At 35.0% G+C, this 144,179-nt stretch overlaps 3 protein-coding genes across 10 annotated transcripts in view; 1 reads left to right on the forward strand and 2 right to left on the reverse strand.

The window, feature by feature from the left end:
* Positions 1-1,629: 1,629 nt before the first annotated feature.
* LOC123531715 (rho GTPase-activating protein 15-like) lies at positions 1,630-69,354 on the reverse strand. Of its 8 annotated transcripts, none has more exons than XM_053518767.1 (16): positions 69,313-69,354; positions 61,260-61,481; positions 60,719-60,913; positions 59,282-59,365; positions 47,401-47,517; positions 43,354-43,437; positions 36,955-37,010; positions 35,910-36,093; positions 30,572-30,667; positions 28,461-28,554; positions 19,458-19,589; positions 17,100-17,198; positions 15,991-16,068; positions 13,879-14,010; positions 12,600-12,705; positions 1,630-11,045 (listed from the first exon to the last, which is right to left on the reverse strand). In XM_053518767.1, the coding sequence occupies exons 1-16, from the start codon at positions 69,337-69,339 to the stop codon at positions 10,874-10,876; spliced, it is 1,878 nt and encodes a 625-aa protein (XP_053374742.1). In that variant the 5' UTR covers positions 69,340-69,354; the 3' UTR covers positions 1,630-10,873. The 8 variants fall into 8 exon arrangements, with proteins under 8 accessions (XP_053374742.1, XP_053374740.1, XP_053374743.1 ...); XM_053518765.1 differs by having other exon boundaries at positions 47,260-47,517; XM_053518768.1 differs by lacking the exon at positions 43,354-43,437.
* Positions 69,355-122,912: 53,558 nt separating this feature from the next.
* Positions 122,913-124,374, forward strand: LOC123532039 (uncharacterized). Its single transcript, XM_045313377.2, has 2 exons — positions 122,913-123,454; positions 123,802-124,374. Exons 1-2 carry the CDS (start codon positions 122,980-122,982, stop codon positions 124,203-124,205), a joined length of 879 nt encoding a protein of 292 aa, XP_045169312.2. The 5' UTR covers positions 122,913-122,979; the 3' UTR covers positions 124,206-124,374.
* A 6,261-nt stretch (positions 124,375-130,635) lies between these two features.
* Positions 130,636-144,179, reverse strand: part of LOC123530837 (amiloride-sensitive sodium channel subunit alpha-like) — a 14,803-nt gene continuing 1,259 nt past the window's right edge. Inside the window, exons 3-14 of the mRNA XM_045311613.2 lie at positions 142,393-142,606; positions 141,655-141,857; positions 139,409-139,572; positions 138,007-138,101; positions 137,499-137,605; positions 137,072-137,235; positions 136,427-136,649; positions 135,885-135,954; positions 134,886-134,943; positions 133,993-134,060; positions 131,770-131,848; positions 130,636-131,442 (exon numbers count right to left, since the gene is read on the reverse strand). Coding sequence (XP_045167548.2) covers positions 131,257-131,442; positions 131,770-131,848; positions 133,993-134,060; positions 134,886-134,943; positions 135,885-135,954; positions 136,427-136,649; positions 137,072-137,235; positions 137,499-137,605; positions 138,007-138,101; positions 139,409-139,572; positions 141,655-141,857; positions 142,393-142,606 — 1,631 coding nt within the window. The 3' untranslated portion in view covers positions 130,636-131,256. The remainder of the gene's footprint in view (positions 131,443-131,769; positions 131,849-133,992; positions 134,061-134,885; positions 134,944-135,884; positions 135,955-136,426; positions 136,650-137,071; positions 137,236-137,498; positions 137,606-138,006; positions 138,102-139,408; positions 139,573-141,654; positions 141,858-142,392; positions 142,607-144,179) is intronic.

Genomic DNA, 144,179 nt, shown 5'->3' on the forward strand with positions numbered 1-144,179 from the left:
CAAGCTCATCTCAACAAAGTTAGAGCCAGAGGTAAGAGATATTGTAAAGTTTTTATATGACTGTCTCATTATGTGAACACCTGTGGTGGCGGCAGGTGTCCAAAGCATGTCCGCTCTCTAATTCGAACAGTTTTCATCAGATCTTCACCAAACTTGCTGACAATGTTTGTGGGCATAATATCTCGGCCAAGTTCGATAACAAGCCAAATCGTCCGTGGCACTCTTGGATTATGGCTCTTGAATTACTCGAAAAACAGCGAATTTAGCCTTGTCTGCTCTCTAAGTCCAACAGTTTTCATCTGATCTTCACCAAACTTTCTGGCAATCTTTGTGGGCATATTATCTCGGCCAAGTTCGATAACCAGCCAAATCGCCCAAGGCACTCTTGGATTATGGCCCTTGAATTACTCAAACAAGAGCTGTCTCCATAGGATGACACATGCCCAGATGGCACTTTGAATGAATATATAGTTATGGCCGATGTTAGAGTTTAGGACCTTTGACCTATGGAACTAGGTCTTGCGCGCGACACGTCGTCTTACTGTGTCACACATTCATGCGTAGTTATTTTAAAATCCATGCATGAATGACAAAGATATGGACCGGACACGCCCATCAATGCACTATCATGAAAAATGACCTTTAACGTCTAAGTGTGACCTTGACCTTTGAGCTGCGGACCTGGTCTTGCGTGCGACACGTCGTCTTACTGTGGTACACATTCGTGCCAAGTTATTTGAAAATCCATCCATCGATGACAAAGATATGGACCGGACACGCCCATCAATGCACTATCTTTTAACGTCTGTGACCTTGACCTTTGAGCTACGGACCTGGGTCTTGCGCGCGACACGTCGTCTTACTGAGGACACATTCATGCCAAGTTATTTGAAAATCCATCCATCGATGACAAAGATATGGACCGGACACGCCCATCAATACACTATCCTTTAATGTCTAAGTGTGATCTTGACCTTTGAGCTACGGACCTGGGTCTTGCGCGCGACACGTCGTCTTACTGTGGTACACATTCATGCCAAGTTATTTGAAAATCCATCCATCGATGACAAAGATATGGACCGGACACGCCCATCAATGCACTATCCTTTAATGTCTAAGTGTGACCTTGACCTTTGAGCTACGGACCTGGGTCTTGCACGCAACACGTCGTCTTACTGTGGTACACATTCATGCCAAGTTATTTGAAAATCCATCCATCGATGACAAAGATATGGACCGGACACGAAAATTGCGGACAGACTGACAGACGGTTCAAAAACTATATGCCTCCCTTCGGGGGCATAAAAACTGAATTTAACCTTGCCCGCACGTTGAACAGTTTTCATCCGATCTTCACCGAACTTGCTGACAATGTTTGTGGGCATAATATCTCGGCCAAGTACAATAACCACCCAAACTGCCCAAGGCACTCTTGGATTATATCCCTTGAATTAAGCCAAGTTGGATGACGGGCGTATTTTGTGAAAGTCTGGCACTCTTGTTCAGAATGCTATTGTAGAGGAATTTATTGCACATATTTATTTCAAAAGACTCTTGCGGCTGATACCAGTCTACACTGCTCTCCGCATGTCATCAATAATATATGTATATTTAAACTCCAACTCGTACAATATTTCAACAAAAGTTTTTTATTATTTTCATAACTCTCAATACATATTTCGGTTACATTTTCCAAGATGAATTGAGTCAGTTTCTGTATACAAGAACCAATAATGAGTGCATATCATAAAAACACACACATATACATATATCAACTATTTATATATATATATATTCTGAAAACTTAAGTTTTGATATTTATTTCCATGTAATTATATGCCTGTTTCTGACTGAAGGATATGTATAATCTTACACAGTACAAATTTCATAAAACATAAATATTTATTACATACTCATTTTTAAACTCCAATTTTAACTTAAACGAAGTCTTCAACATCAATGTATTTCCGTGACAACTGTTACAAATAAATTTCATACTGGTGTGTGATGTCACATAATGTGAGTTTTCACGTTTAAAAAGTTAATAAATGTTAATATTTTTAATTTTTCTCCCACATATGATCAAAACTAATGTAGACCTGTAACATATACAAGTGTTAATGTGTATGTAATAAAACAATTTTTGGTTTTGCATCACCAAATATGCACTTGTTTTAGAAGAACAAGTGACAGAGTATTGCAGTGGCAATACAGAAGTCCCTTACCGGAGGAAAATTTAGTGTTTGTCTCTTGTGGTTGTTGGCAACAGTGTTAGGACTAAAAATGCTTAAAGGCATTTATGAGCTAAGAAACAAAAACTATTTTTTCCTTAAAATTCAAGTATCTTGACCATGTATACGACACATTGTCGACACATTGTCTCTTCATGGGAAACATCTGTGTGCAGTACTAAGATAATCCATCAATGCATATAAAAGTTAACGAGCGGAAACAATTTTTACTTGACCTTCAATAGTGACCTTGACCTTTGTCCTAGAAGCGTAAGTCATGTACATAATCTACATATTGCCCTTTATTCACATACCAAATTTTATGAACCTAGGTTGAATACTTTTTTGAGCTATTGCAGGATCAAGGCTTGTGGACGGGCGGACAGACGGACTGAGGGCATTCCTATAGTCCCCTCTAGTGTTCCACTTGTAGGGAACTAATAATACTTAACTTCTAGAGTCACACAATATCTCCCCAACAGAATTTATGCAGATTTCTGGATACAAAACTCATGACCTATAAGTACATCAGAGTAATACCAAGTGCAACACATGTCAAACATGGGGGCTGTATCCGTCATAACCTGATGAATATTCATAGATCCTGAAATCGTGGATATCCGGCAATGAAACAATGTCATATCAAACTTCTGCTTATGTCTATTCGATTGAACAATTTCATCAAAATGTGCTTAACAAATATGTATAAACATAGGGTACAATATAACATATAGACTATATAACAGGAATGATATATCAACAAGATTTGTGAGCACTTCATAAGTAAGTAACAATGATTAATAACTTATTTATGGAAAACAATAGATCATTCTTTGTAAGCTATATACAGAGAGAGAAATGGAGGAAAAAAGGAAACAAACCCTTAACCTACTGCAACTGAATGACAGGACTGCAACAAACTGAAAAACTTGCAATTAAATTTTCAAATACATGTACTAACAACATGAAACTACCAACCTTGAATTATACAGAGGATATTTGTTTGTCAGTGTAAGACGAGATATATTTCACCAAGTTGACACCATTATGCAGTATTTTCTTGAGTGGCACAGCCACAAGTGAAAATGTAAATTATGGTGTTCATGAGTGAAATATATTTCTATCTTACAATTAAAACAAAAAATCTTCTTTCTATTTAATAATTTTAATGGTTCTTAACAACTTATATCTATTTTACCTGTTCAGTGTCACATGCATTGCGTCATGTTGTCAAAGTGTCATGATGTTTTGAGATCTATGTTGAAAAATTGTCAAATAGTTCTATGAAGTTTCCAGATTTCTTAAACATTTTATTATCATGGAATGTATATCACTACGTTCATGTAGGTATTTATATACACCACTATCTGTACTGAAGTATAGTTTGCAAAGAATTTCTGATTATTTATAATTCATATTCTTTCGCATCTAAGTGTAGTCAGTACAAGTGAATAATAAAAATAGTATTTTCACTACGAAGAAAACTAATGTTTGTTTTACCAATTGTCATCGGGACCGTTTGCAGAGTAAACGGTGATGCGTAATAATAACATACAAGTGATATTTTAAAAAACAAACGTTATCTATTGATAGACGTTACAATATGTAATTTGTAAATGGCATATGTGAAGAAACAACTAAGATTTTTTTTTTATTCATCAGCAAATGCATATCATAATTATCGTCTCAATTTTATGAAACGGCTATATTATTTCCTTCATTTGCATGCAAACAACTGCTGATTAAAATACTAAGATCTAATAACTATCTTCTCGATCCCGCAGAAAAGATGCTTTATCAGTAATTGATCGATATTTCATCAATAAAACTTTTCTTTAAGCTTTTATCGATAATTAATCTCATCATAAGATCAAATATACCGGCAAACAAACATTTAAGATAGTCTGGGAATATACTCGCAATTCTCAATGTGTGTGAAAATGTTTAATCAACCGATACATTCTGACTGCCGAAGGTGTGAAAAATTTTGACACCTCTGCTCGAGTCAGCCAGAAGCAACAAAGAGTAAATTAATACACAAGGACCAGTTGTCATGCTCGAGCGATCGAGTTATCGATGCTCGACCCAGCCATGGTAATATCACATAGAAAATAGAAGGAAATCGGCCGGGACCAAATGAATTGCTCGAGCGAGCCCGGGTATTCGAGTCATCGATGCTCGAGCGAGCGGTGTTTCACTGTATATTTAAAACACCAATGAACACTGACCCTGAGGCAGTTTAACAATGTTGAGTACCATACTGAATTCTATTGGATGAGTATACAGCAGTAATACCTTGTCCAAATTGGGTTTCTACTGTTGTGTTTTGTTTGTTTTGGGTTTAACGCCGTTTTTCAACAGTATTTCAGTCATGTAACGGCGGGTCTACTGTTGTGTACAAGTCCAACTGGATTCAGTCTACTGTTGTGTACAAGTCCAACTGGATTCAGTATTATAGTCAACACTGTTAAATTGCCTTACTTCATACCATAACAATAAACAAGAGGGCCATAATGGCCCTATATCGCTCACCTGTTATCATTGCACTTCAGGACAGGAAGGTCAAAAAATCATAATCAAGATCAATCAAAAGAATCATGAGTAAATATAGTTGAAATTTTCTATAAGGTACAGATATGTCAAAATACACCAAAAAATTGGAGGTACCATCCATGTTGTACCACAGAAAAGTGGTCTCGGTTTTTCCCTACGGCCAATAATAAAGAAGTTAATAAATAAGCTATTTATAGTAACATAAAATAAAGTAACCCCTGGGGCTGGGTCAATTTGACCCTGGGGGGTCAAGATTTGAATTTTTTTTGTAGAGGTCCACTAGGCAATGCTACATGTCAAATATCTAAGCTCTTCTGGTTTATTTTTAGAAAATTTTGAAGATTTTTCTATGTACAATCAAGTAACCTCATGGGGCGGGGTCATGATTTGAACAAATTTTGTAGAAGTCTACTAGACAATGCTACATGTCAAATATCTAAGATCTAGGCCTTCTGGTTTATTTTTAGAAATTTTTTAAAGATTTTCCTATGTAAAATCAAGTGACCTCTGGGGCTGGGTCAATTTTAACCCCGCGGGACATGATTTGAACAAATTTTGTAGAGGTCCACTAGGCAATGCTACAGGTGAAATATCTAAGATCTACTAGGCCTTCTGGTTTATTTTTAGAAATTTTTTGAAGATTTTCCTATGTAAAATCAAGTGACCCCTGGGGCAGGGTCAATTTTGACCCAGGGGGGTCATGATTTGAACAAATGTTTTAGAGGTCTACTAGGCAATGCTACATGTGAAATATCTAAGCTCTAGGCCTTCTGGTTTATTTTTAGAAATTTTTTGAAGACTTTCCTATGTAAAATCAAGTGACCTCTAGGGCGTGGTCAATTTTGACCCCCGGTCATGTTTTGAAAAACTTTAGTAGAGGTCCACTAGGCAATGCTACATGTCAAATATCTAAGCTCTAGGGCTTCTGGTTTTTGAGAAGAAGATTTTTTAATATTTTCCTATGTAAAATCAAGTGACCCCTGGGGTGGGGTCATGATTTGAACAATTTTGTAGAGGTTTACTAGGCAATTAATGCTACATGTGAAATATCTAAGCTCTAGGCCTTCTGGTTTATTTTTAGGAATTTTTTGAAGGTTTTCCTATGTAAAATCAAGTGACCCCTGGGGCGGGGTCAATTTTGACCCCGGGGTCATGATTGAACAATTTTAGTAGAGGTCCACTAGGCAATGCTACATGTCACATATCTAAGCTCTAGGGCTTCTGGTTTTTGAATAGAAGATTTTTTAAGATTTTCTTATGTAAAATCAATTGACCCCTGGGGCGGGGTCAATTTTGACCCCGGGGTCATGATTTGAACAAACTTGGTAGAGGTCCACTAGGCAATGCTTCACACCAAATATCTAAGCTCTAGGGCTTCTGGTTTTTGAGTAGAAGATTTTTAAAGTTTTTCCTTTCGGTTGCCATGGCAACCAGAGTTTTGCATGGAATTCAATTCTTTGAACAATTTTGACAGGGGGCCACCCAAGGATCATTCCTGTGAAGTTTGGTGTAATTCTGCCCAGTGGTTTTCAAGAAGACTTTTTTACAAATTGTTGACGGACGACGCACATCAAGCGGTCACAATAGCTCACCTTGTCACTTCGTGACAGGTGAGCTAAAAAAGGAATGACAGAAAAGCAAATATCCACACAGGATTTTTAAATGACGACTGGAACCATTTTCTGATACAACAAACATTAGAAGTTGAAATTTTTCTCTCAGAATATGTATACTAATGTTAGATATCATTTTTACTCCAGCATCAAAAAAAACCCCCAACAACTTTTCATCACTGATATAACTGAAACCATGATCATCGGATAGGAAATGTTCTAACTCAGAAACTGAATACTCACACTTATATGTTTTGTTCAGAAATAAGAAAGTTATCCCAGCTTTTATTTTTCATTTTACTGGTGTCTGCAGCAGAAATGCATTACACAAGGAAAGTAATCCCGATCGACTCCTTGTATTAATGAACTGGAAGGTCCCGTCCAATAAGAAAAGAAATATGGCCTTTCTGGGCTGTAGATTTCGGACATTGTTATATATATATATATAAGACCGTGAATATATTTTAAATCACACAGTACAATACTGGTTTCTATTGTATCATCATGTGACTGAAAGAAAAGCATTCTATTGGTTAAATTTAAACAAGTATGAAATAATAATCATTATAATGGTGTTAAAAGTGAATACTTCAGAAATTGATAAAAAAACATGCTCCTAAAATTACGCTGAATACTTGAGCGATACAATCTCGAATCAAAGAATATATTCTACTTTATTGTCTAACAAAACAAAGTCGCTATATTTCAGAAACTATGTTACAAAGTTTACAAATATAAAATTCTCAACAATTAATTTGGCAAAAAAGACATGCACCACTAATCAATGCCATTTTTCTTGTGGAAAAATGTAACAAGAACACCAACTTCTACTGCACAATAGTAATATTTTGAAAAATATCTTATGAACACAGTTATTAATCTATAGATGAAACATACATGTTAACAGAAACACATGATGGAAAACAACTGTTTGATTCATATACCTTGAAAAACATTGTTTAAGAAAGTTCATTTATAATCTTCTTTCGATTTAGGTAAGGACATACTGAAGTATTCTAGTTTTTAAAGCCACCTGTACACATTTTAGGCAAAATTTTTATCTCTCAAACATCCATATAATGTGGGTACTTTGAAAGTGGTACAAACTTACTGACATACTTTTGCAAATAAAGAACAAAAGAAAAAACTTGTTGGGTATAATTCATAGTAACCCCTTTGAGATTATCAACATTATTTTACTCACTTTATCATGTTTCAGTATCACATGTATATAGAGTATGAACCTTGGTTCAAATTTACATGCTGAGAAACTGCGCTCCAAACTGTGAGGGGGTTGGTTTATGCGACAGACAAATTTGTAGGAAAGGAGAAAATATCTGAACTGAACATGAAAATGATGAAAAGACTATTTTGAAAAAAAAGTTAATATTATTTTATGTTGCTGACTTCAATTAAAACCAATGCAAAATGAAGTTTAATGAACTTTAGTTTCAATCAAAGTAAAAAATACACATTTTCCCACAAAATGTACACTTTTATTTACCTCAAATTAACATAAAGTATGTATAAACTGTCTCATCGAAGGAGACCTTTATTTCTTAATTAAACGAGAAATACAATCACTTTTTGTCCTTATTTTCATTTTATTAACGAGTACAACTTACATGGATATGTACAACATATGTGTCTGATATGATTAACGTAACTTTCATTATGAAAATGATGCAACTATATATGTTAATGGTGCAAATATTTTAAGATTTAACTTTTTTCTGGTGTTCAAGCATATACATAATTATATACCCTGCTGTTATATGTGTTAAAGACAGAGTTGACACATGCATGAATACAAAAAAACATTAATTTAACCCTTAGCCTGCTGGCAGCAAGTGATTCTGCCTTTGCGACTAATACAGACCAAGATCAGCACGCACATCTGTGCAGTCTGATCATGGTCTGCACTGTTCGCCATTCAGCCAGTATCTTTTTCATAAGCACCCCTTTAAACAGTCAATGGTACTGTCCAAATTGAAAGATGGACAAGTTCATTACAGAAATTTAGCAGGGTAAGGGATAATCATTATAATTGCATGTAATTTAATCATTGTAATTGCATGTAAACATGTTTCTGCATCGTTTTTTAAAAAGAATTTAAACGATTTTGCCACAAAAAGGAATGATATTATTTAAATAAGATGATCCATACAAAAATACATTTGAAATCCTTATAAATAAAAAAAATATTAACGCTGGAATGTTCTACAATGCCCTACTGATATGTGTATTAAGGGATCTTTAGTTAATTTCTGGTTAAATGTCTCCCACTGACACAAGTCAAACATGTCTTCGTAGTTGTCTTCACACAGTCTGTATTAAACAATTAATCATCAGGACCAAATGGCAATTACTTTGGAACCATGCCAATTTGCACAAAAAGAGAAGACAGTACAAACAATTACTGACTTTTAACTATTTGTTTCTGGTCACACCTCTAGTTCTACAAGTGCTTTGCAGCACTCATCAGCACTCATCATCACTCATCAGCACTCACCATCACTTCAGCACAGAAACTCGATAAGTGGTACTTTATTTCAATGCACTAATCTTTTTTTGCAATGAGGTAAAGATATCAAAGCAATTAACAGTAGTCTTTCACAAATCACAAATGTTTAACATGTTCCATTCATTTTGGAGCTTGCAACAGTATCTAATTGGATCCTCCTTAAACAAACTCATTCAATTGGACCCTAGACCTCAATAATGCATTGTACAGTTATAATAAACAGAATCTTGTGTGTATATATAAAAAGCATTATGAGGAATATGAAACCTGGAATGTTTTATAGTGAATATGGGCATGTTTGTACATGTACTACTAAACCAGTATGTTTCAGTAAACCCAAACAAAGATGCAGTGAAAAAATTCTGGACTATGAAACCAGTGGTAGCTTATACGACTACAATACGCCTTTCAGTTTTGCCTTATAGAGGTTCATGTATTACGTGAAGTTTTAAATTTGGAACATCTGTATCTTCCACTCTCTTCCAACACCTCAAATGACCAAATTTTTCTGATGGAAACTATAAATAAACTAAAGAACATACATGTATGCTAAACTCAACAAGGTTGTGCATATATGACAGTCTCCATAATGGCGAAAAAAGATAAAATGTTAACTTCAGTAGTTTGTTAAAAGCAGAGCCATTTTTTGTATCAATGACACCAAAGGTCTATGATGGAATGATAAAAGTTTTACATGTGTCAGAGAATGAATCATTATACAGTGGGAAATTTAATGAAAATCACTGAGTACATCAATATTACACTAATGAAAGTACAGTTGTGGTGTTTTTCCAAAATTAAATGACTGTATACTTCAAACTGAAAAATCACAATTTATAGAAAATATGCATTAAAACCTTACAAGTAAGAGAATTTATTTATTTATTTGGGTTTTACGGCATACCAACACAGTATAGGTTATATGGCGCCACAGGACTACAAATTTTGGTTTCACATCTCATTTATATTGAAATAAAAACACGAGGTATGGAATCAAAATTTGCATACCTGCTGGAATCACAGAGTTACAGCAAAATCAAGTGTTAAGACCCTATTAGTCGCCTCTTACGATCATGCAAGAGTAAGGCAGTGGTTCCAATTCTTTTCATACATAGATCGTCCCAGAACCACATGGGGCTACAAGTAAGAGAAATATAGGCAACATTCTGACAGTCTTCAAACAATAAGAACCATCAAAACTTAAACTGTATGCTATGATACTGTAGTACTTTCTGGAGAATAAAAACTATTAACAAAATCATTTAGTTCTGCCTATACACATAACATCTAGTTACATCAAAAAGAAAAGCTGTAATATATGGCTGAATAACCAAATTTAGTTATTTTAAAGTCAGAGTGTAGGAAACATTGTCATGTTTATCAAGATAGTCCAATTCTATGACATGACCTTAAAAGAAATGAAATTTATCAAGATAGCTCAGTTCTTTGCAAGGGGTTTTACAGAAACTGTCAGCTTACCAGGAAAGCCCAGTTCTATGACATGACCTTAAAAGAACTGCAAGTCTATCAAGATAGTTCAATTCTATGCCACAAAAAGAAACAAAGCTTATCAAGATAGGCAAGCACTACGCAAGATCCTTAGAAAAAACTATCAGCTTATCAAGATAGCCAAGTTCATGGCAAAACTTAACATTAATATAGCCAAGTTCTATGCAAGGGATTTAACAGAAACTGTTGAGATGTAGTCACCTTCTTGTCACAAGTTAAAGAGATGTAACCGCTTCATGTTCAGAGACTGTGCAGAAACTGTCAAAATAATTTTGATCATTTACGTATATGCAGAAGTAATGTCATTCTGTGTATACATAGTTGTTCACAGTGTGTATGGAAACCCACTATAAATGGTTGTTCATTACATACAACATGATACATTGTATACTGTTGGGATCAAATATTACATATACTGCATAATATGCAAGGTTTTCTAACTTTCATCTAAATATTTTTTCATATTCTAGGAGAGTGTATTCCACGATTCGACTCTGGTAAACCATGCTTGTTGCTAGGTTCTGATGCTGGACCTCTGGCCATATCAAAGTTGGTCCAAAAACGATTGCCAGCTGATGGGAACCCATCTTGTTCTCTTTGCAAAGGTCTTTCACTCTGTCAAATACATTGTTGACAATTAGATGAAAATAAGACATAATTATATCATGTAACAGAATGTAAGATTTAGTCGAAATGATGAGCTTCTTTCTGTACTAAGACATACTTATTCAAATTCTAATTCACTCTGTAACTGGTCTATGTACTAACCACTACCTCTTACACATAAAAGCCTTTTCTGAACACCTTTAAACTGGACAAATGTCGTCAAGGAAACAAAAACAAATTTGTTGAATTGACTTTCCCTTGTTGCAAATTTAATTGTCAGATATGTAACATCATGCTTGTGGAAGATGTATTCAAGGGACGTCATTATGGACAGAAGTGTTGCAAGGTGCATACATCAAAAGTGTGGTGTTTGCAATTTGTTTAAGAAAACAGATGTCATCATGAAGAGTTTTATTTAAAGACATAAAATTTGATATTTCTTCTAAATTGGAGCAAACTGTGTAAAACAGGGTTTGAACATCATTGGTCACCTTGACCCTGGTTTGGCATCCTCAGATCATGGGTTCTGCACATCCTCCATAAGAGCAAAAACATTCAACCCAAGTTTCATAATTATCCTAAACAGAGATAAGATTATGTGGTTTGGACATGAAATGTGTAGGTGGTTTTTATTTGTAGATAAATGTATCAAACTAGCAGTATGTCGTACAAAATCACAAGTATACCCGTCTACACTGAACAATTACTGAAGATGATGAAAATACGTGGAATGAAAAGATTTGGCCAGAGAAAGAAACAAGAGGCCTTAATTAAAGTTGCTCACCTGAGAAAGATTGTGACCTTAAGATCCTGGTTTGACCAACTTTGATCAACATCCATTAAGCAGTTCATTAAAAGTTATTTCAAGGTTTTTCTATTTTGTTTTATTGTGGCTGCCTTTATGAGATGCCATACAGAACCATTTGAATAAATGAGGTTCATACCAGAATGTTAAAGACCAAGTTTGATGAAGATACATCAAGTATTTCATGAGAAGAAATCATTCAAAGGTTCCAGTTTTAGCTTATGGTGATCCCTTAAAGGGACAAAGCAGAACTAAATGAACAACATTTAAAATACTCTTGTGAAAGGACTGTAAGAGGAAGCTAAAGACCAAGTTTAGTCTATATCTATCAAGTGGTTCATGAGAAGGAAATGTTCAAAGGCATTTTTCTGTTTTTAGCTGCAGTGGCCCCAAAACGGGGCTATGCAGAAACGTCTGAACAACCATGAGAGAATTTACAAGGATGCTAATGACCACATTTGGTGTAATTCTAAACAGTAATTTCAGAGATGAAAATGTTTAAGTAAAACAACTGGCAAAGGACAATGAATGGACAACAGACCATCCATCTATACTAATAGCTCACACTAAGAAAGTCCAGGTAGGATGAAATGTCAGACTATGTGCTATTTGATTGATCTCACATAATTCACATTTATTGGGTGGAAGCAGCTATTACCATTATAAAACTGTTTCAAAATAATCTAAAGTATATACATTTTATAAAATAACTGAAGCCTTGCTAGTTTCATTTAAAAACATGTATTAGTAATACTTACTTTGACAGGTGCTTAAAGAGAACTTTTATAGTTTCATAATTCTGCTTTGGTAATTCATCTATAGTCGCTTTAATTCCTTTCAATCTTTCCGATGCTTTTTCATTTACTGAAACAGATAAAAAGATTACACTCATATATATGTACTTGTATCCACAAATCGGCAATAAAACATGTTATGTTTGTATAGTTTTAGCCAGCTGAATTTGTGTAATTGTAGATATATATTAAGTTGCCAAACTATTTCATTCCATGTTTAATTTCATGTCAGATCTGTAACATTCCTAAAACTTTATGATGCAAACTACTGTTAGATTATGCATTCTAAATTTATATGCCATCCTTTTCATGATAAATCCATTCCAAGGTGCTTCACCTACCTACGAATATGTAAACAGACTCTACTCAATAGCACAAAATATTCACCATCCACAAGCATAGAACAAACTGACCAGAGGACAACGCATAATAAAGGCCCCAGAGCAGGACCAGAAAAAGACATTTTCGATACACAAGTTCGGCTTATTTAGCCTAGCTCTTTGGGAACAGAGCTCTTTGTGAACAGACCGCCTTGTAAGTTCACATGTTCATTGTAGAGCACTAATAAACATCAATCACATTTTCCTGGGAGGAACCAGTACTGGTCTGTAAGGTGGGCAACAATAACATCACAGAGATTTTCAGTGCCTGGACTGGGCTCTCTGGATTAACTGCCAAGTGCATTCCTACTATCTGTTTTCTATATCAAATATGAATATGAATATATCAATTCACAACTGGTTCATAACTGAATATGAAGACACTTGATTCTTACTCAGTAGAACAGTACACTGTTTAGCACTTTTCTCCCTTATTCAATATGCATTATTACAGTTTAGCTAGTTTTTTCTATTTTTAGATCTAGCAGCCCCTAAAAGAGGCCAAGAGCCCCAATTTGAACAAATTTGGGAGAGGACCATATAATGATGCTACAGACAAAGTTTGATGAAGATCCATCAAGCAGTTCATGAGAAGAAGTTGTTTAAAGGTTTTTCTATTTTCAGCTCTAGCGACCCCAAACAGGGGCGAAGTGCCCCCATTTGAATACTTTGATAAAGGACCTCGCCAGGATGCTACAGACCAAATTTGGCATTATTCTGACCAGAAGTTTCAGAGGAGAAGATGTTTAAATGAAAATGTGGATGACGGATGCCGGACCATCCACCTATACTAATAGCTCACCTTGAACCTTTGGTTCGGGTGAGCTAAAAAAATATAAATTTTAAAACCAGTTTATACTTACAAAAATGTTTGAGAAATTTATCGAATAAAGCATAAGTAAACAATGGATCTTTGAGCTCTCTGAAAAACAATTTTAACGTCCCAGCTAGAACATTCACATCCCACATTGGATCATCTAGGTCATACTGTTCTCCTGTAAACATAATTATCATTTTCTTAACATGTTCTTTGTTGAATTGTCAAAATATTCTGTGGAATCATTTAATTTCGTGGGCATGTAATTTTGTGGTTTTGACAAAAACGGTTATTTTGTGGGGACACAATTTCATAGATATCTACTCTTCAACATAATACAAATAGGAATTTCAATTGTTCATTGAGATTAAATTTTGTGAATTTACTCAACAATGAAACTCCTAAAATTTATTCCCCATGATTATATATGATTTCACAGTACACCTTGTAATACAGTGAAATACAAGGGGAAATTGTCAGTAACTGTTGATGAAGTTTGTTCCAGTCAGATCTTATTCAGACATCCCAACTTTTTCTGAATGCCAAGTGGGAGTTTTTGCTTTCCGAAGTGGGAGACTGAGGTGTTCAAGTGGGAGATTTATACCGCGGTTATTATGTCATGATAACGAAGCTTTTAACAAATCTAATGATAATATAAACTTATTTGCCCTTATAAAATCACTAGTCTTAAGAAAATTCACTTGTCCATATCTTATTATTCATGCATTTTTAATGTTTTGGAACAATAATACATGAAGCCTTCTGTGCAAAATTAAATAGTTATGGCACTTTAAGCACTATGTCTAAATTCAAAACACCACTGAGAATTAAACCTGCACTTCTATTTCTTTTGTTGGAAAGAAGACTCCCCAGGTGAATTTTACATGACAAACAGTACAGCTGTTAGAACTGTAAAAACAAAATGTATATAGCTAAAAGAATAAAAGTTCAAGCAATAGAAAATTTACTGTTTGATTCTCATCCCTGTCAACCAGTATTTAAAACCCCTGGCTCAAATACTTTTATTGATCAAAATTCTGTTATCCAAAATTGAATGTCCGGGTATTGTTACACTTTCGTAGATTTGCCTAAATCTCCAGTTAAAAGGATGTGTTTGACAAATTGTTATGATGCAAAGACAGTTTAACAGCATTTGATAGTAAGTGATATTAAAATTTAACATGACATTTCCTCTTATCAAAATAATTTAAGAGAAATGTTTTTTAAAACCTAGCAAGTTGACTCGGCGACCATCTACTTTCGATTTCAAAAAGTTACAGAAAAAGGTAAAGCCAGTGTAATTTCTAATCTAAATTTGATTGAATTTAATTAGATATCTAATGTCTGGATTTTAATTTCAATTGTGACACATTAATCAACACCTGGCTTTGTTAAATCGTGTAATAAAAACTAATCAGCACGGGTAGAATAAGGTGCGAAAATATCTGAAAGCTGTTGTTTACAGACTCGTCAGTAGTGCAGTGATACAGTATCAGATAGGCGCAAAGAAGTGGATTATTTCATAATTTTTGTGTTTTTTGTTGTTTATGTTGTTTTGTTGTTGTTTTTTTTAATCGGGAGATTGAGACTTCTGATCGGGGTGATCGGGTTTTACAACCAGAATCGGGAGAAACCCGATTGGATCGAGAGAGTTGGGATGTCTGCTTATTAGGTGTGACCTGGTCATGTAAATGACAGTAGCCAACAAGTAATTTCAAAGGAAGTTACAACTGTCCTGCAGTTTGAAGTAAGAATTAAACACATTAGGTGTTTAAAAAGATGAAATGACTTTATTTTCAAAGCATACTTTAGCCATGTCTTTCTCTTTCGAAAATTCCTTTCAATCAAACTTTTATGTACTCCTTTGAAACATAATTACCTACAATTCATACAGTATATTTTGAGTTTTATTTTCTGTTTTAACATATCTAGTGCTGCCGAAGTTTGAAAAAAATGTCCTAACATTGTTACAATGCAGGTTTTCCATTGTGAACATCCAGTAAAATATACTCATATTTCATATATGATAACATTACACATGTAAACTGTAGCAACATCTTTTCTGTGGCCTAAGGTCTAACTAATCATAGTGGAAAATGCAGTGTAAAGGATCATCATAGAAAAAGCATTTTCACATGTAAATATAAATTTTCTTTACCTTGATCAACCATACATCGTAACTTTTGTATCTGTGATATATTTCCACCTATTCTGTATATACCTTCATGCTCCAAACCTGAAATATTCAAAACATATTTCTCATTTCCTTTCACAAGGTCTGGAATGACAAACACTGTCTCACTGATATCAAATGAAAACAAAGGTTTAATAGATTGCAAGCAAATCCTGTTAGAAATAGATTTTCTATGCTACGAACTTTGAAATGACTAACAATGTTTGGTGTATAGCAACTGCCACCACAGTCGCCTTTGAAACATTGTATCAGTTTTCTTTATTTACCCACAGTTACAATATAGACAAAACAACATTCAACTGGAGGTAATTATTACCCATAAATTCTGCTCTGATACAGGAAATGTAAAAACTGAAATCTATCATGACCTTTGACCTTCAAGTATAGCCTTGACCTTGGACCTAGTGACCTGTGTCATGTGCTTTGCCCTATCTTCAAAAAATACACAACTGATGATGTCTTTTGAAAATCTCTGCTGTTTGGAAAATGATGACAAAATGGACATAAAGTGTGACTTAGTTTGTGCATGTATTATGATGGAAAACATTCAGATGTATTATTGAAAGTTTTCAGAGATATGCCTCTAGACAAGGATTACAAATGGACTGACCAACAAACTGACACATATGACACTAACAAAGCCATTATATCTTTTGTATCTGGTGGTATAGTTATACCAAAACTATTGATGTTTACATAAGACTGTTTTCTCCTTTATTATAAGAGAGACAGGTCTGGATGTACTAAATTCCCTGAGAGGTCAGATCTGACTATATTCTCAAAAATCCACTGACCAATGTTACACAACTTTGTTTAAAGACAACTGTCAAAGCTGAAATCTGACTGTTTCTTTGGGAGGACAATTTTAAAACTGACCAATGGTAAAGTTGTATTCCGAAACTTGACCCCAAACTTAGGTTAAAAAGTCTGAGGTTCTAATTTGAAATCCTGATGGTCTTCTGATCTTATTAACATACACTTTAAGAGCTTTCTCTTTAACTGCTTTTATATTTAAACTAAAGAAAACTTCAAATATCAATATACAATGTATATATAATAATGCATGTGTTTACCTCTTTTTTCAATAGCATCTATTGACTTGACAACAAACATTGGCACTTTTGTTTTTTCTTTGGCACACAACTGTTTGATTTCAGAACCAAACACAGCATCTGAAAATAAAAGCAAGAATCATGAAGTTCTGTCAAACTATTATTGTTAATTATAGGGGGCTAATTTTCATGGATTTCAGAGTTGTATCACTTCATGAAATTAAACCTCAATAAAAACAATAAAATTATGATGTTGAAATTAACCCATATCATGCTGGACACGATTGATTCTGCCAATGCGACCAGTGTATATCATGATCAGACTGCACATTTGTGCAGTCTGATCATGATCTGCACTGTTCGCCATTCAGTCAGTATCTTTTTGGTAAGCACCCCTTTTACAGTTATGATTCTGTCCAAATTGAAAGATGAACAAGTTCATTATAGAAATTTAGTAGGGTTAGGGTTAAAAATCCATGAATTTAGGTCCCTAATGTATAACCTATTTTAACTGAAACAAAGAAACATGGGAACAATATTAAATGGTTTTGTAATATTGAAAGTAGGGGAAACTTCCTGTACAGGAAATAAATTCATACTTTTTCCCTATTTCGCTGAACAGGAAACTTGTTATTAAATTAATCATTTTTTCACTTGTTTCAATCAAAAGACCCAGTGCATAAGAATATCAATGGTGTCATTTAATGAAATATGCAAATTTAAACTTAGACACTTTATCTAAATTTCCACCATTCAGATTTTTTTTTATTATCTTTACACAATTTTTATTAATCTTTTATAAGTTAAAATCTTCCTGCACAGGAAACATAACTTACCAATCAGGAAACACAGGTATTTTTATTTACACTGAATTTGCATTCAGTCAGAATTTTGACCCCTTTTCCACCCAGAAAATTTATCTTTTTCTCTGTTTTCAGGTTTTTTGATGATGCATACTATTGCTTTATATCATTTTCAGCTAGGGTAATATAAAGTAATACAACATTTAAAACAAGAACTGCATGTATACGAGTATAAACTATATTTGTCAGCAAAAAGTATTGAAGCATCTGGAAATATTATTTTGTTTTAGCAATCATCAAGCAGGGCAATGTTAACTACAAACTGTGTCCATAGGAAATGAATGCCCCCACATACTATCCTCTATATTGCAAAAACTATCAAAGGACCATAACTGCAGTAAAAATATTCATAGAAAAAAATCCTTCCTTTATGGTCATCTACACATCAACCTTGTTCATCTGTGAAAGTTTGAATCAAATCAGGCTATTAGTGTGGGAAGAGTTGGACACACAAAATTTTCTCTATATTCCATGAAGTTCAACATATTAAGTAGCCATATATGCGGAAAAGTTCATGTTCAGGCCTCTGTGACCTTGACCCTTTAATAGAGTGAGCCCAAAACAATATGGGCCATCTACTCTAAGCATTCAATACTATGAAGTTTAAATTCTGGTCAATAGTTCTCAAGTTATTGATCGGAAATGAAGTTTCATGCGAGCCGACGTGACCTGACCATTACAGGACCAAAAACAATATGGAGGTCGTCATATCAATATTAGCTGAACTTAAGAAATGAATGGTTCTAAGTTCAAATGGTATTCATTATTGATCAACATAAGTTTATGCACTTGAAGAAACAGGGCAAAACAATATGCAGGAAGAATAATACAATTTTTATGAAGTTGTTAGAAGGAGGAAAAATGGAAAGTTTCCCCTACTGATCTAAATATACAGCTCTTATCCGAATTTTGATGAATGTGTGGGACTGGCATTTTACTACCAGCTCTGTTCCTGCTAAATTTTCTAAACAGAACTGAAATTAAAATGACTTTTTCATTTTATTTACATATATTGGCATAGCTCTGTGTAAGCACTGCTGGCCAAGGTTTATACATAATTTTCATAAATAGTGCTTTCAAAGTGTACCTTTTGGCCATATTTAGGACCTAGGTATGCCAGAAAATGCTCCTGAACATACCATAGATATTCCATGGAGAGCATACCTATGAAAACAAAGAATTAAGGTAGCTTATTATTCCTGAATATTCTGGTTTTAGCTATGCCCCTGACAAATGAAAAACATGCTTCAACTGCAGTATCATTTGCAGTTTAAGTAATAGCTACTTTATCACTTAATCAAATATCTATATTATCTCTCTTATCCTAATGCTAGTAAAGTTGGAGGAATGGATTCTCTAGCTCAAGATCCCTGGTTTGACAGCCCATCCACTTTAATACCACTGTACCACTGCATCTGCTCTTGATAAAAAAATATGACTTTATATGTTTTAAACACATTTATACTATATATGGCTATGACTATGCTATCTGGTATTATTTTATAACAACACCTACCTTTATAAATACCCTTTTTGATGAGTTTCTCCTTCTCACTTCTGTTGCTCATAAACCTCTCTAAAACATTCTTAATTTTTCCTTTCCTTTCTAAAGTTCCTGAATCTGACTGTTTTCTACTGTGACTTCTATCTGAAACAAGATCACATCTCTCTGAATTATAAAACAAGAACTGGCTGGTCATGTAATGTCAGTGTATGCTGTGGTTGACAACAATTATGACTGTTTCTCTCAAACATAGCCATTGTAAATTCAATATTTATACTACCAAAGACGAGAGCATTCTAACAAGAGCCATGTTAGACATGGCCAATCCCCCCGCCGGGCATATTATAATTGAAGGCCAAAGTTCCTGGCAAGTTAGTGTCTGAAAGTATTCATTTTGGGAGAAGCTTTGAAAAACCGTTTAGTTGTGGTCCACATCAGGGGTTTTAAAGATGTGGAAGAAAGAATTATTCAGTGGTGAGGTGGTTTACTACTAAATTTTATTAATTTTCATGAACAGTATAGCTGTATGATGTTTTTCTATATGGCTACTGTAAAAAGAAGGAATGGAAAGCTAACAGGGAACAAGAGTGCCAGAATGTCACAATAGATGCCCGTCACAGCAAATTTCTTTACTCTAGCAGCTGTATTTGCAAAAGGAATTTTAATTTTGTGGTTGTTTAGTAATCATTGTAAGTCTTTTGTTTTTCTAAGTCCACAAAAAAACTCCTTACCAGGTAGAGATGTCTTAAAATACACCTAAAATTGGAAAGTAACATCCAGGTTGTACCACAGAATAGTGGTCTTGTTTTTTTCCTGTGGTCAATTATAAAAATGTTACAACATAAGTTATTTATAGTAACAACTTATGGAAGTTAATCTTTAAAAAAAAAAAGAAAAGAAAAAAATTGTAAGTCCACACAAAAATCTTTACTAGGTAGAGATTGGTCAAAATACACCTCAAAATTGGAGGTAGCATGCATGTTGTACTACTGAAAAGTGGTCTCGATTTTTCCCTACGACTAGTAATGAAAAAGTTACAATCAAAGCTATTTAAAGTAACAACAAAGGGAAGTAATTCTAAAGAAAGGAACTGTGCATGACACTTTGTCTCATGATGGTGTATAATTGTGCCAAGTTACATCAAAATCCCTCCATGCATGAAGAAGAAATGCTTCGGACAAAGTCATTCTTGTATCTGATATTTGGCCTCTAAGTGTGACCTTGACCTTAGACCTAGGGACCTGGATCTTGCGCATGACACTCTGTCTTATGGTGGTGAACATTTGTGCCAAGATATATCAAAATCCCTCTATGCATGAAGAAGAAGTGCTCCGGACAAGGTTTTCATTCTTGTATCCTTTGACCTCTAAGTGTGACCTTGACCTTAGAACTAGGGACCTGGTTCTTGCGCATGACACTCCATCTCGTGGTGGTGAACATTTGTGCCAAGATATATAACAAGATCTGATATTTTCTAAGTACAAAAGGGGCCATAAATCTTGCAAAAAGCAAAATGGAGTTATGTTTCTTGCTATACAGGGTCAGCTTATGATGGTGAACAAGTACCGTATTTTGGTGTGTATAGGTCGCGGTAATGTACAGTCCGCATCTAATTTTTGCTCTGGAAATGGTCGGAAAATTTAACTTCTAGCGTATTAGTCGCAGTTAAATTTCGGATTTTTTCCCCAGCAATATTTAATATTTACCGGCAAAAAAGTTATGGCGGCGGCCATATTGATGCCGCGGACTGAATTATTATCAGAACCTGATTGGTGGAAATCGGACTGTGTTATTTTCGTTCCCAACCGTTTCGTACCAACAGTAGTATCGGTAACAGACTACATCAAAGAAAAGCGGCTTTTTGACACTAATTGGCAGCAGACGTCTGTTATCATGCAAGTTTAAGTGTGAATTGTTTGCACAGCAATTATAACACCTTTCCGTGTCATGTAATTAACCGCGTTCTTTTGATTCTGAGTAAAAAGGTTAACAAAATATCTCTTTTTGGATTTTTTTCTTTTATTTAAAAATCAAAAGTAAAAAATAATCATTCAAGCTTTTTAATACACTAAGAATTAGTATAAACAATGTTTGGAATGGAGGACGGATCTGTCCGGATTTTATCATACCCGGAGTACATGTCAATGGCGTCCAGTAAAACGAAAGTAGAAACAAACGTAATTCAGACTGCAAAAACATCTCTGAATTAAAGTCATTCGTAATTTTAATAGTCTGTATGGGTTATTTACGATATATTTTATTGAAAGTAACCGCTATTGGTTGAAAAGCCGCCGATATTGATATTTTTTATCCATTTTGTTCGTTCGTAACAGATGCACGTAATTTTGCGAGAGCTACGGTCAGAAAATTGGCCCGAAAAAAAACACTGCTGGCAATGTTCTGTCGTATAGGTCGCAGGAACTTTTTCAGGCAGCAAAATGGGTAGAAAAAGTGCGACCTATACACACTAAAATACGGTATTCCAAGTTTCAAAGCAATAGCTTTGATAGTTTAGGAGAAAAACTGACCTAAATATAAAACTTAACCAGGCAACGCCGACGCAGACGCCGACGCCGACAACTGCTCAAGTGATGACAATAACTCATCATTTTTTTTCAAAAAATCAGATGAGCTAAAAATCCCTCCATGCATGAAAAAGATATGCTGCGGACAAATTTTTTTAAGAAAATATGATAAAGGGGAATAACTCAAAAAGTAGGCAAGGTAGAGTTATTGTTCTTGCACACTGCACTTCCTCCCAATGTGTTCTGTCAGTGTATGAAATTTGAAGAAAATCACTCTAGTACTTTTGGAGTTATGCTCCGGACAAAATTTTTTAAGAAAATATGATAAAGGGGAATAACTCAAAAAATAGGCAAGGTAGAGTTATTGTTCTTGCACACTGCACTTCCTCCCAATGTGTTCTATCAGTGTATGAAGTTTGAAGAAAATCCCTCCAGTACTTTTGGAGTTATGCTCCAGACAAAATTTTTTAAGAAAATATGATAAAGGGGAATAACTCAAAAAATAGGCAAGGTAGAGTTATTGTTCTTGCACACTGCACTTCCTCCCAATGTGTTCTATCAGTGTATGAAGTTTGAAGAAAATCCCTCCAGTACTTTTGGAGTTATGCTCCGAACAAAGATCGTTGCGGACGCACGGACGGACGCACGGACGGAGAGCATTTCTAATATCCCCTTCGCCTTTGGCGGGAGGATAAATTAAATGGAGAATATAAATAAAAAACTTTCAGAGCTCAACAAATCCACTCTTTCCCTCATAAAATATGCATAGAAATATGCATAGAAATCTGCTACAGGCAAATGGAAAATGCTACAGTATTGTCCTGCAAGATGAGTGTGATTTTTAACCAAAAATATAATAAATCAAATAATAAACAGAGCCATGCAGAAGCTGAATAGCTAAAGATCTAAAACAGAAGTTGATTTGTTATTCACAACTCTAAAATCTGTCCGCATCTGTTACAGTACAAAATTATGATTGCATTAGCTTGATAGTTTAAACCATAATTATGGTATGTTCACTTTGTAACAGACTTTAAACACGGTGATTGGCAACACCGATGGTTGATCCCCGAAATTACTGTAGCATAAGGGGCTTTTCAGTCACGGAGGTTGTATTGAAGAGAAATGTAAAATGTAATAATCTAAGTGTTTTCAGGATAGGAGTCATGCTTTTGACAAACATTAACAAAAAGGGAGATAATTCAAAGATGTGGTCAGCAAGAGTTGTGGTAAACTGCACTCCCTGTCACAGATCTCTATGAATATGTAAAGTATCAAGTCAATGCCTTGCATAGTATACGAGTTATGCCCCAGAAAAGGAGATAATTCAAAAATGGGGCCACCTAGAGTTATGGTTCCTTGTCACCGCACTTCCTCTCAATGAGCTTGGTACCTTTAATAAATTTTAGTTATCCTACAGACAAGAAGTAACAGACGGGTGGATGGAAGGACAAGATGGCAACTATATGCTCCCCCACTCAGGGAGCATAAAAAGACACTCTCTGTAAAAATCATTTTTTCTTCGTAAATTGCAGGACAAGTACAAAGTGTAGCAGGACAAATGAACATTCTAGGTAGCTCATCCAACAGGAAAAGTTCTTTTCAAAGAATTTGTCCAGCCCTAACTTTTCATTTTCACACTAAAAGCATTTCTATCTAAGACTTCTATCAAAGAAAAAACTACATGTAATACCAAAACAACAATAGCCTGTCAATAGCTACTTGTAGTTAAGGTCTGTATAACCTCTACCAACTGTAAAAATCTGTATCCTGAACTGCTTTGACTAGAAAACTTTCTCTTGATTTTTTCAGCAAACAAATCATTCACACAAATTTTATTAAACAATAAAAGATAAAAAGCAAGATGAAAATAATTTTCAACTATATCTTCATGTGTATTTTCCCCTTTTTATTTTTCTGATGTTCTGATCATTATACAGATGCATGAAACATTTCATATCCTGCACATGACAACACCTCCACTTATTATTCTCATATTAAATGAGCAACATATGTAATTCATATGACTTTCACAAGTCTGTCATTTATTTGAAGGGTTTCATATGATACTCATTCAAAAGTATCAACCAACTTAATAAATATCTCCTAAAATATTGTTTACAAATCTTAAAATCATATACAATGTACTTATGAAAATCAATATTTGTATCATTATATGACCTATAAATAAAGATTATCAGTGAGATCTAGAGCATGATGTGAGAAGCAAAAATATTTTATATTTCCACTGCATAAAGGGAGAAAACTTAACTTTAGAAGTATCTTTCTCTCCACCTGTACAGATTGTCAGTTAAGTGTTTCCTGTCATTAACCCAAGTATTGTTGAACAGTTTCTGTTTGTATGATATTTATGTACATGTGCTAGTACCCTGCCTCTATGATATTCATGTACATATGCCAGTACCCTGCCTCTATGATATTCATGTACATGTGCCAGTACCCTGCCTCCATGATATTCATGTACATGTGCTAGTACCCTGCCTCCATGATATTCATGTACATGTGCTAGTACCCTGCCTCCATGATATTCATGTACATGTGCTAGTACCCTGCCTCCATGATGTTCATGTACATGTGCCATTACCCTGCCCCCATGATATTCATGTACATGTGCGAGTACCCTGCCTCCATGATATTCAAGTACATGTGCCATTACCCTGCCCCTATGTTATTCATGTATATGTGCTAGTACCCTGCCTTCATGATATTCATGTACATGTGCAATTACCCTGCCCCCATGATATTCATGTACATGTGTGAGTACCCTGCCTCCATGATATTCATGTACATATGCCAGTACCCTGCCTCTATGATATTCATGTACATGTGCTAGTACCCTGCCTCTATGATATTCATGTACATGTGCGAGTACCCTGCCTCCATGATATTCATGTACATGTGCCATTACCCTGCCCCCATGATATTCATGTACATGTGCCAGTACCCTGCCTCCATGATATTCATGTACATGTGCCATTACCCTGCCCCTATGATATTCATGCATATGTGCCATTAACCTGCCTCCATGATATTCATGTACATGTGCCATTACCCTGCCCCCATGATATTCATGTGTATGTGCCATTACCCTGCCCCTATGATATTCATGTGTATGTGCCATTACCCTGCCTCTATGATATTCATGTACATATGCCAGTACCCTGCCTCTATGATATTCATGTACATGTGCTATTTCCCTGCCTCCATGATATTCATGTACATGTGCTAGTACCCTGCCTCCATGATATTCATGTACATGTGCCATTACCCTGCCCCTATGATATTCATGTACATGTGCTCATGTGTTATTAATTTATCCCAGATTGATCAACATTCTAACCATTAACCACATCATTGAATATAAGGCAGAAACTGTGGGCTCTTAAGTTTCAACAAGGTGTTTCTATGATCTGAAAGTGATCTAGTTTTTGATCTCAGATTCATCACTTAGATTTCATAAAGACATCTGGTCTGACAAACATCTAACAACATTTTTCTATGATTTAACCTAGTGACATATTTTTTTTAAACTTAATTAAGACAGTTTTAAACTTGACCTAAGTTTTTATAAAGACCTGATTGACTCTGGCTTCTACAGTATTTACAAGAGCTCGTAGAACACGAAATGTCCCCCTTGGTGCATTCATTAATTGCACAAGGAACAGAAATTATTTGGTCACTGTACACAAAGTTCTATTGTTTTGGATTAATGTGACCTTGACCTTTGACCTATTGACCTTAAAATCTATAGGGGTCACCTGTTGGTCATGATTAACCTCCCTAGCAACTTTCACGATCCTAGGCCCAAGCATTCTCAAGTTATAGTCTGGAAATGGTTTAACTGTTCTGGGTCATTGTGACCTTGACCTCTGGTCTCAAAATCAATAGGGTCATCTGCTGGTCATGACCAACCTCCTACCAATTTTCATGATCCTAGGCCCAAGTGTTCTTGAGTTATCGTCTGGAAACCGTTTAACTGTTCCGGGTCATTGTGACCTTGACCTTTGACCTACTGACCTCAAAATCAATAGGGGTCATCTACTGGTCAAGATCAACTTCCCTATCAACTTTCACGATTCTAGGCCAAAGCATTCTCAAGTTATCGTCAAGAAACGGTTTAACTGTTCCGGATCACTGTGACCTTGACCTTTCAACAACTGACCTCAAAATCTATAGGGGTCATCTGCTGGTCATGATAAATCTCCCTATCATCTTTTGTGATCCTAGGCCCGAGCGTTCTTGAGTTATCATCCGGAAATCATTTAACTGTGACCTTGACCTTTACCTACAGACCTCAAAATCAATTGAGTTCATCTGCTGCTCATAACTAACGTCCTTATCAACTTTCACGATCCTATGCCCAAGCATTCTTGAGTTATCATCCGGAAACCGTTTAACTGTTCTGGGTCACTGTGCCCTTGACCTTTGACCTACTGATCTCGAAATCTATAGGGGTCATTTGCTGGTCATGACTAACCTCCTTGTCAACTTTCATGATCCTAGGCCCAAACGTTCTTGAGATATCATCCAGAAACCGTTTATCTGTTCCGGGTCACTGTGACCTTGACCTTTGATCTACTGATCTCAAAATCAATAGGGGTCATCTGCTGGTTATGACCAACCTCCCTATCAACTTTCATGATCCTAGGCTTAAGCGTTCTTTAGTTATCATCCGGAAATGGATTGGTCTACATACCGACCAACATCTGCAAAACAATATACCCCTCCTTCTTCGAAAGGGGGCATAAACATTTTTCCTATCATTTGAACTGATGACCTTGTTTCTGAACGCATACTTTACAAAGTTTCCAACATGACCAAGATTTCATAAAGACAATCTGACAAGTTTCAGGAAGAAAATGTTGTAAACATTTTATTAACTTAAAGGGAAACATTCAAACCAAATTCCATCAAATTTGAGCCATAATTGAAACCTGTATCTAGAGTGTTTATACAAACAATCAAAATAATTCAAATTTGCATCATGTCTTTTAATTTCTTTGAAATCCCCTTTTTGTACTTTTTTGGATGTTTTTTTTTTTTTCTTGTTAAGTTCCAATATATTTCTTTGCTTACAACTCACAGATCAGAACTTGATTTACATTCATGTTTACCTACGTTTTATCAAGCACTTTAATCAAGTAATTTTGCATGTAATGTGTATTACGTCACTGATTCTTGTTTTCTCCTGTATTATGTCACTGTTCTGCAGAAGTAATTTGTTTGATAACATTTTAACAGGAAAAGCTCTTTGCTAGATTTTATTTTCCTGCAAACATGTTTTTTCTTAACGGTAACTGATGAATTATTTTTATTGAATGTGTTTTAACTGTTATTAAATTACTTGTCTTTCATCAGAAATTCTGCTTTAAATTTGCATCATTTTTCCATCAGACACTATTTCATCATGGTTTTTTTCCAGCCTCATTACACTGCTTTCTGCTGCTCTCTGATATCACCAACAGACACTTTCATACCACAAATGCTTTAGCCTTTTGTGTACAAAGAAGAAATTTTCCATTTAAAATAATTTTGAGATCTATTTTTGTGAACAAAAACAGTTAGCATGAAATATTTATGAATGTGAAAATAAATCGGATTATAATGTTTCATTAACACCAGGCTATATTTGTGTGAGCTCTAAAGTTAACAGTAAAACAGGAGACAACTCACAATGGACAACTGCTGATGGACGCCAGACAAGAACAAGAGCTGTCACTAATGGTGACAAATGCCCCCGCAGCACCTTGACCTTTGACCTGGTGACCCCAAAGTCAGTAGGGGTGGTGTACTCAATAAGTACTATCAGCATGTGAAGTTTGAAGGTCCTGGGTGAAGTGGTTTGCATGTAAAGTGCCTTCATGCAAAAAGTTAACGTTGGCCCCTGTGACCTTGACCTTTGACCTGGTGACCCCAAAGTCAGTAGGGTTGGTGTACTCATAAAGTACTATCAGCATGTAAAGTTTGAAGGTCCTGGGTGAAGTGGTTCGTGAGTAAAGTGCCTTCATGCAAAAAGTTAATGTTGGCCCCTGTGACCTTGACCTTTGACCTGGTGACCCCAAAGTCAGTAGGAGTGGTGTACTCAATAAGTACTATCAGCAGGTGAAGTTTGAAGGTCCTGGGTGCAGTGGTTCGCAAGTAAAGTGCCTTCATGCAAAAAGTTAACGTTGGCCCCTGTGACCTTGACCTTTGACCTGGTGACCCCAAAGTCATTAGGGGTGGTGTATTTAATAAGTACTATCAGCACGTGAAGTTTGAAGGTCCTGGGTGCAATGGTTCGCGAGTAAAGTGCCTTCATGCAAAAAGTTAACGTTGTGACTAATGAACTAACTAACGAACGAAAGGACGGACAGTTGAAAATTAATATGCCTCCCTTTGGGGGCATAAAAACTCAATTTACACACTATCAGATACAAGTGAAGGCAAAACTCCAAATTCAATAAATGCAGAGATGCGAAATCAATCCTACCTTTAAATGAAGGTTTTCTGCTAACTTTGTCAGGTTCTGGTGTTAGTGCATTTGTACTTGTCTGACCTGAGCTTGGTATATCTGGGCTGCCTCCCTGAAACATCATTAAATAATCATTTTAAAGTTGTAAAACAAAACACAGTATACCATTAATATTCTTCATGTATGCAGTACATATACACAGGAATATAAAGAGCATTCTTAACCACACTGCTAGGAAGATTAAAATGTGTTTGTTGTACAGAGGTTGTTGCTATGGAGAGGTTAAATTGCTATAAATCTCATTTAAGGTAGTTCAGCATGTTTGAAACAAATATTGTTCTACAATGTAGATTTTAATTTAACTTTTTTTTTCAAAGCACCATTGTATCCAAAGGAAATTCAACCAATAAAATATAATGCCATGTGCTTGATTTTTTGTAACACCACTCCTCTGGTCAATTTTTACAATTGGCTCCTTTGAAAAAATTGCTCTTTTGATGACACTTTTGCATTTGGAAAATATCCACAATCATTTAATTTATGTAAATTTTAATGGAACTTTCCAAAGATGTAGATTAACATATTTTCAATCATAAGGCCAAATAAAATGCTTAATTTTCATAATTCATAGAACTTACATTGCTGCTTATTTTATGTTATTACTTTGACTTACTTTATATCAAAGCCTATCTACTATCAAAATTAAACCGAAGACTGACAGTAGCCCCATAACACACAAGATATAACAGATTCATGGCAAAAATTATGCTACCCATATATACATGTTGGCTATTAGACATTGTTCTAGGTTTTCCAGATAATTGACATTACACTGTTACTTAAGGTAAATCAAACGTGCAGAACTACCTTAACAGAAAAAGAAATTGTACTATGTTGTTGTAGACAGGTACATGCTCCACACATACATTGTACATATATTCTAAATTTATCAATTCCATATGTGAATTTTGTTTATGTCCATTTCGTTGTTACTGTGTATAAATCACAATGTATGAATCAGTCACTCCACCTAACATCATTCTGACATTACAGAACTTCCATTTTACTTGCTTATCTTTAAATGGCATAGCAAAGAAATAAATTGTGAAATTAATGTCTATATCAAGCTAGCCTTTCTATTTTTAGAATCATTTAAGCGGAAATAATCTTGAGATTATGCAATGGATTTTCTAGCTGAAAAAATATATGTAATCATACCAATCTGAAAATTTAAAAAATCTGAAAACATTCTGAAAAAGTCTTAAAACTGTGACCTCTAGAGTGTTAACCATTAAACTGTTGATGACAGACCACAGACACTAAGAGATCACAATGTGCACAGGTGAGGTAAAATTAATCACAGAGGTTGTTTCTCAAAACATAATCACAAAGGAATCAATTGTGTACCATCTGTTTTAACTAAAATCAACTGTTCAATCTGATGACTACAGTTATAACAATGTTGTAACAGCTGTTTGCTTTAACACTGATTAACAACACCATCTACCCACAGTATGTCTATTCAACATGAGTTTACAGATACGGATGCAGATAAAATACGCTTGCATTCAGAATATTTAAGTAAAAAAGCATTAAAGAATAAAAACTCTGCTCTTTTTTTCTTAAGAAAAAAACCAGCCTGAAGTCATGCATTTTGACCTGTCTGGAGAGTTTTGTGATTGGCAGACTTTTTGCAAGCAATTGGTATGACACTTTAGTATGCAATAATAACAAAAGTTATCAAACAGTTATAATAAACATTCATCACAGCAAATAACCTTCGACTTTTAAATACTTTTCTTACTGAGCAGATAAGATGTCAATTTTCTCAATTTTGACAAATTCAAGAACAGAACTCCAGAGTAACTAATACTATCGAGCTGGTTATTGAACGTGGCCAAGACATTATGCCAATAAACATTGTGACCAAGTTTGGTGAACACTGAATAAAACCTGCTCAAAAAAGCAGACATTTTAAAATATGTTGACGCTGGTAGTTTGCCATGCCAAAAGTGACCTTAAAATTGTGGGTGTACAAAACTTTGCTACCAAACATGAATACTTGAAGCTGATTTAATTTTGTATCTTTGAAGAAATGAATCAAGAAACAGCCTTGTTTAGATACTAACCAACTCTTGTATTCTAGTATGTATTTTCATGAACCATTCCTGCATTTTCGACTCATCATCCGCTTGTAACAATATCTGACAATCTGAACAGGTAATCTGAAAATGAAACCATAACAGACACTTGAGATAATGACATTATCATACACGTGATCTCTCGCGCGGGAGGGTCAAAATCCCGATTTTTGCACCTTGCCTCCCGTCTCCCGACCAAAACCATAATTCTCCCGCTTTTCAAAAAAAAAAAAAATCAGTAAATCAAAGTGTCACGGACTGTTGTGTATTATACATGTTTGACACACATGTAGCTGGAGGAAAGAGTTGTTTTTCACAGGTGAATTTTGGTAACATGATTGTTTTGATAAGGGATTAGACAAGCTGGGCCTTTTCCACCTGTCTCACGGAGCCGAATATCGGTCTATTCTCAAAGCCATTTAGGCTCCATTTTTTACCAGTTTGAAGCAAAAAAAAAACAAACTCCCAGTTATAAGAAATAATTCCCAGCTGAAATGATTTTTTGATTATTCAATAATAAAATCACATAAATAATTGTTGGAAAAACCAACCCATTACTATTTTTAGAAAATGAATGTTATTTCCCCTTATGCAGTTACGCCATCTTCTTCCAATGTTTACAAAATTAATTTGCTAATAAAGTCGGACTTATTTCATTGAAAAATTGATGAAAACATGCACTCACTGATTTGATATCAATCTACATTATTTTGGTAAGGGTAAAGACATGTTGATGCATTTCTGTATTCTGTTTTTCATGTCAAAATCATTAATGATCAGCATTTTTGTACGAAAGTGGGTGGGGTAAGGAATTAATTTAGGAGTTGTGTTCAGACCTATTTAGAGCTTCGTTTTTTTTTTCAGTCCTCGATTAGAATAATGTTAATGCATGTTCACCACCATTTCACCCCTAAATTGAGACTTTGTTTCTACAAATTTAACCTGTCAAGAAAGTTACTTAGTTAGAACAAGAGGGAGCTTTTGTAAGACAGCATGCTCGACTTTTCTCAGTGATTGACTCTGAATTCAAGCTATGCCAGTAAAAGGGGCAATTCAAGCTTTGCCAGTATTTAAGGGGCATAATAGTCAATAGCTTTGAATGTAACAGAGATACTGGACATTATATAAAACTTCTAATCAAGAGTTATGAGGATTGTTTCTTCTGGTGTAGGGTTATGCGTTATTGTGCGGCCTAAAATGTTGGATTTTGTCTCTAAATTTTGTGTCCGCGCGCGTAATTTATGTCGATAAAAAACCTCCAGTTTTGAGACCCCAACTCCAGCCGAAAAATGGCAAACCTCCAGTTTTGGGATTCTGAACTTATCACATGTATGACATTATGTTCTTTCAACAGAAAAACGAAACTGTTGATCTAACACACCGATGAGTTGTGCATACGAAAATCCCACCAAAGTTGAGATGAGTATGGATAAAAAATTCCACCAGAGGTTGAAATTTAACAATGCCCATGACTTGTGGATAAAAAAAATCCCTAAGTTGAGACTTTGTAATATCCAAACAAGAGGGCCATGATGGCCCTATATCGCTCACCTGTTATCATTGCACTTGAGGACAAGAAGGTCCTCAGAAAAAATATCTAAGTCCAAAGGACAGGAACAACAAAGGGAAGAAATTTAACCAAAAAGAAAAAAAAATCTTACAAGGTATAGATATGTTAAAATACACCTAAAAATTGGAGGTACCATCCATGTTTTACCACAGAAAACTGGTCTTGTGTTTTCCTTACGCCCAATAATAAAAAAGTTACTAAAATTAAGCTATTTATAGTAACGTAAAAGGGAAGTAATTAAAAAAAAAAAATATTGTAAGGGGACAAAAGAAAGATCTGCCAAATAAATCTGTTGACATAAATGAAATTTCCAATCAGTATCTTCATTAGTTATGGAGATATAACAATTTTAATTTGAAATAAAGGGAGGTTATTTGACATAAAGTCAGTCCATAGTTATATACCCTGATTGTCTCAGTCCAACTAATAACAATAATGAAATTTCAAATAAGTCCTGTAAGTACTTACTGATATAAATCCATTTTGATTACAATCAGGGGAGGAAATCAGATATAAAATAACTCTGGAACCTATGATTGGATCTGATTTGTCATGGAATCCAAGATTTATTGTTGTTGAAGATATTTTGGAAGTTTGTATCAAATAGAACCATAAATGAAGTCTCTATATGGCTGCAAAAGCCAAAATAGCCAATTTTGAACCTTTAAGAGGCCATAACTCTGGAACCCATGATGGAATCTGGCCAGTTGAAGAAAGGAAGCAAGATCTTGTGGTGATACAAGTTGTGTGCAAGTTTGGTTAAAATCAAATCATAAATGAAGCTGCTATTGTGCAGACAAGGTCAAAATAGCTCATTTTCGCCCTTTCAGGGGCCATAACTCTGGAACCCATTTAAGATCTGGCCATTTCAAGAAAGGAACTGAGATCTTATGGTGACACAAGTTTTGTGCAAGTTTGATTAACATAAAATCATAAATGAAGCTGCTATTGAGCAGACAAGGTCAAAATAGCTAATTCTGGCCCTTTCAGGGGCTATAACTCTGGAACCCATAATGGAATCTGGCCAGTTCAAGAAAGAAACCAAGATCTTATGGTGATACAAGTTGTGTGCCAGTTTGGTAAAAATCAAATCATAAATAAAGCTGCTATTATGCAGCCAAGGTCAAAATAGTTAATTTTGGCCCTTTCAGGGGCCATAACTCTGGAACCCATAATGGGATCTGGCCAGTTCAAGAAAGGAACCGTGATCTTATGGTGATACAAGTTGTGTGCAAGTTTGGTTAAAATAAAATCATAAATGAAACCACTATCATGCAGACAAGAAATTGTTGACGCACGGACTGACAACGGACGAAGGGTGATCACAAAAGCTCACCTTGTCACTATGTGACAGGTGAGCTAAAAAGGGATGTTATTTTCTGATCACCATAACTCAACTGGCATGGCCGATCTATGTTCTCACCCTTCTAACCATTTCAACTAACTAATTACCCATTATCAGTGGCAAACCAGGGCCACACCTCATCAAGTGTGTAGAAAAACTACACCATGGATATCTGACACTAAGTAAGATCTTTCTAGTCAACTTGAGCATGAATCAGGGTTCACACAAATTATCAGACATTGCCTGACTTTTCCCAGACACAGGATTATTTTCTCTAATGGCACAGAAATTCCCTGACAAATTGTGATTAGACTTTCCATTTCCCTTTATATGCATTTTCTGACTTTTTTTATGCAACACTGAAAACCCAAGGGACAATGCTTTGTTCGTATAGAGAGGGTAATTTGTTCATATATGGAAACAGCATATCTAGGAGATAGATAGTCAAACTAATTAATCTAATATTTTCTTTTTGTATAAAGCAATTACAGGACTGCGCACATCTGGAGTCCCCTCATTAAACTGAATGTAATGTTTGTAAGAGCCGTTTTTTGCCAACTACAGCTTTACTATACAAGATCCAAAAAAAAGTTATACATTGACCATATCGACATTATTGATAAATCCCGTTTTCCGGTATTTCCGTACATAGGGTCAGGGGGGTTGGCGAGATTAACCGATGTAAAGACCATTTACAATATTAGCGATTATTTTTGCCAGAAGATAAGAGTTTATGAAAAGATCTTACTTTCTCACAATGGAAATACTATTCTACGACTTCGGCAATTTTTTTTTGCAAAAATAATCTGTTTATCTTGAAAAATGCAAATAATTTCACACCTTCGGTATCGAGCCACGGAAGCGGCAGTGTAGAAAAAAATATAAAATTTCAAAAAAAAAGTAAACTTTGAGGATATTTTTGCTATATCTTAATTACAACAATGTTTAATGATAATCTGCAATACTTTTTTTATTCATTTTCTTTGTTTAAAACTTCAAAAAAGGATAATCTAAACACTATCGCCATGTAGCGTAATGGCCGATACCCCCCTCACCGTGAAAACGGGCGTTTATTAGTGGTTAATACCGGAAAATGGGATTTTATCCATAATGTCAATATCGAGAATCATTCTAAAGCCTTCAAGGATGTGAAGTTTTTTTTAATATTCTTGAAAATTGTTAATTTTACTGCAAAAAAATGTATTAACCTTAATTTAAATTCATTGAATTCTTAATTTTTTAGCCAAAATTTTGCAATAACTTTTATAGGGAAATATCACTTTAATGGCCTTAGGTCAAACACTTTGTGAGATATAAGCGGCATAAATTTTAAAGCCAGTCAAGGGCCATAACTCTAATGTGGCTTTGTGATATCCCAGTAAAACACCAGGTGGACAGCTTCACATGTTGAATGACAATGTGAGGTTTGATGACTCTTGGCCTAATACTTTTTGAGAAACACATATTCAGATGGATGAACAAATGACAGACATATGGTCAAGGAAAAATTATTTACTGCCAACTGTGACCATGACCTTTGAGCTAAGGGCTTGGGCTTTGTGCATGACATGTCATCTCATTCTGGGGAACATTTGTGCCAAGTAATAAATCAAACTCCCTTGATGGAGTTATGGACTGGAGATGAGTGTGAACTGACAGACCAAAATCTGACGGAGAAGTGCAATTCTTAAACCATGAAACAGGTTTTTAACTAGTAGAGGCCTAACAACTTCAAGCAGTCATCAACTTTACTGCCAAGAAGTAAGTACATATACAAGTCCAATCAAGGTGTACATATCATAATCCTACAGTCTAGTCTATATCTGGCTTAAGTCTCAAAGGAGTGTGTGTGTTTGTGTTCAGCATCTTTTTCAACATTTTTTCAGTTATATAAACAACATGTCTACTTGCAAAAAATGCCCAACTTTATAGTGCAGCCTCACTTGAATATCATGTCCTAGACAAAACATGATACCATCCAGTCACAATATACTGACACTGGTTGACTAGTTCTACAATTACCCTTATAATATTGAGCATCAAGGAACCATTTTTCATCTCTTTGTTATGATAAGGCCTGGAAGCGAACCCACAACCTCCTACACTCAAAGCGGGAGCTCTACCACTAAGCTACAAAGGCAGTGTAGGTCCTGAACGAACTCTGGTATATAGATTTTCACCTTGAAACTGACCTTGCAACACAGTATGTCCGTCCACTAAACCTACTGTAACCTTCACACATTATTGAATTTAGATCTGAAATTTAGCCTATTCAACTAATTATGAGCTTTAATAGCTGTGGCAGTACAAAATTGTTCAATAATTCATGCTATAATTGTATCAGCAAGACTGAATAACAAACGTTTGCAGATTTTCCATTGCAGAAAGAAAGAATTTAACTGAGTACTCACTCCTATAGTGTATTTCTTGCTGGTGTATTTTTCTGTATCTTTATCAACACTACATGTAGCCAGGGACACAAGCTGGTCATATTTCCCATGAGGTGCACCCTGTTTTGGTTGGGAGGATTTCTGATCTTTGTAGAACACAAGGTTTGAGCCACCAAGTTTCACATATGTCATTGCCCACTTTTTCCTGTAAATAAGTTCTTTATAATATCTTGACCAAATTCATAATACAGTTAATATCAAAGAATGTCTCTTTCCATTCTAACACAAACATAGTAACAATAGTATACATTCACGTTGTATGAGAGACCAAGACAAAGACACAAAGACCGCATGTTGCATTTTCGCAAAGGCAGTCTTTAATGACAGTTTCAAATGTATTTACAACTGTGAACAAAATTTTACAATCTTTCATTTAATATCATACTATTTTTGTTCTTGTTCAACCTGAAGAAGGCTCTGTAAAAGCCGAAACATTGGTCTAATAATAAAATTGTCAAACTAAACCTGCTTTGATTGTGTGGTTATATTACACTTCGGTGTCTTATTATATTTTTGTTCTAATAAACATGGTCATGAAGTCCCTAAACTACTCCCCTTTCCACTTTGTTTTCTGACTAAGTTTGGTGAAGATACATCAAGTGATTCTAGTAAAGAAGTTTGTTCAATCTTTTAGTTTTTCCAGTCCATAAGTGCAGTCAAGCTGTACTGTCTGAATATGCTTCAGAAAGGTCAATGTCATTATAGTTCTGACCAAATTTGGTGAACATCAATCAAATAGTTCATGAGAAATTGTTTAAATGTTGTTTTTTTTTTCTATTTTAAGCTCTGGCAGCCTCAAACAGCAATGAAACAGAACTATTTAACAAAAACAATTATCAATAGTCAAAATATTTACTTCCAGGATGATGAATACCAGTAACAGACATCAGATTATCCAATTATACTTATAGATCACTCTAAATCTTTGATTTGGTTGAGCCAAAAAAGGGCAAGTTTTCTCCACTGAATCAAAAAATACTCCCCTAAGACAAAATAGTCTACTTACGATGGCTTTTTTCCATTCACAAATTTACATTTATTCAGCCAGCCTTCAATTGGTTCCTGCAAAGTTTTAGACAAGTTGAGTTATAACTTAGGTAACAAATATCTTTTGTGTAAAGAAGTACAAAATATCTAAATCCTGTATACTGCAACTTTTAATTCTAAGTATTTTTCTTAACTCAACAAATTAAATATTATTGCAATATTAGTTAAAAGATATTGCTAAAATGCATTTTAAACTTTGTTGAATAGGTAATATGAGAGGTAACCATTCTGTTTTCATATATGAAAAGAAGATTCTTTCTGAAAACAATTTCTATATAACAAGAGCTGTCAGCTGACAGCGCGCTCGACTATTCTCAGTGCTTGATAGTATTATAAGCTATGAGTAAAACTTTAACATTACAATAAGTAAATTATAATTTGAAAAGGGGCCATAATTCAGTCAAAATGCTTGATAGAGTTGCCTCCTCCTTTTTACAGACTGGGGTCATGATGGTAAACAAGTATGCAAAATATGAAAGCAATATCTCAATGGACTTTGAAAATATTTGGGGTGGTACGCAAACTTTAACATTTGTGTGACGCTCACGCTAACGCTCATGCCGACGCCGGGGCGAGTAGGATAGCTCCCCTATTCTTCGAAAAGTCAAGCTAAAAATGTGCCACCTCCTTTGAAAATCTAGGCCCTAGCTTAAAATCAAATTGTGGAGTACCCTCTCCGATATTTCCCTTGTCATATGAAACGACAGTAATAACAACCAATGAACTTTGACTGAGACGCTCCGTACAATGCCCACTGGATACTATTTCCCAAGACTACACTGCATTGGATCCATTTGACGTCACTAAGTACATTCAAGTACACCAGCACAGACCAAAATCATTATAAGGTAAACTTTCAAAGCATTTTACCCAGGAGTGATCTTTACACAAAATATACTGACAATGTACAACAGAGAACTTCTATTATATATACAAACCAAATTAATATTTTTGCATAACAAATATGTTCCCCTGTAGGCTTATTAAAATGCCATTGTATCTCTTCAGCAAAGTTTTACCAAATTTACAGCTACAAAAATTTGAATTTAATTTCTTGAAAAAGTGGAATAAAGAAACTAGCAACATATTAATTTCCAAAAACAATCTAATACCATAATTGTTAGGTAAGGGTCAAATCTAAATGCAGTCACTTACTTGAATTCTAATTTCCTGAAGTAATTCAGCATATTAATAAGAAGTTTTAGTGTGTTAAATGAAAATTTACAATCACAGCATTTCGCCACAAAGTATCACTGAGCAGATACACAGCATGTACCCCAGGACTTGGCGATACACAAATGTACTAGAAGGATACAACAGCATGTACGACGAAGGATCTCGGCTAGGAGTACAAGAATGTACACCGCAAGAGTAACACAGCATGTACTCCCAGTACACAGCTGTACGCCACAGGTATACACCGCATGCTCATTTGCATGTGAAAAGTGTATGTGCCGCGTACATGCTGCGTACTATTTCTCGCATACTAAATTCCTCCAGCGTACATTCTGTGTACTATGTAGTCCACAGCATGTACGCAGCAAGTAGTACGCGGCAGAGCTCATTTGCATGTCAAAAGTGTACTACAAACGTACTATCGGTGTATGTGCGGTGTATATCCTGCGTACTATTTAAAGCCCTTGATTTCAGTACACATCATGTACGCATCATATACGCTGAATGTACACAGCAAGAGTACGCAGCAGGCCTTTTTCTTCTGTAAGGGCTAGGTTTTAAAACTCAGTTTGGAGACCAGTCTCCGACTGCAGGCTTGTCATTGGTCAATTTAAAGACTGAGCTAAAAATCAACCAATCAACTGCTGGTGACTGGAGACTGGTCTCCAGTTTTACAACATTGGAACCCAACTTGAGATACTTTGTTTCCAACACTACAGACTGGTTCTATATTTTGTGAATCTCCTTTTTCTGACCTTCAAATACTGAAATGATATATTTCTAGTAACACACAGCAAACATGATCCATAAATATCATTCATACAGTGTAAACTTTCAAGGCATTTTCTATAACCAACATCTGGCATCTGAAAAATCTTTAACAATAATATCTGAACAATGTACAACATGAGAAATGTCTATTTATATATTCACACACACACATACTAAGAGACTGCTTTTGCAAAAACAAATAATGTCTCCCTGTAGGGCTTCATTAAAATGGCATGATGAATAGATAAGCAATATCTGTGCTTAGCACAAAGACATATGTTCGGAGATGTTAAGCTGTAAAATGTTTGTGACATGTTAATTCTTGGGAAAAACAGAAAGGGAAAAGTAAACAGGATATCGTATGCAACCATGATTAATTTACCAAAAAAAAGGGCCATAGTGGTCTTATACCATAACATGGCTGTTAAGTAAAGGTCAAGTGCAAATCAGAGTACACTCTGACAGGAACTCAAATATCCAGTGAAGTATATTTATGTGCAGTAATAATTATGGAAGTTTTAGTGTGTATTAATGTTACATGAAAATAATAACTAAATCAACAGCACATAACTCTGCAGAAAATATTCTGACCACACAAGTACTCAGACTTGATAATTGACTTTAATGTGAAGTATACACATTCTAAGTCATTCTATGTAGGTACGATAAAGGTTTGTTCAGATATGAAGGTGCTATAGAGTAAACTGTGACATATGGCATTTTTTCATAACTCAAGGGCACATAACTTTCAACCTACTATTCTGATTTGCTCCATAATCAAACTTGAAAGAGACTTTATTGAAATATATGAGCTTTGTAAATATGATAAGGATTGCTTATGAAATGAAGGCGCTCAAGAATAAAAACATAGTGAAATATGACTCTTTTTTTTTTGATAAATCAAGAGCATGTAACTCTGGACTTACTATTCCAGTCTGGCCCATGATTAATTGCTGACAAAATCTTGTAAATACACACACTCTGTGTAAATATGATTAGGACTGATGAAAAATGATGGTGTTGAAGTGTAAACATAACAACATAAAGCATTTTCTACTTCAAGGGCTTGAAACTCCATCAAAAATCACTAAACCAGAAAACCAGTAAAACAAGCATAACAAGGCTTGGTACTATTATATCCTTAAAACTTTATTTAGATTCCATCAGTGGCATAAAAGAATTAGCACACACAAACTTTACCAATTAATTACCTTTAAGGGTTTTTCATTCCATCAAAATTATGTAAAACACCTCTGAATGTGCTTATCATGAAAAGGGTGCTATATTAATCTGTTATAATATAATATATAACTAACTCAACTGGAAAATGCACAAAATATTCAAAACTAGCCAGTTTTGAATATTTTGTGCATTTTCCAGTTGAGTTAGTTCAGAACCTTTCTACAAAATTTGATCAAATCTTCTTCAGTAGTTTCAAAGAAGTAGTACAGACAAACTCTTGGGAAAGACGGACAGACAGACAGACAGACAGCACTACATCACTTTTATATACGTGTAATTAATAATTACAGCATGACACATCTCAAACAAGACTATACAAAAATTGTTACTTTATAGGTATGTGCAAACTCAAAATGTCACAAACACACCAGTAATGCCAAATGTAACAAATCATGAAATGTGTGCAAAAATTGTTACTCTGTGCACATACACATAGTCAAAAACATGGATGCAAAGTAGAAATCTGTATAACCTGGAGCTATCACTTAAGGCAATTAGTACCTCCAGATGCTGCTTTGATATAGGAAAAGTACTTATTGAGACCAAAACCTCCGACCTTCAAATGTGATCTTGACCCTGGACCTTGTGGCTTGTGACCTGGGTTGTGCATGTGTTTCATGCAAGTTTTATGAAAATTCTTCTATAAAAATTTAAGCAATCTGATCTTAGCCCTGTAGGTGTCACTGTGACCTTGACTTGTTCATAATGCCCTTGGCTGTGCACTTTGCTTGTTGTCTAGATAATGTTAACAAATGATACTGATTTATGAAATATTAATTCATTCCAGAGGTTTAGAAGATATAGAGTGGACACAGGCTAAGGTATTTGACCTCTGACCTCTTTAAGTGTGACCTTGACCTTGGACCAAAGACCCAGGTTCTGCGCTCTGCTTGTTTCCTTGATGAGCTAAATAACTGATGCTTGTTTTATGAACAGCTTCCTTGTGGTTTAGATAGGGAGTGGCCAAAAATTAAAGATACCTGATCTTTGGCCTTGACCTTGGACCAAGTGACCTCCATGTGCTCTTGATGAAGCTAATAAATCATGCTAGTTTTATGAAAATCTTCCCAGCAATTAAGAAGATATGGCACCAACAAGAAGTTAAGTTATTTGACCTCTGACCACTAAGTAAGGCCTTGACCTTGTTTCTAGTGACCTAGCTTATGGCCTCTGCGTATCACTTTGGTGTGGCTAACTAAATAAATGATGTTAGTTTTATGTAAATCTTCCAAGTGGGACAGACAAAATAGATTGGACACAAAGCTAAGCTAATTGACATCTGACATCCAAGTATGACCTTGGAAGCAGAGAACTAGGATGTGCTCTGAACATCATCTTGACGAGGTTATATAAAAGATGCAAGTTTTATGAAAATCTTCCCAGAGGTTAAGAAGATACACAGCAGACATGAAGCTAAGCTATTTGACCTTTGACCTCCAAACGTGACCTTAAACAAGTGGCCTGGATTGTGTGCTCTGCATGTGTGTCGTCTTGATGCAGTTAAAAACTGGTGCTAGTTTTATCAAAATCTTCCCACCTGTTAGGAACATATGGATTGACGGACAGACCAACAGATGGACAAGCATGACTCCAATATAGTCCCCACATACTTTGTTTTTTGGGGTATAATGAAGGCAAAACTGTGTGTAAATTATACAGTTCTTGTATAAAACTTTATAGGTGAGATGATGTTTTTACTTACTGTATAATCATACTAACCAAACATTTACACACACACAAACCTGTATCATCAACAAAGAACTGCAGCCACATTATAGTAGTTAAAAAACATGTATCCTTTACTTTATAAGCATTGCAAAAAATCTATAAAATAAATATCATAAAGGAGTTTCCCAGCAATAATATCAGTAGGGGAATTTCCCGTTCGGAAAATCAATTTATGGTTTTACCCTACTTCATGAACGTGGAACTTGTTACTAAATATAGTAACTTGTTTCTCGTTCTGGAAGCAAAATGATCAATTTTTTACTTGATTCCATCAAAAGGCCCAGTGCATAAGAGTATACATTGTGTTATTAAATGAAATATGTCAATGTAAACTTAGGTACTTTCTCTATATCAGATTTATTTTTACTGTCTTAATTTTTTTATTTAACTTTTATACTTTTTAATTTCAAAGTTTCCCAAACAGGATACATTTCTTCCTAATTGGGAAACACAGGTATGTATATTTACACTGAATTGCATTCAGTCAGAATTATGACCCCTTTTCCACTCAGAATTTTTTTTTTCAGGTTTTTGTTCAAGTCAGTATGAAGCTAAATTGATGCATTATTAACTTTTTGGGACAGTGTAATTTTAAGCAACATCAAAATCAAATTAAGAACTGCATGTGTACCAGTATAAAGTATGTATTTGTCAGAAGTAAGTGTTGAAGCATCTGGAAAATATTATTTTGTTTTAGCAATCATCAAGCAGGGCAATGTTAAAGTGTTTTATTTGACATATTATTTGCATAACTTAAGTACTCTATGAAAGATAAGCAATTCAATTTAAATCTATATAATGAGCTTCCCCACCGGGAAGGTTTCCTATTAGGAAATTTGAAATTAAGTAATTTCAATGTTAAATAAAAAGTTTTATTAGGATATTTAAAAAAAAATTTGAACAGTAGAAATTTAGACATATTTCTCACTTTTACAATGGTGCATTGATACCATGCAAATTCTTATGCATCAGGTCTTTTGAACGAAACAAGTCAAAAAAGGGTGATTTTTCTTCCCGAACGGGTTGCAAATTACTATATCTAGTATCAAGTTTCCCGTTCTGGAAGTAGGTAAAACCCAATCACTGACTTTCTGAACGGGAAGTTTCCCCTACTCAATGTAAGAGCACTACTTATTCTAAAAGCTTTATTACACTATTAAGAATTTTACTTTGATGCATTGCATCACTTGTTACAAAATTAGAATTGAAAGATGAAGAGTTATCGATATGAAAAAATACATTCTAAAAATACTCAATGAATACGTATAAGCCAAATAATGGAAAAAATTTTACAAAAAAATTCTATTGAATTCTGAGTTGTACAACTAAGTTAACAATTGCATGAAATACATATGTGCAATATTCCTTTTCCATGAAACAGACCTCATACCTGTAGAAAAATAGTACGGAAAACAGTGAGAGAGAGAAATACGAGACTTACGTTAATATTTACAGTTTGAAATACAGTCTGCGGGTGATGATTATCGTTGCAGTGAGACTTTCCGCTACCCCCGCCGTCTAGATACTAGAATAAATGTTACACACAAATGCTATATGGATAGATACTTAATATTATACCAGAGTCTGATTAGAATTATAGATATTAGTAATCTATATACAAATCATCACCTTGGTGTGAAACTGTTGTATTTTTATATTCATCAATAGTTTCTATTCAAGAGGCAACCCACAAAAACTTTTTTCAGTTTTGCACTGAGGTGACGACCCATATATGTAAATATAAGTAAGAGTAATATTACATCTTGAACAAAATCAAAGTTGATATACTTCAGAGATAAATAGCAGACTTTGCAATTCTAATATTTTCCATATAAATAAGATTTTCACACTCTCTGCCCTAAATATAGGTTAGAAAAACTGGGAAGAATCCTTCAGTGCTACAAACTGATCAAACAAGTAAAACATCTGGCATAAAACCCTATAATTGTTTTTGCTGTATAAATGTATATTTTCAGGAAGCTAAATGTTAAAATTCAGTCACATAAGAGATAACATTGACTTACAACAAAATCAGTTGTGCCAAGGACTTAAGTATATTTCAAATAATTGCCCTATCAACTATATTTTCCCCCTTTTGTTTAATAAGTAATTTACCAAACATGTAGATTCAAAAACATTATAATTATTATATATACTGTTTACCTAGTCTTAAATAACTTCTAGCTATCAGATTCTTTCTGGCTAAAGCAATTAGGAGGATGGAAGAATGAAGAATTTAGGTTACAATCCATGCTTAGCATGCTTCATTCACTGATGACACACAATGCACTGTTGAGGAAACATGCTTGCATAAATGTGTGGACTTATTAAGAATCCCCCAGCCTGAAGTTAGGCATAATCCTATAAATGCACATTATTTGGTGTTGAATGTTTTATGCTTCAGACTTTAACCTTTCCTTGGCACTGAACATTGTATCCTTCTTTGCTGGTACTAGTTGCCAGCAGAGGTATCAATATTTTTCCTGGTAGAAATACCATTAATATGACAGCGTTCAAATTTTTCTTTATTTATATTCAGAAAATGCTAAAAATTTCTTTTCAATCTTTCCTCCTAAGATATTCTTCTGTTTATATATGGTTTAAAGTTTCTACTGAGTTCGAACTAAACTAAAAGAAAAAATAAACAAGAGGCCCATTTGAGCCAAAGTCGCTGACCTGAGGAGAACCTTGACCTTTTAGCATTGCTTCTTAACAAGTTTTATTCACATCCATCAAGTAATTTGAGAAAAGACAACATTTAATGTTTTCAAACTCTGGCAGACAAAGATGCAATCAAGTAGAACCGTTTAAACAAACTTGGTCAGATCCATACCAGGATGCTACAGACCAAATTTTGGGTATTTCAGGAGATGTTTAAGTAACGTTATTGATGCAGGATGATGGACAAGCGACAATGGACCCATCCACCTATACTTGACCTGAACCTTTGGATCAGGTGAGCTAAAATTCAAATTTTATGTACAATTGTCAACCACCAAAGAAATTAGACTATTAAACTAACTTCCACCATAAAAAAATACAGTTTTCAAAACAAAGATGTATGATTTATCTAAAACAAAGGTGTATGATTTATCCAAAACAAAGGTGTATGATTTATCTAAAACAAAGGTGTATGATTTATCTAAAACAAAGGTGTATGATTTATCTAGCCAAACCAAGCCAAACAAAGAGTAACAGAACAGCCTCTTTTCCAGATTTAAATAACACGGCACAAAATCTTAACATTAACTGCCAAAATTTGCAAACTTAATGTTATATATAGGGGAATCTTTATGCAAGTTTTTTTTTGTATTCAAATAAATTTAAGTCTGAAACTACAATATTTACATGCAGCGGGTATGCCAGTTTTAGTATTCCGAATATTTCATTCCCTGTGACTTTTCTGTGCAAACAGCATTTAAGAATTGTGTTGTGCAGACAGTGCAAATTATACAACAACCTAGGCAGTCATCAGGAAAGGTGATGGGTATGTCTTTATACACATTATATTTATGTGAAACTCTTACTTCGAGTGTGTACTCTCTATATCTTCACTTTTCACAGAATTCTATAGCAACATTTAAAACAAGAGCTGTCACAGGAGACAGCGCGCTCGACTATTTCGATGCTGGATAGTGAAACTGGGCACATCTGAGGAAACTAGAGCTGTCACTGGAGTGTTTAATGACTCCAATTGTGGATGAAGATATTGCACAATAGCCTGTGTCTATGTCAAAAATATCAACTTAAAGTAATAAGAGAGGTAAAAATAAAATGTATCAAAACACTATATAAGTATATCCTAAGCAAAAAGGGGCATAATTAATTTATTATTGGTGCCAGAGTTATGCAGCTTGTGTCATATAGTGTGGGTGATGATGTTGAACAACTATTTTAAGTTTGAATCAAATCCATTCAGTAATGACAGAGACAGAGTGAAAGTGCATCAAAACTTTAACCTAAAATTCTAAGTAAAAAGGGGAAATAATTCATGAAAAATTGGTCCCAGAGTTATGCACCATTAGGGTAATGATGTTGAACAATTGTTTAAGTTTGAATCAGATCCATTCAGTAATAACAGAGATAGGGTGAAAGTGCATAAAACTTTAACCTGAAATTCTAAGTAAAAAGGGGAATAATTCATGAAAAATTGTGCCAGAGTTATGCATCCTGTGTCATATGATGTGGGTGATGATGCTAAACAACTATTTTAAGTTTGAATCAAATCCATTCAGTAATAACAGAGGTAGAATGAAAGTGCACCAAAACTTTAACCTGAAATTCTAAGTAAAAAGGGGGAATAATTCATGAAAAAATGGTGCCAGAGTTATGCACCTTGTGTCATATGATGTGGGTGATGATGTTGAACAACTATTTTAAGTTTGAATCAAATCCGATTAGTAATAACAGAGATAGAGTGAAAGTGCATCAAAACTTTAACCTGAAAATCTAAGTGAAAAGGGGGGATAATTCATGAAATATTGGTGCCAGAGTTATGGCCCTTATGTCAGATAATGTGGTTGATGATGAGGAGTAAGTATTTCAAGTTTGAATCAAATCCATCAAGTAATTACAGAGATAAGTTGAAAAAAGAGAAAGTGCACCAAAACTTTAACCAAGGTGGGGACGCGGAAAGACGCCGACGCTGACGCCGGGGCGAGTAGGATAGCTCTCCTTATACTTCGTATAGTCGAGCTAAAAATTTAAAATGAAATTATAAAATTCAATGTTAGTGTCCTTGTAAGAGATCATATGTATAAACATGTTTTTTCTATTGCTAAAGGTCCTTTTTTCCCTTCTTTTCACAATATTTATTAAAAAAATAATATGAGCAGCGCCATGAAAAAACTAACATAGTGACTTTGCAACCAGCATGGATCCAGACCAGCCTGCGCATCCGCAGTCTGGTCAGGATCCATGATGTTCGCTAACGGATTCTCTAATTGCAATAGAGTTTGAAAGTGAACAGCATGGATTCTGACCAGACTGCGCGGATGCGCAGGCTGGTTTGGATCCATGCTGGTCGCAAAGCCCACTATGTTGGTTTTCTCATGACACGGCTCATATATGAAGTTGCTCAATCTTCTATAGGCTTGACCAAAGCTGGGTAAATATTTAACCCTGAAATAACAGCCAAGAAATGAACATTATAGGCACTTCCACTAGATTTATAAAGAAACAACCTATATAGATCAAAATAGCTGGAGTTTACAAATAAAATATATATATAGTCATAATGAAATATTGCTAATTGCTACACACTAAAAGAAAGAATTTCACTATGGATTTGGTTATATCTGTATAGCATATGATCTACAGTGTTTAAGGTACTGACAGTAACACTTACAAGATCTTCATGAATGGGTGCCGTGAAATTTGGCGGCAAAGTTGCCGATTTTGGAGGAGGCGGTCCTGTGTTGATTGGCGGAGCATTAAAATGCAGATTTTCTATCATGACAGAGCGAGATTTTGCAAATCTGTCTGATACCTGAAACCTGTCGCCGGACCTTGGACCCTGCACGAGCCCCTGTCCAGGTGTCGTGAAGTCATTTTTGTTATCACCGTCTGACTGAGGTGACTTTGCTGGACTGCTGTTTCCGCTCCTCTGGAAAGAGACAAAAAATACCCACATTAACCACAAACAACAGATACCAATTTTGGACAGTGAGGAAACTACATTGTCAATCTGAAACAAAACAAAAATTATGAAAAGAGTTCCTCATCATTTCCAGCAGTCTGAATAAAACAAGTCAGCATGGATTAAAAAGTTCATCTGAATTTAAAAACCTGTCTCATTAATTTTGAAAAATTCACCAGAAACTTCTGACCTTACTGAAAAATATTCAAATATTTGTGATGGAAATAATGAGTGCAGAACTGTGTGCATCGCAGCTTTTTGGCAGCTAACAAAGTGCATTTTGTACTAACAATTTCTGAGCCTCATTACTTAAAACTCACTGATGCCTTCCATTTTGTAACCACTGCAAAAGAAACATTAAGAGTAATTGCGGCCATTCTACTCAATACGTCTCATATTTCTTGAAGTACAGGAGAAAAACACTTTAAACGGATGTTTATATTTCATTTGATGTCCAAACAAGGGCATCAATTAGCCTAAAAAAGCTACGGATGTAAACAAATGTTTTTCTGGACTATGCAGTTTTACAGTTAAACAGATCTAAACAACCTCTCAGCTTAAACTTACAGATGTTTACATTTTCATTCATGTGGGATACTAAATTTATGTGGTTTTTATCTCCCTTTTTTTATTTTCAGTCTTTCCTTAACCTTTAGCCTGCTGGCGGCAAGTGATTCTGCCTTTGCGACCAGTGCAGACCAAGATGTCTGCACTGTTCGCTATTCAGGCAGTAGTTTTCAGTGAAGACCCCTTGGAATAATAAATGGTATTGCCCAAATTGAATGATGGACCAGTCCATTTTAGAAATTCAACAGGCTAAGGGTTAAAGAAAGGTTTTAAGGTTTCAGAAACATCTGTTATATAGATATACAACTGTGCAATTTTACACAAGAATCAGGTATATAATATCGTACAACTGTTTCAAACAATACAAAACCATCCTTTATTCTCTAACAAGTACTAACAGTAGTTGCTGAAAGACAAAAAGACTCTGCCACAAAAAGATAAAGAGTTCATGCCTAAGCTAACACTGGAACAAAATTAGAATGAGGTTTTGTTCAAAAATAGATGTAAAACATGTGAATCGAAGTTCAAGATATACTGACATACAGTAACCACAAGGATATAACAGGACCATGGTATGTTCCTACCTCTTCCTCTGACTGTTCATCACTACTACTTTCTTCAATAACATTTCTACATGTTATGGAGTCTTCATTTTGTAGTCTGCTCCTCACTAACCTTAGTTCCGCTAAATTCACATGTATCCATGGAATTTTTGTCTTAGGTAAAGTAACTACTACCCCAGATGATTCCGACATGATGACACTTGTAAAATCTTCAAATTAATATAACAGTAAATTCAAGTTTGCAACTGATTAAGTAGGAGTAACACAATATCCAAATGTAGCACTTCTTAAAATAAATATTCTATAGACTGATGTCACAAAACTTGCTATTAACTAAAAACCCCTAACTTTAATCTACAATTTGATAAAACAGAATTTAATCTGATGCCGTATATCCACAAACATCAAGAAAATAACACAACTGATTAATGTTGAAATATTTGTTTATAAATGGCCAACATCTCACTGCCTTATATATAATCAATACATGCCAGCTGTATCCCAAGAATCATTTATCCATGTAGCATATAAAACATCAAACTTTCAGCTATTCACTCCTGCTCAGTTTATATTCCCAATCTTCCCTTGATGTTTTTCTCAGAAAAAAATAAAACAAACACTGTGAACAGTGAACTCTGTCACCTAATATGTACCAAAAATAACGGCAATTTGAGATAAAACCATTAACCGTAATTGGAGCACTAACTGACCATAGTAATGACATCTAATTTCAAATTCAAAACATGTAATCACTAGGATGATAACATATTCAAGATCAGTCAATTACTGACCACAACTGCGGAAGACAAGAAAAACAAAATAATTAAAGGCGATAAAAATAATTAATCCTGCATGAAGCGAGATATTCCCCATAGTTTCCGATAGTGCAAAAATTTACAAATTAAACATGTTTAGATACTTGTCCTTTTTCACTCATCACCCAAAACACAAACTGTTAAGTACTTCTAGCAAATAAGCCATGGGAAATGATGAGAAAGGAAATGAACCACTTAAAACAATTGCTTATATACAACCCTTTGTATATACCTAAATGATCCTTCTATTGATATATAAATATTATTACAACAAACGAGAACAGAAAAGAACAAAACAATCCCAAATAGCACAATTATCTGGCAAAATTACATGACCTAATTAAAAGTAACTGTAAGAATTAAAATATTCTACTAAATCTGAAATGACACTGTGTGCTGAAAATCATAAATCTGAATTAATCCAAAAAATACATAATATAAAATATTCAAATACTAAAGATCTGAACTGTTCACAAGATACTGTAAGTCCCTAATGACAACTCTTCATAATGCTCATTACAGAAAATTTCATTTCGAAATAACATTCACCTATGCATCTTTGTTATAAGTACCAAAATTAGTTTCCTAAATTTTCAAACCACTTACAACTTGGATAAAGTGTTAGTTTCGTGTACGTAATGTTAAAGTACTTGCCAAAATAATTTTGATGATTCTTGGAAACCTGTTCAAATTAAGTGTTTACGCAAGAGGAATTTTTATACCCAAATTCTCCACTTAAATTGAAACTGCGAGCACTTTTATTAGTTCACTGTACAGCAGTTGAACTGGAATGAAATTAAATGTTCTAGTACTGAAATATGAATAAAAATTTTGTGGTTTTGACCAATATGGGTATTTCGTGAATTTCATTATCTAAAGATAAAGTGAACTTGTGTTTCACCTGTTTGTTTCATTTATTATCTGTGCAAGTCTCCATATTCCCCTATGAACACTTTCCTAGAAACTCCCAAAACGGAATCACCAAGTGATAGATATACCACCCCAAAACATCATACCAACAGATACATGTTGAAACAAGTGAAGGGGAGTAGTGGGAAATGGTATGAAAAAGTGTTTTTTATATTTTCCATTTTTAAAAACGTTCATAAGCTCAAAACATCTTATGATAGCCAATCCATGACATAAACATTTTACCCTAACATAAACATTAATAAATTTTAACCTTAAAAATGAGTGGTTGTTTTGTGCTTCCTTACACAAGCTGGCCGACCTTTTAACACTAAGCCCGACATTTTGAGAAGAAAAAAATCTAAGAACGCCAAATCACAGAAAGAAAGGGTTGTTTTAAATAAAATTGAACAGCATATAAAACATGTATATTACTCTACAAAACCATTGTCAGTTTATTGATATATACACTGAATTCAGGAAAAGGACTGCATAAAGGGCCCACACTTTTGGACAGTTCAACGCCTTTAATAACTAACCATTTTCAAAGAACTGTTACATATATCTTTGTTTTGGTGTATTTGCAATAATGTACCAGTGCTGATATTTAACATAACCAGGTTAATGATCGTAGTTTTCAGCAATTGTTTATTTTTATTTTATTACAAATGGCATTCCTTTTAAAAGGGATAAAAAGGTAAAGGTAAAGTTTCTTGTTTATCGTGGGTAGTCGACGAAGTCCCCACCTGGAATGGATGGAACAACTTATTTCCAGCCGAGTCCACGGCAGACTTCATATTTACCTCCCCAGCATCCAGTCTAGGCCGATACTGCTGGAAACAGTACCAATTTATGTAAATCACCCAGCACTGAACACTAGTCGGGATATCAGCCGCGACCAGGAATCAAACCCGGACCGCTGACGTTGTAGTCCAACCTGCTAACCATTGCGCCACTGACACCCTAAGGGGGACACCTTTTTGAAAATATTTTTAGTATCAAGTCACACTAGACAGCATGGCAGAACATGTAATGGATAGGTAGATTGTTGGTAAAGAAGTTGTTCATCTGTCAAATATTTCTGTGTTTCGATGGTAAACTCCTAAACCTTTAAACAGAGTCATGAAGAAGTTATAGACAGCTAAATGAAAACAATGATGTTTCCAACATCAGGTCCTTAGGTGGCAGGGGAGCGGTTTCGTAGTTTGGCCCCGGTCGATTGTCTGTATAAACAGGACAGGGTAGATATAAAGGCATATCTATCTTACTGGTTATTTATCATTATTAATTCTTTAATATATCTGGGGAATGAGGAACGGTTAATGATTCTACATGGCGGGTGTTTTAAAATTCCTAGCTCCGTACTTCCGGTTGAGGCTAAAACATAAACATCAGAACAAAAAGTCGGCCAGACGCTCGGCTGTCATCCATCCACTTTTTTTCAAGTGAAAATTAGAGAAATAAAGTGGTATACATATATGCTACGAAATTGGATTTAAAAATACAAAATGGATGAATGGCAGAGTTCAAATAGAGGCCCGGTTAGGCTAATTTTGGTCTATAAAATTTGGGTGATTTGGCCAATTTTCACTACATCTGGCATGGAAAGCGACAGGTGCATAGGACCGGAGAGTCGTCTTTATGTAGTCTATAGTATCTGCAATAGTCCATAGTAGTTTCAAAGAAAAATAAGCAAATACGAGATTTCTATGGATATTTCAACACTGGTACCCACACGTCAATGTGGAATTCGCAAATCTGCACTCCCCTGCCACCTTAGTGGTAAACTGTGCCACTATATATAAGGGAAGCATCTCCTACTATTCTTAAATAAAGCAATGTATAATTACCTCCCTTTAGCAGAACTGTACTTGTTGATATTAGAAGAGCTGTCAGAGAAGACAGCATGCTAGACTATTCAGATATTTGATACTGAAATACAGCATATCTAAGAAAACTATTGCTAACACATGATTAAAAGCCAAACCCATGTGGATGAATCAGTCCATCAAAACTAAACCAGAAATAATTCATGGAATATTTCGTAATGCACCTTGTGTCACATGACAGAGATGAGGATGTGAAACAAACACTTCAAGTTTGAATAAAATCCATTTTAGAAATAACTAAGACAGTGAAAGTGCATTAAAACTTGAACATCAAAGTAAAAGGGAGAATTTAGACTTACTCCCATCCCTATGTTTGTTCTGTCATATTTCTCAATTTTCTTCATTAACAGTGGAAGTAACTCAGCAGGTGGTTTCTGTATTGACATTTTTATTGCCCCTGGCTCCCAACATAGGTGTATGGTTTAGCCATCAGATAAAATGTGCTATTTTAGAGGCTTAAAATTTACTTATTAAATGTTTTGCAGCATTTAAAACAAGAGCTGTCACTATTAGTGACTATAAATGCCACCGAAGCGAGCTCAAGAATGCTACAGTTGTCTGCGCAAAATATACCAGAATAGTTTGGGTATAAATCATTTTGTGACCTTGACCTTGATCTGAGAGACCCGGGTCTCGACACACCTTCTCAATATGGTTAACATGCCAAGTAATGTTAAAATCCCTTGATGGCAGAGTAATGGACCAGACAAGAAACAGACCATGTTAACCTTTGACTTCTAAGTGTGACCTTGACCTTGGAGCTAGGGGTCTGGGTCTTGCGCATGACATGCCATCTCATTACAGGGAACATTTATGCCAAGTAATTTTGAAATCCTTCATTGATGACAGAGTTATGGACTGGACAAGAAACAGACCATGTTAACCTTTAACCTCTAAGTGTGACATTGACCTTAGAGCTAGCGGTCTGGATCTTGCGCAGGATATATCCTCTCATTATGAGGCATACTTATACCAAGTAATTCCAAAATCCCTTGATGAATGGCTGAGTTATGAAGCGGACACGAAACAGAGCCTGTTAACCTTTGACTTCTGAGTGTGACCTTGACCTTGGAGTAAGGGGTCTGGGTCTGGGTCTTGCGCATGACACATCGTCTCATTATGATAAACATTTATGCCAAGTTATTTCAAAATCCCTTCATGGGACCGGACACGAAACAGACCATGTTAACCTTTGACTTCTGAGTGTGATCTTGACCTTGGAGCTAGGGATCTGGTTCTATGGTGAACATTTATGCCAAGTTATTTTAAAATCCCTTTATGGATGGCAGAGTTGCAGACCGGACAAGAATTTACACAGACTCATCATGCACGGACAGACAGTGCGATTTTAATATGCCCACCTTCGGGGGTATAAAAATAGCCATGCAGTCAGGGAGCAAGGCTAGGGAGAATTATTCATTAGATATTTGAGCTGAAATTATGGAACTTGTGTTAAGTGAAATTGATGTTGATAAATGACAACAACTTTCAGTTTAAATTAAATATATTCAGTAATAACAGAGATAGAGTGTTATTAAATCAAATTAACATGAAGATCTAACTAAGCTAGAAGATGCTTTTGTAGAAAAGCGCATGTCTCCCCCCAATGCATAGTTGTATAGGCAAGAAGTCAATAGGGGACATGATCGAAAGTCAGACACTGATGGTTGGCTGGCTTGAGTGACTCCAAAATCAGTAGGGGTCACCTATACTGCATGTCCAACCATCCTATTAAGTTTCAACATTCTGGGTCAAGTGGTTCTAAATTTACAACTTGAAAAGACTTTTCTATGTTTAGCCCCCTCTGACCTTGACCCTTGATGGAGTGACCCCAAAAACAATAGGGGTCATCTACTCTGTAAGTCCTATCACCCTATGAAGTTTGAAGGTTCTAGGTCAAGTGATTCTCGAGTTATTGACTGGAAACGGATTTCCATGTTCTGTCCCCTTGACCTTTAACAGAGTGACCCAAAATAAATAGGGGTCATCTACTCTGCATGTTCAATCATCCTATGGAGTTACAACATTCTGGGTCAAGTGGTTCTCAAGTTATTGACTGGAAATGGTTTTCCATGTTCAGGTCCCTGTGACCTTGACCTTTACAGGGATCATTTTTGGCAGATACCTTTATGAAATTAATTCCCACTTTCCTTAAATCAATGAGATTTTGACAAAATGAATGGGATTTTTTCTTTTTATAATGAGATTTTACACCAGCAGACAGCCTTTATTACACTGAAAAAAATTATCTTTGTAAATACACTAAACAGTTCCTTTAAGAGACACTTTTAATATAACTCAAAATTCTGTGAGCTGAATGCAGGGTCCACATGCTTTTTTCCTTTCAGTAAGGAATTAAATTTTAGCTTTTATTTCAAAGCTGCTCTGTCCAAGTGGAAGTTCAGTTATATCTTAATCTTTCTGGATCTGATACACTTCCATTAGGCCAGAACAGCTTTGAAGTCAAACTCATAATGACTCTACCCTCGCCCTCAATTACGAACATTTTGTCGGGCATTCAGCGTTTTTTTTCATGAAGGGACTTCACCAGGGATTTCTCCACCTTGTTGTTATTCTCAACGCTACTCGTCCAAGCGTATTGAAGCGAAGTTTGGCCTTCAATTTCTTCTACGGAGGCATTTTGACACTCTGCGAAAACGGGTGATTTTTGCCTGGCAATCATTATCACCGGACGCTCTATGGAGATAAAAGAGAAATTCAAGCGCCTAATAAACGTCATAAGATCAGCAATGGCAAGTCTGCATTGCAGCATAAAATCACAATTTTGGCAAAAGATCCACGGGCGTGCAGATGCGAAAAATTTATGCAATTTTCACCAAAACAGCGCGAGAATATCATAAAATCGCAGCTAAAAGTGATCCCTGCCTTTAACAGATGACTCCAAAATCAATAGGGGTCTGCATGACCAATCACCCTTTGAAGTTTCAACATTCTGAGTCAAGTGGTTCTCAAGTTATTAATCGGAAATGGTTTTCCATCTTCAAGCCCCTGTGACCTTGACCTTTGATGGAGTGACCCCAAAAACAATAGGGATTGTCTAGCCCTGTCAACCTATGAAGTTTGAAGGTTCTAGGTCAAAATGGTTCTCCAGTTATTGATTGGAAATGAAGTGTGACGGACGGACAGGGCAAAAACAATACGTCCCCCCCCCAATGGGTGGGAGACATAACAAGAGGGTCCTGAATGCCTTGTATCCCTCACTTGATTTCGTTCTTCTCCCAGATAACTTAGTGTCTAATTTGGTCCAGACTTCATAGAGAAAAAACATTTTGACCATGTTTTATGTAAATCAGGTCGATCATTTACCAAGTTTTTCATTGATCTGACCTAGTGACATAGTTTTTGACTTAGATACTCCAGTTTATACCCGACAAAACTTTCATTTGAACCTTAACAAACTGTGGTAGGAGTTGGGCACCTTAACAGTTTGGCAACTTTACAGTACAAGGCATTTTAAGCAGTTACTGGAAAAGCCCTATGTTTTTGTCTTACAAAGTAACTATTTTCTTTATAATTTAGTTTCCTTGGTCAGCATTAAGTGGTTCACTTTCTGGTCAATATTTAAACTGAAAACTGTACCAAAATACTAAAGTACTGCTTAAACAAAACTTGACTGGCAAGGGAGTTAACTGGACAACTACCACATAAGAGTATAATTTGATTGTCTTCCTTCTAACGCATAATTAAACAACATCTCTTCCCGAAACAGAAATACCGGACGAGTATACTTTTTCCAAAACAATACAGACCACATAAATGCCACCCTTATATATCTGCGAAATAAAATTAACATAATCATACGAAATCACAAATACATGAATCATCCATATTATCATGTGTTGAATTATGTGACACTGTTTTCAGCTATCTCTAGTAACAGTTAAGTATAGGATAGACAACTCGTGCCGTTGTCTACGGGATATATACAACTCGCTTTGCTCGTTGTATATATCCCTTAGACAACGGCACGAGTTGTCTATCCGACTTAGACCACGTGACATAAAAACTGCAATTATTGAAAGCTCTCCCACGCGTTCTATAGAAATTAGGATTAACGTGTTTTTATAAGAGTGATATTATCTTTGTACCGTTAGCGCTTATTTGTCAGTAGGGCATATGAAAGAATGCAGGTTATTTGTATAAATTCAGTTTTACTCAAATACCGGATTTACTAAGATTTAATGTTCATAAACACTTTGAGTCATTTGCCATTACAAATGCTATACAGTTAAATATGGATTTCTCAAAAATACTCAAAATTGAACTGCATGCTGAACAACTAGTTTTTGTGAGGGGTTTGCATTTTGGCGAAACACGATGACAGATACGTTGATTCAAGAAGATAGCCAGGTTCCGAAACTACAAAAAAAGGCTGACAGCAAATCGGAGGTAAACATGATGGATAAAAAAATATTGTTATTTGAAGTAATCTGGCATTTTAAGTATGGACTAGTGCTTACTGGTAATATACATAATCACATACAAATTATCAGATTTTATTAGAAATCACTTTTCAACAATCGGTGTAAAGTGACAAAATAATTAGGGTTATATTCTTTTGTGTTCTTATTTAAACAGGAACCAGTGACGGTGTTTATCTATCTATCTATTTATTTATTTAGTTAGTTAGTTAGTTAGTTAGATAGTTATTTAGTTATTTTTGTTTATTTATTTATTTTGTTTATCAGGTTATAGTTAGTGCGTAGATGCTCGTAGGACTACGAACGCCTTTTACTATATCGTGCCCTTCGTATAAGAAAGATGTAGTTGTTCTACTTTCTAACTGGGCCAAGTTGTTCGAAACTTTAACGGGCTGTAATTTAGTTTAGTTTAGTTTAGTTTAGTTTATCTAATTTGTTTTAGCTTGATTTTGATGAAAGCTTTAAGCTTATTGTAACCACTCTCGAGTCCGTTTCCTATGAAAACCAGTACTGGGGTCATATGAGAAGTCATGGTCGTGACACCAATGATGCTCGAACCCATGACCACTGCATTAAGCTGTTAAACTAACCGCCTGTTAAATTTCTATTCAAGATACTAGTCTTGGTGGGTGGGAAACACTAGTATGATGTTTTAATTTTACTGTAAAGATGATTTAGTGTTTATTATAATCCTTAACAAGTACATTTGATTTTCTAAGTTTTCTAAATTGTCGAAATCTACTGATAAAGTTAATCGACTGTTAAAGTTTCGAACAACTGGATCCAGTTGTTTGTAAATGTAAGGATCGTGCTGACATGTCTATTTTATAACAAGTGAACATAAAAAGTTACAACTGTTGGAAACGTTTCAGTGAATGTGTAAATTACGTTTTTACCCAGTTGGTTCTACACTACAAATATGTAGTTTATTGTAATTCAATTTTATTGATATCCAATAACATGGGGTCATTTTTACGATATTAATATAGTCAGTCATATTTTTTTTTATTCCATTTATAACTGGTGAGAATATTGCAAGGTCATTTAACTCCGGCTTTAGCCTGTATTGTTAGATGGTAAATTGACACGAAATTCACGCGTTTTTTGCCCAAGTTTCCCCGATATATATATACAACGCTACTGTTGTATATGAAATATAGACGGGTACAAGTCTGCTTTGCGATTGGCTATTTACGGATTATCGTGGTCTAAGATGAGATTTAGATCTGTACAGTAAAATAGGTAACGTTTGTGTTGATTTTTTTTTGTGATTTTCATAGTAAGCAGCAATATTCAAAATGTGAGTGTTTAAGAACAAGATGCAGATTTATATTCATGAATATTTAAAATTCACAAGTTTGTTTTGTTTTGTTTTTGTTGGGTTTAACGTCGCACCAATAAAAAATTCATAAGTTGAATGAATCATGAATATTTATGAAAATAAAACCATTGAAAATACTGCAGAATCTACAGTGGTCCAGTATAAATCAGACAGAAATATAGTACCAAAGTTAATGTTAATTGTATAGACAAACTTGTGTAACAATACCCCTCCCTATGTTAATGAAACAATATTTATCAGACAAAATACAGATGTGTAGTCCGAATCTAAATGGAAAAGTGTAGTCTAATTTCAATTGAAAAGTAGTATTGACTGTTAATTATACAGTCAAACTTGTGCAAAAATACCCTCCCTATTCCTGAGGCTAGTTATCCTGGCTTCAAGCTTGTAATCAGCTTCCATGACAATACAGGGAGTGGTAGATAAATTAAAGAAATTGTTACTATTTACTTTTATGTGGAATAAAAGGTTAAATTTTCCCTCCATCAACAACGATTTGTAACATTATCCTAGAATACCTGCAAAGACAATTGAGCCGCGTCGTGGGAAAACCAACATAGTGGCTTTGCGACCAGCATGGATCCAGACCAGCCTGCGCATCTGCGCAGTCTGGTCAGGATCCATGCTCTTCGCTAACAGTTTCTCCAATTCCAATAGGCTTTAAAATCGAACAGCATGGAGCCTGACCAGACTGTGCGGATGCGCAGGCTGGTCTGGATCCATGCTGGTCGCACACCCACTATGTTGGTTTTCCCATGGCACGGCTCAATTTATTATGACACATTTCCATATCTGACTTTAAAATAGCCAGAACAAGAGTGATTTAGCATGCAACCACTTATCTACCACTGAAGAAGTCCAGTAATTGTAGTAAAGATGACCAATCACAAACAGAGATGGTACATGTAGACTTGTTCAGTGAATGTCTAGTTATATCATTTTAAGAACTCTTCCTTCCCATTAACCTACAACTGAAAGTTCAGACTGGTTTAGTAAGAACAGCTTCGAATTCAGAAACCCTTTGTTACTGAGATGACAAAGATACCAAAACACATGCAACAAATGGAACAATTTTTACCATACCCAGGAAAAATTTATCCTCATGGCAACATATAACAGAACAGTCTGTCAGAAGAGACATGTCTTCAAGAACGATTACAAGAGATGCAATACACCATAGATGAACAACAAGTTAAATACAAACCGGCAGATGCCATACAGTATGAACCATATCCCTAGACTGTCTGTAATAATAGCTCCGCCCATATGTATCATGAGCTCGATACCACTGCAAAAACAGATTATACGTGTTTACATGATTTCATGAACACTTAACAGAAAGAATGCTGTGTACCTTAAACAGATCAATAAAGTGCATGGAATCAAACCATGAGATCTATCTCTCTCTATATATATACATATAATAAACGAAAACAAATTTACTTTTTTTGCAGATTCATTTTTTTTTTTTTAAATGTGATGAAAAACATTTCAATTTGGTGTGGCCTAATACTTTAAGGATGAATCAAGCATTAATACCATTATTTGAATCAGTAAGTACTTAAAATATATCAACAATATTTCTATACATGTAATAAATTACTATAATAAGACACCTAAATGTAATATAACCACACAACCAAATTAAAAAATTTATTATAAGACCAATGTTTTCACGAAAAATGAAAAATAATTCAATCTTATTACATGATTGACAAATCATAAGTGATCTACTTAAGAAATATTTACATGTACCCACATGCAATTAATAATATTTATAAGTATACAAATTTACAAAAATATAAGTGTGTCTATAGTTTATTTCGATAATGAGCAGCATAGCTAAGGGGACAGAACAAAGTATTCAAAGACTGAGATCAAACAATATAAAAGAATATCAATAACATTAAACCACAACAAATTCCAACTGTGAAAGTCTATACCAGCTAACAGTCCCCATACAGAACCTCTGTCACTTACCAGGTCTTGTCTGTATTCAGACCTTGTGTTTTGTAATACCTTACCTTTTCAAATTTATACAGGAAGAAATTTATTTAGAGTGATTGAAAAAAAAACAACACAGAACAGATTATCTAGTCAGAAAAAAGATTTGGCTTGCTGACCTCATGTGTTTCAAAGTATGGTTATCTTAGCATTCTGATGAAGGTTAAAGTTTTCTGATAGCCCCTAAGGGTCCCAATTAATGTTTTAGGGCGAGCAAGTTTATTCTTAAAATCATATCTGGTCCAAAGAAATCTTTTTTGTCAATGCTCACACACATTTTCTGACACTGCAGAACTTCTCAGCTGGAATTCAACACACTGAGGCACTTCCAATCAAAAGGTTTTATAACCAGAAACTTACTATATACTCTTATAATATATGCTTAACTTCTAAAACATCACAGCAACAAAGACATTGTTGGTATATATGTAATACATTACAGTTTATAACAGTTGCATATGAACACTTTTATACATGTATTTTCTATAACATTCCTTTTGCATTTGTACAAATTTAGCCATACAGAAATTTTTCGAAGACATACATCTAGAAATGGCTATACACGTAACAAGTAGACCTTTCATGGTCTAAGAAATGCCTGCATGCTACAACAAGTCTATACATTTCTAGTTCAAACCTCTTGTTGAGTTTCATTGTTTACAAACACATCTTCCCCAGTATCTTTCACATTGAACGTCCAACCTTCCGGCACATTGGTTTCAAGGACTATACGAGGTTTGCCATAGTCAACAGAGCGACTTTTACGATTACCTCGGCTGGTGATCAATGCTGGTAAAGTAACTTCCTCGTACTCACCAGATGACCTGCTCCTCTGTTTATCATAGATTTATACAAAAAAGCAAACAACCTATATTTTAGCATTATATTACTTGAGGACCAGATTTAAGAAATATTTCACAATCAATAATACAGCAATAATACAGCAAATCAAAACTCAAACACCCCCAAAACCCATCCCATATTTTAAGGATCTACCCAGGATAACTCTTAAAGGTCTAGTCACGTACTAATAATTATGACATCATTTATTTTTAATTATTTTTAACTCATCACTTCTAAACACACACACACACAAAAAAACATTTTTCAAGTTAGTCACCTTTAACATGGCCACTCGCACATAAATTAAATATGTGGACACATTTCAGAAACTATACCTTTTTATGGAGTTCATCATGGAACTGTCCCCTTGGAGGTTTCCACTGAGTTTCATGGCTGTTTTTATTCACATAGAAGAGCCTGTTAGTGGTCGGGTCACGATATACATCCCAGGTATCCTGCAGGGTCTTCTGAAACTCACTATGTTCTATGTCTGGAGTGTTTGGCTCTGATATATCCAACTGTTGTAGATTGGCATACTCACTCTCCACTTCCGGAGTCTAAAAATAGAACACAAATATATGAATATTCTGCTAATCATATTGCACAATCATTTTTGAACACCAGGATATGGTGTTGCTAGGAAAATATTACTGTAAAATCATTTAATTTTGTGGGCATGAAATTTCGTGGTTTTAGTCAAAACGGCAATTTCGTGGGGATATGAATTCATGGATTTCAACTTTTGAACATAAAATGGATGGGAAATTTACTTGTTCCTTGGGATTAAACTTCGCGGATTGACTAAGCCACATAATCCACGAAAATTAGTCCCCCAGGAATATTAATGATTTCACAGTATTTCCTTAAGGAGAAGGTCATGAAAGTTAAGGCAATATGAGAAACATAAGGTCCAAGGTTACATACCCAAGTCTGGAGACCAGTCCAAGATTATATACCCAAGTCTGGAGACCAGTCCAAGGTTATATACCCAAGTCTGGAGACCAGTCCAAGGTTATATACCCAAGTCTGGAGACCAGTCCAAGGTTATATACCCAAGTCTGGCGACCAGTCTCTAAACTCTAGAATCTGATTGGCTGTTTCTGTGCATATTTTTGAAATTGACCAATGGCAAAGTAGCATTCTGAGCTCATTATATGATCACGGGGCCAGTACCCACATTTGCTAAAAATTCTGAGTTTGAAATCACTTTTTTTTTTTTTTTTATAAAATTTACAATGCTGAAACCTGTACATTTTAATTTAAACAAGAGTTGCTTGTAAAACATGTATGCTCCCATGATGGCTTGTCCAATTTTCAGTCCTGTGATCACTATTACCTTGACCTTTGACTTACTAACCCCAAATTCATCAGCCCAATCTTCCTATCAAGTCTGAATATAGTGGTTCTCAAGTTATTGAGCAGGAACAATTTTCAAGGTTCAGGCCCATGTAACCTTGATCTTTGACCATCTTGGTCTGCACTGCTTGCTATTCAGTCAGTAAATGTTTAGTAAACATCCCTTCGAATAATAAATGGTACTGCCCAAATTGAATGATAGACTAGTTCATTTTAGAAATTTAGCAGGGTAAAGGTTAAGCTCAATCATGCTATCGAGCTTGAAGGTTCAAGTTCAATCATGCTATCGAGCTTGAAGGTTCAAGTTTGAAGGTTCTGGGTCAAGTGATTCTCAAGTTATTGAGCCGAAACTGCTTTCAAGGTTCATGCCCCTGTGACCTTGACCTTTGACTTACTGATCCTAAAAACAAAAGGGTTTATCTACTTCATAAGCCCAATCATGCTACCTAAGTTGAATGTTCTGGGTTCAGTGCGGTTCTCAAGTTATTTGGCGGAAACTGTTTTCTCTACCAACAGACGGACAGACTGAAATACCAACTGATGCAACTAACAGATGCAAAGCAATGTATCCCCGGTTCTCCAAACAGGAGGCACAAAAATCAGCTATTTTAGCAAAGAAAGTCTGCTTAATAGCATATTAACATATCAAATTAACACTCTGACAGGAAATGGAAGTTGAAAGCACTTGTTAGTATCATTGTTATAAAACCTTACAGTAATCAGCTTAGAAAATACATAATTGTACAAATACTTTTCTACATATTATGCTGGTTGTGAGTACTTGTAAGTCATGTATATGTAGAAAACCCTTAATATGCATAGCTGAAAATTGACAAACAGCTACTGCTCCATATGTAAAATTTTACAAGTACAAAATGTAAACAGCTTAATCCTTACCCTGCTAAATTCCTATAATGAACTTGTCCATCTTTCAACTTGGACAGTACCATTAACTGTTAAAAGGGGTGCTTACCAAAAAGATACTGACTGAATGGTGAACAGTGCAGATCATGATCAGACTGCATGGATGTGCAGGCTGATCACGATCTACACTGGTTGCAATGGCAGAATCAGTCGTGTCCAGCATGATAAGGGTTAATTGTGCAAAAATTGCAATGTTGGGAATTTTTACATGCCTTACAACTACTGAAACAAAAGAATAAATCCAATACGCATCCATCAATATGAAAAATATCTTAGAATTATTCAAATTAAATAAACTGAAAGAAGTGGTGCTGTGCTACCATAAAAAAGACCTTTGACTTTAAAATAAAATGAATGTTAAATGCTTTATACCGGTACGTCATTACCAATTTCTTCATTGTGTTTCTTTTACTCTAAGAATTTATGTAATAATGTTATACACAAACAGAAACATCTAATGTCCCTTTAACATTTTCGGCAGTATCTTTGATAATATATATGGTAGAATTATGAAACTCTATAGACCTTTAGACAGAATAAATGTTGTTTAAAACACAAATTATGAACATTTCAACAAAATCGAATTGTGAAAATATATCTTTCCAGTTTTCAACCTTTACTGTACACATTTTCAAAAAGTCAGAAAAAATACAAAATGAGTGTTTTGCTTTTATGTGGCAAGCAAATATCATTCGTAAGGAAGCAGAGGACTGGTGTAGATATTGAATCTTCACTTATATGGTCAAATACCAATTCAAACTAAGCCTTAGTAAGATATAACAAAATGTTTTTGTCATGAACTGTCTTCCCTATAACAAAATCCACATAAATTCTAGACAATTATCTGTATTTTTTTCCTTAACATTATTCAATTTTGTTGAAATATTAGTGAGTCATTTACACATTTACGAGAAATTTCATATAATTATTGGCTAAAAATACCATTTACAGATATTGACAAAAATACTGAGGTTGCATTATAAGTTTCAATTTAATATATAATCTTAAAAACTTATTCTTATCTACTGTGTGATCCACAAAATTCATACCAGAATTTTTCACGAATTTTGTGGGGCCTCTGTGGCCAAGTGGTTATGGTAGCTGACTTAAAATCATTTGCTCCCTTGAGCCTCGCTCCGGCTTTGAATTCTTCATGTGATGAAGCCATCCAGCTGGCTTACAGAAGGTGATGATGGATCTACTCAAATGTCCACATGTGATGAAATAACACACATAGGGGCAACTGGGGTCTTCCTCCACCATCAAAAGCTGGAAGTCGCCATATGACCTATCATTGTGTCGGTGTAATATTAAACCCAACAACCCTGACAACAATTCACAAATTTTGCAACATCCAAACCAAACTTATTCAACATTCTAAAGGTATCCAAGTGTGATAGTGAGATCTTTTTTATTTTTAAAATATCTTAAATACTAGTGTTTTCAGAGGAGGATTTTTAGTTTTCCATAAAGCTTTATAGACCCCTGGTTTTGTAATGAAAAAAAAAAAAATGATTTGAATGAATTTGGTAGATGGTCTAAGGATTAACAATATATCGAAATTCACTGTAAAGTAAACCTCGTTTATAAGGAACAGCTTGGGACTTCTAAAAACTTATAACTGAGGTTCCTTGTATCCGTATAACAATATATCGAAACTAGAAAATGCTTTTGTAAAAAAGCGCATGTCTCCCCCAATGCAAAGTCCTATAGGCAAGAAGTCAATAGGGGTCAGGAGCGAAAGTCAAAGAGACACTGATCGTTGGCTGCAATAGGGATCATCTATTTGGCATGTCCAATCATCCCGCTGAATTTCAACACTCTTTGCCTAGTGGTTCTTAAGTCACTGTTGAGGCTTCTGTGACCTTGACCTTTGATCAAGTGACCTCAAAATAAATAGGGGTCATCTACCCTGCATGTCCAATCATCCTATGAAGTTTCAATATTCTGGGTCAAATGGTTCTCTAGTTATTGATTGGAAATGGTTTTCCATGTTCAGGCCCCTGTGACCTTGACCTTTGATGAGTGACCCCAAAATCAATAGGGGTCATCTACTCTTTATGACCAATCATCCTATGAAGATTCAACATTCTGGGTCAGGTGGTTCTCTAGTTATTGATCGGAAATGGTTTTCAATGTTCAGGCCCCTGTGACCTTGACCTTTGACAGAGTGACCCCAAAATCAATATGGGTCATCTACTCTTCATGATCAATCATCCTATGAAGTTTCAACATTCTGGGTCAAGTGGTTCTCTAGTTATTGATCGGAAATGGTTTTCAATGTTCAGGCCCCTGTGACCTTGACCTTTGACAGAGTGACCCCAAAATCAATAGGGGTCATCTACTCTTCATGACCAATCATCCTATGAAGTTTCAACATTCTGGGTCAAGTGGTTCTCAAGTTACTGACCGGAAATGGTTTTCAATGTTCAGGCCCCTGTGACCTTGACCTTTAATGGAGTGACCCAAAATCGATAGGGGTCATCTACTTTGCATGTACAATTATCCTATGACGTTTCAACATTCTGGGTCAAGTGGTTCTCTAGTTATTGATCAGAAATGGTTTTCCATGTTCAGGCCCCTGTGACCTTGACCTTTGACAGAATGACCCCAAAATCAATAGGGGTCATCTACTCTTCATGACCAATCATCCTATGAAGTTTCAACATTCTGGGTCAAGTGGTTCTCAAGTTACTGACCGGAAATGGTTTTCAATGTTCGGGCCCCTGTGACCTTGACCTTTAATGGAGTGACCCCAAAACCGATAGGGGTCATCTACTCTGCATGTACAATCATCCTATGAAGTTTCAACATTCTGGGTCAAGTGGTTCTCTAGTTATTGATCGGAAATGGTTTTCCATGTTCAGGCCCCTGTGACCTTGACCTTTGATGGAGTGACCCCAAAAACAATAGGGGTCATCTACTCTTTATGACCAATCATCCTATGAAGTTTCAACATTCTGGGTCAAGTGGTTCTCTAGTTATTGATCGGAAATGGTTTTCAATGTTCGGGCCCCTGTGACCTTGACCTTTGACGGAATGACCCCAAAAACAATGCGGGTCGTCTACTCCATCAGCCCTACAACCCTATGAAGTTTGAAGGTTCTAGGTCAAATGGTTCTCCAGTTATTGCTCGGAAATGAAGTGTGACGTATGGACGGATGGACGGACGGACAGGGCAAAAACAATATGTCTCCTGGGGGAGACATAATTCACTGTACAGTAAACCTCATTTATAAGGAACAGCTTGGGACCTCTAAAAACTTATAACTGAGGTTCCTTATATCCATATAGCGAACTAGTTCCTTGTAACCGAGGTTTGTATAACAAACATAATTTGTATAGCGTCCACTATATGACTGACGTTTGAAAAGGGCTGTATGTTCACACTCCGGGCAGACCATGAATCTTTATGTGAGAAAGTAGCGTATCTCTGTCCATTTCTATATATTTATCTTGCACAAAGAAATTCAATACTTAAAATGACCAAATGATACCAGCCAAGGGAATATATTTCGTACTGCATCCATTTGAAAACAATGAACCAATTATTGTTTAATTAATTCGGAAACGTCTATGAAAATCAACGCAATCAGGTCCTGTGACTGTCCAGCAACATTCTAATTTCAATAATCATTTAATCAAATTATCGCGATTAGTGGCGAATTCAAAACTCCTAAGTACGCCGCGTTTTAAAAACCAAATTTTTTGTGATTTGTCTCGTGTTGATTAGATTACATAAACATAAAATAATACCTTAATCGACTTTGCATCTATTGGAAAACGTGCATCTCTAATTGGCCAGGAGCACAAACAGTCATCGTAAACTCCGCCTTTTGGTTGACAGGTGCAACTGTTTTCCATTGTGTATTGAGCAAGCACGCGTATGGAAAAAAATATGCGTCACGGGAAATCGTGTTTGGGATTTTCTAGTGTTCTTTTCTCATAAAGTATGCGTCTAAATACGCAGAATTAAGCGTGTTGTATTATTTGGTTACTTTTTGTGAGTATCTACATATGTAGGAATACAACTAAATAAATAGTGTGCTATCTATGAGTATATTTTAAAGACTGAAGCATAATACACAATCGTCTAGTATTTATTAATTGTTAATGATGGTATTATATATTTTCTTTTTATCGTATCCATGAATTAACAAACTAAAGATTATACAAATGAAATAATTTGTGTTTCAGCGCACGCGACATTACTCTGACATTATCAGCGTTATTTTCGGTTTTTTTATAATTTTTATTGTTTATGTCTGTTCCCTATAACCGAGGGGTTTTCCACTTAATTTCATACTTTGGGACAGGAAAAAGTGTTCCTGATAACCGAGTGTCCCTTATAACCGAGTTCCCTATAACCAAGGATTTTAACATTGAATAAAGATGGAATTAGATCGGGGAATTGAAAACTGTTCCTTATAACCGAGTGTTCCTTATATCCGAGTTCCTTATAAGTGAGGTTTACTGTATCATGATACATTAGTCTGGCGATATGCGTATTATATCATAGGTCTGTTTCATGATACAGAAATGATACAGTGAAAAGTAGAAACATTGAATGAAAACTTCCATAAAATCAGTGTTAAAGATAGTAACTAAACAAATGTATCATTTATAACAAATTCTTTAACTTTAAAGAAAAATTTCAAGTACTTTCCAAGTGTAGGAACATGGATTTTTGTTTCATTTTGTCACATGAATGCTTACTTATAGTACTCAATGTGTATCACGATACGTACCGTATCGTTGCATCTGTATCTCGATACATATTGTATCGTGAAACCAGCATATCGTTACACCCCTAAGATGGTCACCCAAGAAGCATTGCTTGTAAATTAATTTTAAATCAGGCCAACAGGTTCAGAGGAGGAGATTTTAAAAGTTTACCGTACAGCCATATAAGGCAAACTAGCTCCGCCTCCTGGTGGCCATTTTTTCTTTTATAATACAGATAGATATATAAAGGAATTTTGAAGGTCACCCAAAAACATCACTTTCAACTTATTTTGAAATCAGACCAGTTGTATCAATGGAGAACATTTTTAAAACTTTCCATATAACTGTACTGGGAAAACTTGTCATACCTCCAGACCTGGTGATCATGTTTTTTAGCAAAACAGAAAGATTTGAAGGATTTGGTAGAAGTTAACCTCACAAACAATTTTGAAATCAGACCAGCGGTTTCAGTAGAGAAAATCTCCAAAGTTTTCCATAACTGACATACAGTGAAAACAGCCCCGCCGCCTGGTGGCCATGATTTTTAATGAAACAAAACGATTTGAAGGAATTTGGCAGGTCACCAAGGAACATTGCTGTGAAATTATTTCAAAATCTGGCCAGCTGTTTAAAGCTTTTTTTCTATTCTTAGCTCTAGAGCCCTATAAAGTGGCTAAGTGCCCTTATTTTAAAAACAAATTGACAGTGGACCTTGCCAGGATGCTACAGACCAAGTTTTGTGTAATTCTGACCAATAGTTTCAGAGAAGATGTGTATGTAAATTGTGGATGACAGGCAATGAACGATTCACAATGTAAGCTGGATCATCCCCCTATACTTATAGCTTACTATGAACCTTTGGTTCAGGTGAGGTAAAAGATGAGACGACCGGGGTTCTTTAGAATGATGTACAATATTAAAGGTATGTATTTTCTTACATTAAAAAAGATATCAAGAAAAAAAAACTTGTTACAGAAAATGTTGATCAAAAGAGCAATTCAACCCAAGCATACAAAAATTTAACCATGAAACATGATGAAGAAAAAGTAAAAAATAAATGAGCCGTGGCATGAGAAAACCAACATAGTGGGTATGCGACCAGCATGGATCCAGACCAGCCTGCGCATCCGCGCAGTCTGGTCAGGATCCATGCTGTTCGCTAATAGTTTCTCCAATTCCAATAGGCTTTAAAAGCGAACAGCATGGAGCCTGACCAGACTGCGCGGATGCGCAGGCTGGTCTGGATCCATGCTGGTCGCATACCCACTATGTTGGTTTTCTCATGCCACGGCTCAAATGCATCCTTTAAATACCATTTTTGATACCTACTTGTAATAAAACACCTAATTTGTGACAATAAAATAAAAACTTTAAAATATAAACCTTTACAGTATCTATATCTCTATGCATCACTTAATTCCAAGATAACTTCCCTGAATGAATCAAAATTACACTCACATCTTTATTTAAACAATGAAAGTAGTCCTTGTCATGCACAAAAAAATGGACAATGAAACAGAAAATAAGTGTTAGGCTAGTATTATACATACAAATCTTAAGTGCTTAACTTTTGACCTTGATATTAGTCAATTCAATATTTTACTCAAGTTGCCATCTACAGCTTTGAATATCCCTATACATCCCTCTTCATCCCCCACCATTCTCCCATTGTTTTGTTGGGTGTGGTTATATATGGCCAAATTCAGCTTCAATGGCGGAGGAAAAACCTAGGTGCCCCCCTACATCATATATGGAGAGAAACCAGCCTTCAACAATCAAGCTGGATAGCTGCTCGTTAAATTCAAGAGCTAAAACAGAAGTATAAATACATCTGGCCATGTTTCCATTAGACATCAGCTGATACAGGTTTAGCCTCAAGGTGGTGAAACAGAACATTTGATGACTTCCTAAAATTTCCTTGTAGACTAATCGGTACAAAATATGGTCTGATTGTCGATTAATCATGACAAAAAATAAATTTTATCAATTGTGACAAAACCCTAAACTTTTTTGATTTTTGGTAATAATGACTTTGCTAGTTCCTAGAACTGGTTAATTAAGTTGAGCTATTCTATCTTTCTTTAAGTTATTATAAATCATTTGCCATGCACATTAACTTAATGTTATAAATGTCAATTTTTCAGTCCATGCAGTTTATCCTCAGGAACCTGAAATTCTATCCATAAGCAACCACAAGTCTATATATAAAGAGGACCCCGCAAAAAAGGGTCTTGTTTTGGTGATTTCAGGCTCCTGTGGTTTATCTGAGAGGACATCAGACTTTGTCAAGGATAAAGTTTTGTGAGCAATCATGACATGGAGATGTAGGTCTATGCTGCCAGTAAAACACTAACAGATCCACTGTGTTCCAGCCAGGCCTAAATACTAAATAGCGGGACGCGGCACCCTGCCCCTTTTTCTTAGTGCCCTGCCTTTTTATTAGCGCCCTTTTCATCAAATTACTATATTGCCCTTTTCAAATAGTGTTAAAATTTTTGACAATACACAGCATGACACGTGACTCGTCATAAATATCGGCCGTTACAGGTGACCTCGGGCTATCATCGGATTAGCACTGCTTAACGCAGGCTTAATGCAAAACAGTTGTAACACCTTCTTTATTTCATATAAGTTACAACCGTTTTGTGCTAAGCCCGTGTGCAACAGTAATTGTCCGAAACAAACATAGCCTTGACTGCTTGTAATCATTTAGTGAAGGTGAGAAATATATCCTGTTAATGAACTTTAAACTCTAAATTGTTATCATTTTATGTGGGAGAGGTGGACCTCAGTCTGGGTAGGATGTGTGGTGGTGTAAAATGTATTTCATTTCCATATAGGGTTTATTGTTTTGATACTTTAATTTTGTTAATTGGGTTTTTTAACAGACGATCACCAAAAAAGTCACACTCCCAATCTACGGACGTCAATCTAAAAATTTCCTTCCGTAAATACTGTGTGCTAAGGCAATCTACATTTCTGAAACTTTAATTAAAGTAATTTACATAAGCCTCTAAATGTTTTGTTTGTTTGTTTGTTTGTTTTGGGTTTAACGCCGTTTTTCAACAGTATTTCAGTCATGTAACGGCGGGCAGTTAACCTAACAAGTGTTCCTGGATTCTGTACCAGTACAAACCTGTTCTCCGCAAGTAACTGCCAACTTCCCCACATGAATCAGAGGTGGAGGACTAATGATTTCAGACACGATGTCATTTATCAAATAGTCACGGAGAACATCACCCGCCCGAGGATCAAACTCACGACCCCGCGATCTGTAGACCGACGCTCTACCTACTGAACTAAGCGGGCAGGCGCCTCTAAATGTTGAAATCTATCTGCATATGTTACGCAGAAAATATACACACATTTAATACAACAGAAAACTTACAACATGAAACGTGTATTGTTTTCCCACCAAAATATAATACAGAGTGCATCAGCAATAAATTCATTTTTAGTGCTAAGAGTTCAGGATTTTGCTTTTGGTTTAAAACGTGAGATTCTGAGCTATTTTCATATTAACATCCAAAAATTGATGAATTTTGCGCGGCAACTTCGAATAAAAATGGCGGCATCCATAAGTTTTTGGTGGCAGCGCCTACAAGTTTAATCGCGAGAGTGGTTATGAATGAATAACACAGATTACTCTATAATACTATGGACTGGAAATATTAGTTCCCGCTTTAAATTCTCTTTTGATTTATATTGCCCTGAAAAGAGACTGGAGTAGCCCTTCCGCAAACACAGTATCCGCACAGAAACGCACGTGCTCATTTCCCGCCAAAATTATAATAACGTGTCCACAACACAATTATTTTTAAAAGCATGCGCAATCGATCTCATTTAAAATTTACCGAAAGAATCCTCAGATGTTAGACAAGAGGTTTTTACAGTTTTATATATATATATTTTTTTTTGTGGTTCAATACATTTTTCTTCTTCTTTAGAATGGACAGCAATATGCTGCAGACAACTCGCACGTGAATAGTTCTTTCTTGTTTATGACGCTTTCTATAAAAGATAGGTTCTTATTTGCAACATAATTATTGAAATTTATGTGCAAAAATAACATTTACAGCAATGGTCTGACATAAGTATGGTATTTCGCGCTTTGAAAATTCGCTTATAAATAGCATTGTCGGCAACATAAACCTAATTTTGTAAGCATCAGTAGTCGACTAAAGAAAAAAGTTGCCTCTATACGGAAGTTTTGGTTAAGAAAGTCGTCTTTTTATATTGTCTTTTCAAAAAATTACACTAAATTTAATGGGGACTATAGATGTTATGGAAATGTTATAATCTAAAAATTTTTTGCTTAAGATTTCTGCAAAATAACTTAACTAAAGTTATAAACTTAAGTTATATATTTTTATTACCTCCCCTTTTAAGCCTATGCCTTTTTTTTTACTTTTTAGACTTGAGAATGACTGTAAGATTGCGAGTCAGTCAGTGTCTACACAGCCTCAAACATTATATTCTTATTATCAGTCAGTCCCAGTGTTGTTTTCCAGCATCATTGATTATCTTGTATAGTTAATACAAAATCAGCTCTTTTTAAATAAAAAGAAAAACAATATTTGCAGCCAGGAAACACACAAGATGCCTTATTTGATGTCCAATTATTCAAAAATTTCTTGGAGCGGCGGTATCCCCCGACCTCCTCAGGTAGGACAAGAATAACCCCCTCCCACACCCTCCCTGTCTCTAAGTGCATGTAGGACAAGAATAACCCCCTCCCCGGCTCTAAGTGCCCTTTTTTTACCTCCACCCTGCCCTTTGAAAAGCCTAGCTGGAACAGTGAGATCTATGATCATAGAAAATAAGATGAGCAATCTTTTTAATTGATAATAATTCAGATTCAACTTCCTCAATCGAGTGTTTACAATACTTTAAACTAAAAGGTTATTTAATACTAATCCTAAATGATTACTTGCGTACGATTTATTTAGTCACATACAAAGAAAAAAAATGTGCAAAATTTCAGCTTTGTAAATGTTCAAATTACGGAGAAATCGGTGATAAATGAGCGTCGATGGTGTACTGTGTATTGAGTTTTCAAAGTAATATTTGTACTGTGTATTGCAGTTTGGTGTACTGAACATTGATATTGAAAAACGTGCATATTTTCAGCATTTATGGTCATTAGATAGACAAGGCATGTAATTCCATTGGCCTAAATGATTGAATGTCTTTTTCTGTTTGCAGATGAAATTAGACTTCACAGCGAAAATAACAAGCACCAGTTTGAACACTGATATTACAACTTACAATTACAGCGGCATGCCAATAGTCACTCCGAGAAACTGTCTAAAGACTAGCCGTGAATTTAAGTTTTATAATAATGGAACACAGCATATGATGACGACTAGTGTGGAAACGGTCTCCCCTTATAAGAAGAGCAAACATGAAAATATGTTATCCTTTCGCGTTCATACTATAAAGAGACATAAACCTTGGTCAATAGACGACCTTTATCGATTATGGTGTCAATAGAACAAAGATCAATATGGTAGGGGCTTTGAACGTTTAAAGTGGTTTCTCCTCAATAACCCTAGACTCATTTGACGTAGAACCTTCGAACTAGTTTCACTTGAAATTTTCTTAAATAGTATAGTCAAAGCTATTTTTATTGGTTTAATTGCATTGTTCTGAAAGGTAATTATCTCACCACTTGCTTCATACGAAACAAAATGGGTGTCATATGCACTGAGCAATTTGTGTTAAAAGTAGGAGGAAACAGTGCCATGTGTTATTCTTGAAAGTATTTTGCACACTTCATTTAAAAGATATATGTCATTTCTATGCAAACAGTTCGTTATCACTTTTATGTGATCAACTTCCCTGTTGACCAAAATTATATATTTATTGTCACGGTCAACTTCGAACTATAAAAAACGATCGGGAACTCACTTGAAGATCATTTCGATTGTTTTCATGTATTCAAACTGTTGAATGTCAAATGTTTATGATCTTTGGTTTAAACATGTTTATTCCCAGCAATATACATAACTATATTTATATACTAACATTACAAGTACAGTTGGTGGAAAGGATTAGAACGAAAGACAAATTTTATAGAGTTCTTCTACTATCTTATTATTATCTTTGCTATTTTATGAATTTGTGTTTACGTTTCGAGTTTGTTTAATAAATATTTCAATGTACATGTCTTTTTGTTCTTTATCAAAGTAAAACATGACTTTTACAATATTACTTGGTAGTAAAATAAATCTGTCACAACAGAACCTATTTCAGTATCAATGCCCAATCTTATGTGGAAGTAATGTAAACTCATCACATTTATGCTGTAACTAGCTGCTTCTTTTATTGTCAATAAGTATTCGTCTGTATCGCTTTTCTCTTTCCTCTTAATTTAACGTCAGAAATGCGGTCTCTGTTATTGCAAGAAGTTGTATAATTGTAAAATCAGTGGAAGAGTTATAAGCCTGCTCTTCAAAACATTTTGCAGTCTTCACTATACCTCATATCAACCAAGTTGTCGATGAAAAAAATTTGCGACGTCAAGAAATATAGGAAACTATAAAAAAAAAGAAAACGGTTCTTGGCAAACAAACTGATTAAAGGCTATTTATTCATCCATCTATTTTGTCACATTCTTTCATAGACTGTATAACAATACTCTCTGAAAACCTTGTCTGTCCATGGAATTGCACTCTGTGTAACATTGAAAGTTCCATGTACACCGCCGTGTATGTGTCTCTAGATTATGTTTTTGTACTGGTAGCATTGTGTAAATGTTGAGTTCTGCTAGATGGCGAGGTAGGTAGCATACATTTCCACTGCCGTCAGTGAACAGGCTCCTCACCATTTGTCCAAATCAAAGGTTTCTTTATGTTGCAAATTGGTCACTTTTGTAAGCGGGTTCCTTTTTGAAACAAGTATGTTAATATTTTCTGAATCAACAGTATTTTTTCTGCATTTTTTCTCTGCAAATGTCTGGTGCTATCTTGTAATTTACTTTTTTTTTGCCGTTTTGGTCGTTAGCGTACTATAATATTCTCGTCAGTTGGGTGGTGTTCAACAAAATGACATACAATGGCTTTAAATTCGTCCGTCGAGTCAGCCATAAACACACATAAACAAGTTGAACCTGCAACGAAAAAAGTCACAATATAGTATTTATTAGTAGGGCCGGGCTTTCTGCTAGATATTGAGAGTAAGTCTTAGTGGCATCCCAGTGCAAAATTATAAAAGATACCTTTAACAGTTTTTGAGATAATTCATGTAAAATCAACTTAATCAATGCCCAATGGAAGAATAGAAAATATATATGCATTTACAACTGCTAACCGTAACAAAAAATATTGCCCGCTGTTGCACTATGGTGACTGAGAGTTACGTTTAGAGCTTATTACATGAATTACAACAGAGTAAACGCTATAAATATCAATGTAAAACATCACGTATCTTCAGGGCTAAAGAAATTACTGTTTTGTACTTTGGAAAGGAAATGATAATGTACATTTTGTAAGATTAATTCTATAAAACTCAGCGATAATGTAAACAATACACAGTACAGTAAAATGTGATACAAGTCAATACTCAGTACATATATTTGCAATACACAGTACACCATCGACGCTCATTTATCATCGATTTCTCCGTCATTTGAACATTTACAAAGCTGAAATTTTGCACATATTTTCTTTGTATGTAACTAAATAAATCATACGATTCAGAATTTTTATCACAAGACAATAAGTGACGATATCGGGAGAAATGTGTCCCCGACCTGCATTTATCAGATGATAGAGATGCAATTTTATCACAAATTTTAGCGTTTCTTCATAAGATTGACTCATTTTACGCTTGTGAGAGCATATACACAGTATCTAGTTATTAAAAACAATGATCTTTTCTTCTATAGAAGTATAATACAATAGTAAATAGGTGTTTTACTTACCTTGTCGACGAAAAATAAACACGTTTTCGGAAAATACCTTATCACTAAATGGCAATATCGGGTGTACGCATCCTCACCGTGTAACTGAAACGACAACAAGACAATGACACACTCTAGCTACAGTACAGCAATAAGAAGTATTTTCATCTTTGAATGAAAGTACATACATTCAAGGGTGAAAATTACTTTATATAATGAGCTTACTTATGGAATAATATAGATATGGAACAAGGAATCATTAAAGGGTACTGTTAAATGATACGACGTGTTCGTTGATAAGCAGTTCACATAAATGTAACAAAGTCGCAAAACCCATGTAGTCGAGCTGAATAAAAGTAAGATCTTATATTTATGATATCCCGACTTATATTCCCGTTTAAAAAAATTACATATACGACATATATATTTTTTGAACATTATCTTTGAATGTACATGCCACTAATAAATAATCGTTTTGTATTGTATGAAAAAGACTTAACTTTTATCAAATGCCGAGGAGATTCCTTTACTTGAAATTCATCAACGCTGATAATAAGCATGAACAATGTTGTTTTATGTTATATATGTATAAAATCAGATACACTTTTATTTATAATTGACAGTTAATTAACTTTTTTTATCGGATCTTTGATTGAAAAGAAGTTGAAGGAAGTATACTTTAACATATTTATTAGACAAGCGTATGTCCGTGCTCAACAATAGAATTAATAGAAATGATGAGAATAGTAGGCCTAATCATGTCGCTGCTACACTTACGTCATATAAACGTCGTCTTGTTATTAATAAACGAATATTGATTACAATTGTACATATTTGCATTCGTTTTATTTCTTTCCATTGAGAATTTCGATGTTCATTTTGTATGAAGAGTAAAGGGAAAGGCATTGCAGACGCTAGTTAGTGATAACGGGCCACTGTTTTGACGACATCCACTCGTTCCTTAGATGACGTCGAAAATGTTCCTTTTTTTTTAACAGAATGGCCGGGAAGTTGATTTTAATGTTGAATGCAACACAATTTATGCAATTTATAATATAATCTTGTTTACAAATGAAATAGAAATATAATATGAATATAATAAATGAATTAATTTTTTTCGGCGTTCATGCTAAATGAACGACAGAATAGGATCGGCAAATTAAATACGTGTCGCTTAAGAGTTCATAAAAGAAATCCTGTAGACAGGTCACTTATGCCAGATACCTCGCATTATAACATTTGAATACTAGAAACAATGTCAATGTGACATACTTTAACTACTTTATTCTCAATGCTTCTCCATCAGTGTTCTATATTTTATACGCGAAAAAAGTGTTTTGCATCTTGTGATAACTGCTTCGCATAAACTTGGGAAGTGCTCTAGAAATTAGTATCGCAACTAGGAAAAGGCTTATAACTTGATTTCAGTTTAAGTTGGTCTGCAGTTCGCAGTTCGAAGTTCGCAGTTCGCGTTTCCAATTGCGAACTGCAAACTGGTCTGCAGTTCGTAGTTCGCAATTCGCGTTTCCAATTGCGAACTACAAACTGGTCTGCAGTTCGCGATTCGAATTGCAAACTGCAAACTGGTCTGCAGTTTATGATTCAAATTTCAAAGTGCAGTCTGATCAGCACTGTCTTGCGCATTGTGGACAAAAATGCATTTCACAGTTGGTCTGCAGTTCGTGTTTCCAATTGCGAACTGCAAACTGGTCTGCAGTTCGCGATTCGAATTGCGAACTGCAAACTGGTCTGCACTTCGCTATTCGAACTGCAAACTGTAAACTGGTCTGCTGTTAAAAATTAAAATTTCAAGGTGCAGTCTAATCAGCACTGCCCTGCAAATTGTAGACAAGAATGCATTTCACAGTTGGTCTGCAGTATGCAGTTCTCAGTCCACGTTTCCAAATGCGAACTGCAAACTTGTCTGCAATTCGCAGTTTGCAATTCGTAGTTCATAATTCGAATTGCGAACTGCAAACTGATCTGCAAATCGCGATTCGAACTGCGAACTGCAAACTAGTCTGCAGTTTATGATTCAAACTTCAAACTGCAGTCTGATCAACACCGCCCTGCGGACATCTCCGTTAATATTCGTGATATATCGTACATTGCCGAGGATATCCGAATCAATTAAACAGCAGACGATACCGCGAGGGCAAAGTATTAGTTTCCCCGCTATGCGCGGCGCACGTCACTATTAAGTTTAAAAAACATGAAATGTCGTCCCGTGACATACATGCTATAACTTCTACATGTTTTCTTTGTTTATATTTAAGCTTACCTATATTCGTCACAGGTAATTATGGAAAGTCGTAGTTCACCCCCGGAGTACTATTCATTTTTTCTATACAATCATATATGGCTGTTCTTCTACTTCCCTTACTCATTGCCGGAGAAGGAGTATCCAGACTATATCGTGTTCTTCTCCGCCGATTTTATAAAAGGACGAAGAACAACCAACACCGGTATTGTACATCTCCCCATGATTTTCCGACGAATCATCTAAACTATGCTGTGTTATCTGTCGCTTTTTGTAAGGAAACGAAGAATAACCAACCGCATGTTATACAATTCCCTCGTTTTTTCTCGATACTCCAAACTATGTTGTGTTCTTCTCCGTCGGTTGTTAAATTAAAAATTTAGGAAAGTCGTAATTCACCCCGTAGTACTATTCAGTTTTTTTTCTATATAACTTTATATGGCTGTTCTTCTACTTCTCTTATTCATTGTCGGAGAAGCAGTATCCAGCCAATATCGTGTTCTTCTCCGCCGATTGTAAAACAGACGAAGTACAACCAACACCGGTATTGTACATTTTCGACGAAGCATATAAACTATGCTGTGTTCTCCATCGATGTTTGTAAGGAAACGAAGAACAACCAACCGCATGTAATACAACTCCCGAACTATGTTGTATTCTTCTCCGTCGGTTTTTAAATTAAAAATTGAGATGAAGAACAACTTTTCAACGCGATACTTCTCTGTCTACTTCTCCAACAATGAATAAGGGAAGTAGACGAACGGACAAATATGGTTATATAGAAAAATCTGAATAGTACTCCGCAAGTGAACTACGGCTTTCCATAGGTAATTGATATGGGCGGCTCCTCCATAAAAATGTTACCAATTTCATTGGAAAAAATCCTGCAAGATACAGAGGATGCTCCACTTCAAGAATCTTCCTTTCTTCTTTACTATTCCAAATGTAAATCACCCATGCACGTGACACTTATCCGAGTGTTAGTAACATTAATTGGAGGAGCTGGATATCGAACAAATAACCTGATTTCGTAGTTAGACAGTGGATCACTGCGTTCGCTCTAAGTTTGTTTTGTTTGCATTTAAATTTATTTATAGTCGTCAATCGGAGTACAGACAACAAATTTTAGTACGAGGATACGGCAAGAAAATGACAGACGCTCCCCTAGCTCTTTAGCGTGTCGTATGTAAAACACACAAAAACAAATGACAATTCAATTTAAATGATAAATTGCAAAATAAACAAGACCTGTCCGTAAGACAGCCAGTGCTTGACTTTTTGATTCACTGTCCAAGAAGTAGGAATATTACTCTAAATGTTATCCAGTATCTGTATTAGTTTTGGAGAGTGACTTACACGCAAAACTTCATTAAACCGTAGACCAGTTTGCAGTTTGCAATTCAAATCGGAAACTGAGAACTAGTGACTAGCAGGCGGTTTTGCCATTCTAATGGAGAAGGAGTAAGTGCAGACCCATAACCTCAATTTATCCACTACTTACTAAGTACTTAAATTATAGTAGTAACATTCCTTGTACTTTTATTTTGAATCGTGAACTGCGGACCAATTTGCAGTTCGCAATTCGAACCGTGAACTTCGAACTGCAGACCAGTTTGCAGTTCGTAATTCGAATCCTGAACTGCAAATTCTGAACTGCAGACCAGTTTGCAGTTCGCAATTCGAATCGGAAACTAAGAACCGCAGACTAGCCGGCACTCTGAAATTCTTAATGGAGAAGGAGAGAGTGCAGACCCTTAACATTTATTTATCTAGCACTAGCTTAGTAATTAAATCATAAGAGTAGTGTTTCAATAAACTTTCAATTATGAATCGTGAACTGCAGACCAGTTTGCAGTTCGCAATTCGAATCGTGATCTGCGAACTGCGAACTGCAGACCAGTTTGCAGTTCGCAATTCGAATCGGAAACTGAGAACCACTGACTAACCGGCGGTTTTGCCATTCTAATGGAGAAGGACGGAGTGCAGACCCATAAACCTCAGTTTAGTCACCTCTTACTAAGTACTTAAATTATAGTAGCAAACATTCCTTGTACTTTTATTCTGAATCGTGAAATGCAGACCAATTTGCAGTTCGCAATTTGAATCGGAAACTAAGAACCGCAGACTAGACTTTGTAATTCTTAATGGAGAGGGAGAGAGTGCAGACCCTTAACATTTATTTAGCTAGCACTAACTTAGTACTTAAATCATAAGAGTAGTATTTCAATAAACTTTCAATTATAATTCGTGAACCGCAGAGCAGTTTGCAGTCCGCAATTCGAATCGTGAACTGTGAACTGCAGACCAGTTTGCAGTTCGCAATTCGAATCAAAAACTAAGAACCGCAGACTAGCCGTCACATTGCTATTCTAGCGGAGGGGCGGGGGGGGGGGGGGGGGGGGGGGTGCAGACCCTTAACATTTCAGAGTAACATTCCAATAAACTTTCATTATGAATCGTGAACTGCAGACCAGGTTGCAGTTCGCAATTCGAATCGAAAACTAAAAACCCGCAGACTAGCCGGCACTTCGCAATTCTAGCGGAGGGGCCGTGGGAGTTGGGGAGTGGGGGTGCAGACCCTTTACAATTAAGAGTAACATTCCAATAAGCTTTCATTATGAATCGTGAACTGCAAACCAGGTTGCAGTTCGCAATTCGAATCGTGAACTGTGAACTGCGAACTGCAGACCAGTTTGCAGTTCGCAATTCGAATTGAAAGCTATGAGCCGCAGACTAGCCCGCACTTTGCAGTTCTAATGGAGACGGAAGTACAGACTATTAACATTTATATTTAGCAAAACTGACCTATTACTTAAAAGTATAAGAGTAACGTTCTTGAAAATATATTTTTATTTTGAATCTTGAACTGCAGACCAGTTTGCAGATCGCAATTCGAATCGTGAACTGTGAACTGCGAACTGCGAACTGCGAATTGCAGACCAGTTTGCAGTTCGCAATTCAAATCGCGAACTGTGAACTGCGAACTGCGAATTGCAGACCAGTTTGCAGTTCGCAATTCGAATTATGACCTACGAATTGCGAACTGCGAACTGAGAACTGCAAACACGAACTGTGAACTGCAGACCAGTTTGCAGTTCGTAGTTCGAATCGAAAACTAAGAGCCGCAGACTAGCCGGCACTTTGCAGTTCTAATGAAGAGGGAGGAAGTGCAGACCATTAACATTAATGAGCCGTGCCATGAGAAAACCAACATAGTGGGTGTGCGACCAGCATGGATCATGACCAGCCTGCGCATCCGCGCAGTGTGATCAGGATCCATGCTGTTCGCTTTTTAAGCCTACTGCAATTAGCGAAACCATTAGCGAACAGCATGGATCCTGACCAGACTGCGCGGATGCGCAGGCTGGTCTGGCTCCATGCTGGTCGCAAACCCACTATGTTGATTTTCTCATGGCACGGCTCATTTATATTTAGCAAATACTGACCTATTACTTAAAAGTATAAGAGTAACGTTTAAATATATTTTTATTTTGAATCGCGAACTGCGAACTGCAGACCAGTTTGCAGTTCGCAATTCGGATCGTGAACTGCGAACTGCAAACTGACTTATGAACTACGAATTGCGAACTGCAAACTCAGAACTGCAGACCAGTTTGCAGTTCGTAGTTCGAATCGAAAACTAAGAGCCACAGACTAGCCGGCACTTTTCAGTTCTAATCAAAAGGGAGGAACTGCAGACTATTAACATTTATATTTAGCAAATAATAACCTATTACTTAAAAGTATAAGAGTAACGTTTAAATATATTTTTATTTTGAATCTGGAACTGCAGACCAGTTTGCAGTTCGCAATTCGAATTATGAACTACGAATTGCGAACTGCGAACTGCAGACCAGTTTGCAGTTCGCAATTCGAATCGTGAACTGCGAACTACAAACCATTTTGCAGTTCGCAATTCGAATTATGAACTACGAATTGCGAACTGCGAACTGAGAACTGCAGACCAGTTGGTCTGCTGTTTAAAATCAAAATTTCAAGGTGCAGTCTGATCAGCACTGCCCTGCAATTCGCAGTTTGCAATTCGTAGTTCATAATTCGAATTGCGAAGTGCAAACTGGTCTGCAGTTCGCGATTCGAACTGCGAACTGCAAACTGGTCTGCAGTTTGTGATTCAAACTTCAAAGTGCAGTCTAATCAACACCGCCCTGCAACCTGTGGACAAGAATGCATTTTACAATTCGAAGCCATTTAGCTTTGTAATCGTATTTCAAACTGCAGACCAGCTTGCCTTTCGCAAATCAAACTGCGAACTGTAAACTGGTCTGCAGTTCACGATTCAAATTTAATAGCCCAGTATGATAAGCACTGCGCTTCGAACTTCAGACTAGAAGGCATTTCACAATTCGATGGTCATGGCTCGGAATCGAATGACAAACTGCAGACTGGTCTGCAGTTCACGATTCGAACTGCGAACTGCAAGCTGGTCTGCAGTTTACGAATCAAATTTCAAAGTGCAGTCTGATCAGCACTGCCCTGCGAATTTGGATAAGAATGCATTTTATAGCTGGTCTGCAGTTTGCAGTTCTCAGTTCACGTTTAAGAATGCATTTGACAGTTTTCAATTGCGAACTGCAAATTGGTCTGCAGTTCTCAGTTCGCAGTTCGCAATTCGTAGTGCATAATTCGAATTGCGAACTGCAAAATGGTTTGTAGTTCGCAGTTCACGATTCGAATTGCGAACTGCAAACTGGTCTGCAGTTCGCAGTTCGCAATTCGTAGTTCATAATTCGAATTGCGAACTGCAAACTGGTCTGCAGTTCCAGATTCAAAATAAAAATATATTTAAACGTTACTCTTATACTTTTAAGTAATAGGTTATTATTTGCTAAATATAAATGTTAATAGTCTGCAGTTCCTCCCTTTTGATTAGAACTGAAAAGTGCCGGCTAGTCTGTGGATCTTAGTTTTCGATTCGAACTACGAACTGCAAACTGGTCTGCAGTTCTGAGTTCGCAGTTCGCAATTCGTAGTTCATAAGTCAGTTTGCAGTTCGCAGTTCACGATCCGAATTGCGAACTGCAAACTGGTCTGCAGTTCGCACTTCGCGATTCAAAATAAAAATATATTTAAACGTTACTCTTATACTTTTAAGTAATAGGTCAGTATTTGCTAAATATAAATGAGCCGTGCCATGAGAAAATCAACATAGTGGGTTTGCGACCAGCATGGATCCAGACCAGCCTGCGCATCCGCGCAGTCTGGTCAGGATCCATGCTGTTGGCTAATGGTTTCGCTAATTGCAGTAGGCTTTAAAAGCGAACAGCATGGATCCTGATCAGACTGCGCGGATGCGCAGGCTGGTCATGATCCATGCTGGTCGCACACCCACTATGTTGGTTTTCTCATGGCACGGCTCATTAATGTTAATGGTCTGCACTTCCTCCCTCTTCATTAGAACTGCAAAGTGCCGGCTAGTCTGCGGCTCTTAGTTTTCGATTCGAACTACGAACTGCAAACTGGTCTGCAGTTCACAGTTCGTGTTTGCAGTTCTCAGTTCGCAGTTCGCAATTCGTAGGTCATAATTCGAATTGCGAACTGCAAACTGGTCTGCAATTCGCAGTTCGCAGTTCACAGTTCGCGATTTGAATTGCGAACTGCAAACTGGTCTGCAATTCGCAGTTCGCAGTTCAGTTCACAGTTCATGATTCGAATTGCGATCTGCAAACTGGTCTGCAGTTCAAGATTCAAAATAAAAATATATTTTCAAGAACGTTACTCTTATACTTTTAAGTAATAGGTCATTTTTGCTAAATATAAATGTTAATAGTCTGTACTTCCCTCTCCATTAGAACTGCAAAGTGCGGGCTAGTCTGCGGCTCATAGCTTTCAATTCGAATTGCGAACTGCAAACTGGTCTGCAGTTCGCAGTTCACAGTTCACGATTCGAATTGCGAACTGCAACCTGGTTTGCAGTTCACGATTCATATTGAAAGTTTATTGGAATGTTACTCTTAATTGTAAAGGGTCTGCACCCCCACTCCCAAACTCCCACGGCTCCTCCGCTAGAATTGCGAAGTGCCGGCTAGTCTGCGGGTTTTTAGTTTTCGATTCGAATTGCGAACTGCAACCCGGTCTGCAGTTCACGATTCATAATGAAAGTTTATTGGAATGTTAGTCTGAAATGTTAAGGGTCTGCACACGCCCCCCCCCCCCCCCCCCCGCCCCTCCGCTAGAATAGCAATGTGACGGCTAGTCTGTGGTTCTTAGTTTTTGATTCGAATTGCGAACAGCAAACTGGTCAGCAGTTCACAGTTCACGATTCGAATTGCGGACTGCAAACTGCTCTGCGGTTCACAAATTATAATTGAAAGTTTATTGAAATACTATTCTTATGATTTAAGTACTAAGTTAGTGCTAGCTGAATAAATGTTTAGGGTCTGCACTCTCTCCCTCTCCATTAAGAATTACAAAGTCTAGTCTGCGGTTCTTAGTTTCCGATTCAAATTGCGAACTGCAAATTTGTCTGCATTTCACGATTCAGAATAAAAGTACAAGGAATGTTTGCTACTATAATTTAAGTACTTAGTAAGTGGTGACTAAATTGAGGTTTATGGGTCTGCACTCCGTCCTTCTCCATTAGAATGGCAAAACCGCCGGTTAGTCAGTGGTTCTCAGTTTCCGATTTGAATTGCGAACTGCAAACTGGTCTGCAGTTCGCAGTTCGCAGTTCACGATTCGAATTGCGAACTGCAAACTGGTCTGCAGTTCACGATTCATAATTGAAAGTTTATTGAAACACTACTCTTATGATTTAATTACTAAGCTAGTGCTAGATAAATAAATGTTAAGGGTCTGCACTCTCTCCTTCTCCATTAAGAATTTCAGAGTGCCGGCTAGTCTGCGGTTCTTAGTTTCCGATTCGAATTGCGAACTGCAAACTGGTCTGCAGTTCAGAATTTGCAGTTCAGGATTCGAATTACGAACTGCAAACTGGTCTGCAGTTCGAAGTTCACGGTTCGAATTGCAAAATAAAAGTACAAGGAATGTTACTACTATAATTTAAGTACTTAGTAAGTAGTGGATAAATTGAGGTTATGGGTCTGCACTTACTCCTTCTCCATTAGAATGGCAAAACCGCCTGCTAGTCAGTAGTTCTCAGTTTCCGATTTGAATAGCAAACTGCAAACTGGTCTACGGTTTAATGAAGTTTTGCGTGTAAGTCACTCTCCAAAACTAATGCAGATACTGGATAACATTTAGAGTAATATTCCTACTTCTTGGACAGTGAATCAAAAAGTCAAGCACTGGCTGTCTTACGGACAGGTCTTGTTTATTTTGCAATTTATCATTTAAATTGAATTGTCATTTGTTTTTTGTGTGTTTTACATACGACACGCTAAAGAGCTAGGGGAGCGTCTGTCATTTTCTTGCCGTATCCTCGTACTAAAATTTGTTGTCTGTACTCCGATTGACGACTATAAATAAATTTAAATGCAAACAAAACAAACTTAGAGCGAACGCAGTGATCCACTGTCTAACTACGAAATCAGGTTATTTGTTCGATATCCAGCTCCTCCAATTAATGTTACTAACACTCGGATAAGTGTCACGTGCATGGGTGATTTACATTTGGAATAGTAAAGAAGAAAGGAAGATTCTTGAAGTGGAGCGTCCTCTGTATCTTGCAGGATTTTTTCCAATGAAATTGGTAACATTTTTATGGAGGAGCCGCCCATATCAATTACCTATGGAAAGCCGTAGTTCACTTGCGGAGTACTATTCAGATTTTTCTATATAACCATATTTGTCCGTTCGTCTACTTCCCTTATTCATTGTTGGAGAAGTAGACAGAGAAGTATCGCGTTGAAAAGTTGTTCTTCATCTCAATTTTTAATTTAAAAACCGACGGAGAAGAATACAACATAGTTCGGGAGTTGTATTACATGCGGTTGGTTGTTCTTCGTTTCCTTACAAACATCGATGGAGAACACAGCATAGTTTATATGCTTCGTCGAAAATGTACAATACCGGTGTTGGTTGTACTTCGTCTGTTTTACAATCGGCGGAGAAGAACACGATATTGGCTGGATACTGCTTCTCCGACAATGAATAAGAGAAGTAGAAGAACAGCCATATAAAGTTATATAGAAAAAAAAACTGAACAGTACTACGGGGTGAATTACGACTTTCCTAAATTTTTAATTTAACAACCGACGGAGAAGAACACAACATAGTTTGGAGTATCGAGAAAAAACGAGGGAATTGTATAACATGCGGTTGGTTATTCTTCGTTTCCTTACAAAAAGCGACAGATAACACAGCATAGTTTAGATGATTCGTCGGAAAATCATGGGGAGATGTACAATACCGGTGTTGGTTGTTCTTCGTCCTTTTATAAAATCGGCGGAGAAGAACACGATATAGTCTGGATACTCCTTCTCCGGCAATGAGTAAGGGAAGTAGACGAACAGCCATATATGATTGTATAGAAAAAATGAATAGTACTCCGGGGGTGAACTACGACTTTCCATAATTACCTGTGACGAATATAGGTAAGCTTAAATATAAACAAAGAAAACATGTAGAAGTTATAGCATGTATGTCACGGGACGACATTTCATGTTTTTTAAACTTAATAGTGACGTGCGCCGCGCATAGCGGGAAAACTAATACTTTGCCCTCGCGGTATCGTCTGCTGTTTAATTGAATCGGATATCCTCGGCAATGTACGATATATCACGAATATTAACGGAGATGTCCGAGGCACTTCATCCTTTCCCGCACAGTCTTTGTGAATTCTTGTCATGTATGACCAATCTTCTTGGTTTGTTTTATGTGTATGAATGAGAGATAGAATGAGAGAAAGAAATACACTGGCGTTCTTTTTAATATCTTAGTACTTTTTACTGCCAAATTCCTTCTGCCCTCAGAGTAGTTAATGTACTCTTACGAGTAAGCCGGTAAAATGCAGAGAAAACTTAATTAAAATCATGTAGAATTCTTTCGATTACTTCAATTAATTCACCAGTCGGTGTGGTAAGGAATATTTTGAAATATCTCCAACATTGTAGTTTGTATTTCTTTACAGAGCGCGTGAATTATTATTTGTGCAAACTTTGTATTATTTTATCTTTATTTTATCACGAGTGCTAATTTCATCGCTATTAAGTTTTAGACTTTTTATATTACGGAAAATAAAACAGAACGAACCTATGCCGGGAGTTGATATATGTTGTGACATGTAATTTACATATTTCAATGTAAAGGCATTTACACCCATTATAAGGAATCGTCTACAGCGAAGTATGGCCAAATGTAACTATTGAATGGCTTAAAGTCGAACCCGTTTACTGTTATGATGTTATAATATCTTTTCTTATGGAATGTTTTCACTTAGGTTTTGAAACAATGCAGCGGTTGATCATTTCGTAAACGTTTGCCGCTAGAGGGCGCGATCACTTTTTCCTGTATGTACATAATGGTAACTTGAAGGATCTTCTCGCCTGATGGCCAGATTTTAAATAATTTTACACAGACATGGTCCGTTAGATTACCATGAACCAAGAATTGTAAATTAGTCCGATTCGTACAAAACTTCAAAAGTATTTTCTTTGGATGAACTATTACCAAAATTATTAAAGCCATCTTTTCTAGTGAAATACAAGGCTATATTTCCCTTTCTGGCTATATGGTATACTTCCGCTGAATCTGCAGGCCAAAGTACAAAGTACAGACATGACTCCTTCATGACTCTCTGCCACACATGCTTCCCTTTCCATTGTGAAACTATGATGAGTGACGTAGGGCCATCAAGGTCCTCTTATTATTAGTCTCCACAGACAATTCAAGGAAGGTGCATTGTATTCTGTCTGTCTGACTGTCCGGATTGTCACAAGTTATTGTCAATTTCTTAAGCGCTGGCCTTTACAACTTGAAGGCAATGACCAGCATATGACCAGTGTGCAGTTCGCAATTCGAATCGTGAACTGCGAACTGCAGACCAGTTTGCTGTTCGCAAGTCGAATTATGAACTACGAATTGCGAACTGCGACCTGAGAACTGCAGACCAGTTTGCAGTTTGCAATTGGAAACACGAACTGCGAACTGCAGACCAGTTTGCAGTTCGCAATTCGAATCGTGAACTGCGAACTGCAGACCAGTTTGCAGTTCGCAATTCGAATTATGAACTACAAATTGCGAACTAAGAACTACAGACCAGTTTGCAGTTCGTAGTTCGAATCGAAAACTAAGAGCCGCAGACTAGCCGGCACTTTGCAGTTCTAATGAAGAGGGAGGAAGTGCAGACCATTAACATTTGAGCCGTGCCATGAGAAAACCAACATAGTAGGTGTGCGACCAGCATGGATCCAGACCATACGCGCAGTTTGGTCAGGATCCATGCTGTTCGCTTTTAAAGCCTACTGCAATTAGAGAAACCATTAGCGAACAGCATGGATCCTGACCAGACTGCGCGGATGCGCAGGCTGGTCTGGATCCATGCTGGTTGCAAACCCACTATGTTGATTTTCACATGGCACGGCTCATTTATATTTAGTAAATACTGACCTATTACTTAAAAGTATAAGAATAACGTTCAAATATATTTTTATTTTGAAGACCAGTTTGCAGTTCGCAATTCGAATCGCGAACTGCGAACTGCGAACTGTAGACCAGTTTGCAGTTCGCAATTCGAATTGTGAACTGCGAACTGCAGACCAGTTTGCAGTTCGCAATTCGAATTATGAACTACGAATTGCGAACTGAGAACTGCAGACCAGTTTGCAGTTCGTAGTTCGAATCGAAAACTAAGAGCCGCAGACTAGCCGGCACTTTGCAGTTCTAATGAAGAGGGAGGAAGTGCAGACCATTAACATTTGAGCCGTGCCATGAAAAAACCAACATAGTGGGTGTGCGACCAGCATGGATCCAGACCAACCTGCGCATCCGCGCAGTGTGGTCAGGATCCATGCTGTTCGCTTTTAAAGCCTACTGCAATTAGCGAAACCATTAGCGAACAGTATGGATCTTGACCAGACTGCGCGGATGCGCAGGCTGGTCTGGATCCATGCTGGTCGCAAACCCACTATGTTGATTTTCTCATGGCACGGCTCATTTATAGTCAGCAAATACTGACCTATTACTTAAAAGTATAAGAGTAACGTTCAAATATATTTTTATTTTGAATCTTGAACTGCAGACCAGTTTGCAGTTCGCAATTCGAATCGTGAACTGCGAACTGCGAACTGCAGACCAGTTTGCAGTTCGCAATTCGAATTATTAACTACGAATTGCGAACTGAGAACTGCAGACCAGTTTGCAGTTCGCAATTCGAATCGTGAACTGCGAACTGCGAACTGCAGACCAGTTTGCAGTTCGCAATTCGAATTATGAACTACGAATTGCGAACTGCGAACTGAGAACTGCAGACTAGTTTGAAGTTCGCATTTGAAAACTGTCAAATGCATTCTTGTCCAAATTCGCAGGGCAGTGCTGATCAGACTGCATTTTGAAATTTAAATCGTAAACAGCAGACTAGCTTGCAGTTCGCAGTTCGAATTGTGAACTGCAAACCAGTCTGCAGTTTGTCATTCGATTCCAAGCCATGACCATTGAATTGTGAAATGCATTCTAGTCTGAAATTCGAAGCGCAGTGCTTATCATACTGGGCTATTAAATTTGCAGTTCTCAGTTCCGATTCGAATTGCAAACTTTAAACTGCTCTGCAGTTCACAATTCAGATTGTAAGTATATTTGACCGTTACTCTTACTTTTTAATACTAATAATTGGTTGCTAAATAGAGGAAAATGTATGCACTCCCTGTCCCTCCATTAGAATTGGAAAGCCCCGGCCAGTACGTATATTTTTCTTTCCGGTTCGAATTGCAAACTACCCACTGGTCTGCAGTTCGCAGTTCAGGATTCAAATTGTGAACTGCAAACAGTTTGCAGTTCAGGATTCAAATTGCGAACTGTAAACTGGTCTTCAGTTCAGGATTCAAAATGAAAGTGTATTGGAACATTACTCTTACACTTTAGGTACTACGTCAGTGCTTGCTAAATAAATGTTAATGGTCTGCACTTTCTCCCCCTCCATTAGAACTGCAAAGTGCCGGCTAGTCTGCGGCTCTTAGTTTCGGGTTCGAATTGCGAACTGCAAACTGGTCTGCAGTTCACGATTCATAATTGAAAGTTTATTGAAATACTACTCTTATGATTTAAGTACTAACTTAGTGCTAGCTAAATAAATGTTTAGGGTCTGCACTCTCTCCCTCTCCATTAAGAATTTCAAAGTGCCGGCTAGTCTGCGGTTCTTAGTTTTTGATTCGAATTGAAAACTGCAAACTGGTCTGCAGTTCGCAGTTCGCAGTTCACGATTCGAATTGCGAACTGCAAACTGGTCTGCAGTTCACAATTCATAATCGAATTGCGAACTGCAAACTGGTCTGCAGTTCACGATTCATAATCGAATTGCGAACTGCAAACTGGTCTGCAGTTCACGATTCAAAATAAAAGTACAAAGAATGTTACTACTATAATTTAAGTACTTAGTAAGTGGTGGCTAAATTGAGGTTATGGGTCTGCACTCCCTCCTTTTCCATTAGAATGGCAAAACCTCCGGCTAGTCAGTGGTTCTCAGTTTCCGATTCCAATTGCAAACTGCAAACTGGTCTGCAGTTTAATGAAGTTTTGCGTGCAAGTTACTCTCCAAATCTAATGCAGATACTGGATGACATTTAGATGAGAGTCCTCTTTTTCCAATGAAATTGGTAACATTTTTATGGAGGAGCCGCCCATATCAATTAACGGTGACGAATATAGATAAGCTTAAATATAAACAAAGAAAACATGTATAAGTTATAGCATGTATGTCACGGGACGTAACATTTCAGGTTCTTTAAACCGCCGCGCATAGCGGGGAAACTAATACTTTGCCCTCGCGGTATCGTCTGCTGCTTAATTGAATCGGATATCCTCGGCAATGTACGTTATATCACGAATATTAAGTTATAACGGAGATATCCGAGGCACTTCATCCTTGCCCGTACAGTCTTCGTGAATTCTTGTCATGTATGACCAATCTTCTTGGTTGTTTTATAGGTATGAATGAGAGATAGAATGAGAGAAAGAAATACACTGGTGTTCTTTTTAATCTCTTAGTACTTTTACTGCCAAATTCCTTCTGCCCTCAGAGTAGTTAATGTACTCTTACGAGTAAGACGGTAAAATTCAGAGAAAACTTAATTAAAATCATTTAGAATTCTTTCGATTACTTCAATTAACTCACCAGTCGGTGTGGTAAGGAATATTTTGAAATATCTTTAATATTGTAGTTTGTATTTCTTCACAGAGCGCGTGAATTATTATTTGTGCAAATTTTGTATTATTTTATCTTTATTTTATCACGATTGCTAATTTCATCGCTTTTATGCTTTAGACTTTTTATATTACGGAAAATAAAACAGAACGGACCTATGCCGGGAGTTGATATATGTTGTGACATGTAATTTACATATTTCAATGTAAAGACATTTACACCCATTATAAGGAATCGTCTACAGCCAAGTATGGCCAAAGGTAACTCTTGAATGGCTTAAAGCCCAACCCGTTTACTGTCGTGATGTTATAATATCTTTTCTTATGGATTGTTTTTACTTAGGTTTTTGAAACAATGCAGCGGTTGCTCATTTCGTAAACGTTTACCTAGGAAATGTATTAGAGTGAAAATTGTGAAATATTATCTCGGTTGTGCGTATAAAAATATCTATTTCTGGACGAGATTTTATTGAATGTTTTCTAAATAATGGAGCGGTTTTTCAATGATTACATTTTATTAAAATATATTTTACTTGAAATGATGTTTTCAAGAAATTATGTTAAATTCAAAAGTATTACACAGAAATGTATCATGAGGGAATTTCCTTCAAGTGTATTTAAGTTATCGGATTGGTCAAAAGACATGGCCGCAAGACAAAAACAAATCTTCAAATAAAATGTTTGCTAATTCTGACCCTCTATCGGTGTTGTTAAGTTCCTTAGATTCGCCAAAACATGGCCGCTAGAGGGCGCGATCACTTTTTCCTGTATGTACATAATGGTAAATTGAAGGATCTTTCTCGTCTGATGGCCAGATTTTAAATAATTTTACACAGACATGGTTCGTTAGATTACCACGAACCAAGAATTGTAAATTAGTCCGATTCGTACAAAACATGGCCTTCAGAGCCTGTGGTAAATTTTCCCTATATACATACATAGTCGAAACATCAGAAACTGTCCAAATTTTAAAACCATTCAAAGGTATTTTCTTTGGATGAACCTTTACCAAAATTATTAAAGTTATCTTTTCTAGTGAAAGACAAGGCTATATTGCCCTTTCTGGCTATATGGTATACTTCCTCTGAATCTGCAGGCCAAAGTACAAAGTACAGAAATGACTCCTTGATGACTCTCTGACACACGTGCTACCATTTCCATTGTGAAACTATGATGAGTGACTTAGGGCCATCAAGGTCCTCTTATTATTAGTCTCCACAGACAGTTCAAGGGAGATGCATTGTTTTCTGTCTGTCTGACTGTCCGGGTTGTCACAAGTTATTGTCAAATTCTTAAGCGCGGGCCTTTACAACTTTAAGGCAATGGCCAGCATATAATGTAGTTTTTTATATCGTTGGCACAGTCCACTAGGATTATTTTTGGCATTTTATAGAATCTGATTTTAATTATTTTAAAATAAATATTGACTCGTTAACCTATACAACAGGTTGAACCTTATCCGTATATTTTGCTATTTTTGAACGATGCCCGACGAACAGTGGACAGCATACTACTCTTCAATTCAAAGTTCGACTAAGGAAGTGCTGATCAGACTATAGTTTGAAATTTGAATCGCGAGCTACCTGGTTAGAACTTTAAATCTCTATTTAACCACCATGTTTTAGAACTAAAATCAGAAGAATAACGTTCTTTTGTATTTATTTTGAAATGCAAACTGCAGAAAAGTTTGCAGTTCGAATCGTGAATTGCGAACTTCGAACTGCAGACCAGTTTCCAGTTCGCAATTCGAAACGGAAAGTGCGAATCGCAGACTAGCCGACAGACCAATTCTGATGGAGGGTGGGGTGGGATGCAAACCCATAACCTTTATTTAGCAACCGCTAACTAAGTACTAAAATTATAAGAGTAACGCTTCTTATACTTACATTTTGAATCGTGAACTGCAGACCAGTTTGCAGTTCGCCATATGAATTGTAAACGGTGAAAAATTGCCGACTGGCCAACAGTGTGCAATTCTTACGAGAAATTGCATGTTCTTTACCTCTATATAACAACCACTTATAAAGTACTGAATTATAAAAGTAACGTTCCAATATACTTTTATTTTGCACTGTGAACTGCAAACCGCAGGCTAGCCGGCATATTCCGACTCTAATGGACGGGAAGGGAGTGCAGACCCATAACCTCTATTTAGCAACCACTTACTTAGTATTAAAATTATAATAGTACAATTTCTTGTACTTTCAATCTAAACCGTGAACTGCAGATCAGTTTGCAGTTCGTAGTTCGAACCGCGAACTGTTGACAAGTCTGCAGTTTGCCATTCGATTCCAAAGCCATGACCTTCAAATTGTCAAATGCATTCTAGTCCGCAGTTTGCAGGGCTGTACCTGTCAGACTACACTTTGAAATTTGAATAATAAATTGTAGACAGATTTGCAGTCTGCAATTCGAACTGCGAACGGCATACCAGTTCGCAATTCAAATCGAAAACTGGAAATCACAGACTAGACAGCAATTTGTAGTTCTAATTAAGGGCAGGGAGTACAGACGCAAACCTCTTTTTAGCAACCACTTATATTAAGTACTTAAATTATAACATACTTTCATTCTGAATCGTGAACTGCAGACCAGTTTGCAGTTCGCAATTCGAATCGCCAACTGCGAACTGCGTACTGCAGACCAGTTTGCAGTTCGCAATTCGAATCGGAAACTGAGAACCGCAGACTAGCCGGCAATATGCAATTCTTATGGAGGTGTATATAGGTGGGGGGGGGGGGGGAAGGTGGAAGGGAGTACAGACACTTAACGTCTATTTAGCAACGACTTACGAAGTACATGTACTGAAACTATAATAGAAACATCCTTTGTACTTTCATTTTGAATGGTGAATTGCAGACCAGTTCGCAATTTGAACCGGAAACTTAGAACTGCAGACCTGTCGGCAGTTTGCAATGCTAAAAGAGGTGAACTCCAGACCGGTTTGCAGTTCGGCACTTTGCAATTCTAACAGAGTGGAAGGTGTGCTCACCCATATACTCTATTTAACAACTACCAACTTGGTACTAAAACTAGAATAGTAGCATTCCTTGTACATTAATTTTAAACATGAACTACTGCAGTTTGTCATTCAATTTCACTGGGTTTCGAATTGTGAAATGCCTTCTTATCCACAGTCCGCAGGGCAGTGCTGATCAGACTGCACTTTGAAATTTGAATCGTTAACTGCAGACAAGTTTGCAGTTCGCAATTCGAATCGTGAACGGCGAATTCGAATCGGAAACATAGAACTGCATACTTCCGTCAGTTTGTAAGTCTAATGGAGGGACAGGCAGTGCAGACACTTAAACTCTTGCTAGTTATTAAAAAAGTAAGAGTAACGTAACGTTCCAATATACTTTCATTCTGAATCATGAACAGCTTCTACTAGTTAGAATCGTGAACTGCGAACCGCAAACTAGCCGGCAGGTTGCAACTCTAATGGAGAGGGATGGAGTGCTGAGTGCTGACTCATAACCTCTATTTAACTTCATACTTAGTACTGAAAATATAATAGTTACATTCCTTGTACTTTCATTTTGAATCGTGAACTGCAGACCAGCTTGCAGTTCACAGTTCGAATTGTGAACTGCAAACCAGTCTGCAGTTTGTCATTAGATTACAAAGTCACGACCATCGAATTGTAAAACGCATTCTAGTCCGCAATTTGCCGGGCAGTGCTGATCAGACTGCACTTTGAAATTTGAATTGTGAACTGCTTTAGGCTTCGAATTGTGAAATGCATTCTTGTCCGCAGTTAGCAGGGCAGTGCTGATCAGACTGCACTTTGAAATTTGAATTGTGAACTGCTTTAGGCTTCGAATTGTGAAATGCATTCTTGTCCGCAGTTAGCAGGGCAGTGCTGATCAGACTGCACTTTGAAATTTGAATTGTGAACTGCTTTAGGCTTCGAATTGTGAAATGCATTCTTGTCCGCAGTTAGCAGGGCAGTGCTGATCAGACTGCACTTTGAAATTTGAATTGTGAACTGCTTTAGGCTTCGAATTGTGAAATGCATTCTTGTCCGCAGTTAGCAGGGCAGTGCTGATCAGACTGCACTTTGACGTTTGAATCGGCAGGGAAATAGTTGTAAAACGACTTTCATTTGACATCAAAACAACAGAACACATTCGTAAATAACAGTATAAAAAATATCAAAGATCTACCCGGTGGTATAGGAAGTGGAGATACCGACTTACTGATTCAATCCCTAGAGATAGGCTATCAAATAACCAGGTATGTTACACTGACTTTCATGGTTGGTTAAAGGTGATTTCCCAAAACCGCTACTGTTACAACCACTAATAGGAGAATGAGGTAAGATATATCTTAGATAATAAGAGATACGTCCCAGAATATAAGAGATACGTTATACCACAAGAGATGCATTGTACAACACAGGAGATACGTCATACAACACAAGAGTTACGTCTCAAAATACAAGAGATACGTCATAGCACAAGGTATACGTTATACAACACAAGAGAAACATCATACAACACAAGCAAGGGATACGACTCAGAATACAAGAGATACGTTCCAGGATACAAGAGATACGTTCCAGAATACAAGAGGAACGTTCCAGAATACAAGAGGAACGTTCCAGGAATGTTCCAGAATACAAGATATACGTTTCAGTCGACATTCCGTAATGTGCCAGAGTACACATTACCATTTACAATCCAGTTAACCGTTACAGACATGAATAACCTACTAACCATCACAAATTTGATGAAATTCTTACTACAGACTTTCAAACGTCACAAGATATGTCTTACGGTTCTTACATAACGATAGAAATACACAGAAAATACGAGGCTCGCTTATCGGTGAAATAACCGCTTAATTTTTTCAGGGAAAAAAAACAGTGCAACATTAATTATTCATAAATTTTTTACAAACACCAAACAAATCTTGTTCGGTAACTTCTAAAAAAAAAGAAAAGGTTTTGGGGTAGGTTGTGGGGTCAATGTTATTACATGGTTTGCACTATTTTATATGTTGCGGAAATAAAACCCCTGTATTTAAAGGCGACACCAACGCACTTTCACAAAAAATTGACAAAATTTAGGGATAAGAGTATTTATTTTTTGGCCCGAGGGAAGAACGGTACTCACATTCTTCAAGAGTACCACATTACAAAACCCAAAAACCACAAGATTTTCCTTTGATCGGCGATGTCGTGCGCTTGATATTACGGGACGAGTGATCACTGCAGTTACCTTTGCAGATCATTGATTGCCCGGTCAGAAAAAACCGTGATTTAATATATGTCTTGTCAGAAACTTACTTTAAATAGTAATGAACTTTTAAAAAATATTGACGTCAAATTTGAAAGTTCATAATGATTTAAAGGGTTTTCGAGGGGGCATTGAGAAAAAAAAACAAACAACCCCAAAATCATAGAAAGAAAGAGTTGTTTGACAGAAAATTGAACAGCATGAAAAACAGTAATTACTTACGAAAAAAGTTCATATAGATATAAACATTGAATTCCGGAAAAGGGCTGCCAAAAAGGGGCTCCACTTCCGGCAGTTAAACCCCTTTAAAAAAACTCCCCTTTTTCAAAGAACTTTTACAAATGTTTTTTGATGCTTTGAAATAGCGTGCGAGTGGTAAAATTTCGATAACAAGGTGGCCCCCCATTTTTTAGAATTTTTTTATCTTTTTTTCTTTAAAAAAGGCTTTTTTTTTCAAGGGAGAAAATTTTCCCGATTTTTTTAAGTACAAAATGGCATTCATTTTAAAAGGGAAACAATTTTTCCGATTTTTTTAAGTAATCTTTGAAAAAAAAGTGTCCCCTTTTTAAAAAATGAAGCCTTTTGAAAAGAAAAAAAGATAAACAATTGCTAAAACTATGTTCCCCTTTTTAGTAAATTCCCACTCGCCCTATTGCAAATGCATCAAACAAACATGTGTAAAGTTCTTTAAAAATGGGGGGTTTTTAAAGGCGTTTAATGTCCGGAAGGGAGCCCTTTGGGGCAGCCCTTTTCCGGAATTCAATGTTTATTTCATATACGACACTTTTTTCGTAAGTAATATACATGTTTTACAGCGTTCAATTTTCATGAAACACCTTTTTTTCTAGATTTGGGTTTGTTGATTTTTTGTTCTCAAGTCCTCCATCGAAACCTTAAGATACACATTCAATTAAAAAAAATCATCCAGTGTATTTTTAATTTAATTGTTTTTAAATTTTCAGAGCAGTGAAAATTCGCTTTGACGTTTTTCGTTTGGCTCCGTTATGTTCGCCCCCCCGCAATCAGTGGTAGGCGTTGGTCTACGGATCTGGGGGTGCGATTCGATCCTCGGGCGGGGCGATGTTCCCCGGATATTTGATAAAACATTGTGTCTAAATTTCATTGTCCTCCCCCTCTGATTCATGTGGGGGAGTTGGCAGTTATTGCGGAGAACGGTTTGTACTGGTACAGAATCCGGGAACATGGTTGGGTTTAACTGCCCCCCGTTCATGACTGAAATATGTTGAAAAGGGCGTTAAAACCCCAAAACAACCCCCCAAACCCAAACCTTACTGTTCGTCACCAGTGACGTACTTGTTTATTTGTTTGTATTTGACGCTAATTGATGAAACCAAACGTACGTTTTAGTATTGATGTCAATCCCGACAGATATACATCAAAATATCAAAATTTCAAAAGTACAATATACCATAGACCACTAATAATGTATCTACAAACACTTGAAGCCTAAAATTCCTTTAACCACTTTGAATAAAAGTGTTTAAAATGTCGATAATCGTATTAAATCTTGGTCATGCTTTTGCCCTACATTTTTTTTTTTATTTAAAAACCCAAAGATTTTACTTCGCAAAAATGAATCAACCCTTGGAGTCTTTTGGACATATATTCCCTCTTACCCGAAGGGAAATAAATGTTGGTGTCATAAATCTATTGGTTAGTGCCAAAAACAACCGGGGACAAAGTTAAAATTTTTCTTTTTCCCATTTTCTTAAATGTTAGTTTAATAAAGGTGTCTTAAAATTCCACGCTTGGGAGGGTTTGGTCCACGGCGACCCATGGAAAAGATTTGGGGTTTTCAGGACAATATCGTGTATTGCGTCTTTAAAAAACAAAGATTTTAGTTTAAAACCCATAATGCTAATATTTTGACAATATAGTGTTATTTCTTTTTGGGATGCAAAAGCCAGATCCCAAACCCCAAGTTATTCCTGGCATAAACACTTTTTTCCCCCATTAAAGCAAAGAAGCGCAATATAACAAATAGTCGTTGTGATTTAAATCTAACTAAAACCGGGTTACTTTCTCGGATTGTTAAAGTTTTTATCGTGCTTCCATGATTTTACTTGGGGTTCGATGTTCTCCCTTTAATTCCTTTAGGGGGATTTTATAATATCTTTTTCACTTTTAAGATTTTTTTTATAAAACAAAGAAGGATTTTAACGTTATTGTCTAGTCGTTTGGAAACACTTTCGAAATTGGCTATTCGGTTTTTTCCTCATATTTAAAACCGCATTTATTCCTTTGTACTCTTCCCTGGTGAATTCAAACGTGTTAGAAGGAAAAATGGTTTTGTTTTGGTTTTTTTGGGCAAATAAAACCGTTTTTTGGTTCACGCGTAAAAATTAAATCACTCAGCCCTTTTGGGGCCTTCGGATTAGATTACAACCATCTGAACTAAAAACCGGTTTTTTTTGCCAACAAACACGAAAAGCAAAATTTTTTTTCCCCAAAGCATAAATACAAATAAAAAAGAGGCAGTAAAATGCTTTGGGAATTTTTAAAAAAAGTATTTTTTTTTCAAAATTTTAATTGTTGTTCCTTTTTATTTTTTTCCCAGTCATTGGTTTGTGTACTTTGACCGTTTCTTTTTTTGATTAATAAAAACCCTTTCGTGATTTTCTAACAAAATAGAAAATCTAATATTTAAATCTAGCTTTTTATTTTATAACAATTTTGGTATCGAATTGATTTTACAGACTCCAGTAAAATGCAGTTTACTTTCAGAACTTTTTAAAAATAAATTTAGTTAATTCCAGCGAAATGGTTTTTATTAGCAATAAAATTTTCTTTTTAAAGTTACCTCTTGTTAGCAAATACTTGATGGTTTTTGTTAGTTCGTTGTTTCTGTTTTCCACCTCTTTTTAAAAAGGTTTTTATTGAGTAAGTTTTACCTTTTTAATTTCAATAAAAGTAACGACTTTATTTTACTCACAAATGTACAAAAAATTATTTAATTAAGCACGGAACTAAACTTAAAGGCCAATTTTTGTTTCAAGGTAAGATCGAAATTTTTGCACAGATAGATCTACTACTTCCGACTGCGCGGGCTGATTAGAAACCTAGTCTTGTTTTACGATTGAAATAATTTTTCCCGATTTTCCCTATAAAAAATTCCCATATTTATGAATGACTGTACCAGCTTTTCCTTTCGTCTTTTCCCTTAGGTAAAGCTTTCTTGCTCAATGAAGTCGTCTGGGATGGATTCAACTGTTGATGCACAGTGCTGATAGTAAAAAAAGATTGTTTTTCACAAAAAAATATGATTTCAACCCATGCTTATTTTAAAGGTCAGTGACTGTGAGACATCGACAATGTTAAAGTCTGGGGAAGGGCGCTACTTTTTGGGCAAACTCCTACGCAGTGATCCCCCTTCCGCTTCGCTCATTGATTGAAGGGAAAGGGGAGATCACTCATAGGATTTTGACATTTTGGTATGGAATAGCACTTTAAAGTTCTGAGGGGCTGGATATTCACAATTACGCAGAATATGTCACATTGTATCTTATCACCAGTGATGCCAAACAGTTCCTTGTAAATTTTGGCAAGTTCCCTCCTAAAAGACTACTGTCCCCCTTTCCACATATAACTATCACACGGATCATTTGCAACATTTCTAGAATGAACAAAGCTGCATTACACCGGAGTCCCTACCATATTACCATGCTAAAGGGGGTAGTAAAACGATGTACAGTAAAAAAATTTTACCACACCAAAGGAAACATGAAAAGTCCCTTCCTATGTTAGAGATATATACAGACGTAATATAGTTGAAATCTAAGATAAGTTGTCTTTGGGTTCGCCAAAATTAAGCCCATGTATCGTAATCAGAAGTTTTCGTAAGGCCCCCAAAGCTTGAAAATCTATACCCCAAAGTTTGGGGAAGTTTACACGAAACTCGCAGACTGACCAAACAGTCCTCATAAAAGCATGAAGTACTTAAATCCAAAAAATTTTAATGTTTTTTTGTGTCAGTTTGGTTCCATATATTTTTATATTTTTTTTGTATTATTTAAATAAGTCTTGCTTTTTAAATTCGTAAAATTTATTTTTTTGGGAAATGTATCCTGTAAGGCATTTTGAAGGGCCAAGCTTGAAAAGAGTGCTTATCAATGGGGTATAATTTATGATAAAAAATATTAATTTCAATTTAAACATTTCCCTGCAGTATCTCAACCAAGAAAGTACGGGCATCAAACATGTTTTTTTATAATATGGATTGATTTTTATAATAACGATAAAGAAAAAAGTTCTTATAAGAGGATGAAAATGTTCCCCATAGGAACGTTTTTGGACATTGTGCTAAATGGTAAAAAATATAGGTGTGCTGTTTTGCTTAAAAGGAAAAGGAAATTGATTTAATAATTAAAAATAATAAACGAAATGTTAAATGTTGCGTAAAACCCGGCTTGTTTTTGTTATTAATCATCCTGTGGAATGGGTTGACAAAATATACAGTGTCCGATATTCTTTTTATCCTAGCTGAAATGCCAGCTTAATTATTCAACAGAGTTCCAGTTCGTCGGTTTAACTTATTATACATTCATACTTTCAAACTTTAAACAATAGTTCACATCGGTGAACCACAATTATAACAAAATTGAAATGTCAAGTGAATTATACAACACCATAATATTACATTATCCAAAATACCCAAGCAATATTTTTACGCGAACAATTATCTTTAAATATTGAGAGAAAAAAAACAAACAAAAAACTTCAACGTTCACGTTAAAAAAATTTGAGAAAATTCATTTAGGTTTGTTAAAAACTATTTTCACTTTTTTCCATTTTATGGGTGGATTTTCGTTTCAAAAATTTTACTTTCGAAGCCACGGGAAAAACCTACATGATGGGTACACCATTTAAAGAGGAAAGTCTTTGTAACTTCTGTTAGTGCAGTTTAACAAGATTTATTTCATGATTTCACTGCTAGGGGTGGGGTTTTTGGGAAACTTTGTATAAAAAAGTGCTTTTTTTAACGTCTAAAATGTAACGAAATTTTCACCTATACTGGGTTTTTTTTAAAATGCATTGGATATGACCAAAAGTTATAGGGTGCAAAAAGGGGGGCGGGCCCTGATCCAAATTTTGTGGGCTCTCCCTTTCGGGGAACGTCATTTTTAAATACTCTAAACAATTTTAAGTTTTTTTGATATTTGTTGTTAATGTAGTAGATGCCCCCAAGGCAGCTTATACATTATCTTGAGTTTTTGGAGGTGAAGTAAGTCTTTTTTTTTGGCAAACATTATTTTTACAAAAATTGAATATTCAGTGTTCGATTTAGGGACAAAAAAACGGAGCGCCGTTAGGGCCTGAACTGATTACTTAAATAGCAGTGCGATCTCGCAAAAAAGGGTCGTGTTTAAAGATTAAGGAACCCTTAACAAAAGAAGTCCCTTTAAAACAAACCCAGTTGTGGGCGTTTAAATTTACGCTGCGGGGCTATTATCGCCGGCAGACCTTTTGTTACTTTTTTTTTTTGGAAAATAAAAAAAACCAAAAAAGTCGCTATCTTTGCAGATAGCAGTCTACGCTTTTTGGGATCTTTTATAGATTTTATTTTACATATAAAAAAAATTTTTAAAGCGCTGTATGGTGGGCGTTTTAAAGTCCCAGTACAGGATTCGTGTACTTTTTTACCCTTTAAAATTCATGGGTCCATTCCACTATCTATGTTTTGAATCCACTTTGCGGTGGTATGTGTGCTGGGGGGGTTTGGGTTTGAGGGGGTTTCACTTTCCTTAAATATTTACCCACAGCTCAATAAAACCCAAAGTTGAATTATTTTGTTGGGTTGCTTCAGTTTTCCCAAAGGTATTCTAATAAATTTAATGCCGTAGGGGACTCGTAAAAGTATCCGCATATTGGGATTCAGGTTTTTATTTTCTGGTCCATTGGATCATGGAGCCATTTAATTCTATGTAATGAATTTCGTTCAGCCGTGTGGGGGGGGTGAGGGTTATTGCCTTTCCTTTAAACCCCTGATCATACCGGTTTGACTCTCCCTTTTTTTTTTTTTTGCTTGGTTGCTTTCTTTTTGAAAAGGAAATTTATAGGGTTTTGTAAAAACCCAAACACCATTTATGATCAGTCGGGGTATTTGATTACATTTAAAAATGCGATTGTCATTTTTTCGGTTAAATAGAAAGTTCACAAAATTTAAAAATTAAATCAGCCGGGTCTGCTTTACCATGCATATTTCCGTCATGTACGGGTCACACAGTACAGGGGACCTTTTTTTTTCCCGAAACTATTTCAAATCTTGGGGCAAAAAAGTCGTACACTTCAGAGAAAACTGTATGAAAAGTGAAGCAAACTATTGCTCTGTCTTGCAGAATTTTAAAATTCACCTCGTCCCGTCTGTGACACATTGTATCCGGTATGTATACGAGTACACGGAAAATATTTTTGTAAATTGCTTTGTTGATGCTACAGCAGTAAGGTTTGTTTTTGTAAAAGTTGTTGTTGTTGTTGTTTTCTAGTTCAGTATATGAAAAAGCAACTTTTTACAACTTTTTTTGGGGAAAAAAAGGGAAAAATAAAAGTTTCTATCATGTTAGTTTTTTTTTAAAAATTTATCTATATGAAAAACGTTTTTCACCCCAAATTCAGTTAAAATAACAGGAGTATTAATAAAAAATGTTTAATACCGTCTATATAATTGACGTTCTTCTTAAGTGTTTGAAACCTCGCGTAAGGCGAAATGTATACCTCAAAAACCATTCTTTTATAATAGTATAGATGGTAGGAAGGGTATTGTCGCAAAGGCACCCTCTTTCAATGTATTTTTACTTTTATACCACAGTATTGAAAATTCCCTTTTCTAATGTACAAAATATCAAACTTCTTGTTCAAAACTTTTTACATTGTATTAGTTGTGTATCTAATATACTCCAAATAATGTAAAATTATCAATTTATATATTTCTTTGAAATACACCTGTATTATATTTTATGACACTCTAATTTTACTTTCATATTGCAATTTTTGCTGAATTTTTTAAAAACTTTTTCGAATTTTGGATTTCCCGTAAAGTATATTAGAAAGAAAAAAAATTCAAAAAACGGTGCCCCAAAAATGACATTTTAAACTTTTTTTCCAATTAGGTAAGTGAGATTTTTTTATTTCGTTTAAACGAAAATGATTTTTTTAAAACGAAATAATTATTTGTTTAACAAAATAAGTTTTTCGTTTAAACAAAATGTTTATTCTTTTTTAAAAACGAAACTTTTCGTTTAAACAAATAACTTATTTCGTTAAACAAAAATCTTTTCTTTAAACGAAAAAAAAAAAAAGTCTCACATTACCAAATTTGGAAAAAATGTGTGTAACATGCACTTTAGGGGCACCGTACAACGAATGACAACAATTTTGAAAGGATGTTTGTATTTTTTCCAAATAGAATATGGACAGTCGGAAGAAATATGATTAACATAATTTGTTCTCCATCAAAACAACCTCACTTAAAACCCAGTTTACTTTTTCAAAAAAATAAGGTTTTTATTTTAGGAAAAACACAGCCTAGAGGTAAAAAACTACAAAAACTCCAGGGGAGATTTCAAAACATTTAACTTGAGTCTTAAAACATATGTAGAATATGGGAAAAAATATGGTTTAAATTGAGAGAGAAAATCTTAAAAATAGAAAGAAAAATATTTCCCTAGAAGATTTGGTAAGTATGTGTTTGTGGCATGGCTCCCTAGCTGAAAATACTGCAAACAATGTAAACAGATTTTAAGAATTTACACATTTTTCTTTGGACAAAATGGAAATAAAAATATAAACATAGAAACGACTTGATAGATTTACTTCCACTTTTGATGAAGAAACTTATTTGCTAGTTATATGACAAGGAAAAATAGGCAGCTAGCTGGTTTGCTAAACAAAATTATTGTTTCTTATATAATTCAAAACACATATCTTAACTATTTAATAAGGCGTTGCTCTGGCGCCTGTTGTAGATATTAATTATATCCTGCAACGTTCCGTTGACATAACACATGAATTGTTTTACAGCATCGTTAGTTCAGCTTCATTAACGAAAACTTTTTTTTAAAAAAACAAAACTCTATTTGTCGTCTGGCGTCATTTTAACAAAAATATCGATTCAACTTTTAAATGTCCCCAAAAATTTTTAGACCTTTAAAAGACATTTTAAATGAAATTATGATGAGAAAAAAGAAAGTCGATACTTGTTGATGAACGAACGTTAAGAAAACATCATTACGGCGTAAAATATGGTTCATTAAATGGACTAATGGTGTGTTTGAACTTTTGAAGAGAAAAATTTACAGAAAAAAAAATAAAAAAGTAAAAACGCATTAATAAAGAATATGCTAAAATTTTACATTAAAAAAAATTTCGAAAGGAACCCAAACAATTTTCAAAAAAGGGGCCATTCCCCCTTAAACACGGGTTGCTACGATTCTTGAAACCGGGGTTACACGGGAAAAAACCTACATAACTTAATTGAAATTGAAAATCAATCATACATGACTGGAAACTTAATTGTATGTATTTTTTTTAAAATGCTCCAGGACTTTATTTGCTTTTTAAAGTAAAATACAAGCTTTATTTTAAAACAAACTTTTCGTGATCTTTAGTTATTTTGGGGGTAAGTAATTTGTCATTTATGTCTTTTATTCACCCGGGCATCTAAAATCTTAAAGTGCAAAAAACCTTTTCTAGTATATTAATCAAAACCAAAAAACTAAAAATATTTGGGGGTCTTTTTGGGACAAAAACCAAAAATAATCCTTGCTAAACAGGGGAAAATGGGTACAATTCCCAAAATTTTTATTGTGGCCTATAAAAGGAACCCTTCAACTCCTGCATTCCCTTGGGCTTGAAAAAAAAGCCTAATTCCGAAAAGTTTTAAAATTTGGCGAAATCTGTAATTTTGCAGAGTCAAATCAAGAAATTATTTGTAGACATTATGACATTTTCGGTAATAAAATTTTATCAAAGACCCAACGACTTTTTTTCAGCTAGTCACATTAAAAAATATGTGCGATTTTTCTTCACATTATCGACAGTGTTGGCTTTTTAGGTCATAACATAAAACTATAAGAGCTATAGCTTAGAAACTTTGCACTCTTATTCATCAACATAAGTTGACTAAGTAGACATAAAACCATAAATTCCGAATGCAGTTTATCTTATCAATTATGACCCTTTGTACTTAGAACATTTGAACTTTTTGATTACCATTTTTTGTTTGGGTCCTGTAATAGCAATAACTTGAAAATTTGTAGATTTTTTTACTTCTTAGATTAGTGGGAAGGCAAGCCCATAACTCATGCTTGCTTTTTGCAAACGTTATGGCCAATTATGTACTTGGCAATTGGAATTTTTCTTGCATATTATCCCATGCCAAGCACTTAATGACAGTCAAGCACTTAATGACAAGATATGGCCCCACAGGTAGGCTCTTAAATAAAAAAAACCCAAAAAATGTTACAAGATGAATTTTTTTTGAAATAAAACGGATATCCAAAGGCTTGGGGAAGTCTTACTTAACTATCTCAATAGGCTTTTTGGTCAACAAAACCCTATTTTCGAAAAACCAATTGATAACGTATGTGAAAATGGAAATTTTTGTTCCCCTTAGCTGCAAAAATTTCAAAAAATGAACTGGCCAAACATTCCTTTTGGGGCTGTATCATGTATTATTTGAAAGGGGTAGACCATGGGCTGATCTTGGTCGCATGGTCCAAGGTAGAAATCCCCTTTCCCCCACCAGGTAAAAAGGGTTTAAAAAATTTTACCTTTTTAACAGGTTCTGTAGCTAACGACTTTAAAATATGCTGTCAATGTAATATGTTTTCTTTACATGTAAACTAACTCTTTTTACTAAACTTTTAATGTTAAATAATTAACCTTTTTATCACCAGATCAATAAAAAATATCCCGAGGGGTTACGTAGTGCACCAGGTCGTAAATTAGGTTATACATCAATGTAATTTCAGATTACTTCAATCGATTGCGTAATGTTGTTAAGGACATATATTTTATGTATGTATTTTCAGTAACTATGCCTATCTTGTACATGTTTAGCGGTCAATGACAAGTATAACATTTCTTTACGACATGTGTTGACTTCTTACTAAATTTACTCCTTTTGTCCTTTATTTTTGCTATCGCAGAGGTAAAAGTCTCTGAAAATGTGATATTCTATAAATTGTCAAAATAACGTTATTAAGTAACTTGATTCTATTTACAGTAAGGAATAGCCCGATGTAGTGGTTTTCAGCAGATGTAAGTACAGTTCTAAAATTTAACCAAAATATAGATAAAAACACTGCAATTCAAAGGAAGTCTATTATACATTATTTATGTAAAAATTATACATTATTGATGTAAAAATCATCATTATTTTGTGTAAAAATGTTTTAATAGGGTGATGGGTCTGTTGAGCATTACATCTCCATCCCGGGAAAAATTATCAGATGACTGAAATAGGAAAAAGCAGTATACATTTATTAACTACATCAGTCTATTTGTTTTGAAAAAAGTCGACAAATAAACTGGCAAAAATTTTAAAATTAGTGAAAAAGGGTAAGTGTCATTTAATTCGAATCACTTTCCCCTCTTTGTTTTGTCCCCCACTGCTTGGAGAAAAGGGAAAAGATTGAAGCGACAGAAGCTGGCTGTCCCCGTACCAGCCGAGCCTGAAATGTTGCACAGAGACATTTGGGTTCCCACACCATTAATTAAACCTAAAGTCGCAATATGACCCACTTTAAAAATCCCCCTACAAATAACATTTGAAAAACTAATTTTCTCCTGAAAACAAAGTTTTTTTTTCAGTTCATTAAAATCTTTTTTTATTTCACGGTAAAATTCTATTCCTTTTTGTACTTTAAAAATGCCTTGTTTTTCAGATTTGTTTAAAGGAATAAAAAAACTGAGAACTAGACAACCAATTTTTTAAAAAAAACTACATCGGAACATAAAGGAAAATTTTTTTCGCTTGTTTAATTGAAAAGACAATCATTTGCCAAACTATAATACATGAAAACACCTACGATAAAATTTCATATCATTAAAAAAAGCATGCAACAGAGAAAAGCAAAATATCAAGAGTCATAAAACATACTATTATGAAATTTTTCAAAAAAATTAATTTCCCATTTGCAATTTTACAAAAAAAATAAAACCGTTATACAAAACAACTGATGCGGTTTTTGGTTTTTAATTTAAACTAAAATTAGGGGATTTTATTTACGTTATTTACAATTTCTTTAAATAAAAAGACCTTCAGAATTTCGAAAAAAGAAATAAGCCTTGAGTCATGAGCATGTACAGAATATTTTTCTTACTTGGAAATCCGAACACTTTACTTACAAATGCAGACTTGAAAACCGTAAGATACTTGGGCTATCTTTGCTCAATAGCGAAGGGAAAAATAAAGGGTTTTAAATTTAGCGATCTGTCCTGGAACACTGCCAACAGTTTCCATTGATTGCAGTGATGTACCCATGGTCAGTCTCAAATCATTTGCTCGACCGCCTTTAAAACATGAAAATATCAATCTTAATTAATCTTGAAACCGTAGATAATTGCCATTTTAATTTTTAAAAAAATTTTAGCTTCTCAACGTGTCTGACTTTTTTTAATATTAAAAAGGGCCCCAACTTTTCTCACCTCCATGCTGGGCAATTGTCGAGACATATATCGCTTTCCCGAAAAAACCCAAAAATTGCCCCCAGATCAAAACGCCACCAAGGCTCTTTTTCCCAAATGTATGAAAAAAATGTCCCGGGAAACATAGTACTGGAAATATTGCCGTCCACCCCCTTTCACTGCTGCCATACCATACAAAATTGACATATCGTCTGTTTAAATTTTGAACATTTGATCTGGAACTGATTTTTTAAAAAAGAGTAGTATTAATATCAAGTGAAAATTTTTTTCAAACCTTTTAATCACAAATTTCATACATAGGACGTAAAAAAAATATTTACAAATGACTTGAATGGGATAAAATTTGGAAGTAAAATGCCCCAAAAAACATACTTTATAACCCATTTTTTGAATTAAAATGACATTGTATTCTTATATTAAGGAAGTTTTTAAATATTAAACCAAATTTGAATGTGCGTATAATTACAAGACCATCCAAAAAAGCGTCTTGAATGGGTTTTTCCTTTAACCGAGCAACATGTAAGGTAGAGATAGAGATAAAACATTTCAGTTGAGCATATCTATAGTTTGATTTTGTCGTGTTAGTGGTACAGGTTAGTTTAATTCAGCTTTTAAAAAACATTTGGCCGGTGGGGTTCCCGTATCCCCCTTTCTAATTTTGGGATTTGGATTTTGAATATGGTGTGCTTTTTAATTTTTTCTTTGTGATGTTTCAAAGCTAGCAGGGTCCCTAAAAAAGTTCCTCTGTACATTTTAGTTTGTTTAGGCTGCTAATTGCTATCAATTGTTTTAATCGGGGACCATACACCGCAGCGCTTTCTATGGAATTGCACTCTAGTGTATCATGGAAGGTTCCATGTACACCGCTGTAAGTACATGTCTTTTATGTCTCTAAATTGTAGTAAAATGTACTAGTTACATGTGCAATTGTTAAGTCAAACATAGTATAAGTGTGTACTACCACTATAAAAAATGGAATTTTTTTAATGTAACACTGTAACTAAGGTATTTTAAATTTTTATAATACAAAAAAATGTTTAAACTTTTTTTACAAAAATCATTCCCGTGTAATTTAATAATATGATTATTTTCATACATTTAATGTTAAAAATGTTTTCTTTGCAAATCCCTTGACATCTCTTATGGAGTAGTGTAGACCCTCTGTCTTTAGCTTTAACAGTATAGCTATCGATAAATATCGAAAACTGCATCTACATGGGCTAGGCATTTATATTATACTGACACCAGGCTGACCGTCTAGGGTATATGTTGTGATTTAAAAAACTTACTATTTTAAAACAGGTTTTCACCACTATGCATAAATGGACAGCTACGTTCCAATGGCCTCAAAAGTGTATTTCAGGGTTTTTTTTTTAAATACTAGTGATGTATAAAAGGTTAAAATTTTGTAACGTTTTGCTTATTTTACGGATAATTTAAAAAATAACTATTTAAAACTTATTGGTTTTACAGACAGGGTAGCCCAAGTGGGATCAAAATTATTTGGGATAACGCTGGGCACCCATGTATTGAGGAATGGAGGCAACTATGGATTCTTAGGTATATCGGGAGGCAAAAATTGGCTTTTTTATAAGGCCCTATAGATATTTTTAGGGTACAGACGGGAAACTTGTATCGTGATACAGTTGGCCATTTTTTTCATTGTTTTAACACGCCTCGGCTAAAATTATGCCCCTATCGGGATCGAGGGTATACAGATTTGCCATCTGGGGATCTGTTATCAGACTGGCCCTTCTTGCATACATACAGACCTTAGGGGGAAAAATGGTAAACAACAGAAAAATAGTAGGCGGATATAGAGACAGAAAAAATGGGTATCCCAGTTATACAGAAAAAGTACCCGGGTTTAAAACATGTCCACTAGAAAAAAAAAATTTTTATTATACAATCATTCACTCGCGGTTTTGGGGGCATACATATTTCCACCCGGGTATCACACAGTCCCCTAAGGGGACTGGCTAAATCAGGTCACATTAGGATTTATGGGTTTCAGAAGGTCTATCTGGGTAGTTTGCATACAGACAGATTTAAAAGTCTAAATGACATACGGGGAAAATAATGGTTACAAAAAAGGCTACTAAGGATATCTTCGATTTACTACACACCCTTCTGGGTATCTTTGGGGATATAACATCCATCTGGTTTTCATTTAGGTCACTTTGGGTGTCATGGTATACAGACAGGTACCTATGTTTCAAAGGGATGAGCCATGCCCCTTTGAGCCTGGTTACAAGCAATAAGAATGCTACAAACAATTATGTTTATATAAAAATAATGTTTAAAATGTAATTTGCTTTTTTTACCTTTAATCACGAGTGAAAGTTTTATATTTTGTATGATTTTAAAAATCATATTTAACGAATTATCTGCCCTTTTTTTTTAAATTTTCACGAATATTCATATGATGTAAAAGGAAAAAAAAAAATTGATTAATGTTTGTAAATAAAAGACAAACCCCGGCTTATTTTTATACCCCTTTTTTATTTTACACCGATAAAACCCAAAATACAAGGTTTTTTATGTGACACACATGAAAATTGCAGAATGACTTTTCCTCATTTTTTTCCTGTAAAGGGCCTCAATGGGGAACGGCCAAGTCTTTTTGTGGCACCTGTAAGTAACGTTTAAAAATGATACTGTCCTCTTTAGAAATGCCTAACTAGGGACAATATTATTTGATAAATTATTTCATACATTCTTGTAATAAAAAGTTTTCTTTGCAACTCCCCTGCACATCTATTCATGGGGCTTTTGGGGGCTTATGGCTAAAAAATTAAAAAAGCAGGTATGCTAATATAACAAGCTGCAATTACAGGATCTAGGGATTTATACTTTTAATTAAAAAGAAAAAGTCCCACAAGGAATGGTCCTGTAGCGGTGTTTGTATGGATATGAACACAAATACACAGACATACAACCATAAGTAACTAACCTTTATATATATTTAGGTCAATAATGTAAGACCATCACGTCCCTTTTGTTTATTTTGTTCTCATTTCTCACGCGTTCGAACTAATTATTTTCATTTCTATTCTAAATATAAAAGTGTTCGGTCTAGCTAACGTATATACCTGTAATTCATGAACTATAACATTTAAGTTGTTGGATTTAGTGTGTAAACGTTTGCAGTGATTGTCATTAATATACTCACTTTTCTCCAATCGACTGCGTAACATTCAGTTTCCCTTTTCCCCAAAAAACAGATATTCCGCTCCAGTAAAACCCCCCTGTACCGAAGTCGCATGTATATTTTTTGGTTAACTCCGTTAGATTCCCCAAAATCATTCCCTTAGTGGCGTGACGTTTTTAAAGTTATCAAAAACATTCGGAAAATTAGATTAAAAGATTTAAAAAATGTGAAAAGTCGTTACATTTAAAAAAATAAACTTGAGTTACAAAACCCGGTTTTCTGATTTTTTTGGAACAACAAATTAACCCTAAACACAATTTTTAAAATACGAAAGAAATTGTAACAATGACAAAAAAAAAGAAAAAAAAAATTATTGATATGTCAAATCGTTGTTACTTTGGCAGTTTTTCTTTTTTTTCACATTCACATTTTAACAAAAAATTTTTTCAAACAAATAATTTTTAGCTAGTTTGGTCGTATTTAGCAGGGTTAGGTGACCATTCCCAAATGTTTCAACTTTAACGAAAGGGAAATGTGTTACCTCTGTATTTACATGTCTGTTCAGAAGAGTCACAAACTTTGTTATCTTGGCAGTTAGGGCAAGATGGCTGCTGTAACAAAAAAATAACTAATAGATCAGAGTTTGTAAGAAGTGTTATAAAAACTCTATTCGTTTGCAGTATTTAGCTTTGTGACCTACAGTCATTGTTAAAACTGACAAGACAACAAGGGGGAAAATGCATTTTAGAGAAAAAAATTTTTAACATTGTGGGAAAGAGGCATTGTTTTCGTAATCGGTGTATTTTTTATTTAAATTAGTTGACTGTTACACTTAAATTACACTTTAATTCCGTTTCCTATGTTATGGTCATTGCAATACGCGAATATATTTCAGTTATAAAAGCTGATTTCTGATTTTTCAAAAAGTTTCATTACTATCCGAATTTAATATTAGAAAAAAAAAAAAGAAATATCTTTTAAAAAAGATGGTCGGGGAATTGTAATAAAGGGAAAAAAGTTTATGAATTTTTCATCTAACATTATCTTTATCTAACTTTTTCAAATTTTCCAAAAAAACACCACATTTAACAATTAAATGGTTTTCTTTTAATTTTTTTGAAAAGGGTTTGTAGGGTTGCAATTTTTTTTTCGTTTTTCCTTTAAAGAATAAAATTCGCGTGTTTGATGAAGATTCAGAAGTGGTTCACGAAAAGAGGTCTTAAAAAGGGTTTTTTTTTAGCTAAATGGTCCCATCCCCTTTTTTAAAAAATACAGGAACCTTACGTATTGTTACCATTGAGTTTGATAAAATCCTTACATTTTAGGGTTTTAAACGAAAAAGGCATAATTATCTACTTTAACTATAGTGGGCCCCAATAGGGCCCCAAATTTCCCATATAAAAAAAATTTTGGAAAAAGGGCCTTTTAAGATCTCCAGACCAAATTGACAAAAAAATCACCAGGGGTTCAGAGACGCTGTAAAAAAGGCTTTCTAGTTTTAAACTTAGCACCCCTAAAAGGGTCAAAAGCCCCCCCTGAACAAAGTTGGGTGGGGCCTAATAAGAGCTACAAATCATTTGATTATTGGGAAAACATTGGGAAAAAATTTAAGGATGTTTTTATTTGTTTTTTTATTTATTTCAAAATAGGCCAACTGATCCACTTTTAACAATACATATTCGCTTTCTGAATTTTGGGCAAAGACGTCACCCCTAAAAAAAGTGAAAGGGCAAGCAAAAATACGATTGTAATTATTTTAAATTTTGTTTCATAAGCAAAATTGGACCGTATCATACCATAGTAAAAGTATGCGGTACCTTCTTTTTGAAAGAGATCCCGTCTTATATAGCCTATATTTAAAACAGATTTAACTGGTTTAATATTTGCTACCATACTAAAGAAAAATATTTATATAAATAAATCTTAGATAATTTTTAAAAAAATATATCAAAGCAAAAAAAATACCGTTTTAAAATGAATCTGAATAAGTCACAAAAGCAAGAAACCTTTCAAACAGACGACAATTGTTTCAAGGAAAATTTTTTAAAAAGACTTCTCTACATAAAAGCTCTTATCACACCCCTTTTCATGTGATACGCAACTGTATTCATCTTTCTTTAATTTGTATTGTTTGGATTTGAAATTTTTTATGATATTTATTTAAAAATTTCTTTTGAGATATTCAATATTCTTGCTAAATATACTGAGCCAAAGTTAGCTTTAAAACTGTGAAAAAGCGTCGTTTTGGATAAAAGCTTGTCACATTTTTATCAGCGTAGCACAATCACCCAAATGAAAGAAATTGCCCTCGTCCCAAACAGGCAGAGGTTGATAAATCTTCCTTTTGAAAATTATCTATAAAACGTTATCAATAGTTTGATTTTCAAACTGAAGTCACGTGGCATGGTAACGAAAACGAAATTTTTGACGGGCGCCGAAACAAACGGGTTTTAAAATTTTTAAATGAACAAAAAATTGAAAATTTTCCCTAACCTTTGGGATTTCCCATGCCTTTATTTTTACACAATTCCTTTTTTGAACGGGTCTCCGTTTTTGGGATCCACGAGGGAAAAATGGACATATGAATCTTTTTATTTTAAAAATTTTAAAATTGCAGTACGCCGAACTTTCTTTCGCCTTCTGGTAGGGCTTTCCCTTCACCGTACAACTCTATTTTTCACCCCGACATGGGTTTTTTTGAAACTAAACTGTGCTTTGTTCTCCCCTCATTTTTTGTAAATGTGTATTCAAGATTTTCTACAAATATCAACAAAAAAAAAAATTCAGAAAACTTAAAAATAACCTTTTTTTATAATTATTCTTTTTTTTCTATGCCCCGTTCTGAAGAAAAATTGAATGTTTTGCTGTTGCGTTGTTGTTTGGTGTTTTTTTTTTTAATTCCGGAGGTTTGAATGAAATTTTTAAAAAGATATTTATATTTGTTTAAAAAAACGTTGATTTACAATATTTTTAATTTTCCCTTTATTTGGGCCCCAATTTTGATTTACACGGGAAATTTTTTTATGCTATCGTTTTTTAAATTTTTCCAAATTTTGTCAAAATGTTGGTTGGTTTTTAAAATTTTGAAATTTTTCATTAATGATCCCTTTAAATTTTAAAAAAATCAAAATCTAAACCGTTTTTGTTAAACCCCATCCCCATTCCAATAAAAAAAGGCGAATTACTTTGAGGATGAAAAAACGTTTTGCTATGATAAATTTTTAGCTTTGTTGTAAGTGATCGCTTTTTATAAATTTTACCCGCTGGTTGACAGGAACGTTTTAGCTAATACTTTTAAAAATGAAAAATAAAAAGTTTTCCCTTCTAAAAAGCAGAACGACTTGGCTTATTTTTTTGTTATCAACCAATTTTATGTTCCAGAATCTTATGAAAAATGGGGTCAGTGAAGAATTTTAAAATGTTTGTCATGCATATTGAATGTGTTTTATACAAAGAAACGCATTCTATAAGTTTTCATGATGGAAGGTGTCGTGGTTGTATGAAGTTAAATTCACATATAAACCAAAATAAAATGGTTGATATTGGTTGCGCAACCAAGAAAGGCAAAGGAAGATAATAATAGTTTTACAATTAATTTTACCTTATGATATAATTGTAAATGCAAACTGTTTGGTGATGTAAGCAATATTTCTTTTGTATATTACTTAAACAATTAACCTTATAAAGTATACTGTACTATGAAAATCTAAAGACAGGATTATGTTGTTTACGATTTCAGATGTAAATTTCACATAAATACATGTACTACTGTTCGCAGATCAAATTGACCCATCGCATTTTTAAATCGACAGAATGCTGAAGCTATTTTTGGACCTCGTCTATGCAGATAAATCCGCCCTTTAAACAAACTTTTTTTCAGATACGAGGTAAGATTAATTACGAAATAAGTCGGTAAAATACACTAAATGAAATTGTTTATGTTGGCTACATGACCAAGAAATTTACAAGATAAAAGGTTTGAAATGGGTCACCGTGTTTAACCGAAAATTAAAAGATATATCCAAACGTCATGCCACAAAAAAATACGTTGGCTCCCCAAAATTTTTTTGGGGGGGGGGGGGGATGTTTAAAAAAAGGAACCCTAAAACATTTTGACATTATCCTGTCTAAATTTTATGCCTTTTGAGCATACTTTTTTTTTAAATAATGGTTTTTTCGTGTTTAGCTTTTACGAATTTTAAAAAAGGTTAACCGTGGGCGTAGTGTTGTGTCCCATTTTAAATCACTGTAACCTATCATTGATTGAAGGTCATAATTTCGATTCCCGGAACCGACTATGCCATATGCAGACGTCATGGACTTCTTCATCATTTCTACTCTCAAATATACCCGTCCTTTAAGCCGATAGAACTGTTGCTAGAAGTGAGGCTTGACCGCTTGAGACTGTTTTCTGAAATTGTCCCTGGGTGCTTTTCCCTGTGAACCAAGCTGATAAAAACGGAGGTAATATTATTCAACAAACAAAAATCCAAGTTCACGATGAGTCTCGGTGAAGGTCGGGACCTGTATAAAATCAAAAAATAATTAGGGATCTTGGTGCAGTATTTGATAAAAGTATGGATTGGAACAACACGTCACTGTGTGTGGCTGGTAGCCAACTACGCAGAATAGGGCACATCAGACGGGATCTTCCATTGATACCCCAAAAACCCGTTTCAACAAACCTTTTACCCCAGCCTTTTTAAGGGTATTTCCCAAAAAGCACCTTAACAAATTTTCAAAATGTCCAGAAAAACGGGCCCGAGCTCAATAAGGGCGCCCCGTCACAAACATGTAAAACCCCGTTCTGAAGGCTCCTTTTTTGCCCTGAAAACCGGGTGCAGTACAAAGGCCTGACCCGCACCTTTATGCTTTGCACCATCAGTCCCCTGCCAATAAGGGATATGTAAAGTGTATAAACTCGTCAGAAACCCAAGAACAAGACCCGTTGTCACGGTTTGCTGGAAACTAAAACCCTGATGAGGCAATCGAGCTATTTTCATGCTCCAAAGCTTTTTAACTCCCCCCCTTCCCCCCCCAAAACGGGAAGCTACAGCTAGTGCTTTCCAAAGCCCCCGCCAAAAACCCCCCTTTTTTGTACAACATTTCAAACTAAATAATACATTTTTTTTCTTTTCATAAAAAGCGTAGAACGTATTTTTCCTGGGGCCTTAATGCTTTTAAAAAGTTTTATGTTTGTCTTGTTTTTCTAGATTTTCATTCTGATTTTTATTATGTGAATTACATTGTTTCTCGTGTTGTTGCTTTTTGTTTGGATTTTGGGAATTTATTCTGTTAAGCCTTTTGACGTGTAATGGCATGAAAAAATTCTATAAAAATTGGTATAATATATAATTTTAAAATATACCTTTTGTTGAAAAATTTTTCCCCGGAAAGACGACAAGGCTTATCAACTGCCTGTATGTAAATAACTGGAATTGTGTTTAAACGACGGGCAATAAACCCGTCAAATAAACTGTAGATAAATTCCCCCACATGCAAAAAAGAAAGAAAGAAAATAAAAGAAAGAAAGAAAGAAAAAAACAATAGTCTAGGACTATTCAAAACTAAAAAACAATAAAGGAGTTAGATTTTCGACAGTTAAATTACGAAATATTTTATAATGCATTCTTCAGAAGTTTGAATAACCAATTAATCATATTTTTGTGGATATGACAATTACAAGTGTAGGTTAGGTGCACCATAAACCGGTTTAATCTCCCCAGTGGTGGTTTTGCCACTGACCGTTCCAAGGCGGTGCACCACTATTTTCCTTTATTTGTTTGTTTTGTCCTTGTGTGTTTACTTTGTGTGTGTGCGTGCGTGCGTGTGTGTGTGTCGGTCGTGTGCGCGTCCGCGTGCTGGGTTTACGTTTGGGGAGGCTGCGTTTTAAGAACGTAGCTTTCCCTGTTGGATATTCGTCCTTGGTGTTGTGTAGCTTGAAGGTTTAATGATACCTTTAGATACCTTATATACCTTGCGTGGCCGGACATTACTACAGACGCAAATTATTGTATCTTTTCATTTTTCTCCTCGTCGGTAATAATTGTCAAAACAAACGTTGTTCCCATTTAGACGTAGTTGAAATACGAGTATTTTTCTTTATAAACAACGTTATCATTATATTCACCTTTTGTACCTTTTCATGACTTTTCCAATCCGTAAAGTTACAACCCGATACTGGGCCTATTTTTGGATATGATTACTATCGACCCTCGTGTCTTGATACGTTGACATTTCAAAGATAGTCAGAGAGCGAGCTTTGTGTGTGTGATAGTGTTGCGGATCAATCAATTTTTGCTGTGAGGTGACGTCAAGCTTAAGAAAAAAAGGATGCATTCAACTCTTTCAAGCAACAAGGCGAATACATGATTTAATGGGAAAAAAGCTAGCGAATGGGGCGGCGTTAACCTGTCAGGTTTACTCAAAAATATTTTCAGCTTTTGTGACGTAAACGTATATATAACTTTATCGATTTCAAAACGAGGTGAAGGGCAATTTGATCTGCAAACAGTAGTATCAAGGATATGTTTTTTTAAAAACGGTTTTAAAGAAAATAATACATTTTGATAAAAATTGCTGAACTATAATATATGTCCTTATCCCTGATTTAAACAGCTGGTTTTAATGAAAATAGGAAAATAAAAACAATCAAAATGACATCATACAGATAAAGTAGTTTCAGCTTTACTTTGAAAATCAGGAAAAACATGTATGAAACAAGAAAGTTTTTACTTCATTTGATTTATCAGTGAAACATACATCTATGATAACATTAACCGAGCTAAAGATGCCTATAATCGAATGATATTGGATTTTATTGATTATATTAATGCTCTGTCTGTTACCATCCTTATTATACGTTACCTAATTTCTTTCGATAGGAAAACAGATTTATCTTTGGAACAAACGTCTGTCTCACAAGACACAATACAGGTAAACTTTTCATTTTGAAATTTCTCTAACAATTTTTGCAGAACTGAAGACTGTTTTCGAGACTCTTTGAAATAAAGTATTTGTAACTTCTGTTACCTTGTTACGTTTCTTGTCAGAGACACAGTTCAGGACTTTTGCAAGAGATAATTTGTTGTGTAATATGTTGATAAAATAGCTATATGTAGCATCAAAGATTACTTAAGAATGTAGGATCAATTTTTCTTCTACATTTAAGAATGCTTTCTCTGTGAGCTTGATGAACATTAGTTTCTGAGAGTCAAATAAGGACAGACCACCGCACTCGTTTTTTTATTTAATAGGGCATTTTCTTCTCAAACTATTTAAGCATTTCTGAAATTAAGTGAAATTGAAAAAAATGGGGGTACTTTATAAAATATATAATGTCTCACTTAATGTTATAGAGATTTCAGGTCTTACAGTTTACTGTGAATACAAGGTGATATCAATATTATATAAACATAAATGTAACTAACAAATGTCCTTCATTTTATATGTTGACATAATTACCACACCGACTTATTTTTCAATGGAAAAAAAACGTTTTTAAATCTACAAAAAAAAAATCTGCTGTTAAGATTTTAAAAATAATTTTGATGCTAATCATGACACACCAAAATACTTCAAAACGGAAAGAAAAAGTTGTGGTTGCCGTGCATCTAAGAGATATATATAAAAAAAAACACACTGGTGAATTTTGGTATTTTTAATTCTTTTTGTTTTAATTTATACTTCCTAGATAATATAAAGTGCTATGTTGAAAACTTTTATTTCAGTTGTAGCTTATCATTATATATATCAGTCAAAAAATATCAGAACCAAACCTGATCTACTTAATAGATATTTGTACATCAAACATCAATTTCAGGTAAATGCAAGCCAAAAATAAGGGTGAAAAAAATTTACAAGTAGGATCTGTTTGGTTAAATGGTACTTTATTAACCATTTCTTAATTATTTAGCATTAACTTTTGGCATAAATTTTGTTAGGAAGAAATATTCGAAGAAACAGTTTTCAAAATAGCAGATATCCTGAAAAAAAAAACGCTCGTAAATCCTAAAGTTTGATTTCAAAGTTACCCACGCTACTGTATTTTGCGTTACAAAGACAACAACCAAGAGAATGGCACCTCTTGTATTATGTATTTAAACAGAAAGTTACCTAATATATAAATAATCGTCTTAAAAATACCCACGCTACTGTATTTTGCGTTACAAAGACAACAACCAAGAGAATGGCACCTCTTGTATTATGTATTTAAACAGAAAGTTACCTAATATATAAATAATCGTCTTAAAAATAACAGCTTCTTCTTTTTACGTTACCAAAATGTAAAGAAACATCTTAATTTTGTGGTCAAAAGAATGACTTGTAGTGTCATGTGTTGATTTTGCAGGCCTTGACTATATTAAATGGACTTTATTTTTAAATACATGTAGAAAAAAAGTAATATTACGATACATTTAAATCTATGAACATATGAATGCGAAATTTCTGACATTTTCACTCGAAGAATAAATCATTTCATTTCATTAAGAAATGCTGGAGTCTCAAGTGCACATAAAATGATAAAATGCATCTTGAAGGTGGTCAAAGAGAAAGGATGAAAAAATAGCATTGAGATTGGCGAGTTTATTGTTTAAATACATATTTTAGAGTGTATCTGTTGATGATGTTAACGTAAAATATAGTCACTTAGGTTACCCTAAAGTAAGTTTTAAAGTATGAAGTTATGCTATATCAAGATTAGATATAAAGAATAAAGTTATCACATCAAGATTGCAAAGCAAACTATGGTCTGTTAAAAACTCAAAAGAGGTCTCCGGTGTAACACTAAATATTGACTCCGTTGAAAATTGAGCCCATTGATCAAAATTTAATGTTGAAATGTTGGCGGGGTCAACTATCAACGTTGAAAAAGGACCTTTTGATCAAACTTTTATGTTGAAATGCTGACGGGGTCAAATCTCAATGTTGAAAAAGGACCCATGGGGTCTATTTTCAACGGAGCCAGTATTTAATGTTACACCGGCATTAAGAGGATAGAATTATGTTCAGCCTACTGTCAGTATTGTGACTGGGTGGGTATCATGTCACGTGTCTTCGGCGTATTGTTCCAATGAGATAGCACTATAAAGTTGGCCTTGAGCTCACTGCTACAAGTAGACACCGTCGTTTATATGACTGAAACATTGTTGAAAAAGCACACACACGCACGCACGCAATACTTTGTAATACAGTGTAATACTTTTATGCACATTTCATTATAAAATACCAAACATTTTATTTTAACTCTCTTTACTACACCACATAATTTGCTTGATTTCAACAAATATACATACTTTTGATGCTTTATACATACTTTTGATGCTTTACCAAATAAATCATATACATTGTCGCTACATGGATACGTATAATAAATTTCGTGGACAATTGAAGTTCAAATGGCATCTCTATATCTGTAAGAAATGCTGGAGTCTCAAGGGTACATAAAATGATAAAATGCATCTTGAAAAAAATTCAAGTATGCCTAATCTATTGATAGGAACCATAGCAGGAATTTTAATATATCATTACATACTCATTTAAAAACTCAGTTAAGTTTCAATGGAACCTGAAACGTCAATATTTTTCCATATTTGCGTTCAAATTTCATATCGGGTGTGTGACGTCATTTGTGACGTCAGTTTCATTTGTGTCGTCTCGTTTAAAAGTTCTTTAAGGACCAAATTTCCATTTTCACTCAGGCTTAATAACAAATTTGCATCATTTATATAATAAGTTTAAGTGTAGATGCGTATGTTATAAAAAGATTATTAGATTTGCATCAAGAAATATACACTCGTTCTTTCGCGGAATAATGTTGCGCTCCTAAAGTCGCGCAGTATTTCCGCTGCAAAACTCATGCATATTTCTCGATACAAACCGAATAACCTATAATTATTACATACTCGTTTCTATTCCCTGTTAAGTCACACCGGTACCGGAAACGTTAAAATTTTTCCATACACTGACGCCTGGATTTCATATCGGATGCGTGACGTAATTCAGTGTGTGTTGTTGCACTATTTTTTCTATTTAGTTCAGTATTGTCAATCCTATTCAGGCTATTGAACATTATTTATGATATTTACATAATATTTATACGTGTAGATGCGTATGTAATAAAAAGGTTATTATCTTTGCATCGAGAAACTATATGCACTCGTTTTTCAGCAGAAGAATATTGTGCTCCTAAAGTCGCGCAATATTTCCGCTGCAAAACTCATGCACATATTTCTCGATTCAAACCTAATAACCTATAATTATTACCCTCATTTTCTGTGCGTGATTGCTTGCTATGTGTAATTTGTAAATGTACTAGCTCATGTATTTGTATATTTTTTGCAAACTGAGAATATCGAAATAAAATTGTAAACTTTGCGTGTAAATTTCAATTATTCATGCGTTTGATAATATTAATCGAACGAAATTAAAGATGTTTACTGCACATGGTTAATTTAACGAACTGCATGAAATCATCATATCTTTCTGATCAACAGCAATGAAATAAAAACGGAAAATTAATATGTAATAACGCGATTGATTTATTGCCTTTTCTTGTTCAAACTTCCTTTTGCGCGAGCATGTTAGATAATCATGATTACGAACTTTTACTTTTAAAAGACCCGCTGCTGACACGTGTGTCTATTGTTTTTCCAGGGTGGTAATTGTACATGATTTGCAACAAACAAATCGAGAAATACGAGTATAAACTACAGTTACAACATGATAGCCAATTTTTAGGTGTTAACTGCTTTGAGAAATAGCACTTTCAAATTCGATCAAATATCTCACAGAGCACAACTGTCTTGATTATTTACACAAACACTGTCTTGGTAATTCGCTGTGCAGAATAATTTGCCATCATTTGCGCTCTAATTGAACTATTTCCAAGACGTATTACCATTTCAGGTCCAGGCGTGTATAAACAAAGATGCGTAACCACCTACCATTTGGGGCAGTACATCCTCGAAGAAACAGTTCTATCACATTTGATCTAAATTTTACAATTTAAGACGTATAAGAATCGAAATAATTTATAGCAAAACCGTGTTTTAACACTATTTATACACTCCAGCGGTTATACGTTTAACATGAATTGGATATACGCTGCGTGTTGACTCGGGCTACGCTCTCGTAAGATTAATACACTTGACGTATAACCGCCCATCGTGTATAAATAGTGTTAAAACAGTTTTCCTATAAATTCTTAGATAACTCAGGGAATTGTCTCTATGTCATTTTGTGGTTCACCTGTATTATAAGTTTGTTATTTGAATTAGGTACATGAAGTGCACGTTGTGAAAAAATGTAGACCACTTCCTTCCTAGTGGGTCTTTAAAACAGAATAGCCTGGTCACATTCATACAATATATATAATTATATATAAACGGGTGTCATGTTCTATCATTTGCAACTTGATAGTGATACCGCAAAATCAAACCTGGTTACAAATATGATACATCTACCCTTCACATAAATTTAAAACGCTCTAATTATTTTCTAGTCTAGTACGCCGCTTGATATCTTAGTTTATAAAACTGTGTGTATTTACAAAATGTCATTTGAATTTGTAAAAGAAATGTTCAGAATGAAAATGGACTTTATCAGAATTACATTGTTTTTATTTTATTTGCAATGTGTTGCGGCTAATCGTGAAAATGAGGATTTTAGAAACAGGATACTTCAAATAGAAAGTCGCTTTAGAGCTTTGAAACAGACCATTATTGACATAAAATCCAGGGTGAATAATGCAGACCATGGCTTGGACGAAAGCAAAAAGTCGTTGGAGAAAACTTTTTCTAACTTAACCATTAAGTTCGAAGAACATTTTCAACATGTAAAAGACAAGTTCAATAAGCATTATACAAAGAGAGAACGGAAGAAATTAAATAAAATGTTAAGCGATCAGGCAGATATTGTCAGAAGCCTTGTTGAAGTTAAAAATGAACATACAACAGGGTTGCGGCACGATGAAACGATAGAAGATAGCTATGGCAATCGAACAGATGACACAAGTTTGAACTATGACGGTAAGTCCTATGAGGGAGTAGTTTTTTCTCTTTAACAAATACTTTTTAATACCAAATAGATAGTTTTGATCATTAAAACTGTTTATAATCTAATAATTCACATGATCATTTATCTTTCTAGTCTTACTTTCCTATTCGTGTGCTACTCTATAAACACCGCTTATTTAGATTTTAACAAGTATAGGTATGTCACTCATATTCTTGTGAAGATAATGCGGTTAGAACAGTTTCACACAGACTTTAACCATTCTTTATACCGTATTAGCAGCCACTCATGAAACTCAAATTTACAGAAATAAACGGGATTCATTTATGTATGAGTCAGTTTTAACTCCATCTCGTTTCAGATATTTTTGACTACGGGGTCGTATTTAGGGCGTCGGTGACAACAAAGACAAGTTTCGGGGAAGGAGAGGAAACCATAGTCTTCTCAAAAATTGATTACAACATGGGTCAAGGTTACGATTCAGACACTGGCATCTTCATAGCACCGAGAAAAGGAACTTATATATTTACGACTCAACTTTATGTAAAATACACCTATTGGATAGATGTTGGATTGACTGTGAACCATGACTATATTGCCCTGGCGGCGTTTGCACCTGGAAACAATGGCTGTTTCAATGTCAAGGCCATAGCAAAGATAGAAAAAGGTGATTCTGTGCGAGTTGTACATATTTCATCAATGCGTGAAGGTCAGTTGGATCAGTTTAGTAGTTCAAACTCATTTTCAGGTGTGATGATACGCTAATTGTGTGTATGTGTGTGTTATTTGTTTGTATCTATGAGGTGACTGTAGATATCTTTGGAGTTTCGTAAAACAAACTTGAAAGTAAATTTTGTTTCTTTTAAAAGACAATGATGTAGAAGGTGTTGTGTTGGAATGCAAGCTTTAAAGTAAACAAGCTCTATGAATGCTTTTACCTTGTTCGGGTCACTCTGTCCTTAACATATACGTTAAGAGGTAGTTGCTCTTAAGCTGTGTACATTGGAATTTATATTCTTTAAATGACATTCAATTTCACAAATATAAATAAGATGGTGACTTTAGTTAATGTATTGGGTACTTTATACTTTAGTATATATTAGTCATAGTTACTTAACTTACAAATTAAGGTTGTCCTGCATAAACAGGTGTCACCGCATAATGTCCTTGAATACATGGACGTGTTTAGAACTTACCGTTTATTTAATACTCACACAAAGTTTTACATCTTGTTTTTATTTTTCTTTCATTCACAAAGACATAATTGGTCCGGTTTTGCAAACGTTTGAAATAATAGAACTCTGAAATTATACATGTTCAAATGGTGTCCGTTGTTGAAACAGCGTATATTAAAATTTGAACGACACGTCACGAGTTTGCTTTGGAAACAAGTGAATGAAATATTGCCATACAATACATACAAAGTCCCCTACTGGGAGGCACCTAATTTTCTCTACTGCAGTATAACGTAATGAACTGATATATAAACAATATATATATATATATATATGTTATTACAAAACACTTGGATTAAAATTCATATATAAAAACCTACAGTTGTTTTCATATGGCATTTTTGGCCGATTATCAAAAAAGGTGTCATACATTATTTATAGTAACAACAAAGGGAAATTAATCCTTAAAATAAAAGAAAAATATATGTAATATAAGTCCACAAAAACTCTTTATCAGATAGAGATAGGCCAAAATGCTCTTAAACATTTGATGTCACATGCATGTTGTACCGCTGAAAACTGGTCTCGATTTTCCCCTACGGTCCGTAATAAATAAGTTACAATATAATCTATTCATAGTAACAAAAAGGAACGTATTTCTCAAAACAAGGGTGCCTCACGACGGTGAACATTTGTTCCAAGTTACATCAAAATCCCTCCATGCACGAAGAAGAAATGCTCCGAACAAAGTCATACTTGTATCTGACCTTTGACCTCTATGTGTGACCTTGAACTTAGACCTAGGGACCAGGTTCTTCGCATAACACTTCGTCTTATGGTGGTAAACATTTGTGTTAAGTAATATTAAAATCCCTTTAAGGATGGTCGAGTTACAGACCGGACAGGAAAAAATCCCTTTTGGCCTTTGATTTCTAAGTGTGACCTTGACCTTGCAGCTATGGGTTCGGGTGTTGCGTACAACACATTGTCTAATCCAGGGGGATATTTGTGCAAACTGATATTTAAATCCTATTTTGCATGACAAAGTTATAGACCGGACAGAAAAAAGTCCCATTGACCATTGATCTCAAAGTGTGACCTTGAAAGTTCAGCTAGGGTTCTGGATGTGCGCCTGACACATCGTCTTATCATGGGCTATACTTGTACCAAGTAATATTAAAATCCCTTCATTGATAACAGAGTAATGGACCGGACATGTAATTGTGGACGGCCGGACGGAATGACGGACGGAAAAGCACATTCCTATAGTCCCCGAAACAGGTTTTCAACAAGTAGGGGACTAATAAACAACAAAATGCACACCTATAGTATGTTGAGATGCGGGTAAACAAACAAGGTCAGTCAATAGTCTTCTGAACTCTGTAATATTACATATGTTTGCGGTCAATAATTTTCATGCAAATGCAATACACGTAGAAGGAAACGCATTTAGATTTAAATGTCAGAGTGTATAGACTGGTCTCGGCATGGAGAAACGTGAATGATGCCACGAATAAATGGTAATCCGTGTGTTAATAAATCTTTCAAAAGTAACAAGTATAAATGCAAACAAGGCTATAAATTTTCATGGCATTTTTTTTTGGTTTGGCAGAATTATAAGCCATAAGGAGACTTTCTAGCTTTTCGTGATGAAGAAAGACAATGTGTCCCGGCTTCGGGCATTACTCCAGGCACAGGTGGACACATGGGTAGAACCAGCTGATCTCTATAGAACATGGCTGAATACATCAAACTCTAAGCATATAGAAAATATCTTGTTTCGCAAATGAATGAAACATGGTCTAACCGGGTTAAAATATAATTGAACATGTAGGTATATTCTCGAAATGAGTTAGTTCTATAGTGTCGTAACAGAAATATAAAAGTATTAAATAATTTGTTTTTGGGATCATCATTTTCCTGACCGTATAAAATTAAGAATAACACTGACGTCTTCTTGCCAAATAAAACACTCGAAAATAGAAGTTTATGTACATGGAGACACTTGAACTTCATGTAAACTATATGTAGCTGTAATTCAGCTCCCAGATTGTTCATTTTTATGAAATCATAAACCACATCTTCAGTCCGGCGAAATATATATGATTCGAGTTGAAAGAAAATACTTTTTGAAAAGCTATATTTTTACACTAGGTTTAAGGTCATCAGTTTATTCATTTCGAAGCCCGGTCGACAAAATGACGATTGCAATGAAGTTTTTACCGTTCGTTAAATTGATATTTTTCTTTCATTTCAATAAGACTACAACGAATGATAGTAATTTTTCTACGTGACTACTCGAATTTGAATACGTGCTTGTCACAGACGCTGATGTTGGTATACTTTATACAAACTTGAGGGCACTGAATTCTACGCCCCAAGACAGGATCGAACCAACCCACATAGGTGAGGGCAAGTTATTTGAAGTTAGCAACCTTAACCACTTGGCCACGGAGCTTCCCAAAACAACTCGGGCAGTACGTTAGACATAACAGCAATGTTCTGAAAGTAATGATACAGCAGAACAGACATAACAGAAAATTTATTTAGATTTATATACATCTTCAAATATACAATGAACATAATAAATCAGCAATAAATAGAATAGCAATAATTAATTTAAGCAGAACATTCACATTTAACAAATACAGAGGGTGAATTAATCTGTATTAATTATAGTGAAAGAAATTCTAAGTAACAATGCGGTTCGATTATATATAGGCATAGATTAATCAACATATTACTATTTTCTGTCTTTAAAATCTCAAAAGATTTATAAATACTGGGTCTTATGTAATATCGTCGTTTTATTTTTTTTTTCTTATATCATTGTAATAGGGACAAAGTAAAATAAAATGATAGCCTTCCTCGAAATCATCAGATATTTCAGTGTACAAAGTACCGTTCACCTTTATACCATATCTTTTAAAATGTAGCGAATGGGATGATAATTATAGTAAGAAATATTTTTAGATCATTTGTCAATTTATTATGGTAACTCGTATATACAAATGGATCTTTCAAATGGTTATAACAATTTTGTGTAAAACAGGCTATAAATCGTTTTTTTTAAATGTTGGTACAACGACTTTATTGTTCACAGATTTGGGATATTCTCACACATAATTTAAGCCGTAGTTACAAAGTACACTGTCAATATTTGAAAACTAATTTTCTTTCCAATGCTACAATTTTTATAAACTTAATGTAATCAGTCTCAAACAATTTAAACCAGTACTAGTTTTTAATGATTTTTTTACATGTCTTGAAACATATAAAGGGTTACGTACAAGTTCCCCATATACAGCAGTATTACACATGTTTTGTTTAACATTTTGAACATTTTGTGTCTTTTTTGTGCAAATTTGAGATGGTCTCTTTATACTTTCATCCCATATTTCAGCAGCATAGCTTAATATTGTCATTTATAGTCGGACCACAACATGTATTTTTGCAAAAACAGCTCATAATCATCTGTATAAAGAGAAAATAAGAAATGAGGCATTACATCCCCTTGACGTAGGCCAAAAGTTTATTCAAAGAAATCAGAATAGTTGTTGCCTTACTTTACACATGATTTGTGGATTGAAAATAAAAGATAAAGAATTCAAACAAACTATTCTGCAGATACTGCAACATATATCTTAACGGGACAATATGAAACTTCCGAAAGACTAACAGAAATAATAAATGAATTTGAATTTAAATCTAGATTAAAAATAGGGTCTTTAAAATCACAACTGTACAACATTGCCCAAGAAAAAAATATTATAAAATTAAATGGACGTCTTACTCTGCAGATGTTCTTGGAATGAACTTTTGTAATGATAATGAATTAGTAATAGTAATATAACTCCACACTTTGAACCAAAACTGCAAGATTTCAAAAACTGGTTTAAGCAATGGCAACACTCTTAGGAAATGTTACAGTAGTTAAAACATTTGCTTTACCAAAGCCAGCATATGCATTTACAGAGTTCCTTATCCGACTCCGAACATTATAATAGATATCAGTTAATCTATATTTGTTTTTATGGGATAAGAAACCAGAAAAAAAGAGAAATACTCTTTTTCAAAATTATCAAAATGATCGACTTGAGAATACTAATGTGCAGACATTTTTGAACTCTATTAAAAGCATGTCGTGTTAAAAAGTTATTTTATCAAAATAATACAGGCCTTGGAAATGTTTTTTTTTATGAAAAACTCTTAAATAAAAACATCAGGTGTAACCTCACAAGTTCTAATATAACCTGCTATGTTAAAACAACATGTTTCTTTAAGTTATATTAAGTTCCTTATTTCGGATAGTAAGATATTACTACAAGACATTGAACGATGAACCGGTCGATGAACACATAATTTGGAACAACTGGATCTTTAAGATTATGGAAAAACTGTATACTCAATAAAGATTGTTATGAAAAAGGAATACACTTTTGAACAATTAGATGACGAAACACTTTTTATCTATCACTGTTAGATGACAAAACACCATTTTATCTATCACTGAAGCTAACATTGTATTTAACATTCAAGTTCAAGAAAGTTTAGAATATCATAAGATAATAATGTGTGTCCCTGATTTTGTCATGAAAAGCTAGAAAAAAACATAGTTACAGAAACAAAGAAAAATATATATCACATTTTGATTAAATAAAACATTGGTAAATACAATTCATCGATTATATAAAATACATATGAGGAAGCCTTTCGAAGAAAACATTAAGTATGAGGAAAAGTGGGAGAAAAAAATTTAAGATAGAAAATATTGACTTGAAAAGAATATATTCTTCAATTTTTAGCGCCACGATAGAAACAAAATAAAGAAGCGTTCAATATAAGGTTTTAAAACGATTGGTACCAACAAAAAAGTATCTATGTAAATGCAAGTTAAGCCCATCCAATTTGTGCAAATTTTGTAAAATATTTGATAAAACCGTTGAACGTCTGTTTTGGGAGTGCCCAAAAATACAAGCAATATAGAAAAAAAAGAAGAAAGCAGTATCAACTTCGATATACTGCTGTGTAAGTTCTATTATATCTAAGATGAAATATAGGATAGGAATGCCGTATTATGAACATTACAGGAAATATCTAAAACAAAGAATTGATTTAGAAAAGGATATTGCCATAGTAAATAATAAAATAGAAATAAACAACTCAAAGTTGTCTCTATTTTAATAACATTATATGAGCCGTGTCATGAGAAAACTAACATAGTGGCTGTGCGGCCAGCATGGATCCAGACCAGCCTGCGCATCCGCGCAGTCTGGTCAGGATCCATGCTGTTCGCTAACAGTTTTTCCAATTCCAATAGGCTTTAAAAGCGAACAGCATGGAGCCTGACCAGACTGCGCGGATGCGCAGGCTGGTCTGGATCCATGCTGATCTCAAAAGCGAACAGCATGGAGCCTGACCAGACTGCGCGGATGCGCAGGCTGGTCTGGATCCATGCTGGTCGCAAACCCACTATGTTGGTTTTCTTATGGCACGGCTCATATATAATACGAAATGAAATCAATTCTCTTTAAACAAATTGTCATAACGGAAGCATGGAAACACTATTATCCCCAAATACAGCACCACAACCCCTTTTTCCTCTCATTAGACCACTAATATAAGTATTCTTCAATGAGTTAGAAAAGAAAGCAAAATATTATCCCTGCGAAATTTTATCCGAGTAGAACAAGAGAGCGAAAATGATAGCAACTATTTCATTTTAACTGGCAGTTGTGTTCTAAGCAAACAAAATGAAAATGTCATCATTGTAAAACAGACCTGAAAACCTTATTCGGTATTCCTGTCTTTTCCTTTTTCATACATCATATTTATGCTGTTCAGTATGTATACATGTTATACTTGTGGAAGGAAAATATACGGGGTCACCCTATTTAGGGGCCTCAACAAATACACATGATTTACCTTTGTTTATATTTCACAATACGGTTCAATTTGCCTCTAATACCGCACTTATATAACTTTAGTCAGATTGCATTTCTATAATATACAATCAAATGTTTTTGTTGTTTTTTGTTAATCGACAAGAAAACAATACCAACGTTAATTCTCATTAATGTAATTCTGAACAATAACGATTAACACAAATAATATTTCTGTCGTAGCCTTAGATCCATAGAATACCACAGCAAGAGGAAAATATCTCAGTACGACTTAAAATTTCGTCTCCGAAAAATGTCATTCGGACTAGGTAATACCACTGCAACGGAAGCAAATTGATAAGAAAGTAATCGAAGGATCTGTGTCATTCAGACATTCTCGTAGATGATATAAAATATAACAAGAATATGTTGCTGCTCTTTCTGAGTTATTTACAAATCTAACTGTACAGCTAGACATACTAAGTATTTTATAGATTTTGTAAGTAAAACATAGAATAAATGCAAATACATATGTAGCTATTGCTCGTAAAGTCGGAGACGGTTTTTTTTTAACTTTTTCAATATATTTATAGCTTAACACTTAAACGCTGTTAAGAATGTGTCCCGTTCTTGTCTGGTGACGTCATATTCTTTGCTGATATTCAAACATAAAACGCAGATTATTTACTTGTCATTAAGAGTATACAAATGTCATATGTGCATTTGTAAAACAATAAAGACGCTGTGTATATATTTCTCTCACGCTAAATCTGCTGAAGGCTCATTTAATCCAAGTTTATCAGGATGTGTCTTCTTCTTGCACACATTTGCACAAACCATCTTCCCAAGTGAGGCAAAGAATTCAATGAGTTCACCCATCGTAATTGCAGAGAGACCAAGCCAGAGACCCAGCTGACCACCGATATCGGAAATCAAATTCTGCGACTACAAAGAAAGTTGGAAAGAAATATTTTCATATTGCATTTATTCAGATGAATTTATTGATTATTCTTTCTTCAAAAAGCTTTATTCTGAAAGCATTAATGTATTTTGTAGATTTCCAAATGCGTAGCATCTTAAGACAGGTGATTGATTTACGAAAAATTTTAAATTCTACTTCTCTTAACTGAAACATTTCATTTCTGAATAAACATTTCTAGCCGTTCGTACTACCATATTTCAAAGTAAATTGATAAATATTGTTGTCACACATGCAATACATTTATGAAAAAATAATAATCTGTGAGAATGTTACTAATATAATACACTAACTTCGTACGCTTTCTGTTGTTCAATTCTTTCATACACGAGTTCACGGAAGTATATTACCACTTTAGCTAACGTGTCTTCACTGAAATATATACAGTGCATAATGTAAGTAGAAGGATAAAGGATTTAAATGAAAATTGTTGTACAATATTTTTATGTGTAAAAACGAACTTGCATATGCCACAACAAGTTTACTAATCCAAAATAAGAATAGTTTCAATGCTACTTTATAAATGTACTATAATTTCGTACTGGTTCAACATTTGCATATATACTGAAATCTCTGTTATCATGTCCAACGTTTTAGTCGTTTTAAACTGATTTGGACCAGAGAAGCTAAATATTTTATCTCTGAAAGTTAACTGGATCTCATGGATGCAATACATTTTATCCAGATAGTGTGCTTTAAGGGATATAGTCAAATTCAGTACTGTCTACTTTCCCATACGTGAGATCCGCGAGTATATATAACTGGAAAAAAGATTGATATATATAAATTGATATATATAAAAGTTCAATTTGTAAGGAATAAACAGCAGCAGACTTCTGTGTTTTACAATTATTTTAATTCTTCACTGCAAGCGCTTTCAATACACATATCTTCAGGCAGTTTACATTTTGATATATATTCACAATTAAGAATGAACTGTGATTTTGTGCGTTTTCATGAGAGTTCTATCTGAATGTTAATAAACAGGCATATTTTAAACATACACATGCAGTTTACACTTAACAATGGAAGTAACTAAAACCGAATTTTATATTAATTTTTAAATATTGTTTTGTGTTCACTCGTATTGATACACAATGATTACATGTCTAGTATGACAATTGCAAATATTCAAGTATGACGGAAAGATGTTCACCTTAAGGAGTTAACAGGATTGAATAGAATGGAATACAATCTTTTGCTTGTTTGATATTGGGTGAAGCACTATTTTAAACAGTATTTCAGTTACGTAACGACGGGAAGTTAAATTAACAAGTTTTCCTGGATTCTTATCAAACCTAACCTGCTCTCCACAAATAACTGCTAACTTCTCCTCTTTAACTGGAGGTCGAAAACGAATGATTTTAGGCACAATGTCTTTTATCAATGGACACAGAAGCATACGCCTCACTGAGGACCCGTATTCCGTAAATCTGCAACCCGTTATCCGTAAATTTCCGCTTTCCCAATTGAACCAAGCGGACTAACATGAACATAATTGAATAATTTAGTTTCATATATTGCATTAATTGAATATAGTACCCGCTAATAATCAAAGCTATAACCCGAGGTCCGAAGGATCGACTGTCAATAGTTCTACTATTAACCGAAAAGCCAGTCAATTAGTGTTTTATTACACGGCATAAGAATCAATTATTTACATAACTATTTTAGTGATTTCCTCTAATATGCCCAGTAAACATTTAATGAACATAATTATACCGGTCATATAGCACAAACTATTGACAGATGATTTATATATTTGTTGGATTTAACGTCGCACCGACACAATTATAGGTCATATGGCGACCTTCCAGCTTTAATGGTGGATGAAGTCACAAGAAGACCCTCCGTGCATTATTTCATCACGAGCGGGCACCTGGGTAAAACCACCGACCTTCCGTAAACCAACTGGATGACTTTCTCTCTTGACGAAATCAACTCCGAGAGTGTGGCTCGAACCCACATCGGCGAGGGGCAAATTAATATCAGCAGTCATGCAATACAAGTAAACATAATTGGGCTGTAAACATGTTACATGATTTTGCTATTTCTGAGGCTGACACACTTATTCATAAGCTTATCTATGGTAAGTTAATTAATCCTCTACTTAAACAATTATTTTTAGAATTACATGATTTTATTTTGAATTTGGAATATAAAACAAAACGATTGGCTGGTACAAGATCAATAGTTTATGCAGAAAACGTATTTTGTTCAATTTTTCTTTTTCTTTGTTTTGTATTGGGATATTTTTTACAATTTTATAAATTTAATCAATGCCGTTATTTGACTTGTAACTGTTGAACATTGTTATATCTAGAATCATATTGTCAGAGTCCTTACTCAAACATAACAGTTTGTTAATAATTGAGTTTTATTTCACAAAACCATAATATTGGAATTTGATATAGACGTAAATACCATACTACAGTTACCTTATTGAATACAATATAGAAGCTCTAAAGTTACAGAAAAAATCATTGAAAATGTAGAGTCTACGAAAGTATATCTACCTGCCAGCTCTGTCGTCTTTTTCCATGAAGGAACTCATTGATTTACTTATTTTCGTATCCAGGTGATCCTATTTATTTCAGAAACAAAAGGATATATTTCATTAAATTCAATCTATGACAAAGAAATGCCATGTCATATTTGTTAGATTTCCTGTGTTATACTCCCGCTTCATAAAATGGAGATCGGAAGTTCAAGCCCCACTTTTACAATGTGGCCGGTTGATAAGCAGCCAGCTGGTTATAGAATGGTTATTATTCATTGCCATCTTGCATGGTGTCTGACTTTATTTGGGAGGTACATGTAGATACGTACAAGACAAATACGTGTCATAAGACAAAATGGCTTGCCCTTTCATTGGCTTTCAAGAGGACTGATACTTTAAGAGACCAACACTTTTTCATCTCTTATCTTTATCTATTCTCTTTTCAAAGTTTATTAATGTGCTGTTTTAAAACGTATGTCAGAAATTAAAAACCGTTTTGTAGCGAGTCATGATAAGTTTTCCTTAATTTCTGAACTACAGCGTGTATCAATTGATGTCATTTTCAACCTAAATGCAGCAAAATACACCAAGAAGACTTTTAATGGGGATAATGACTCTATAGCCCCTCACTGCAGTGTTTTTTTGGACCTGAATTGACAGATTTATTGATCTGATCCTTTGACTTTCTGAAACGCATTGAATGTCAGTTCTTATATATATGCATCAGACACACAGGGGTTAGATTCTAAAATGAAAAAAGGGAGCCAGAGATCCTCATCCAGCCATAAATGTCCACTTTATAGGACGTGCCGTTTATTGGAAGCTGAACATCTGTTTACGCATAGACGTTATAATCAAAATATGACACTAGAAAGGAAAGTATTAATTTATTACAATTTGTATACTAACCTCGTACTGTTCAGACGGCCATTTTGACACAGATGACGTGAATTCGTATTTTGTTTCACTGGAAGACATAAGAAAACACCATTTAAAGCAACCAAAGCTGCTTAACAGATTGTTTGGAATAAGTATAGAACGCAAATATGCAAAGTTACAGCGGACTTGGTTTGATCAAATCTGTGTATGAGAAGAAAGTAAGTGTACAACATACCTCGCCCTCCTAGCACCTGCTTAAGTGGAATTCTGTTATACAGGCACAATAATAGGACCCAAGATCTCAAAGGGACAGAAAAAGACGAACAATGAATTACTGGAAGGCAGCAACATATTATCTACATTTACTAGCAATTAATAAATATAGAACGTAAGTAGGGAAATCACATGAATGACAATTGGTTTAATTCATACAATAAGGTTCTTGTGACGGATTAAATAGATAGTAATTTAAGTACCTCTAGAATAAATCTAGAGAAACGTGTAAGAAGGTGGGGTAAAGGATCTCAGCTTTTGTAAGCAACATTACATGTGTTATTAATAGTGATATGATTACAATGTGATACGTTCTTTTTTAAAATTTCCATATAGAAAATTAGAATATACACTAATATTTTGTTGTTTGACTATGTTTTTATTTTTATAACAACGAGTACACTTGTCTCCTCTTGAAACAAACTATTAACACGTTTTTTAAAGAAATTGATACACAGCAGAATATTATTATTGTTCTTGGTTTAATAACTACAGCTTATGTTCAAATACAATTTAAACTATTTAGATGTAAAGCGTTTCAATGTACAGAGCAACCTCTGTAGAACAAGACCCTGATACAAAAATGACTGTTATGCAGAGGTTGTTGTTCTGGAGATGTAAATTTGATAGTATATTTCAGCTTAGGGAAATTTTGATGATGTTGTTATAAAGAGGATTTTGCTTAAGGAACGGGCCGCTCTGGAGTGGTTATACTGCACATGTGTGTTGGAATTCAATGATTATTTAAATACCTACTGACATGGTGTGGGGCATTTACGGTTGCACTCCTCCAAATGTTTACTGATGGTTTCCTCCATACAAGCGGCTGTAAAATAGTATTTTTATACCTCAAGCAAACACTCAAACAGTTCTATAGACAAACAGGATTCTATTATGAATACAACATTTCAAACAAGAACTTAAAAGGCGCGTTTTGGAGAAACACCACTGATGTTATTCTTTTGCAAAACTCCTTCTGTATTACTGTCAGAAATGTTCTATGTAAAATATAACCTTAATTTTACTATAGGAAGAAACCGTATGGCCAGTACATATATGTACTCCTTTATCACGCACGCACGCACGCACGCACGCACGCACGCATTTAAAGAAAATGTGTAAAATTTATAAGTTTAATGTTTCATCTGTTGAAATCGTTTTCACTGACTTAAGGCTGTTATTATAAAAAGTTCAGTTAAGGGAAAATGTTCGATGGGTGATCAGAAAGTAATTATTTCTGCCTTTGGCGTATTTACTCATCGATTCTTAAATATTCTTGTGTTTTGAATGTTACTTACTATCATTTGCACTTCCGGTAAAAGCACATACGGAGACGTTTTCGGGCACGTAGAAGTAGGACGACATACAACCATTGGCAGCAAAAAGCTGCTGCTGGACACATGACTTTAAGCACGTTTGTTTCGTGTACGACGTTCCGAAATCTCTCATAAATAAGTTGGTAACTTCTATCCCATTGCCTCCACAGTCACCGTGGGGCGGAGGCAGGCGAGTAAGTTCTGTCTATGTTGAAAGCATATATATACAACTAATTACTGTCATGATATTTGCAAAAAAGTGTTTTTAAACGTCTTGTGTACAGAAGTCACGCAATTCAATAAGTTTTGTTCACCTTTTATAGAAAGAAACTTCGAGCAGCAGTTATTTGTTAAATACCAAGGTATTTTGGAAATGTAACCTCATGAACAGATATTAGTAATGCAAAGACATGTAACAGGTGTTTATAATCCTCAGGATATATTTCAATAGACATACATATTGAAATGAATGTTAAGACAAAATTAATTAAATCCGTTATTTAAAAGAACATTGGCAGTACTACTTATAGCCTCTTAATACATTGTTTTCAGATAACAATTCGAAAAATAATCAACCGCATGTCGTAGCAATTTAAGCTTTGAATGGTACTTGATAAACATAGATACCTTTGCTATTCCGATAGAAGTTTTGAACCCCGGGGGAATAGATATACCCTCGTCCTGAGGAAATGGATACGTCCCTCGAGGATGGATCGTGACTATAACCCCAGCATCAGGACTAAGAGCAGCAATATACTCGTCCTGTTCTATATTTAGTTCCAACGCAAGACCTGTACATCAACAAACATGTTTACATAGATATTTGCAGTAACTTAGAGATTTACCTAGAAAAAAACGAATATCGAGCCGGAATTCGTACTTGAATTAAACGTGCTTAACTGAGGGAAAATCGTGTAAATAAATAGTATAAACTTATCAAACTAGGTACATTAGTATTTTGTTCGAGATATTCTATGCTTCCATCTTAATTTGATTAAAATTGTAAACAGATTCAGGCTATTGTTTGATACAAATCCTAATAAAATGTGTACACCTTTTAACGGACCGGCGTAATTTGTCGTGAGAGCAGCGTTTCCATTGTCGACCGTGTTGATCGTGTAACAGTTTCCATACAGCTGACTTCGATGGTAAGTTAAATTCCTGTGTATAGACATTTCATATTAGAGGTGTATGCTTGAAAATCTTATAATGCGTTTGTATTAGGTTCAAAATCAACAGTAAACAACATTCTTAAACTGTGTATCTTTATATTATATAACTCAAGGTAAATGAAATATTAAAAATTTGCATTACATTCGTATAAGCATAAGCAATTTTATTTTTATATTTTTGTTCTAAATGTATGTTAAAGTACCAAGTCCTAAAGTAATCCTGACGACACTGTATCATGCTGGAAACAAAGTTTGTCAAAACAGAAAAACATGAATGGTAAAATGGCCAATGATCAACTTTTGATCTGCATTGCCGCCGTAAAATTTACACATATCCAAAAATATATAAAATAAAACATATTATTTTAAACGTTTGAATGCAGAACGTACGATGGAGAGCATGACGTTCCTTGCCATGAGCAAGACAAAATCATATCTTGCTTCTGATGTCCATAAGATTTGAATTCCTGCGTGTTGATACTTGCCTAAAATAAACGAAACATAAAGTTTATAGTTTTGTAAAACAGGGATAAGTAACAACATATTGGCAGTTGTAAATACGCTTTTAAGATGTTTATTTGTATGAACACAAAATATTACGTTGGGCAAATATATTTTAGCGGCTTACGACAATTAAACACAAACTCATTAAATACGGACATAAACCATGTAAACATGAACCATCGTTTGCAGTATCTGTTAAAACGTGCGCGTGAATGCAATGATACCTGACAATACTTGTAAACGTTTTGCTAACTGTAACCGTGAATGTTTTTGTTGAACTTCATTTGTTTCTGTGATGATCTTTTCTTGTGGTGTAAAAAGTTACTAAAACAGTCACGTTAAAACAGTTTTACATCCAGCCATTACTGACTTATGAGACACTAAAACAGTATAAAACATGTATTTGTACATCAAGATGTTTAGTTTGGAAGTATCCATATTGTTGACCATCATTTACCCCAAGGCGCCCATGCCACCACCACAAAAGCAGTGACGTAACCAAAGCATCGACGGGCAAATCAAACTCAACAGCATCGAAACTATCCATTGACCTAACAGTGATCTTCCCATATAAAAAAGTAAAAAGTTTTCTATATGTAAATTAAAAGGGACTGACTGTCTGATAAGCACAGACGAAAGAATTATCATAAAACTTTAAGAGTCTGTATCTTTTACTCATGGAATGAAGAACTGGACTGATTTTTCTCTACAGAATCAAAAACATACTAAAAGAAACCTGCTTAATGATATAAGTGTACTAATTAAATGTTAAGCATATATAAACTACTGAATATTATTTAACGTCTTTTACACGTCGATGTTTACGTTGGGGTGAGTTTACGTAAGAAGTAGTCATAGAATTTACATTGCATGTAGAAGGGTTATTTGTGATGTAATTTCGGAGGGTTTTAATCGATACAACACAAAAAAACCCCATAATACTGGCACACTTTTTCGGTAATTATTTCAAAAATGCTGTATTTTAGCATCCAAACAGATATCAAAACTTTCTGGTGTCCGCTTTTTACAAAGATAATAGACATGGATGTATGCTTCTTTTAACTTTGAAACTTTAAATTGAACTGAAATACATATTAAAAAGAATTCTGACGATTGGTCTTGATCTGCTGAGCATTATTTGCAATGAAATTCACTAACTGCGAGAGAATCCTACAATTCAGCAACCCATGTTTAAATTGCAAATATCTACATTTTCTGAACTGTAAACTGTTTTTGAATTCCTTTATGCATATATACATGTAATCAGTCTAAGACAAAATATACGTACAGCGACAGACGAATATGCAAATGCTGCCATATGGGAATCGCCCATTTCCGAATAGAATTGTTCAGCTATATCTGTATCATTTTCTAGAGCATCCCATTTGTTGAAAGAGTTTGTCTTCATAAAGTTCTTCATGTAGTCATCGTCGTCATGAAATATTTCATTTTCTGAATAGGAAATATAATCATATGAAAAATAGACCCTTCTTAAGTTAAACCTGGTTACTAATATTACTGTTACTGCATATCGCCAGATGCAACAGTTACGGTGCCTTGGTGCCTTGGGTAAAGTATACGTCTTCCATATAGAGAGACGCCCATTTTACCTTAAATGTGGGGTCTGTCGTTTATTAAAAATGTACAAATGTACCATACTTAACCGTGACTTTTAAACTTATAAACATTTATTACAATCGACTGGGAAAATATAACCGTGCTAGCACTCGTAACTTGGTACATACAGATGATTATCATTCTGTTGTCAATCAAATCAAGTTATATCCGTCGATGTTACCAAAACATATGCAACTGTAGATGTTTTTGTCAAGCAATAATATGGTATGTATACGTGTGAAGAAAGATTGCAATGTACAGTAGTTTTACATTTTTATCCACAGATTCTACTACATAGTTTTCCAGAACTATATGATTATTCATACTCGTTATTAATGATCGTCAAAACAGACGGACGGTAGGAGCATTTTTAACCTCGATATAATGTGATTGTTTTCTTTCATTCAATTAGTGAATAAATCCTTTCTTTTCAAGGGAAAAGAGTGTGTATATTAACGTTCATTCATATCCTGCCCACATATCCATGTACCAATAACTAGCTTAATACACCTTTTCAATGCAGGTGTCTTAATTGTTCAGGCAATCGTTGATTTCATAAATGGAAAACCGATTTACACGAAACCTACTATACGACATTTTTTTACAAAAAAAATGAGAATAATTTTCAATAAAGTGGTGTCTACTTTAAACTTGTATTTTGTTATAAAGCTCTAAGCTACGACATTTTGTTCATTGAAGTTTAATAAATATAAACAGAGTTTTAATCAATTTTGCTGTCATTGCTGTTCAGTGTAATTGACATTTTCTGCTGGAAAGTAAAATGTTTACCGAGACAATGTGAAGCGAATTTGCTTAATTGATTTTATTTGTATTAAATATATAAAATGTCATTTTGCGGAAGCAATTATTATCAGTTTGTTTACTGAGGGCATGCAAAAACAAGTATCGTATTTCGTTTTGTTTTCCATGTTCTGTTACAAACACTATTATTATCAGCATATACAGAAACAATGTTCGTACAAGTATGAAGCAAATGTTAGGGTAGCTCGTTATTGAATTTTTGTTGGAAAACTAAAGAGATTTGAATTGGACATTTCCGCCTAACTCGTACACTTTTTAGCTCGGCTATTCGAAGAATAGGTAGAGCTATTAGACTCACCCATGCGTCGGCGTCAGCGCCCCGAATTGGTTAAGTTTTTGTAAGTAAGCTGGTATCTCATTAACCACTTGTGGGAATGGATTGAAACTTCTCACACTTTTTCGCTGTGAAGAAATGACTTACATTGCACAGGTTTCATAATTATGTTTTGCGTTTGTTTTTGAAGAAATTATGCCTCTTTTTCAACTTGTATTTATTCAATTGACAAGGCTGTTGAATAGTCTAACGTTGCTGTCCTCCGACAGCTTTTGTATTATAACTATTTAGTTTCAAAAGCTCTTTGTTTCATCCAATAGTCGCACTCAGAATGGACGTTCCGATAAACTTTGAGTACACCCATTGTTTTGAACCTGGAACGATGGGTAGCACACTGCGCCTACCATTTACGGCTCTTTTTAGACACTCCTGATTTTTGTAGATAGACTCCATTTTAAAGGCGTGGGTAGGCTTCGACGAAGACGAACTGTTGTAACAGTTATGAATAGTGCTTGACTTGGTTTTAGATTTCATATTTTAACAGGGGTCTCCGTTGCTGAGTGGTTGACTTCGAATCAATTGCCCCTCACCAGTTTGGATTTACTTTGGGTGAAGATATATTCATGTTAGAAAATCATCCAGCTGGCTTACGGAAGGTCAGTGGTTAGATGCCCGCCCATTCCTGAAACAAAGCCTGGAAGGGCACCTGGGGACTTTCTCCGGTATGTCCTGAAATATGTCGGTGGGCGTGACTAAACCCAAAAAAAGGTATTTCAATAATGTGAAATCTTCAAAGAGGTTGTTTAAAAAAATAAACATACCTTCTTTCCATTCTCTCATTTTATCATCTACGAAATCATCGTAAAGAAGATCGTTGTCATCGAGCTTGAAATAGTGTGAAATGTTTTTGAATGGCCCTCTATCCATCATGCTCCTCTTTAAGGGGTTCAAATTACAAATAGTAACGCTTGGAAACATAAGATTTGGAACTGCTTCCACCTCGATCTTTACTTCAACAGGATAACTGCCAATTAGTTATAATTTTTCTATTTATCATTGGTATTACTTTAGCATGTTGAACTTTTAACTGATTATTATATTTTATTTAATAACAGTTAATGCTAGCTGTAATTATCTCAATATATGTAGTTGATTATAGACTGAGAATTATGTTTTCAGGAATTATGCACACAAGTTGCTTAAGTGGTACATATCTCAATGTAAAGTGTCTTATTACTCATGCTGAATAAACGCAGCACGGTTAAATGACATTATCAATGACGTCAAAAACTCTACATGAAGCATCAAAGGCCGATCCTTAAATGTAATTGATTGATAAATAATTGAATAGTTGCATAACATTTAATCAGGTGACTTGACATTTTCTACTGAAAGATTAAAAACTATTCTGGGTGCAGTTAAGATATAGTGAATACGTTTGATCACCAAAGGTTCTAAAATTTAAATTATTATAAGTTATTACATGACGTTGTAACGAACGGAATATAGAAAACACCTGAACGGTATTATATGGTTTACATAGTATGCTAATATTGTACCTGAAGTATTTCTGGAACAACCAAACACATTGTAATATAAGCCATGTCAGCATAAACAAACATGCTATCACCCACATAATCCTCTTGCCCCAGTTTGATGCTTTATGTATTCTCGTCAAGGCAGAAAAACTAGTTTCAGAGCAGAAATCATCATATATCTTCTTAGCAGTCATGTTTCTCCACCGGTCAGCTGCAAGTTTGCCTGCTTTTGCGTCTGATATGAAACCAATTGTCTCAAAATACATTTTATTATTTTATATTCTGTTTAATTGTATGCGTTGCGAAAAGTAATAGTAGTAAGCCCGAGAACAAACTGCTTTTAATCAACAGCTTAGTTTTGATATAACCAAATGCTCTCGTACTTATAAATATGCAAATATTTTAATTTAAATGCGACGACATTCTTATTGTAAAAATATTATTAGATCATACAACAATATAAAGTATTAACCAAGGTACTATTAGTAATTAATGACAGAAATTTAAATAACAGTTACACGTCTTCAACATGACTAGACTCTCTGTTACTTCTTTTACTACTTTCTTAATGTTCGCGAAAGATTTATTTTCGCTGTATTTGCTGTTTTCATTTTCACGAAAATAAATACTTGCTGAAGTGCTGTTAATATTATAAATAATCATGTATGGAAAACAAGTCGAATTTTCTACGACTTTTAAGCCTCACAAAAATATCGCGATTTTGTAGTACTACATTTGTCATATAAAGTTATTATAAAGAACCTATTATTAACGCAACATTTTCACAAACGTTATTGTGAGCATGAATTGTGTAAGGAATTCATTTAGAAGTGAAATAGTATATATAATAGGTTATCAATATGTTAAATGGTTGTGTCGTTTTTAAAAAAATCATGGTGCTTTAGAGGTTTCATTTTTATTCTCCATTTTTCCACTCGCAATACATGCTTAGAAAATCCATCTTACTATGAATAAATACGTCTGGTTTTCACGACTATACCCACTGCACTGAGAGTCAGTACGTTGAAAAAACATAAGTGGAAATTTTATACAAGTTTAAAACCTACATAATTTAATTTTTGTGTGTTACAATGCTATGAAATAATTAAAAATACTTTGAATTGAACTTTAAATTGAACAAGGATGAGTATTTCCCTGTATATGGTGCCCTTACAGCCTATAACCAGATCAAGTCTGACGTTTCTAGGGCTCCAAAAAACTTCCTTAAGTTCTCGGTTTCACAGAGAAGTTTTAAAGCCAATCTTTTAACTTAAATTTGAGATAGTCACGGATTATGAATATGTTTAAAAACATAATTTGCACATTCGTTTGGAAATAAATGAAGTTTCATACATCACAATCAACATTCTATGCCTCCACGTAATTCTTATCGGAGCAACTAATTGCTACTTTATCCGTTCGTCATGCCACCCGTCTTGAGCTTTATTGTATTATCATTATTTTAGAATACATGTATTTGAATAAATATTGACTGTAACTTATTCTTGTCAAGATTATGGAGTTTCGAACACTCACAGATATCCAATTAAGAACTAGTACACCAAGAGTGCAGTTTTGGACTTTATTGTTAACTGAACAATACATGCACCTCTGAATGAATATCTTGTTCAAACCTTCATTTCTTATGAGTAATCAATGGCAGAAATAATTTACAATTTCAACAAATCAAACAGTTCCCGAAAGGCTATAGACACAATTCAATATTTTGCAAAATAATAAAAAAAAACATTTTCTAAAAGAGAAAATCAATTATCAAAATAATGCTGATAGACCTGTCTTTAAAAACA

The sequence above is a fragment of the Mercenaria mercenaria genome, chromosome 11, assembly GCF_021730395.1.
Source record: "Mercenaria mercenaria strain notata chromosome 11, MADL_Memer_1, whole genome shotgun sequence".
In the NCBI taxonomy this organism is placed as follows: Eukaryota; Metazoa; Mollusca; class Bivalvia; order Venerida; family Veneridae; genus Mercenaria; species Mercenaria mercenaria.

Excerpts from the sequence above, each read along its gene's own strand:
- LOC123531715 (XM_053518765.1), bottom strand. The coding sequence starts at position 69,339 with ATGCATAGAGATATAGATACTGTAAAG. Across the intron at positions 37,011-43,353 it reads TTCAAACTGTAAATATTAAC|GAACCAATTGAAGGCTGGCT; the intron begins GTAAGTCTCGTA and ends AAAACTTTGCAG. Across the intron at positions 28,555-30,571 it reads ATACTAGAATACAAGAGTTG|GGAGGCAGCCCAGATATACC; the intron begins GTTAGTATCTAA and ends ATGATGTTTCAG.
- LOC123532039 (XM_045313377.2), top strand. The coding sequence starts at position 122,980 with ATGTCATTTGAATTTGTAAAAGAAATGTTCAGAATGAAAATGGACTTT. Across the intron at positions 123,455-123,801 it reads CACAAGTTTGAACTATGACG|ATATTTTTGACTACGGGGTC; the intron begins GTAAGTCCTATG and ends ATCTCGTTTCAG.